The following is a 144,179-nucleotide window of genomic DNA, read 5'->3' on the forward strand; positions in this document are numbered from 1 at the left end:
GTCACAGTACAAAGTCAAATATTCGACCTTTCAAGAAGCCAGTTTTTCCCTGAGAGTGTTGTATTGTCTGACTGCTCCTTGTTAATAAGGATTCTCTCTCTCTCTCTCTCTCTCTCTCTCTCTCTCTCTCTCTCTCTCTCATTTGTAAAGTACTTTTACCTTAACTTGGCCAAGAATTTTGTCCTCATGCAGCTTAATTCACGTAGCTCAGCACCGGCAGAACACAATAATGAAGCTCTACATTCTTTCCACAGCACTTCTCATGACTTGGATCATACTCTAGAGTTCAGAACTTAAAATTCACTGTTGAAGATGTTGCTGTGGCAATGAGGACCAAGTTAAAGCAAAACGGGTATAGTAATTTTCGTTTCATTGCTTTTATATATGAAGTTTCTACTATACAGTTGATATGGTTTATTTCTGTTTTCTTACCCTTTTCTTTTCAGCGGTGTCTTTATTATATTAAATTACTAGCAGGGGTACCCGGCGTTGCCAGGCCAAAAAGATGAATATTAATCCTATTAGTTCTATATCAGTCTTTTTTACTACTCCAGAAGGACCATGTACCTCTTATGCTATTGAAGAGGGATAATAAGAGATCCAGGAACTTTCTACTTCAGCTTTCACAGACTAACGCACAATATTTGTACGCACTTGTTTGCTATTACCGATGACTTATAATAACCTCCGACCGGTGACCTCAAATGACCTCAAAGGTCATCCTCACATAGCTTATGTCCGAACTGGAGGTCATGTGAGTCTCCATGCCAAAAATTGGGCTGCTGGGTCCAGGCGTGCGAGCGTGTATTACCGGTGACCTCAAATGACCTCCCAGGTCAACCTCACATAGCCTATGTCCGAACTGAAGGTCATGTGAGTCTCCATGCCAGAAATTGGGCTGCAGGGCTATCCGGCGTTGCCTAGGCCAAAAAAAAAAGGCGAACACACTACTGGTGACTTAAAATGACCCAGATCTGAATTTTGACCCCCTAAAACCACCCTTGGATCACCCTGATTCAGAATATATATGATCTGGGGGTCTCTGGCCCTTGGTGTGAGCGTGACTGAAGGACAAACATGCAACGCAGCTCTTATATATACGGATAACTGTTAATAAATGACTGTACTCTCTTTACTCTGACTTTGCCTAATTTCCCATCTCTCCATCTTGAATGTTGAGTTGCAGGAGTAGATTGACATTAGATTATGATGCCAGTCACAAGGAGTGCTATGGGAAGTATGTAGTCGGTAGCATTGTCCCTTTCCCCGACAAAGATAAGCGAAATAAGCTGCAAAAGTGCGAAAATTTGGGCCAGGTTAGAGAAGTATAATCCATCTAAGAAAATCATCCTCAGTGAAGGTGTTACTGAGGAGACTGCTTTTTATCCAGTCACTAAGAGAAGCCTTCAGGGAAACTCCATGAAATCATCTCTCTCTCTCTCTCTCTCTCTCTCTCTCTCTCTCTCTCTCTCTCTGTGCTGTATAAACTGAACTAAGAATGGGCTAGCAGTACATAAATTTTATTATAAACGAGTCACGTATTTGAACACAAATGTTTCGGTCAGTTTCTTGACAGGCATACCTCCTGCTGTACTTCTTCAATTGTCAGTTATAAAACGTAGTCGTAAGTTATGAAGGAATTAGTAGTAGTAGTAGTAGTAGTAGTAGTAGTAGTTGGAGCAGTAGTAGTAGGATAGTGGTATTCTTGGTACCTTTGTCTTTCTTGTTTTAAATGCACTGTTGTCATCATTGCTCACTGTTTTTTTAAAGTGCCATGTTATTACCATTTCTGTCCTATTAAATTACGTTGCCACTTTTTTCTTTAACTCCTTGCCCATTTGAAGGCTATTGTTTATTCTTGACACTCTTGACGTTCATTAATAGCTCAGACAAATGGACACCTCTCACAACTTGAATACTACATTGTGGTTGCATAAATTTTTTTTAACTTTAGTTATGAGGTACGAATGAGTCTCCTTGGTTACTAGTCAAATCCACCCTACAGTCTGACAACACTTCGCCATAAACTGAAGTGGAAAGGGTAAAGGATCATTCTCAGGTGAAAATAAATTAGTAATGATAAGTGACAATGGTTCTTTATCTTAACAATGTACAGATATTCATCCTTTTGCATTATTTATCACGTAATTAAGTTGCTGAAAGACATTGCGTCAGTTGCACGTCTTTTCCTTATCACTTTTTTGTGACTAGCATCATATTCTAGAGTTAATCCTTTGTGGCAGCTCAGCATTCAAGGTGGAGAGATGACAATTTTAGGCCAAGTTAGTGCAAAATGAGTGTAATTAAACCCAAGAAACCTCTCGCTGTAGAGGGAATAAAGGAAACCGTTTGAAAGCGACTCACTGAAAGAGCCCTTCAGTTTATATAAATCCTTTTGAAAAAGTCAGAATAAAACTTTAAAAATGTTAATCTAGGAAAATATTAAAAAAACAAAGTGCATTTTTTTTTTTTTTTCATACGGAAGGCTATGATTTTTTTTTTTTTTTATCAGACAACAATATTCACAGAATATGTTTTATATGTAAGCTGTCAATCAGTCCTCTCTCTCTCTCTCTCTCTCTCTCTCTGCGCGCGTGCGTGTGTGTGTGTGTGTGTGTGTGTGTGTGTGTGTGTGTGTGTGTGCATTAGTTATTTCATTTTCACATACACAGAGGAATTTTAGTTTTGTTTTTTAATCAACAGGGTCCGTACAGTACAATGCATGCATGATTTTTTTTTTTTTAATCCAATGTATCTATAAACGGAAAACTTCATTTTTTTTTTTTTTTTAATTTGTGTCTGCATGCATATATTTGTATATTTATGCATACATGAATGTGTGTATGTCTGTGTTTGTATGTATGTATGTACAATATGGGTACGTATAAGTGTGTGTGTGTGTGTGTGTTCCCAGAGTCCATGCAGCGAGTTGTATGTCTGTCTGTCTATCGATTTATTGCTACATGGAGGTTCCAGTGTGTGGTCATGTATGTATCTGACTTTTATTCTTTTTGCAGTCTATACCGTCTGTGTGTGTGTGTGTGTGTGTGTGTGTGTGTGTGTGTGTGTGTGTGTGTGTGTGTGTGTGTGTGTTTTGTTTGGATTCCATATTAGGCTAATGTGATTGCATATGCCTGTGTTTTTAATCTATATTCCTCGCAAAAAAAAAAAAAAAGTGTTTGAGAGCGTGTGAGTGTGTGTGTGTGTGTGTGTGTGTGTGTGTGTGTGTGTGTGTGAAGGTTTTTTTAGTGTCCATACTGCCAGAGTTTTTGTGCATATGATCCCGTTTCAGATTTTCTCTTAACAGAGTGCATAAAACGTTAAAGTGAGAGAGAGAGAGAGAGAGAGAGAGAGAGAGAGAGAGAGAGAGAGAGGATGTGTGTGCATGTGTACAGTCGACAGCAGAAGTTCGTCCCTCTTAGCGTGCGTGATACTAGCCTGTTGATCTGGTAACACTGTATGAGATAGAGTTGACATGTACGCTTTAAATGGCTAATATTAATGAAATGTGTTCGGAGATAAGAACACATTCCCTAATGATAATATTAATTTGTAGGAGGTGGGATAATAAAGTTATTGTGAAATGTTTGACATTGGTGTCTGAAGATTCTTCGTTGCTGACACAGACGCATAGGATTATTTGGACTGGACTGATGTTGCCAGCAAGTATTATATGAAATATTATAGAACGATTGCAGTCCTAAAGGTGAGGTTGCAAGAAAACACTAATTACGACGTCAGCTACACACTAAACAAACACAGAAACTGACAGTTCGTGTTTCGCCAGTATGCGGTTTAGTTTTACAAGTTAAATCACTTCCTTTTCCGACCTCTCTCCCCACCCGTCTCTCCTCTTCCAAGTCATGCTCTGCCATCATCCATGTTTTATCGTTAATGCTGAAAATTGTATGTCTCTAGGTAAACTGTGGGAAATAATATAAAAGTGTCAATGAGCTTCTTTTCCTCCATCGCTTGAAGTGTTATCAATGACTTGAATATAATTGTCAGTAACATGAATAAATCGTCACTGTGGTGGTTAGAAGACATGTCTCGTCATCATTTATGTAACACTTACCTATCTTTCTTACAGTGCTCAAAATACACTCCCTCTCCACCCCCTCGCCGTCTCCTCCCCTCCCCCTTCCACTGTCTCCATCACTTCTCCCCCCTCCCTCCTCCCCCTTGTCCAGTAACCTTTGTTTCTAGCCTGCAACACTCCGAATCCCTCCCCACCGTGTTATTGTATTGACCCTGCCCAACTTCTCTCCCTTGTCAGTTCAAATGTCTTTTTCTCTCCCTTCTTCATTTTTGTCTCGGGAATCGAACAACATAACGATGTTTGGGTCATGTTTTTGTATAGTATTCTTTAATAATGTGTAATATTATAATGACCGTGACAATGGTGGTCAAGAGGCATTAACTGTTCAAAGGACGGCAGTCAGTGCCTCAGTTTAATGATCATTTTATTTCTCCTCCTCTAGCCATTAATATCTTGCTTACACTTATTTTATAAATCCCAACATACATAAAATATGAAGCACAAACGTCCTTCTTTTCACTAAAGACTGTATAAAATGAAAAATAATCATTGCGTATGTTGTATGACTGAGGTGGTTTGGACATGTGGAGAGAAAGGAGAATGAAAGACTGACTAAGAGGGTGTATGTAGGTGAGATGGAGGGAGGGAGAGGGAGAGGTAGACCGAGGATGAGGTGGAGGGATGGAGTTGAGAGGTATATGAGGGAGGGGGGGGTGAGTTGGTGGGAGGGGAGTCAAATGGTGGGTGACAGAGCTACTTGGAGGCGTTTTGTCTGCGATCACCCTTTGCGGGATTAGGGTGTCGGGCTATAGACAGATAGATAGATGTTGTATGATCTACATGCATCCAGAAAATATTTTCTGAAAAGTATTGTCAGTATTCTTGGTGATAATTTGTAGTTCTTCAGTTACGATTAAATATAGCAAAATAGATGATAGTCACAAAAGCTGTATCCTGATACATTTGGCGACCATAATCATCGTAATATACGATGAAGGGGAATTATACCCCTCTAGATGAGTAGGTTAAGCCCTTATCGGAATATGCTTGTCATGAGCCCGGACAGCAGGCAGATGTAAGTGGAAGTATGAGATTGTCGCGGTGTAAGGGTTAATTTTGGTAAAGGTTCGCTTCCTATCCATCCGAGTCCTTGTCACTCCTGTATCGATAATATCGGCAGTTGCAGAACAGATGTTCAGGGCGCTGACGGACAGCCATGCCGTTACCTTTTGTTCTAACCATGCAATGCAGCTGTGGCAATGGAATGATAGGGATAATCTTGCTGACTGCATTCTCTGACCTTGTAAGATCATGCGTTGAGGGAGTTCAGATCAAAGTATGTCGATGGCATATTGTTTTAAATTATATATAAGTAGACGTATCTCATAGGTCTCACTTTAGTGCGGAACACAATGTGTGTGGGGGGGGAGGGGATTATGGAAGCAGGAATACTTTGGGTGAGGGAAGGGATTACATATATTACAAGCTGGGATAAGATAAACATGTTATAACGTGAAGGGAAGACTTAGGGATACAGAAAGCGGGAAGGAGGCGAGGAGGGAAGGAATCCACAAATGGGGGATGGTATTGAACACTGATAGTTACGATGGACATATTGTTATGTAAGTAATTTGGTTACTTGTGTGTAATACAGTTGGCAATATAACGTGCACGAGTATTGTGTTTATAATGTCATTACAATTGAGACTCAAATTCCTGTAAATGGTAATAACTGTATTCAAATTATGAAGAACCGATCTAGTTAGGGAGGTAAACAGAAGCAGAGTCAGTTAAATGAAATCGTTGGGAAGGGTTGGGGGTGTTGAGGGAGAGAAACAAGGGGTACTGGTAGAGGGGGGGAAGGGAGGGGGGAGAAGTGATGGAGACAGTGGAAGGGGGAGAGGAGGAGACGGCGAGGGGGTGGAGAGGGAGTGTATTTGGAGCACTGTATTAACGATGGTTATATAAATGTTATATAAATGGTGACGAGTAAGGTCTCCTAACCACCACAGTGACGATTTATTCATGTTACTAACATTTATATTCAAGTCATGGATAACATTTCAAGCGATGGAGGAGGAAAAGAAGCTCATTTGACACTTTTATATTGATTGTTTCCCACAGTTTATCTACAGACATACGATATTCAGCATTAACGATAAAACGTGCATGATGGGAGAGCATGACTGGGAAGAGAAGAGACGGGTGGGGAGAGAGGTCGGAAAAGGAAGTGATTTAACTTGTAAAACTAAACCGCATACTGGCGAAACACGAACTGTCAGTTTCTGTGTTTGTTTAGTGTGTAACTGACGTCGTAATTAGTGTTTTCTTGCAACCTCACCTTTAGGACTGCAATCGTTCTATAATATTTCATATAATACTTGCTGGCAACATCAGTCCAGTCCAAATAATCCTATGCGTCTGTGTCCGTAACGAAGAATCTTCATACACCAATGTCAAACATTTCACAATAACATTATCCCACCTCCTACAAATTAATATTATCATTAGGGAATGTGTTCTTATCTCCGAACACATTTCATTAATATTAGCCATTTAAAGTGTACCTGTCAACTCTATCTCATACAGTGTTACCAGATCAACAGGCTAGTATCACGCACGCTAAGAGGGACGAACTTCTGCTGTCGACTGTACATGTTCGCACGTGTGTGTTTGTGTGCTTGTGCTTGTACACGCGGATGTATGTGTGCAAGAGCGTGTGTTTGTTTTTGTGTGTTCATGCTTGTGCTGATGTGTGCCTGGGCGTGTATGTGCGCGCGCGTCTCTTTTTGTGTATTTGTCCTTGCGGGAGCTTCCGTGTGTACATGTACAGTACAGTATGTGTGTGTGTATCCATGTAAGCCCGTGTGTACGAGTATTCGTCTGGCCCTCCTTCTGTGTATGCTTTTATTGTTCAGCTTTTTCCCTTTGTTTTTAGTGTCCATAAAGCCCGCGTGTTTTATTTGGTCCCTCTTCCTCACAGGCTCTCATGCAGCCTTGATTCCAGCGCTTTTATATCCACACCACTGTTTCATGAGGCTATGTGTGTGTGTGTGTGTGTGTGTGTGTGTTTTCCGTTTTATGCATTGGTATATATTGATTTTTTTAAATGTTTGTTTCATTTTTACTTATCGTGGGATTACCGTGGGGGATTCATTAGTGTGTGTGTGTGTGTGTGTGTGTGTGTGTGTGTGTGTGTGTGTGCGCGTCTCTGTCTGTTTGTTTTTGCTTTATTGGTTTAACGTTTGTGTGATGCTCTGTTTTGTGGGACTGTATTTTTCTAGAGCTCATGGATTTCATTGTGTGCTTATGGACTGTTCCCACTGTGTTTTCTTCTTTTGTTATTATTATTTTTTTTTAGCATATCTTCTGGGAAGTTGTGCTTCTTTTCTCTATTTTCCAGACGTTTGTGTTTACACGTAATTTTGTGTGTGTGTGTGTGTGTGGAATTATGTCAGTGTCCTTATTTTTGGTGTGTGTGTGTGTGTGTGTGTGTGTGTGTGTGTGTGTTTATTTGCTTATGTAATTTTCTTCTTTGTATGGATTTGTGTATTATGTGTGTTGCATTTACCTATTTTTGTTCTTAGGGCTTTTTTTTTTTCTATGTGTGTAGGCCTATTTGTGTTTTATTTATATAATGTATATTCCTGTGTAGCCATCTGTATGCGTGTGGGTGTCTTGTATTTGCGTTTCATGTACTTTATCTGCTTTTCGGTTATTAGAGAATTAATCGTATGCCTATTTAGAGTATTTAGTATCAGACCATTGTATTCATGTCTACTGTGCTTCGTGATTCACCTGTTTATTATGTCTGTGTGAGATTGTTTATATGTACATGCCTTTTATTCGTTCCTCTTCTGTGTGTGTGATTACCGTTGTTTGCATTGATTCTGTTTGTAGGTATAACAGTATTTGTGAGTTAAGTGAGAGGTAGCAAGGGAAGGAGTCGATTTTTTTGTGTATATGAGTGCGTGATTCTAGTTTTCTTTCTCTTGATTCTGTTTGCAAGTATGTGCTTATAAATTATGCGAGTTAGGCGTGTTTTTAGAAGAGAAGGAGACCGAAATGAGATTTTTATATGGTGAGGCAGGCTGTTAAGCAGGAAGCTCTTGTGTCGTGTTAAGTGGGTCGTTAGGGAGTATGATCAGAAACAGATAAACAACTTTCAATGTGCACAATTCCAGTATAATGTGTGTGTGTGTGTGTGTGTGTGTGTGTGTGTGTGTGTGTGTGTGTGTGTGTGTGTGTGTGTGTGTGTGTTTTAGTGTCGTTTTATATCCTATTTGTTTGAATATTCTTGTGTTTCTCCCTGATGGGTGTTTTAGCTATGTTTATCTTTTTTTTTTTTTTTTTTTTTTTAGATGATACTTTGCAACCAGTGGAATTGTTCGGGGAATGAGAGACATAGTTTAAGATATTAGATTCTGTATTTTCTCTAACATTTCAGGCTACACAGAGCCCATCTTCTGAGACTTCTGTGTAGCCTGTAACATAAGAGAAAATAAAAAATTCAAACCCTGGCCTGTGTCTCACTCCGACCCAACATTTTCCCATTTTCTATTTTTTCTTGCGTGGTTGTGTTACTGCGAGTTTGGAATTCTACCTTGTTTCCAGTATTAGAATTCTACTCATATTTTTGTCATTATTACTTTGATGTGTCATACTCTCAGCAAATAGTTAATCTCATTTCCCTAAAGCCAAGCAGTCTTCATACATATACACCTTCATACATCACCACATTGGAGTTAACAGGCACCACCCATACAGGAATATATGCAGGGCTGTAGCATTCACAACCGCTGTAAAGGTGTCAATGGGAGTGTTTCTAGACATCAAGGGATCATTCAGAACATCAATGAAGTCTGTTTCGGGGAATTTCAACTCATCAAATATTACCTATCCAGTCTGTATTGAATTCGCGTCCTTTCACACAGCAGGTCATTACCATAACTATTTGACCACAACAACATCTCTCACATTCTGTTTTTCTGTTTGTGTCAATTTATATTTAAGTAGGATTCATTAGTCTGTCTGAATCTTTGTGTGCTGTGTCTATTTGTGGAATTCAGAGTTATAGCTTGGTCCCTGTCTCTTTTATTACATCCGTCAACGAAGTTGGTCGGCGGGTATGAATCGCCCGTGTCGACTGTCTGTCTGTCCACATAATATCTCAAAAAGTTACAATCGAATTTGAACGAAGTTTTATGGAGGAGTAGTCCGTTGGCCAAGAAGAATTTAATTAGACTTTCAGGAGGATCCGAATCCAACATTTTGTTGTTGTTGTTGTTGTTGCTGCTGATGCTGTTAATGATTTTTTTTTTTACAGTGTGGTAATAGTTATCATTAGTTAATGATACAGGAAAACCAATACCAGTGTTGCAACGAACAGCATATTTATTATGTCCAGACGTTTCGACATATTTATCTATGTCATCTTCAGTGGATCTAAAAAGATGAAAAAAGACATGTAAGGTATTTAAATCCTAAAAGAACTATATGAGCATGAGCTCATGTACCTACATAACAGAGAAAACCTAGTGTTAAATTATAGGAGGGACTTAACTGCAAAATATATTCAGAGGGACAGCAGACAGACAATTGTTTAGGGCGGGTTTTCGTTTATAAATATGAATGGATTCTAGTATTCTTAGATTCTTACTGGTACATGTGTCTAGTATACAGAAATTCTTGGGATCAACAGAAGTATTACAAACATATGAATGTTCCCTTACCGCTGAGTGAGGAGGGTCGCTCACAGGGAGACCTGACCTGCTCGACTGACCTCTATGCTCGTCAACCCTTAGCTTGAAAGCTCGTATTGTGCTTCCAATATACCCTGTATGGCAACTAGGGCACTTGTATTCAGAAACGACTGACGAGCGGAGGGCAGCCGGTAGTCGGTCTTTGTACTGAAAAAATGATTGAATCTTAAGATCATTCTTATGAACAAATCGGAACTTTATTTGAGGATAAAAAAATAGAAAAGTTATATTTCAGTGCCCTCTCTATCTTTTCTGATACAGTACCAAGAAAAGGTAGAGAAAGATACATTTCCTCCTTACTCACTTTACATACAGGTTGCTTTGGACTGTATATTTTGGCTAATAATTTTCTAACACAGTTATCAAAAAGAGCAGTACTGAAACCATTGTTAGCAAAAAAATTCCTCAAAAATGAAATCTCCTGGTGGAATAGGTTGTAGGTGGAAGTTAGGTTATAAGCTCTATACAAAAGTGTTCTAATTGCATTCAACTTAAAAATAAATGGACAGTAACTAAAAAAGCTAGTACCCAAACCCGAGAAAGTAGGCTTACGATATACAGACATAACTAGAGTGCCATTTAACTTCTGAATAAATAAATCTTGATTTATTTATTCAGTAACTAAAAAAGCTAATACCCAAACCCGAGAAAGTAGGCTTACGATAGACACACATAACTAGAGTGCCATTTAACTTCTGAATAAATAAATCTTGATTTATTTATTCAGTAACTAAAAAAGCTAGCATCCAAACCCGAGAAAGTAGGCTTACGATATACAGACATAACTAGAGTGCCATTTAACTTCTGAATAAATAAATTCTGTTGATCCCAAGAATTTCTGTATAATAGACACATGTACCAGTAAGAATCTAAGAATACTAGAATCCATTCATATTTATAAACGAAAACCCGCCCTAAACAATTGTCTGTCTGCTGTCCCTCTGAATATATTTTGCAGTTAAGTCCCCCCTATAATTTAACACTAGGTTTTCTCTGTTATGTAGGTACATGAGCTCATGCTCATATAGTTCTTTTAGGATTTAAATACCTTACAGGTCTTTTTTCATCTTTTTAGATCCACTGAAGATGACATAGATGAATAATTCGAAACGTCTGGACATAATAAATATGTTGTTCGTTGCAACACTGGTATTGCTTTTCCTGTATAAGTTGCGGTTCCCTCAGAACAAGCCTGTCTCAATTAGTTAATGATGTTTTATCATTTTGGAAATACTTGTTTACGACTGTGGGCCTATACGCAGCTACTCAGCAGATATCTTAGAGTTCACTGGTGTTGGTGGAGGTATGCACTCTCTGAATTCTTTCTACTTGTCCATGTACTGGTTTGCCACAGGAGTTATATCCATTCCATTGTTTGTTGGTTTCTTGTTTCGCGTATATTTGCTTTAGGAATTCTAACTTCTTATTATTTTTTCCTCGGATTTGTCATTGCAGTTGTATCTCTGCCTTTGGGAGTCTTTTCTTTTTTTAATGTATGTTTTTTAGACTAATTTCTACTTGTTTCCTGCGCTGTCCGTGTATTAAATTTTATCAGCAGGGTTATATGTATGTTTATGGAGTTCTGTTTTTGTGTATATCTGCCTGATTCTTCACGGGTTGCTGGGTTTGGAAGTACGTTATACTGGCATTGTGCTAGTTTTGTGCCGTTGTATATCACAATATCCATTGCATTAACTTAAAGAAATAATCTCGTACTGTGCACTTTAAATTTTCTCACCTAGGGTTATGATTGAAGGATTGACAAACAAACATATAACCAGCTTCCTTTCGTAGCTTAGAATTGCATTTGCAGGAACAATAAGGAGTTGGAGCAATAGACTCTGTGAGTCTCTTGTTTTTCTTTCAAATTAAAGCGTAAGGAAGCTACAGGAGGGAGATAATGCTTTGCCTATTCATATACTCGTATCTCAGTCCTACTATTCTCAAAGTTTTTTCTGCACCTCAGCTTTTCTGCTCGAAAACACTGATGGACTGAAGATTCAGGTTTACTTCTGTCCCTTCAGTGACTTTGCTAATAGCTCTACCCTTTTTATTATAACCTGGCCTAAAATTGACATATCTCCATCCTGAATACAGAGCTGCAACGGTAACACAGATATACATTTTTTTTATATATGATTTCTTTATATTATTGGGTGCTGAATTAAAAAAAGATAACCATTATTCTCCATCATTTTTTTTTTTCGCAAAACTCTTTTAGTTTCAAATATTTTCTTATCATTTTGCGCTTTGCAATGATTTGCATATGAATTTTTTATTATAATGATAAAATATTTGACTTCAGAATATCCTATTAGTAACCTATAGTGTGCTAGGCAAAAAAAAAAAAAGATAAATTAATTAAACTGATACCTCTGTACGCCGGCCAATTTTGGATTTTTTATTTCTGGCTAAATGGGGTTAGTACATCAATATGATTCCTGGCACTAATAAAAGTAATCACTAAAGGCAGATAGTTAAATTGAGTCAGGTTGATGTCACTCTGCCTCTGAAATCTTAGAGGTTACTGAGAGAGCAGAACATCTGTGAGCTTGTGAACCGATTTTGGATTATTTTTGTGAATAAATGGGGTTAATACATCAATATAAGATCCCTGACACTAATAAAAGTAATCACCAAAGACAGAAAGTAGATTGAAATCGAGTCATTTTGGTGCCACTCAACCTCTGCAGCCTCCAAAGTTACAGAGCAGAGCGGCTGCGAGCCTGTGAAGACTCACTCGCCTCCCGCGTTCCTAAAATCAGTGTTGGAAGCATAGCCGAGAAATGTCTGTAGTGAGATACATTATTACCTTCCAATTTACTTCAGTTGCTTGCAATGATTTCTTACCGGCGTTTTTGAACGGGAAGTAGATCTACATCGCTAGCATGGTATGGGTTAAAACCCTTGTCTGAAACAACACATTTATCTTATCTGAAAATAAGCCAGAATATAGCTGGAACACAACACAGTGATCAGTCATATCATTACTGGAGTGTGGAAAACATATCTCAATGTGACTCATTTAGTTGACTGGTGTGCTTGTAAATTACTTTCAGTGGTGTTTCTTTTTTTTTTTTTTTTTGCAGTAATATTTATCGAAAATAGTAGTTTATTGCACTAAATCCAGGGTTTATTGCACTGATGTAAGTGGCCTAGTGCAGAAACTCGGCAGAGATTAAGAATGCAGAAGAATGGAGACTATTTTTAGCTTCATCTAAAGGAGCCTGATAGGGATACTTCTTCATAATGGCAATATATTTGCATCAATACCTGTTGCTCATTCTGTGCGAAATTTCTCGAGAAAATCAGCTACAATGAACACCGTTGGTTCATATGTGGGGACCTGAAAGTTCAGTGTATCTTACCGGGTCAGCAGCCAGGGTATACAAAATTCCTGTGTTTTCTCTGTGAGTGGAACAGTAGAGCCAAGGATTTACATTGTGTTCAGACGGAATGGTCAAACAGAAAAATCTACAGCCTGGAGCCAAAAACATCATCAGACCTAGCTTGGTGAATCCAGATAAAGTGCTGCTACCACCACTTCATATTAAACTTGGCTTAATGAAGAAGTTTGTCAAAACCCTATCAAAAGATGGAGCCTGTTTTATGTATTTGTGCCAAAAGTTTCCTGCTTTGTCTGAAGCTAAATTGGAAGAGGGGGTATTTACTGGACCTGATATTAGAAAACTGGTTTCTATTGCAGAATTTGGTGGTGCAATGAACGACCTGGGACGAGAGGCTTGAGTATCATTGAAAGAAGTAGTTTCTAAGTTTTTAGGTAAAAATAAAAATTATGAAGAAATTGTGAGAAATTTGTTCATCAAAATTAAGGGTTTGGGTTGCAACATGATTCTCAAAGTTCACTTTTTGGATTCGCATTTAAAATTTTTCCCCGAAGATCTTTGAGCGGCGAGTGAAGAAAGGGTGTAAGATTGCATCAGGATATCAAGTGTCATAAGAGGACTTTGTAGTTCCTTGTAGTTGAGTTATATATATATTAGACTTGTGGACGAGCGGTTATTATACTGGAGTAGCTTGTAGTAGATAATCTTCTTTTCCATTTGTCATGTAGTGACAGGAGAGGTAAAGAATAGTATGGGACTATTTTTATTTGTCTTGGAAATATTAACAAGTCTCTCACACAGAGCGAAGTATAGAGTCCAGTCCCGCTAGCTATCTCTCTGTCTCGCTCTCTCTGTCTCTCTCTCAAGTTGCCAAGCCCTTCTCCCTGCGACCTGTCTCTTGTATGGCTTGTCTCCTTCTACTCCTGCCTGTTCTGTGGCTAACCTCCCTCTGAGCTCTCTTTCCTAAATTCTGGTGTAGCAGGGGTTGTATCACGTGTGTTCCTTGTGAGTGGAAAGTTCTACTGTAGAAGCCTGTGTGTGAGTATGTGTGTATGTGTGTGTATGGTCACTAGGCGCTGTCGTGTGCCTAATAAGCATTCCTTGAGTTAAGAGTGAGTAAGCATGTTTAGCATTGCTCGATTCTCGCAGACACAATACCTTCTCATCATCTGACTCCCTGCTTCTATCTGTCTCTCTATCTATCTATTTATCTATCTATCTATTATGATTTGTAATTATAATATGGAGTCCTAACACAAGGACACGGAAAGCAGGTACCAAGGATACTGGGATGTTAGTATTATGGAGGGCTACTGCTGAATGATTCATAGAGGTACACCAGAAAAAGTGTACAAATGACTAGTCACCAAACGAAGCTTTGGAGCATAAAACTGACAAATTTCAAAGACTAGATAAGTTTTGTGAGTCATGGGATATATGGTGTTATTTCCTTTATGTATATGTTTAAAAAATTACATTGACAAATATTTTCCTTTTCAGTAAATTAGAAGAATATGGTACAGATCTATTGAAATATATAATTTGCTATATTTTAGTTAAGTTTCATTTTAATTCTGCATTAAAATAAGATGTGATGCAAACATTCTAAATGTATTTTTTATTGTGCTCATAAGTGCAAAAAAGAATACTCAGAAATAAAAAGAATTTAATTACTTTAATCCTGGAGACTTTTATAACTGGTCATTAGAATATGATGCTAGTCACGAGGAGGAGCTATGAATAGTGCTCTACAGCTATAGTATTGTCATAATATTCTGCCACTAAGCTAAGAGAAATAGACTGGAAAAGGACAAAAATGTAGGCCAAGTTAAGGTAAAATTATTATAGTGCTTTCCCATACATTACTCCCACCATTACCTGAATATCCATTAACCCCTTACATGTTTCCCGTTGACCTTGTTTGCCCAAATGTGTAACTGGGGACTTTAATGTAAAATGCTAATAGTGAGCCATACTCTAGTGGAAGATTCAAATTTGCAGTTTATTGTGTAACTTAACGATTCTTGATTAGTATATAGGCATTAATCAAAGTCTTCTTCATCTTATTTTTGCTTCTTCCTCATCTACATCTTCTTCTTCCTCCTCTTTCTCTTCCTTTTCCTCCTCCTCCTCCTTCTTTCTCTTTGTCATCTTCTTCTTCTTCTCCTCCTCCTCCTTCCTCTATATCAAAGATGCATTAAATTAATATTCCTGTTACACATACAGGCAGATGATTTTTCAGGGTATGAGAAACATGCCAACAGAAAAGGAATTAATGGGATCTGTCTCTAATAATTTCACAATCACACCTCTCTAATACGAGAAAAATTGCCTGTATAACACGTGGAATGTTGGGTGGGAGAGAGACACTAGTCAGAGCTTAAATTCTTTATTTTCTCTAACGTTTCAGGCTACACAAATCTCATCTTCAGAGAGTTAGAAATGTAAAGAATTCAGGCTTCAATCTGTCCCTCTCTCCCACCCAACATTCCCACTTGTCACAATGAATCATCCAAATACAGGTAACACAAATAATGCTTTTTGATGAAACTGATCAGCCCTTTCATTGTAATAACATGCTTTTATCTTCAGTTCTTTTTATCTTTTTATCTCTTGTTCTGGCACACATCTCAGTTCATTCACTTTAAGGCCGGTAGTCTAGTCAGTAACTTGTTGAAGCCCCCTAATATCATTTCCTAAGCGATTTATATTGTTTATTACACCATACAGTAGTCTTTTGTGATACATAAATCCTTCCAATATCGCTATGATCCTCATGAATATCGTACAAAAAGCATTAACCATTCATAACCCAAATTAAATCGCTAAGGAAGAGGCATTAGGGAGCTTCCTTAACTAACGAGAATACAGGCCTAAGGAAGTGTCCAAGAAGCAAAGTGAAGTGTGAAAAGTCTTGCTATGTTTGAACTAAACCGCCTGGCATCAAGAATATAGGGAAAAAATTACGTATTCAGGTTGAAGGGGTAACATTCCACCAACAAGACCGATGCATGGAAATGTGTGCTTTTGTGGCATGATATCTCCTTTTATGTATCAGGTATTATTTTCTTCTTTCCTGTTTTACGCACGCTTTATGTCTTATTCCTCTGTCTGTCTGTCTGTCTGTCTGTCTCTCTCTCTCCCTCTTAGTTTGTGTGTGTGTGTGTGTGTGTGTGTGTGTGTGTGTGTATTTTCCCAACTGGTATACCGGGCATCGGATGTATTTCTTTATGACTGGTGCTTTCTGTGCACCGCGTTTTCTGTCCTGTATATTTAAAGGTATATGCGTGTTGTCCAGGTTTTTTAATGTTTTTCTCCTCGTAACACAAGTGTGGCCACGATACCCCAGGAGTTTGCAAATTTTATAACTCGTAATGACTCGGGACGGAGGGACCACGAGTTGGTCCTGGAGGTTGATGGACACGAGTTTTGTACGATGTTAATAAGATAGTGGTACGATATTACTTCGAGTATGTACGATATTTGTACGAGGTTTAAGCATAGTCCTTATGATTGAAGTGCGAGTTAGTACGATAAGTCTACGATATCGTTACAAGGTCTGTACGATAATACACGAGTAGATACGAGAAATCACGAGCGTAATAGGATATCGCTATGACATTCCCACGAGTTATCACAAGTTAGTACGAGTCCAGGTGATTTTCGGTATTTATAGACGGGCACAAACTGGTCAGTCTCACTCATCTCCTGGTTCCAGAAGAGGTCACATCTCCACCATGGTCCTCATAACTCTCAAAAGGCTGCGGCTGCCTCAACATAATTTTAGTACAACTGGAGAGAAAAGTGCTAAAAATGATCTTGCCATCTCCCAGCTGCTACAGAACAGAAGAAAAAGACGTAGAAAGAGATTCTGAATCAGGCTGTGGATCCTGAGAAGACCTAAACATGGACATCATGAGCCTCTCAAGTGAGAGCTGGAAGCTGAAGATGAAGTTTCTCTCAAGAATTTTCTCATAGCAAAACCAGCAATGTTCCAAGAGCTTGTTGCCAGGGTTGGTCCTAGATTAATAAGCAAGACACATGGTACAGAAAGGCACTGGAAGCTGGGCTGAAGCTGGCATAACCATAACCCTCGGGCACCTAAGAACAGGAAAAACCTACAAGAGCTTGATGTATGGCTTCCGAGTACCACACAACACCATCTCCTTGCTGGTCCGTGAAGTCTGTCAAGTCATCGCTGATGAATATATGCAAGTCATCGCCTGTCCCACTACACTTCAAGAGTGACGGCAGATAGCTGAGCAGTTTGAAGCCAGATGAGACTTTCATCACGCTCTTGATGCTCTGGAAGACAAGCACATAGCCATCAAGTGTTCGAAGAATGGCAGATCGCTGTATTTCAACCTCAAGGGGTTCCATTCCATCATCTTGATGACACTGGCGGATGCTGACTACAAGTTCATCAGGGTTGATTGGGCATGGTTCATGAAGCTTTTCTCAAGACATAACCTATCAAATGAGGATCTGATCTTCAACTATAGATTCTCCAGGGCTAGGTGCATAGTAAAGAAAGCATTTGGCATCCTGGCCAACAGATTCTATTGTCTCCTAAGCATCATGCTTCAGGAGTCAAAGACAGTGGAATCCATCTTGCTGATCTGCTGTTGTCTACATAACCTGATGAGGATGAGATTCCCTGCTCTTCAGAATGCTGCCGAAGATGAAGAGGACGAAAACCATCAAGTGATTCCATGGACCACAGGAATGATGGTAACCTGCAAGACATGGACAACATCGTGGGAGGCAACTGTACGACTAGGGCAGCCAAGACTCGGAAACTTTACCTGAAGCTCTACTACGATTCTCCTGCAGGATCAGTTCCATGACAGAATTACATGATCTAGGTGCTTGCATACTGTAGACTGTATTGTGGCTGGATACTGGTTATTGTAGACTACTGGGACTGGATACTGGAATGCAATTAACCTTAAGATTGTATTGTATTTGTATTTATTCTTATATGTAATTGTAGTGTTACAAGGTACCTATGATGGGACAATGATAATTAAAAAAAACAAAACGGATTTTTTGTTCATGGCAGAACATCATGATCCAATTTATTTCATATTGTGTCTAAGTCTATCTAGTTTTTGATCAATGAAAACAAATAAAAAAAAACAAGTACTTGTCCAACATTTTACTGCATGTTTTGGGAATCATTCTAGGGAATTCTACAAAGTCACATGTTCTAAAGCACAAAGCACATCAGCTGGGTATCCTTGGATTCCTACAAAGTCACAATACACATATCAGTCATCATTGTCACATTGGTCCTGAGCTGGGGGAAATGAGTGTGCAATGTAGAAGCCATACTTCATTGCTGGGACAGGTCCTTGCTGTTCCAGGTCTATTGGAATGTTTCTAAAAAAAAGGGCTAAGATGCAGAGATAACCTGGGAGTGGACTGGAGAGTCTGCTGTCCATAGGTTGGCCGAGCTGTGTCTTTACAGATCGTGATGAAACCACTACCACTATGACTGCTCACCTGCTGACTTAGTCTACTATGCTGCTGCTGATGATACTGAAACTGGATGCTGGTGCCAGTCGGTTGAACATGCTGAGTGAAGAAAGGTTGAGGCTGAGGAGTCTGCTGTTGCTGCTGGCGCCGGTGGAGTTATTGTCTCAGAGTAGTACCACATGAGGCTCTGAAAGGACTGGTGAAGGTACTGTTGCCAGAGATCACTGTGCATGTAACGATGCATAGTGCCCATCCAAAGTGAGCCCAAGCTGCTCTGGAATCATCTGCTGACTTCATCAGGTCCTCTATCCTGCTCTGCAGTCTCTTTGTTCCTTACGCCCTTTCATTTAACTCTTTGAAATACCGACGACGCGATTTTGCATCATCATAAATCCAACCGTTGAGATTCTGATGACTCGAATTCGAGTCATACGAAATTATATATATATATATATATATATATATATATATATATATATATATATATATATATATATATATATATATATATATATATATTTCCTTCTCGGCTAAATTCTACTCGTTCTATTGGCCTTTCAGCTATCGTATTTACCTTTTCAAACTATACAACGATAAAGAGCAACTATTAAGGTTTAAAATCATTGTTTTACCATAAAAAGTCAGTGTACAGTGGCTGAATAAGTACAAATATCGCAGCGCGACGGCACTCTCTTTGTGCGCCAGGCTGAATCTGGTACAGACACAATGGCAGAGGGTCGATTATCTCAATGGGTTTACTTCTCCAGAATCTCTGTCTCTGGGGTCTGGCCTCCTGGGGTTGCCTTCTTCTTCTTGGAGGTCTGGATCTTGGAGGTCTGGATGCTGGTGGCTGTTGCTGTGTCTGTGGCTGCAGCTGTGGCTGTGGCAGTGATAGGCTTGCTTTCTCCCTTCTCGTCACTACCGATGGTCTGGGGGATGTCAGGCCTTGGTGCTGCTGCTGCTGCTGCTGCCAGACCAAGCTTCTACCAGAACTGTAGAGAAAATACAGACAAAAGGCAATTCATGCATGCAGATATATGCAAGTGAGCACATAATAATAGCATTTACTCTACTTTGGTCCTTTTATAATTTGGCAACTAATGCTGGCAGCCTGTCTGCTCAGTCCTCAACTTGTGGTTGGCCAGGAAACTGAATGAGTCAAGGATCCATTTTTCCCAATCCGTGAACTCCCTGGCACCATCACCCAAATTGTGCTGGCACAGCATCCCGTAAATGGCCGTCATGCTCTGGTACAACCGCTGCAAGTCTTCCACTGGAAAAAAAAAAAAGAGAGAGAGAGAGAGAGAAACATTGCTCGAAGTATCCTTCTTGTAAGCACATAAGGACGGATTTGACTTCTCAAAATCCATACAAAAGCACTTACCAGGGATATCCAGCTCCTTGGCCTTCTCCTTCTACAGCCTCTACTTCTTCTGAGTATCCTTATATTCTTTGGAGCCCTCGTTGTAGAAGATGGGGTTGGTCTCGAGCCATTCCACGATGCCAGCTTCCTGCTCATCGCTCAGGTTCAGGTGCTGCTTCCTCGTTTTCTTGTCTAGCTTATCCTCACGCTGCTGGGGCTGCTGTTCCTGGCTCCCCTGAGACTCAGGCAGGTCCACTGGGGCATCCCGGCTTTCCTGGTCAGAGTGGTATTCTCCCTCGGGCAGTGTTGCTGGACTTTCATCGAGGGAGGGGGTACAGGCCCTTGCCTTATTGCCAACACCGTTACCCTTCTTCTTTGGAGCAATCTTGATTGAATAAAAACCAAAGAGAAGTATTTACAGCTTGAAATCTTCTTTGCAACTGACGTTAAGCAGCGTCCCGGCTGCTGTTTCGTGATCTCGTACGAAATTCGTACCACCTCGTAGCGACTCGTACCAAACTCGCACAGAACTCGTAATGACTCGTACCACCTCGTATCGATCTCGTAGCGAACTCGTAGTAATATCTGCATAACTTGGAGTAACTGGTACTGTTATCGTCACAACTCTTGGATACTCGTGCTCTATCGAACTGGACTCACAGCTAACTCATATGATTACCGTAAAACACTTGTGCACGCTCGCATTACATCGTAGTATCTCGTATTAAACTTCTGGCTACGAGTCAACACGAGTATCCACGATATACCACGATTATCTGTACGAGTGCCGTACCAGAAGGCCCAAGTGAGTTACGATAGCATTACGAGAACCCTAAACTCGTGGCTGCGCCACGAGAATTTTGAAAAAAACGTGCTCAAAATTCTCGTGGCGCCTCACGAAGTAGGACGAGTTGTTACCATATAATCCAAGAGTTATCAAGAGACACTACGATATCGTCAACTAGTTACCACGAGTTGCAAACCCGTGGACACTCGTACCTCAAACTCTTGACAAGAGTGACAGGGGTAATAGTATGCACTTTCGGTATTGCATTCGACTTTCTCCAATATTGTGTTTGTATTTGATACCTTTGGTTAGTGTTTTTGCTTTTTTCAGCCTCCAAACAACTCTTTCTCACTGAAGGGATCAATGAAGGCTGCGGCTAACCCCTGAATTTTAAAAGTTTCTCCGAAGCTGAGTGAAATCGTTGAAAACTGGAAAAAATAATGGGAACATGGCAACATCAAAGGGAAGCAGTTTAAGTTCTTTGTCTGTTACATTTCATATATAATTTTCATTTTCTTTTCTGTAATATCCAGCATGTCACTTGAGTGTCTGTACTCTTCATGATTTATGCATTTCACTTTGTTGAGTCCTATTAACTCTAACATGAAAAGGGATCAATGCTAGGATGAAAATAAAGGCACTTTGTAGACAGACAGATAAACAAATACATATATTTGCGCGCGCGCGCGCGCGTGTGTGTGTGTGTGTGTGTGTGTGTGTCTGTGTCTGTGTCTGTGTGTCTGTGTGTGTGTGTCTGTGTGTGTGTGTGTGTGTGTGTGCCTGCATTTGTGAATGAATGTTCGATAGTGTAGGTGTGTGCATGTATGTCAGTGTTTGTGTATACAATTATGTTTGCCTGCGTGTATGTTTCTTCGCTCTAGTTGTCATTTATTATCAACGAATATTATTTATGTCTGAAATCGTTTGAATGTGTTTTCTGTATTTTGTTTTTCTGCACTGCATTTGTAGTTTTGATCAGTATATGTCTTTGTCTATTAATTTTTATGCCAGCGTTTTTTTACTTGCCTTTTTGAGTCCCACCTCATATAATCTTTAGCAGGAAAAACAGGGAAGGATAGTGGTGAAAATGATGGCGTTGTGTGTGCCTGCATATGTGTTTGTTCTGGCATTTTTGTAAAGAATGTTGTTTTGTGTATGTCATTTATTTCTGCGTCTACATGCTCGTGTGTGTTTGGCTTTCTCTCTCTCTCTCTCTCTCTCTCTCTCTCTCTCTCGTGTGTGAGTGTGTGTGTGTGTGTGTGTGTTGGTCATACTGGTGTTTTCTTTGAAGCTGCCTAGTTTCTTCTAATATACAGCTGTTACTGCAAGCCTGTGTGTGTGTTTCTTTAATGTTTTACATGTGATTGATTCTGTTCTTTTCGATAAATATGAGAGAGAGAGAGAGAGAGAGAGAGAGAGAGAGAGAGAGAGAGAGAGAGAGAGAGAGAGAGAGAGAGAGAGAGAGTATACATAATTTATGCCTTACACTTTTCTTCTGAACTGTGTGTGTGTGGGGGGGGGTCGATAATCTAATTTATATATGTACAGAGAGAAGAGGTTGTGTTTGAGTTGTGGTGTAGTCACAGGAGCAGAGAGAGAGAGAGAGAGAGAGAGAGAGAGAGAGAAGAGTAAGACTGGGAATTAAAAAACAAGTATAAATAAAAGTATAAGAGATAGACATTCCCGAGAACCACTAATGCATTCTTGTTTAATGGTCTGTGATACTAATAGATGATCTCTCTCTCTCTCTCTCTCTCTCTTAAATTTATCCTTGTATATCGTTTGGTTAGTAGTGTCAATATAAATGGATGGAATATACAAATCCTTCTTCGTTATACATATCTCTTCACATAACATGGAATATGATCGATGCTAAGTGAAATCAGTCCATAAATGTGTGTATCCTTTCTGCATAAAGGTTTTAATTTATCCTGACTTATTCCTTTACCCATATGGATCTATCAGTGTTTATAGTCCAATGTAGTCTAAGGATTTAAGAAACATACCAAGTATCATCAGCCAATACAATTATAATAAAATTAATCCATTTTATTGCAGATAATTAAACCTACATAGCATCAGAATATTAGGAGAATTACCTCTAGTTTTTATTTATATATCTGGTAAGGAGACCGATATATCGTCGTAAATGATATGTCCATTATTTCATTATTTCATCCAGTATTCCAGAAAGTTTTGCGCTAAAATATTGCTTTTTTTTTCTTTGTTTTTTCTTTTGCGGAAGACTTAGCACTACGGTAAACATTCCCTTACTTTTGGAGGGTTCCACAAGGAGGAAGCGATATTTGAATCATTTAAGGCCGCTTTCATAAGACTGATCAGTTTATCAAAAAATCCACATGCCATCTATACAGACACCACACTGATCTTTCAGTATTCACTAAGTACTCAGGCCTAGACAGATATTGTGTGTGTGTGTGTGTGTGTGTTACCAATTCTCAAAAAAAAAAAAAAAGAGAAAAGAAAAGAAAACGAGTGCTCATTTTGAATTGGAATGTTCAATACGGGCTATACAGTATACACTTATTTATATATATATTTCTGAGGAGTAGACTGTAGCACCAGTCGAACAGGGCAGTACTCCCGAGGTTGATGGCAAGCTGGTGACAGGGAGAGCTGAAGCTCCCGTTTCACCAGCCCTCAGGACTTGATCCTGACCATCTCCCTTTTCTGAACATTTTCAGTGCATTCATTTACACAGAGAGTAGGCCAGCATGCTCTCATGATACCTCTACCTTCAACTGTCTACACCACACTACATGCGCATAACATATCACACCTTCTATTCACATCTTTAGTAATGGCCGCTGCAATCTCACAATCAAATGAGGTGGTATCTCGGATTGCCACCACCGGCAGGGTAGGGCTGGAGGCACAGGGTCCTCCCGGTCGCTATCAAGCGACTGTGCCAGCAGCGACTGTTGCTATTTCCGGGAATGCTCATCGGCAAAGAGGTGACGGTGCGACCTTATTCTTTACCAACATCCGCGGCCTTACCACAAATTTAAACTCAGTTCATTTTTTCCTTCAGTCCATATCCCCTTTGGCCCTTTTCCTCACAGAACCACAAATCTCACCCTCTACCGATATATCTCCATTTTGTTTTCCAGGTTACCATCTCCTTACAAACTTTCGAAACAAGGGCGGCACCTGTTGTTATATCAAATCCCAATATGCAGTTGATACTATTTTAAACTTCACTTCATCCAGTTTTGATTACTCATTATATAAATTAAATTGCCAAAACATTACCAAATATATCTGCGTAGTTTATCGTTCCCCCAATGCTTCTTCGGAACCCAGTGTATTTGATTCCATATCCACTCAGTTGAGTAACCTTGACCTTGCCCTTGGCAATGAAATTACCATTTTGGGTGATTTTAACATACACAATGTTGAATGGTTATTGCATTCTGCCCGGACTGACGACGCTGGTCTGGAATGCGAGCTGTTTGCGGAATCGTTTAATCTCACCCAGTTGGTAAAGCAACCAACCAGAATACCTGATAATCCTGACCATAATGCCCATCTCTTGGATTTATTCTTGACAAATAATCCAGATCAATACAGGATAGAGGTACTGTCACCACTTGGATCCTCTGACCACAATCTCATCAAAGCCTCATTAGTTAACCCTCCTACATCTCCCCATTCCGAACCTGTCAGGGTGACCCGATGGCACTTTGACAGGGCAGACTGGGATGGATTTAGAAATTATCTTGCTGATGTTCCATGGCAGTCTTTCTTCTCTAGTGATCCCAATTCTACCCAGTCCCACATTTGTGACTTAATACTAGCTGGTATGGATTTATTCATACCAAGTCAACAATTCACTAAAAGATCAAACTCTCCAAAATGGTTTGATGGCAATTGTGCCAGAGCAACAGCCCAAAAGTCATTAGCATATAACTCTTACTTAAAATCAAAAACACCTGAATCACTCTCCCAATTTAAAATTGCTAGAAATCATGCAAAAGCTGTATTAAATCTATCTAAATCAAACTTTCTTCAAAAGCAAGCATCAAAACTACTTAACAACCCTAATGACAACAGAATATTCTGGTCAACTCTTAATTCTTTCAATAATAACTTTAACAAGTCATCTTCCATTCCCCCACTAAAATCTTCAGATGGCAATATTACAAATGACCCACGTGGGAAAGCAGATATCTTTGCTAGTACCTTTGCAAGAAACTCTACCATAGATGATACCAGCCAGAATGTCTCAGTACTGGAACTTGATTCTCCCGAAATTACCCCACTTAAAATACAGACAAGATTTGTAAAATCCATCCTAGACAATTTACCTACCAACAAAGCTCCAGGTCCAGATGGAATTCCGCCAATTGTTTTGAAAAAGTGTTCCCCTGAACTTGCCTCTGTCCTAGCTAAATTATTCAGACTATGCATACGTACTTCTTTATTCCCAAATTCATGGAAAGAAGCCAATATCCACCCAGTTCCGAAGAAAGGAAGTTCGTCTGACCCCTCCAATTACAGACCAATAGCTATCACATCTTCTCTTGGTAAGGTATTTGAAACTTTAATTAATAAGCATATTGTTAAACATCTTGAATCCAACAACTTAATTAATGATAGACAATACGGTTTTCGCCACGAAAGATCCACCATTGACATACTCAATCTCTTAACTCATACCATCCATCAATCAATTGATCTTTTTGGAGAAACTCATGCAGTAGCTCTTGATATCTCTAAAGCTTTCGACAGAGTATGGCACCGTTCCCTGCTGTCCAAACTCCCTTGCTATGGACTAACGTCTTTTGTTCCTTTGATTTCTTCTTATCTTAGTGACAGGAAAATAAGAGTAAAAGTAGATGATGTATATTCGAATTTCCACTCAATTAACGCCGGCGTGCCACAGGGATCAGTTCTGGCGCCAACCCTATTTCTGGTTCATATTAATGATCTCTTATCTGTCACTCACAATCCCATTCACTCATATGCAGATGACTCAACACTACATAGTTCATTCACACTCAGACATCCATTTACAAAGTCTAATATCTCTACCTCTCAACTCAATACAGCCATCTCCATAAATCACGATCTATCTACAATCAGTGAATGGGGACAAAACAACCTTGTCTCTTTTAATGCTAGTAAAACTAAATATATACAGTTTACTAATAGACAGATATTGCCAGATTCGTACATTACCTTCAGTGCTACTAATATTCCCATCTCCAAAAGTATTGAAATTCTTGGTGTCTCACTTAACAGTGCCCTCAGCTGGACCTCTCATGTCAGATCACTTGCTAAAACCGCCTCAAGGAAACTTGTATTATTGTACAGAGTCCGTAACTTCTTCGCCGATGAGCAGTTAGCTATAATTTATAAGAGTCATGTGCGCTCTCAGCTTGAATATTGCTCACCCTTGTGGAATGGTTGTGGAGAGGTTGCATTAAGACAACTAGACAAAATTCAGAATAAAGCTGTTAGAATCATTAACAACCCTGCCATTACATATAAACTACCTCCCCGGCAAGTAAGAAGGAATGTTGCCTCCCTTGCATTATTTTACAGATATTTTTTTGGCAAATGCTCAGACGAAATTGCGTCCATGGTGCCACCTCTCCATGCCTTCCCTCGTGCTACACGGGCATCTGGTAACGCTCATGACTGGAATGTCACTCAACCACATTGCAGAACTTCTGCCTATCAGAATTCTTTCATTCCCCGAACTGCATCTCTCTGGAACTCGCTTCCCCAGAGTTGTTTTCCTCCAAATTTCAACCTACAACTGTTCAAGTCTAATTCTTACAGATATTTTATGAACAGAGGACACCAGTAATCTGGTGTATGGATTATTTTTTTTTCTCCATTTGTTTTTCCTTCCTCCGTTCTGTTATTTAAAAAAAAAAAAAAAAAAAAAATTTACAAATGTTTACATATAACATTTTATGGATTTTTCATGTTATAAAGAGAGTTAGATGGACAGATGGACAGAGATAGACAGACAGATAGATGGATGGAAAGATGAACGGATGGATGGAGGGAGGAAGGGGGGGAAGATAGATACTTAGATATACAGTACATAAACAAATATAAATATAGAAATGACACAATCATTTTCACCCTCAGTGTGCATTTCTGGCAGTTTGCTCTCTCTCTCTCTCTCGCCCCCAGGTGATGGTAAAAACTGCATTTATTGGAAGGCAAGGAGCACATGTTTTTATTGCCCTCATAGGTCTCTCTGCTGGGGTGGAAGGACTGGGTGAGAGAGAGAGAGAGAGAGAGAGAGAGAGAGAGAGAGAGAGAGAGAGAGAGAGAGAGAGAGAGAGAGAGAGACAGGTGAAGGTGAAGGGAGGAGTGTAGGGATGGGAGGGTGTGTTGGGAAGTAGATGGAGATAGGAAGGGAGGGAGAATGTGGTAAGGGAATGAGGGTGTAGTAGGAAGGGTGGATGCAGGGATGAGGTGGATCAGGAAAGAAAGGGAGGCGGTAACTGGGGGTAGAGGGAAAAGGGATTGGCAAAGGAGAGAGTGGAAATAGGGGACGGGAGGCAGGGCAAGAAGAGGCGAACAAGGAGGGTTTATAGTATATGGGTGTTTGTGTTCAACTGAGTATTTGGGAGTGGGGGAGAGGGTGGAGGTGGAGTGGGTGTGGAGGGGTGGAAAGACTGAAGACAGGGAGGGTAAAAGAAGGAAAAAGAGTGGAAGTGGAATGTGAAAATGAAGGATAGAGAAGTGACGAAGGAACGATGGATGAGATAGTGAGGGGGGCAAGAGGGAGGTGTAGGGAAGGAAAGGAGATGGGAGGAATGTGAAGGTGATGGTAGGTTGGAGGGTGAGGGGGCATAGAGAAAAGATGAAAGGAGACTGGAGAGAAGGAGAAGGATGGAGAGGGGTAGGGTAGAGGATACAATGAGCTAGAGGGAACGAAGTGGGAGAAGAGAGTCAAGGAGAGGAAGCTGGACATTACTGGGATCTGTACTGTTTGAAGTGTTTGCCTCTGGATATAGAGTTTATTGTCAATTCGCTCTGGCGCTGCAGTCCTCCTACGTACCATATACCTTCTTTTCATACTACCACTTCGGCGATGTTGCCCGCCGTTTATAATGAATACAAGATAGTGATTAATACAAGACAGTGCTCTTTCATTCAGGAACTGTGTTGTAGAATTAATGGGACGTTCTTTTCTTTCTTTCTTTCTTGTCATTTCTGATTGTCAATAGGTTATGGTAAATATAAGAAAATGAATCTTCAATTATTAAACTGCTCTTTGTCCCAGTCCTGGCTCGAACTAAAGGCTTTTTGAACAACTGCTTGCCCATCTTTCACTCTCACGAGCACTCCCCTCCCCTAGTTGAATATGACTGGGTTTGAGAGTGGGTGGAGAGAGGTGGTATTAGAAGCGATTAGGTTGCAGGAAGACAATTACAGTAGATTGGCTTGAAGGGGTGAAAAAAGATTAGGGGAGGTTTGGAGGGGAAGAGAGACGTGTGGAAGTTGAGAAGAGCTGAGGAAGGAGAGAGAAGGATGAAAGGGGACGAGAAGAGAAGAAGAGCTGAGGAGGGGAGAGGAGAATGAGATGAGGAGGAGAGGAGCTGAAGACGGGGAGAGAAGGAAGAAAGAGGAGAAGAGAAGAGCTGAAAAATAGGAAAGAAGAGGGGAAAGGGAGAAGAGCTGAAGAAGGAAGAGGAGGAAGAGAAAAGAGGAGGAGGGGAGAAGTGATGAAAAAGGGGAGAGCTGGAAAAGAGAAGAGGAGGACGGGAGATGAGTTGCAGTAGGTGAGAGAAGAAAGAGAGAAGAGGAGGAGGGGAGAAGAACTGAAGGAAGGGAGGGAAGGAAGAGAGAAGAGGAGGAGCGGAGACGAACTGAAGGAAGGGAGGGAAGGAAGAGAGAAGAGGAGGAAAGAACACAGACCCGTGGTTTTGGGGAGGATCAAACGAAATACATTAATGTCGAGAGGAAGATAAAGGGGAAATAGGACAGCCGTAGCACCGAAGTTAAGTTTGTATTATGAACACGTAGCTGGAAGGTGTGGTCAAGCCCTGAATCTATAGCGTTAATTTCTGGAGCATAACCCTTTGTAATGTTAGAAAATGTCAGTCTTTTTCTATCGTTCTTGACTACACTTTGTAATGTGGGATGCAGGTTGGCCTCATCTAGCAACTGCCGGTGCTCTATAAAGTCTGGACAGATATTTGTTGATTGCTTACACCACAATGGACTCGGTCTTCATGATACTTTTATGTCATTAGGGTAAGCAGGTCAAGGGAAGAATATTAGATTGGGTGGTAGAATAAAGGTTAAACACAGCAGAGAAAGAGAGTATAAAGGAAATCAAAGTCAACAGACCTAATATTCCTTTCGAGGCTGTTTGTTAAAAGAAAGACTATGCCTATGATATCTAATTCTATGAGCTGGAGAGGATTTTTTTTTTTACATGTCCGACTCTGGGCAAAGGCTTCAGTGCCTATTCCCAAGTCCCAGTGGTCCTCCTTGGGGCCGCAGTAGTCCTCTTACATCTCCACATATCACCACTTCGGCTTTAACACTCGCCGTCCATATACTGAATACATGCTAGGGCTGTCTCATAAAGTATTGGTGTATTGGTATTAACGGGAGTATTTTTATGACATTTTGGCGGGGCTTCTGGTAGATCAGTGAAGTTTGCTTTATGAAATTCAAATCCTTAAACTGTTCCCTGTCCCAGCAGGGATTCGAACCTGGGTCCATTAGAACTGCAGGGCACCTCTTTATAGATTCAAGCTGGAGAACATAGTCGGGGATGTGAGGAGAGGGTTTGTGAGGGTGAGTGTTTGGGGGTAAGGAGGGGTTGGAGGATGTAGTGGGGTAAGCGGGGAGGGGGGAGGTGAAGGTGAGTGTTTGTGGCATAAGGAGGGGATGGCGGACACTGGTGGGAGGAGGGGGGAGGAGGAGGTTAGTGATAGTGGGTGTTTCGGTGGGTTAGTAAGGGTTGGGGAAACGTAATAGGGAGGGGGTAAGTAAGGTTGGGTGTTTGGAGGCAAAGAGGGAGAAAGGAAAAGTGTGGATGGTTGCGGGGGGATGGGGGAGGAGAGGGCCAGTAAGAGTGGGTGTTTTTATGAGAGTGGGGCCAACCAGCAGCACTCCACAGATTAACTGAGGACTTACACGTTTCTTAACGTCCAAAATATTGCACCATTTCTCAGGTCATGTTGTGTGCGTGTGTGTGTGTGTGTGTGTACGTTTTCATACGTTATCTCTTTTCCACCTTGTCGCCTTCTATCCCACTTTCTTAAAAAAAAAAATAAATAAATAAATAACCAAAAGCTAACGGCATGCAAAACTTGTCCATGGTAGAGAAAACAACAATTATTTAAGAGTCAAATTCATGATCCATTCATTTCGCTGTGCCTGGATTCATTACGTTTTAAAATATTGGGGCAGTGGAAAAGACAGAGGAAGAAAATTGCTAATTATTATATACAGCTTGAAGTGGAGAGGTTAGAAGCTTTTGAAACTGTCACCATAATACTTCACTTATCTTTATTAAAATATACCACTTCTCTTGTGTCTCTCTGTTGCATTCGTTAGATTATTCCATTCAGTACGATTTTTTTTATTTAGCATAACTCTCCCATCATTAAGGAATATTATGCAGTTTCTGATGCACTTATTCCCTTTAGTCCCATTTTCACCTTTTAAAACCTATCCGTGAGAAAGATGATTAAATTTAACTTCGAAAAGAGACGGGGTACTGAGGAGGGTAAAGCATTTTCTCGACTAAACCTTCCACGCCTACCTACTCACTATAATATTACACCACCGCCACTTTTTCTGTGTACTTTTTTCCTTCTCTATCCCCTATTTCCATTCTGCCAATGACAGATATTGTAATTTTGTTTGTAGCGGACGGGGCAGATACTATCTCCAGTCAACTCTTGCATATTCCCAATCTTTCTTCCCCACCAAAAAATACTTCACAACTTTAAAGTAACCTTTTGTTTGTGTTGCTTTATCCATATACATCATCTTCTTCTTCTTCTCCCCCCCCTCTCTCTCTCTCTCTCTCTCTCTCTCTCTCATTTTAAAAATCCTGCTATCGCTAAACCCATTTATCTGGTTCACAAGGAGCTTCTTCAGAGATAGTATACATTGCATTTTGATGGTGAAACATCCAGACAATTACAATCAATCAATCAATCATTTCCTGTGGCACCCTCGGGGATGCATAGGGCCTCGATGAACTCACACCACCACATCCTATCTTGTGCTAACTCCTCAAGATCTCCCCAACACTCATCTCCAGCTTCCCGTCTCATTGTCCTCTCCCACGTCTCTTTTGGCCTTCCTCTACCTCTCCTACCAAGTGCCACCCACCCTGGTGTACCTCGTACTATTCCCTGTCTCCTATACACATGTCCTAGCCACTTCCATCGTGAGAATCTAACATATTCATCGATCGGCTGCACTCCCGTTATTTCTCTAATTCTACTATTTGGTATCCTTTCCCACCACTTAACTCCTAATATTCTTCTAAGTGCTTTATTTTCAAACACCAAGAATTTATTTTCCATAGTCACTGTGCTGTACCAAGACTCGTGTCCATAAATTAAGATACTCCTAACCATTACCTTATAAAGTTTGATTTTTGTATGCACAGAGAAATTGTTATTATTCCAAATATTTTTAAGCATTCCCATTGCCTGATTAGCCTTCTTTAACCTTTCCTCGAATTCAAAGTTCAAAGAACCATCCTTGGCTAAATAAGTACCTAAATATTTAAACCTATCAACTTGCTTTACAACCATACCTCCAATTACACAGTCCTGCGCATTTTCCATATTCATATTGATTATTTCAGTTTTTCCACAATTAATAACCAAACCCACCTTGCGACCTTCACTCACCAAACAGTCCAACACTCTCTGCATCTCTTCTGGCCCATCACAAATCAAAACTATATCATCTGCATAATCTAAATCCAAAAGTTTCCTGTTCTCTCCCCAAAGTATACCTGCACCGGTTTCTGTTCCAACGCGTTTCATAATGTAATCAATGACCAATATAAATAGTAAAGGCGATAGAACACCACCTTGAATTACTCCGGACTTGACTTCAAACGAATCACTCAGACAACCATCAACCATCACTTTACAAAATGTGTCCTCATGCATGTTCATAATGACCCTCACAAACTCCTCTGGTATTCCATAATGTCTCATGATCTTCCCCATAGTCTCTCTCGAAACACTATCAAAAGCCTTTTCAAAATCAACAAAACAAAGACTTAACGGTACTTTCATTTCATTAACTTGCTGCATCAAATGCCTAACTATAAAGATCTGATCATTGCAACCACGTCCCTTTCTAAAACCAGCCTGTTCATCCCTCAGAATACCCTCAACCACTGGCTCCAACCTATTTAACAACACTCTACTGAAAACTTTCAAAGCTATCGGTGACAAAGCGATTCCCCTCCAATTACCACATTCACTCAGGTCTCCCTTCTTCGGAACTTTAACAATTACACCATTCTTCCAAACTGATGGTAGTAACCCCGTCACCCATATCTTATTGAATAGCTTGGTCAAGATCATTATTAATCTATCCCCCTCCACTTTAAACATTTCCGGAAATAAACCATCCTCCCCTGGTGCCTTATTATTCTTTAACTGTTTTACTGCTTTCTCCACGTCTGCAAGCCTCAACTCTCCTGTTTCTATATTTAAATCTTCCTGAGCAGACGGTATATCCTCTTCTGGTGGTATTGGTCTATTAAGAACTGTCTCAAAATGCTCTTTCCATCTATTTTTAATATCTCCATCTTTGGTCAATAAATTTCCTTCCCTGTCTCTAACTGGTATTTCCTTGCGTTTACCTGCATTACCACTCAGTTCTCTAATCGATTCATATGCTTTTCTTTGACTCTGTCCATCATTTTTGTTTATTAAGATTTTAGTCTCTGCAACCTTTTCATCCACACATCTTCTTTTATCTCTCCTAGCTAACCTTCTTACTTCTGAATTCAAACTCCAGTACGCAGCTCTTGCTAATTCAATCTCTCGTTCATCAACGCATTGCATCTCGCTCCTCAATTTAGCCTCACCTCTCTTTTTTATCATATCCCACGTTTCCTCTGATATCCATTTCTTTCTCCTGAAGCTATGTCTCCTTCCAATCGTACATTCAGCAGTCTCATGCAAAACTTTGTTCACATCCTCCCACATCTCATCTACACTTCTCTCCCCCTCTTCCAACGTTTCCAACTCCAAAAACCTATTTCTGCATTCTAATCTGAATTCCTCCTTTTCTTCTCCTTCCCTTCTAAGCTTAACAATATCGTATCTACCAACACCAGATTTTTCCTTCTTCTGATTTTTAAGTTTAAACCTTATTTTTGCAATGCTGAGTTGATGGTCACTACCAATATCCGCTCCCCGTTTAACATGAACATCTAGCAGAGAACTTTTATGCCTCCTACTGATAGCGATGTGATCAATCTGATTTTTATATTTTCCACACGGCGACACCCAAGTTGTCTTGTGTATATTGCAATGCTGAAAGAGTGTGCCCCCGATGACTAAGTCATTTGCTAGACAGAAGCTTCCAAACCTCACTCCGTTTTCACTCATCCTACTACCAACTCCCATCTTACCCATACATGCCTCAAATCCCTCATTTGAACAGCCCATTACTGCATTAAAGTCTCCAACGCAGATCAAAACATCATGTCTAGGTACCCTTCCTACTCCTTCTTGCAACTTTTCATAAAATGTGTCTTTCCTTTCATCGAGTGCATCATTAGTAGGTGCATAACACACAAACAATTACGTTAAAGTTAAAAAAAAGATAGTAGTGAATGGATTATTATTGTTTTAATTAACACCTCTAGTTCCAATAGCCACTGATAACCTGAATGTAATAATAAAATATGAAAAGTTATCGCACACGAGTAAAAAACAGGTCTCCTTTATTCACACCAATTCAATAGCATCCTCCCTATTTAATTATTGTCTCTGAACACCTAAGGTTATGTTTAACGCAGATGTGGTTTTAAAAGATATCTGCAAAGCATCTATGTTAAACCCTCCACGCTTCCCATTCCTCAGGTCGCTTTTTTGTTCTCCTTGGCTTGTAATACACTGTTTAACGTATTACTAAACTTGCAAGATGTAAAATATAATTAAGATAAACAAATTCAAATACACAGTAACAAAAATTATAAAGCCAACTATTTATTCAGTGTGACTATTTTCTTTTTCTGGCTACCGTGATCTCTTCTACACGTGGTTTACTCGTCAGATTATTGTATTATGGAAACCGTAATAATATTCTTCATTGTTTCCACTTTGATCCAACCTATTTTACTTTCTTTTCCTCATGTTGATTACCTTATAATTTTTCCTCTCTTTGGTCTGTTATCTCTTGCTTTCTTTCCTCATATACATATTCTACGCACTTCTTCCCTCACCATTATTGTCATTTTCCCCACCCTCTCTTCTCTGTCCTTTGCTCCTCCTCTTCGTCTTCTGTAAATAGGAATAAAAGTTCCTCTTTGTCTCTCTCTTTCCCTCTTTCACGATTGTTTTTTCAGGCAACAGTGCGACTCTCTCTCTCTTTCTCTCTCTCTGGTTCATTTACACTAGGTAGGAGGTCCACCAGCTATACAGATTAATGAGGAAGTGTGGTACCGATACCTCAATTTAGGAAGTCTCGCAGAAACTAAATCATATAGAAACAGCGATTATAATATGAGAAATTCAGGGTGAATGGGGTCTATCTGGCGTACACACACACACACACACACACACACAAACACACACACACACATATATATATATAGTCATATTTACACGCATGCATACTCACGTACATAAATACACATGTACACAACAGTTAGTGCATTTATAATTACTCATTTCTCCCTGCCATTCATTTTTGATCAACAACTCCCTGTTTTCTCTATGTGCTGGCTCTGCCTGATTAAATATCTGCTTAGAATGGCCTTCTTTCTATCCTGATCGTTGGACACAAACAGGAAATTAACATCAGAATACTAGTCACGACGAAACACTATGGAATGAATGTAAAGCCAAAGTATTATTCTCTCATTGAAGTGTGCCGAGAGTAGAATGTGGTGCCAGTCACAAAAAGTTCCATGTGTAGGATGTAGAGCCGTAGTGTTATCTTTTCCCGCCACTGGGCTACCGGAAAGAACATGTGAAATGGGCAAAAATGTCCGGCAAGTTAAATGGGAGAATCACAGTGTTTGTCCTGATCTTGTGCTTGACATACCTTCCCACTCGTCCAGTGCACTCCTGATCATCATCTCACATTATACCCTCCTCGTTTAACCCTATAGTATGATCATATATATCGTTCTATAACCTTGCCGATTACAGACAATTTTGTTAAGATCAAGAAAGGCATCTGGAACTGGAGGGGTTATCAATAGCCTTCTTTAACCTCTCCAGTACTAGCAAACTTTCGTAAGCTGAATCAAATTGACCAACGGCAGTAAAAATATCATAGACAGCTCTTGTTGAGTAGAACTGAGCAGACTCATCAACCGCAGACAAGAAACCACCCTAACAAGACCGTCCCTAGTAGTGGACCGATGTTCCTTTGTGGCTGACAGCAACTCGCCACGGCAAGGCGCAATGAATAGCGTGGATGTTTGTTTCTCGAAAGGGCGCCAGTTTTGTGTGTCTTCATTCACTTAACTGTGGTGCCATAGTAGGCCTATAGTCCTTCCAAAATATTGACATCGTTTAGGCGTTGTCCCTCACGGGAATTCCCCTACGTGCGACGTTGCCACAGTTTCTACTGGGCCAATTATCGGATTAGAGACAAACGTCAAGGGACAACCCTCACTCCCAGCTCACTACCTCTCTCTCTCTCTCTCTCTCTCTCTGCATATAAAATCAACGTTATATGGAGATTTATTTCTATAAAAAGTCTATACGGTTTTATGAATTATTAGAATTTCAGGAAAAACCTCCAGTCTCTGTCTGTCTGTCTATCTCTCTGCATATAAAATCAACATTTTATGGAGATTTATTTCTGTAAAAAGTCTATACGGTTTTATGAATTATAGGTCCTCTGCTTGCCTTCTCTTCTAAAAAAAATACTTATTTACGCTGTAAATAAGTTCTTTTTCTCGACTGTGGAGCAGACGAGGGCGAGTTGTAGGGGTAAGAGCTTATCTTTGATGGTGGTCAGAAAGGAAGTGACCTGCGGATTGACACCCGACCTACCCTCACTGACTCACCTACAAGCGTGACAGAGTTGGAAAGCAACGGTGCCAAGTGTTGAGGTATTTATAAAAAGTCATTGTTATTATTAAAAACAATAGGCATTTTCTTACACTATACTGTACAGCCTTAATAGAGAATTATATATACATATACTGTAAATAAACTTCATTTAGAAGTAGTAAATAGCTCACATGAGACAGAGGTGTGTTTTGTTACAGATTCGGCAGCGTCGCATGAAGAGGAATTCCCGTGAGGGACAACGCCCAAACGATCTCGATATTTTGGAAGGACTAAAGTCTCTACATCATTCCGTTATTTGGTTACGTGGTTAACATTCCGGGTTATAGGAAACAAATAGATTGTCACTCAGTGTTGAACCACATGATGTGAAAAAGAGGAATAAAAAGGGACTGGAAGGATGTGGGAAATAGGATAGGAAGGCACGTGCGCGCGCACGCACGCACGCACGCACACACACACACACACACACACACACACACACACACACACACACACACACACACACACACACACATGATCAAGGTGAAAGAAGTAGGTAGCACTACATCAAGGAGTCGATGGCCACCCCCATCTACTTACACTGAAGAGAGTAAAAACACCTCCAATACCTGTATTCGTTTGAGATATACCATCACATCCCAGTTAGACTCGGGGTTTTCACAGTAACTGAAGAAAATCGTCTGATAATAGTTAGAATGAAAGGCTTCGGTACAGACGGGACTAACCGGAAAGCACAGAGATAAACAATAACGTATTCAGAATCGTGGGTTTAACTTGAGCAAAAAGATATGGTGGTTGTCGGAATAAAAGAAAATAAAAGAGAAATGGATCTCTATGGGAAGTGGAAATGAAATTCCGTATTCTTGTCGTATGAGGGGGCTCCCTTACCCCTCTTCCTCAGCGATTTGATTTTGGCTTATTAATATCCTTTGCCCATTCTCTATGCAGAGTATGACAATGCTACAAGGATTTGTGTAACACAGAATGGATCAGTAAAATATAATAAGCAAAATAAATTTCTCAGGAAAAGCCACTAGGGTAGGGAGCTTCCTTAACTGACGAGAGTAAGAGCCTAAATCACTAAGATGGAAGTGTTATTGGTCTAAGTTCATACAGCTATAAAATTTCCCATCAGTTTCACTCTCACACTTCTTGAGTTACTTTTGTGCATTCCCCCCCTCCTCTTTGTGTGTGTGTGTGTGTGTGTGTGTGTGTCCCTGCTCTCCTTCTATGAGTATCTTTTCCTTTTTCCCTCCCTCCCTCCCTATCTACCTATCTCCCTCCCTGTATCCCCCTCTCCCTCCCCCATCTCTCTGTCTCTTCCTCTTTTCTTGCTCTCTCCTTCTCTTCTCCCTCCCTACCTTCCTACTGTCACAAGTCGGCTAGTGACATTGGCTTTTGTGGGAAACCACGAACTCAAGTGAAATCCCAGTTTATCGTTCAGTTAACCGCTCATTCGGTCGGGAGTCTTTTCAAATCAATTTTACATTGTCATAAGTGATCGTCTTTGTGTGAGACATTAGCGCTTCCGCTGAGCGATTTGTTTTGGGCGCGGTTCGCTCACTCCAGCCGTTAAAAAAATGTGGCCACAGCGCTTCTTTCTTTCCCACGAGTTAGTCAGTCAAGTGTCTGTCGTGACGGAGTGAGGTTCTGTGCTCCAGCAGTGAGAGAGATGAGAGGTCAGCTAGCACCCAGACTCCACTAGACTACAGTTCTCCAGGCTCCCACCCTTCTTCGGTGATACACCACATTCATTGACCAGTATTTTCTTTTCGTTTTCCTAGACTTAAGAGTTTAGTTAAGGTGCTTTTCCTAGGCGTAAGAACTTAGCTTTTGAGTGAGTGAGTGAGTACGATCTCTTTATTTGAATTCATTTTGAGATGTAACGTTAAATTTATTTTTGTAATCAATAAATTTAACAGTTCTTTTTCTTGAGCTTAATGTAATGTAAACTCGTGTTTCATTTCTCTACAATTAAGCTTATTTCCCTTATAGCTCCTAGCTTGCATAAACGTTTTGCCATTCATAACTGGTACTTAGGCCAGTCTTGTTGTATTAAGCTTAAAATCCGTTGTGCCTCCTAGGAGTTAGGCATCAGCAAGAACCTGATATTATTATTAGTATTAGTTATTTATTGTCAGGGGTGAAGTAACTTTCTCCAGAGGCTAACAGTACTAATAAACAGCAATTGAGTAATTAGTCTCTGCTGTGTACTGTTGAGAAAGTTTATAAATTCTCGTTCTTAGAGAATCGTGCGAAGCAAGCCAGCGTAAAGTAATAATTGCTTGATTTTGCAAGACAATTCTTGTTCCTGCTGTTCACTATTATTGAACACTATCTTTTAATTTTGCATTTATTTAAAAAAACCCGGTGACAATTGGCGACCTCATTCCAGGATATTAATTCCTAGCTCTAAAGCTGTTCACGAGATAATACTCACTCTTTCATATTTAGGTATTTATCATTAAAGTTTATAGGCACAAGTTTACTGGTGGTTACCGTTAATTTAGCAAGTGAATTTTTGCTTTATTAATCCACAGAGTACTTAACTCTATTTAGTTTATTCTTGGTAAAGCCAGACGATTTTATTCGCTCCTGGGAAGTCGCAGTACCCATTGTGTTAATTATTGAGTCTTCCCAGTCATTTACGTTTTTGCTTTATTCTTTTCCAGTTAACTAGATAAGACTGGTCACCACTAGCTTGTGTCTGTATTCTTTACTTGTGTTATTAGCATTCGTTTGCGAAGCAGTCAGTACTCAGTTTCGGTTTGCTAAGTAAATTAGCGCCATGGCAGCCAGTGTCTATGTACAGGAAGCTAAAGAAATGGGCCTCACTGACCCAGAAAAAATACAAACCTACGTCCTCTCACGGTTTAAATATGAGCAGGAACGTGAGAAAGATGCTCGTGACGAGCGTAGAATCCAACGCGAACACAAGCGAGAACAGCGCGAATACGAGCGAGAACAACCCGAATACGAGCATGAACAACGTGAGAGAGAACGAGAACACGAACGTGCCGAGCGAGAAGCACACGAAAAACATGAACTTGAAGTGCTGAAGCTCAAGCGAGATTCCTTGGCTTCAGGCACATCTGGTGCAGTTGGTCCAAGCTCCACAAGCGTTCTCCCTGCACATGTCCTGGCAACCCCACGCATCAAGCTTCCTTCATACAAGAAAGGCGAGCGAATCGAGCCGTACATAGCTCGTTTTGAGGACATGGCAGACATGTATCAACTGGATGAGGCAGCTAAGCGGCTCCAATTTCTTAGTTTATTTGTGGGCCCTGCCCTCGATATTCTCCACAGAATTCGTGGAGACAATCTCACGTACGAGATGATGAAAGCTGCACTTATTAAGGCGTATGGTCTCACAGTAGACGACGCCAAAGTTCAGTTCATGCGAGCTCATCTCCAAGACAAGGAGACAGCTGTTCAGTTCCTCGACCGTCTCACTGCTTACTTAGGTGAGTGGATGGAGAAAGAGGAAACTCTTTCCACTCGTGAGGGGATAATTGACCTTATGCTGCGTACACAGCTAGAGAGGTCGTGGCCTGCTGAGCTCATAGCACAGCTTAAGATCTGCCAGGTGAAAGATGCCAGCCAAATGGAAGAAAAGGCTGATGCGTATTTTACTGCATACGGGTATCAAACTCGTAAGCAAAACACCTGGAACAGCAGAAAAGCTGATAAATCTGGGAAACTGTCTCAGAATGAACCCCACCAACAAGGCCATTCTCAGAGTAATGGCCAAGGTCCAAAACCGCAGTGGAAGGAGCAAGGGCAAAACACTCAGAAACCTGAGTGGAAGAGGTACAACAAGTACTCTAACCAGCAGCAGTATCAGCCACGCAACCGACCATCGGGACCGTCCTTTTCACCACCAGCTCAAGTGAATAGGAGGCAGGAAGCAAATGCAGCCTTCATTCCTCAGCAGCAGCACGGTGGTCACGTCCCTACCAGTACGGGTACTCCCCCACAGTTCACTAGTCCCACAGTGACAGTGAACCCCCCTCCACAGATGGCCAATGTTCCATCTCCACAGGCAGTGAGTACGACCCCTCAAGTATCAAATTCTCAGGGCACCATGTTTGCCACATCAATTATTCAGCAGCCTAATCAGTGGCTAGCTGCTTCCTCCACAGGCCCTCCCACAGGTGACAGTACCTTCCTTGTTCAGCCAGGGTATGTGGGAGGCATTCCTGTGAAAGTCCTGAGAGATAATGGATCCTCAGGTTGCTCTGTCAAGCAAAGTTGAGTTCAGCCTGAGCAGTACACAGGTCGACAGATCCATGCAAACCTTATTGATGGATCAGCGAGATTGTTCCCTGAGGCATGTATCCAGGTGGCATCTCCATTTTATACTGGTACGACACTCGCAGTTGTCATGCCAGAACCCTTATTTGACCTAATAATAGGCAATATTCCTGGTGTCAAGGATATTTGCACCGAAGATGACGCTACTCAGACTTCGGCTACAGTAACACGAGCCATGACTAAGGCTCCAGATTGTGTCACCCCAGTGACCATTGAATCGCCGCAAGATCTGATGTGCAGCCAACTTGTTGTTCAAGAACAACATTCTGACCCAACGCTTGCTGTCATGCGAAAGAAACAAAAGGGTCGAGTGATTAAGTATTCATGGGGAGGTCGAGCCAAGTTCCTTTGTAAACAAGGACGGCTCTACCATGAGTCACGAACACCCGAGGGCGTGGTTCGACTGCAGTTTGTCGTTCCCGCCAAGTACCGCCAAGCAGTGTTAGAATGGGGTCATTGTTCAGCCTAAGGAGGTCACCTGGGCAAAAGGAAGACCCAGGGCCATATCCGAGCTGACTTTTTCTGGCCAGGGATGGGACGAGACATAGATAGTTTTGTGCGTTCCTGCAGTGTGTGTCAAAGTAACACCACTAATCAGGGACATGTCCTTCCTGTGCCGTTAGTAACCACACCCGTAATCTCTGGGTCAGTTGAGAGACAGGGTAGTAGTAATGTGGGTGTAGACCTGATGTCTCACCTACTAACTGCTTACTAACTAGCAACTGTTGTATGCTGGGTTCTGTAAGATAGGCGGCCTCAGATATTTGAGTGATCCAAGGACCAGCCTGGTTCCCAGTTAAAAGTGTAGACCTGACATCTCACTCGTTGGCCCCACAGGACACAGTATATCCAGGGCCTGTACATAGATGTATACCATAAGTTAAGGGGGAAGTTTGAGAACCCTGCAGAGACAGTCCGAGGCTGTGTATGAATTACCTTGTGGAACGTCTCGAGCTGTGGGCCTCTCTGAGGATTCCCGGAGAAAATACATTACCCACATGAGTGTTCACACCCACGGTGGGTGTTAAAACGTGACCTGCCCAAGATTGCGTAGCGATTCTCAGCTTCCTGTATTAGTCGTAAGTGTAGAGTTAGGTTAACCAGTAAACTGCCCGTTCTAAGCAATTTGTGAATTCAAGAACTGGCACGTTTCCTGGTTAATAATGTTAAGTTAACTAGTAAACTGCCCGTTCTAAGAGATTTGAGTAATTCAAGAACTGGCACATTTCCTAGTTAATAAGCGTTAACCAGTAAGCTATAAGGGTTCTAAGCAATTTGTGAATTCAGGAGAATTACATTTCCTGGTTAATAATGACATAAGTACTGATTGCTAGGCAGAGAGAGAGGGAGAGAAATAACAGTTTTGATGCTCCACCTTAATTCCTTTCGCAGGTGTACCTGACGGGTGCATCATTGCCATGCAGATCAGCTGGCCATTCCTGTCGCATGCTCCCACCCCTTCTCTTCTGCCTCGTCGTCATTATTTACTCTAAATTTGTATTATGTGATTTTACACGTAGGTACAGTTACACCACAACTGTCACCCCTACACCATGTGTTACATACATTATGCTACATAACAATTAGTTGTTAATGTAAATTTAGAGAACTTTTGCTCAGTTTGACCTGAGTACAGGATTTTCACCATCGTCACGGAGTTTTTTCCCTCAAGCTTGCCTCTATTTACATAAATACAAGGTTTTTACGCTCATTGGCGATAGTGATTTTCTCCTGTAGCAGGATAGCACACACACCACAGTGTGAATCTTGTGTGACTGAGTTAGGATTTATATGTATGTATATTGAAATCTTTTTTCTGAAGAAAGAAAGATTTGATTTTCATGGGGCGTAATGTCACGAGTCGGCTAGTGACATTGGCTTTTGTGGGAAACCACGAACTCAAGTGGAATCCCAGTTTATCGTTCAGTTAACCGCTCATTCGGTCGGGAGTCTTTTCAAATCAATTTTTCATTGTCATAAGTGATTGTCTTTGTGTGAGACATTAGCGCTTCCGCTGAGCAATTTGTTTTGGGCGCGTTTCGCTCACTCTAGCCGTTAAAAAAATGCGGCCACAGCGCTTCTTTCTTTCCCATGAGTTAGTCAGTCAAGTGTCTGTCGTGACGGAGTGAGGTTCTGTGCTCCAGCAGTGAGAGAGATGAGAGGTCAGCTAGCACCCAGACTCCACTAGACTACAGTTCTCCAGGCTCCCACCCTTCTTCGGTGATACACCACATTCATTGACCAGTATTTTCTTTTCGTTTTCCTAGACTTAAGAGTTTAGTTAAGGTGCTTTTCCTAGGCGTAAGAACTTAGCTTTTGAGTGAGTGAGTGAGTACGATCTCTTTATTTGAATTCATTTTGAGATGTAACGTTAAATTTATTTTTGTAATCAATAAATTTAACAGTTCTTTTTCTTGAGCTTAATGTAATGTAAACTCGTGTTTCATTTCTCTACAATTAAGCTTATTTCCCTTATAGCTCCTAGCTTGCATAAACGTTTTGCCATTCATAACTGGTACTTAGGCCAGTCTTGTTGTATTAAGCTTAAAATCCGTTGTGCCTCCTAGGAGTTACGCATCAGCAAGAACCTGATATTATTATTAGTATTAGTTATTTATTGTCAGGGGTGAAGTAACTTTCTCCAGAGACTAACAGTACTAATAAACAGCAATTGAGTAATTAGTCTCTGCTGTGTACTGTTGAGAAAGTTTATAAATTCTCGTTCTTAGAGAATCGTGCGAAGCAAGCCAGCGTAAAGTAATAATTGCTTGATTTTGCAAGACAATTCTTGTTCCTGCTGTTCACTATTACTGAACACTATCTTTTAATTTTGCATTTATTTTAAAAAACCCCGTGACACCTACCTATCTCCCTCCCTGCCTTACTGCTTCCATCTCTCCCTGCATATCTCCCTCCCTCTCTCTCATGCCTTCCCCTAATCAGAATTTCTCCCTTCCTCTGTCTTCCCATTCCCTCTCTCCCTCCTTTCCTCCCTAAATGTCTCCCTACCTCCCTCCTTCCCTCATTCACTGTCATTCTCCCTTTCTAGGTCTCTCCTTGCGACCCTCATTCACTCTCTCTCTCTCTCTCTCTCTCTCTCTCTCTCTTCCTGCCTCCAAGTCAAAATCGTTTTCACGCACTTCTTCACTCTTTCTTACTCAGTTTCTCATGTCTGCTAATTTTCCTAGTTTTTTTCCTTTCTCACTATCCTCCCTCTCTTTCTTCCACGCTGTTATTGTCTCTGCCTCTCTTACTGTTTCTCCCTGCCACACTCATTCTCTCCTAACTACTCCCTTTATACCTCCCTATTACTCTCTCTCTCTCTCTCTACTTCTATGCCTTTTTCTCCTACTCTCTCATTCTGGCGACTTCTACCTCTCTCCCTCTTCCTTCCACTCTGTTCCTCTCTTTTTCCCTCACTGTCTCTTTTTCTCCTTTTAGCTTGCCTTTAGCTCATAGGATAGTTTTCTTAAATATAAGATATGGGTGACGGGGTTACTACCATCAGTTTGGAGGAATGGTGTAATTGTTAAAGTTCCGAAGAAGGGAGACCTGAGTGAATGTGGTAATTGGAGCGGAATCTCTTTGTCACTGATAGCTTTGAAAGTTTTCAGTAGAGTGTTGTTAAATAGGTTGGAGCCAGTGGTTGAGGGTATTCTGAGGGATGAACAGGCTGGTTTTAGAAAGGGACGTGGTTGCAATGATCAGATCTTTATAGTTAGGCATTTGATGCAGCAAGTTAATGAAATGAGAGTACCGTTAAGTCTTTGTTTTGTTGATTTTGAAAAGGCTTTTGATAGTGTTTCGAGAGAGACTATGGGGAAGATCATGAGACATTATGGAATACCAGAGGAGTTTGTGAGGGTCATTATGAACATGCATGAGGACACATTTTGTAAAGTGATGGTTGATGGTTGTCTGAGTGATTCGTTTGAAGTCAAGTCCGGAGTAATTCAAGGTGGTGTTCTATCGCCTTTACTATTTATATTGGTCATTGATTACATTATGAAACGCGTTGGAACAGAAACCGGTGCAGGTATACTTTGGGGAGAGAACAGGAAACTTTTGGATTTAGATTATGCAGATGATATAGTTTTGATTTGTGATGGGCCAGAAGAGATGCAGAGAGTGTTGGACTGTTTGGTGAGTGAAGGTCGCAAGGTGGGTTTGGTTATTAATTGTGGAAAAACTGAAATAATCAATATGAATATGGAAAATGCGCAGGACTGTGTAATTGGAGGTATGGTTGTAAAGCAAGTTGATAGGTTTAAATATTTAGGTACTTATTTAACCAAGGATGGTTCTTTGAACTTTGAATTCGAGGAAAGGTTAAAGAAGGCTAATCAGGCAATGGGAATGCTTAAAAATATTTGGAATAATAACAATTTCTCTGTGCATACAAAAATCAAACTTTATAAGGAAATGGTTAGGAGTATCTTAATTTATGGACACGAGTCTTGGTACAGCACAGTGACTATGGAAAATAAATTCTTGGTGTTTGAAAATAAAGCACTTAGAAGAATATTAGGAGTTAAGTGGTGGGAAAGGATACCAAACAGTAGAATTAGAGAAATAACGGGAGTGCAGCCGATCGATGAATATGTTAGATTCTCACGATGGAAGTGGCTAGGACATGTGTATAGGAGACAGGGAATAGTACGAGGTACACCAGGGTGGGTGGCACTTGGTAGGAGAGGTAGAGGAAGGCCAAAAGAGACGTGGGTGAGGACAATAAGACGGGAAGCTAGAGATGAGTGTTGGGGAGATCTTGAGGAGTCAGCACAAGATATGATGTGGTGGTGTGAGTTCATCGATGCCCTGTGCATCCCCGAGGGTGCCACAGGAAATGATTGATTGATTGATTGATAACAAACAGACTGAAGAGAACTAACGGGTGTGTTGCTGTTAAATTTGTAATCCTTTGTACTCAACCATCTTTCCTCCTTTGTACTCCACTCTCTACCGCCACACGGCTCTCCTCGCCCTCCTGCCCCCCCCCTCTCTCTCCCTCACCTCACTTTTTCCCTTAAGCTCCCCTCCCCCTCTCCATCTATAATCACCTTCCCTCCCTCTTCTCGTTTCTCTCACACTCCTTCTACCTCCCTCCCACTGACACCCACCTTTTCCCTCCATCTCCCTCACTCCCACCCACTTTTTCTTCCAACCTCTCTCGTTCTCTCCATCCCTCCGATCTCCTTCCCTCCCTCTCCTCGTCGCTCTCCGTCTGTCGCCTCCTATGACTTCATCCATTTTTACATCCTTCCCATACTAAATCGCTCAGTCATTTTCCCACGCTCCCTCACTCTCAATCGCTTCATTCACCTTCCTTCGCTCTCACTTTTTTATTCTCTCTCTCTCTCTCTCTCTCTCTCTCTCTCTCCTCCCTTCCTACTCATTCCCCCCTTCATCCTTTTCCTTCTCTCGCCACCAATCACTTAATATATTTTTATTTCCTCCCCTTCCTGAAGCACTCAGTCATTTCCCAACTCTTCCTCACTCACCTTTTTAATCTTTTCACTCACTTTCCTCCTCTTCCATTTCTTTCCCTTTCTCTGTCCTCCCTCCTTTCTCTCTCTCCTCTCTCTGGCTTCTCTCCATTTCTCAACAATCTCCCATTTTCATTCTTCTCATTTTTCAGTTTCTCTCTCTCTCTCTCTCTCTCTCTCCTTCTACCAGTAGCTATATACATTTTTACAACCTTCCCTCATAAATTATTAAATCATTCGGTCATTCTCGGACACTCCCTCACTCTTGCTTCCCGTCGCTTCACCCAATTTCCTCTCCTCTTGCTTCCCCCCCCCCCTCTCTCTCTTTCTTCACCACCTACTGACTCACTCCTTCCTCTCAGTCATTTTCGATCTAAACCACTGCGTTCAGTTCTCTTCACTTTCATTTCTCTCTCTCTCTCTCTCTCTCTCTCTCTCTCTCTCAGTCATTTTCACTCAATTCCTAATTCCTTGCAAGTCTCGCTCCAAATCACTTCATTCACTTGCCTCCTCTTTTAATTTTCCTGTCGACTTCTTTCATTTCTCTCCCTTTTGCCCACTCCCTTGCTTCCTGTCTCCTTCACTCCCCTCCCCCCCCTCTCTCTCTCTCTCTCTCTCTCTCTCTATCCCACACGTTATCTCCCTCTCTCTTTCCCTCCCTCTCTAACTTTCTCGCCCACTCGCTTTCCTTCTCTCACTCTCTCGTCCACTCTTTTTCCTTCAATCTCGCTCTCGCCCACTCTTTTTCCTTCATTCTCTCTCTCGTCCACTCTCTCACTCGCTCCCTCACTCTGGTCTTACCTAACTTGTTTCCACTCACACACTCTCTCACGCTCCTATTCTTTTTCTCCTTTAACTCTCTCGCCCACTCTCCCTCTCAGTCTCACTTTCTCGTCCACTCTTCTTTCCCTCTCTCCCATTCACTCCCACTCTCTTTCCCCCTCTCACTCTCTGTCTCACTTTCTTTCCTTCTCTCACTCTCGCTCACTCTCCTTTCCTCTCTCACTCTCTGTCTCACTTTCTTCCCTTCTCTCACTCTCGCTCACTCAGCTTTTTCTCTTCCACACTCTTGTCCAATCTCTTTCCCCCCTTCACACTCGTCCACTCTCTCTCCCTTTCTCACTCTCTTGCCCACTTTCTTTCCCAGTCACTGCCCACTCTCTTTCCTTTTCTCCCTCTCTCTCCCACTCTCCCTCTCTCAGTCTCTCTCCTATTCTCTTTCACTCACTGTTTCACCTACAGTCTTTCTCTCACACTGTCACTCTTTCCCTGTCTCACTCTCTCGCCTTCTCTCAGTCTTTCTCCCACTCTCTTTCATTCACTCTTTCGCCCACTCTATTTCACTCTCTCACTCCCTGGTCCACTCTTCTTCCCTCTCTCACTATCTTGTCAACTCTCGTTCCCTCTCACTCTCTCGCTCACTCTGTTTTCTTCTCTCACTCTCACCCATTCTCAGTCTCTCTCTCTCTCACGCTTTTTCCCTCCGTGACTCTCGCCCACTCTCTCTTCCTCTCACTCTCCTCCACTCACTTTCCCTCTCCCACGTTACTCTCCTCCTCTTTCTCACTCTCTGTCTCTTCTCCTCTCTCACTTTCTCGTCCACTCTTTCCCTCTCTCAATGTCACACCTACTCTCTGTTCTTCTCTCACTCTCCCCTACTCACTTTCTCAGCCTAGTCTCCTTCCCTCTCTCATTTTCTCTCCCACTGTCTCACGCTCTCTTTCCCTCTCTCACTCTCTTTTTCACTCTTTCTCACTCTCTCTCTCTCTCTCTCTCTCTCTCTCTCTCTCTCTCTCTCTCTCTCTCTCTCTCACACTAGCCCACACTCTGCTTCCCTCTCTCTCTCCTAGCCCCATCAGGTCTTTTATCACCGTCGGAGAAGGTCCACCACTTGCCAAAATGGGCTTCTAATGTTCTGCTAATGTTCCCGAAGCGAGGAGTGGAGGAGAGAGGGGAAAAGAGGGAGAGAAAAGGGGAGAGAGTGGAAGGAGAGAGGGGAGAGAGACCCTGAGAAGATGGAGAGAAAGAGGGGAGAAAGGCAGGGGAGGAAATGAAAAAGGGAAGGGAAGGAGATGAGGAAAAGAAGTACAAGATTAGAGTACATATGAGCAGGGTACGCAGGCAATGCAAACACTAGATAGCCTATTGGCCTTAATGAAACCCTATGCTGAAGTAGGCTATGATTCCTCCACCTTAACTTGGCAAATAGCCTATTTTCATCCGCTGGCAGCAAATTTTCCAGAGTTCAAAGGCAGAACAGGAGAATACTACGGCTCTATTATTTCCACAACAGCTCTTCGTGATTAGCACCATATATTATAGCTGATCGCTCGTTACAAAACATTCGAGAGGAAGGGAGGGAAGCTTTTAACCAAGTGAGAAAAATACAGTAGACTACAAATGTGAGAAAAGGCTTGAAGAGAGAAACGATCTTCTCTGAATAATACCTGACAATTAAAGCATATGACAGGGTGGATAGACAAGGACTGTGGAAAGTGTTAAGAATATATGGAGTAGATGGAAAGTTGTTGAATGCTGTGAAGAGTATGTATGATGGTGCGAAGGCTGCAGTGCGTGTGGATGGTGAACTAAGTGAATTTTTCTCTTTGAAGGTTGGGTTGAAACAGGGATGTGTCATGTCTCCATGGTTGTTCAATCTGCACATGGATGGGGTAATAAAAGAGGTACAAGGTAGGGTAGTGGATGTTGGAGTGGCCATGGTGAGAGAGGATAGTGTTTGGAAACTCCCTGTACTGTTGTTTGCAGATGATACCGTGTTGTTGAGTGAAGACGAAGGGGAACTGCAAGGCTTGGTGGATGAGTTTGAGAGAGTGTGTAAGAAACGGAATCTAAAGGTGAATGTAGGGAAGAGTAAAGTGATGGTCTTTGAGAGAGGTGAAGTCAGTGAATGTACAGCGAGGTTGGATGGTGAGGAATTGGAAAATGTGAGTACGTTTAAGTACTTGGGTAGTGTGATGAGTAAGGATGGAGGTTTGGAGGGTGAAGTGCTTGAAAGGGTACAGCAGGGAAGAAAGGTTGCTGGTTCCTGGAAAGCAGTGATAAGAAACAGGGAAGTAAGCATGGAAGTGAAAAAGTTACTACATGGCAGTATTGTGATACCAACTCTAACGTACGGAAGTGAAGCTTGGACGTTGTTGGAAGGACACAAGTCAAGAGTGAGAGCAGTGGAAATGAGTTATTTAAGAGGAGCCTGTGGAGTCACATGGAGAGACAGGCTGACGAATGAGGATATAAAGGAGCGTTGTGGTGTTGAGGTGGATGTGATAGGAAGCGTTATGAGGAACACACTGAGGTGGTTTGGCCATGTGGAGAGGATGGAGGGTCAAAGACTGACGAAGAGAGTGTATGTGAGTGAGGTGGAGGGGGAAAGAGGGAGGGGGAGGCCGAGGATGAGATGGAGGGATGGGGTGGAGAGGTATATGAGAGAGGGGGGTGTGAGCTGGGAGCAGGGGAGTGAAATGGCGGGGGACAGGGCGACTTGGAGGCGATTTGTTTGTGGCCACCCCAAACGGGATTGAGGCGTCTGGCAATAGATAGATAGATATAGATAAACAAATGAAAAACACATTGGATAAAGCAAACTTGTACTACTCGATAGCCAGAAGTGGAAATGCCTTGGTCTCTTCCGTCTCTAGCATATATTTCCCTCTGCCATGGAGAGTGTGTATACAACCATATTTGTTTGTTGGTTAGTAGGATTACTCAAAAACTGAAAGGGAGATTTGGAACAAATTTCGTGGGTAGATAGCCCACGTCCCAGGGAACAATGCTTTAGCTTTTGGGACCGATCCGAATCGCATTACAGATTCTGGATCCGGAAAACTTTATTTGTAAAACCCAAGTTCTCTCAGATGAAAATGAAATGACTACAGTTTGTTGTCGCCTCTACAGATAAAGTTTTGTCCGTATGTGACTAACAGCATAGTTCATGTGACTGTATAAATGTACACGTGTTTCAAGTGTTAGTGAATCCCTCTGAAAGAATGGCGCTTTGGAGAAACACATGACTACAATGTTCTTCTAGTTAATTATGATGATGATGATGATCACGATGATGATGATGATGATGATTATCAATTTGCTCTTCGTATATACTTTACTGAGTGTTCCATATAATACTGAATCATATCTCCATCATCATCTTCAGCCTTTAATTACATCAATATTATATCAAATATTTTGTACTCATAGTATATCTCTTTACTGCTTGATGTTTTAAACCAGCTTAGGATAACTTTTTCGAACTGGGGTGAGATATAATTTTTACTAATGCCTTCATTTGTAAGCGTCTTTCCTCAGTTGAAGAAAACAGTCTAGTAAGGCAAAATTAAAACAGAAAGGACATCCTAGAGCTGAAGAAATCAACAATCTCAGGCTCCTATTACTCGTCTGAAAAAAATCGTCTGGGTTAGCTGGAATACAATACTAGAACTGTTCTGATCATTAAGGGGGTTTATAGTGACTGCATAAAACCTGAAAAATCCTATTGCTTTCTCTCAGTGAATAAAATCGTCCGTTACGTTAAGTACTCTGGTATACATCGACTATGGCCGTATTCTCGTCGGGTAAGGTGCTCTGACACCTTTTCCCTACCGATTTATTTTACAAACTACTTATAAGTGTCCCCTGGTTTGTTTGTTATCTTTTTTCAGTATGGACACAGACTGCATGAATAACAGATTATAGTAACGGAGCAGAATCAGAGATAAATCGGTAAGGAAGAGATGTTATAGTCTATTTGGTCTACCTGTGCGCCTGAGATGTATGAGGCAAGTAGGGTGTGTTTGATTCGCTGCTGCTGATTGGCCACCGATGATGTCACTGAAGTAAATGCAGGCATGTATTGCAGTGCAACATGCGGACGTGGGTGTACACCGTAGGTGAATATTACAGTGCAACATGCGGACGTGGGTGTACACCGTAGGTGAATATTACAGTGCAACATGCGGACGTGGGTGTACACCATGAGTGGATAATTTACTTCAAACGTCACTCATCGTTTTACAAAACTTTATAACCAACTTTAATTTTCTTTGATAACAGTAAGCTTTTAAAGCTAATTATGACCTCTTTAGCTTAAGAAATTATTCCATATTTAATATGGCTGCTTATACTGCAGGCAATATATATATATATATATATATATATATATATATATATATATATATATATATATATATATATATATATATATATATATATATATTAAAGAAAAGAAGAGCTGTAGATTTTCATAATCGGCGGCCAATCAGCAGCTGTGAAACAAACACACCCTACCCGTCCCATACATCTCAGCTGCACAGGTCAATTAAATAGGATATTGTAACCTTCCTAACCGTACCAGAATACCGCCTTATGAGATGGTTATGATTAATTCAGTGCTTAAAGAAATCGTCTGTCGTTAGAAGGAGCAGAATACTAAAGTTCTTTCAGCTTATCTTGGTCCAGATTTTCGTCCTCTTGTCTACCATTTCACGTAACACAGCGGCAGAAAAGAGTAGTGCTACGGCTCTACATCCTCTCCTAGCACCTGTTCGTGATTAGCACCATATTCTAGTGCTAATCTATTGTCACAGCACAGCATTCAAGATGGGGAGATGGCACATTTAGGCCAAGTTGGAGTGAAAGGAGTATAGAGCTATTTCACCCATGAGAGAGTTAAAAGATTAGGAAACGAGTAAGGTAAAGGGGAATAATGGAAGGGGGGAGAGAAGAAAATCCAATTTTCGACAGGCAGAAGAGAAGGGGAAGGATGTGAGAGAGAGAGAGAGAGAGAGAGAGAGAGAGAGAGAGAGGGAGGGAGGGAGAATTAAACATATTTACAGATAGACAGGAAGACAGACAAAAAGACAGAGAGAGAGAGAGAGAGAGAGAGAGAGAGAGAAATAAGCTGAAGCAAGAACAATACAATGACCCCGTTTTCCTTTGTATTTCCTTTTACCAGGCATTTTCACTTTCTGGAAGAGTTCGCTGGTGGTAAAAATTCTAAAACCGTGCTTATTAATGATTTCACATTCTTTTCTATTCTCCTAGATGCGATATTTTATTCATCTTAAGAGAGAGAACGTTTGGGAAGGGTTTAGAGTCAATCTCCATTATGTCTTATCAACCAAGGACATAGTTTATATCTTCATTCTAATCGGTACTGGACTAGTTTCACCCTAGGTTCTGAGATAGTAGTGAAGGGGTTAGTGAAGGCTTGATGCAATCCTTCGTCAAAAAAAATCTCTCATATGCCAAATAAAATCACATCACAAATGCAGGAACAGAGTAATAGAAAGCTCATCTAAGCGAACATACTATCATCTTGTATAAACTTACCTTTTATTAGTTTACGTTTACTATGGAGAGACATTATTTGTCAGTTTAGAAAAGACTCCTATTAATGGAGGAATTGGAAACCAGAGCACTTCCAGGCACCCAGCCTGTGGAAAGACATATTCGCATTTTCTCACCTCCATATGACTAATTTGCTTAAGAGATACCTTTCATATAGTAAGGGGCTTAGGAATTATCTTCATTTATTTTAAAGAAGTAAATAGAGATTCACTCCCACCCTTTATTAAAAGAAAAAAGGAATGGAAAGAAAATATCTGGCTGGAAAAGAAAAAAAGAATGCTGCAGGGCTAAGCATGAGATCGTGGGAAGTGGGAAAAGCATATTACCGCCAGATTACTGTACTGTCAGCACGGGCAGTCAAACACTAGCGGTAATTGCGCTTGACCTCTCTAAAAGCAGCCAAGCAAAAGTGCAAAATGAACACACAGAAATACACCTGAAAATGGACCGCCTGTGTTCACAAAATGGGGGACATGACACAAGAGACACCGATGCAGTATTTTTGGTCCATCAGCAGAATTGGAGGTCGGGGAATATACATATACAGGCACTCAAACGCCCCTTCATGCTGTTATAAATGGTGGGCTGCGTGTGTTGTGGAGCTGCTGGCTGGTGGTGGGATAGGGTGAGTGTGGTGGTGGTGGTGGTGGAGATGAATAAAGTGCTTGTGCTGTGGTGCTAGCAGTGGGATAGGGTGAGTTTGCTGGTGGTGGCGGATGTTGTGTGTGTGGTGGTGAGGGGTGTTGAGTGTGGTGTTAGTGGCTGAGTGTGGTAGAGATGAAATGGGATGTGATGTTGGTGGTGGTGAAAAATGTGAGAATGGTGGTGATGGAGATGAATATTTGAGGTGTTTGTGCTGTTATTCTGGTGGTGGGCTAGGGTAAGTGTGGTGGTGATGAAGATGGTTTGTGGTGTGGTGCTGGAAATGAAGGCTTGAGGTTTTTGTTCTGTGGTGCTGGCGGTTGGACAGCGTGAATGTGGTGGTGGAGATAGTTTGAAGTGTTGATGTTGGAGATGGTTTGAAGTGTTGATGAGTGAGATGGTTCGAAATGTTGATGATGGAGATGGTTTGAAGTGTTGATGGTGGAGATAGTTTGAAGTGTTGATGATGGAGATAAATAAGGTGTTTGTGATGTGGTGCTGGTGGTGAGATAGTGTGGAGGTGGTGATGGTGGTGGCGGAGATGGTTTGAAGTGTTGGTGATGGAGATGATTGCTTGAGGTGTCTGTACTATGATGCTGGTGATGGACTAGAGTGAGAGTCTTGGTGGTGGCAGTGGAGAAGTCTATTATTTATTTTTTTTTCTGGTGGATATAAATGGCTGGGGAGTTTGTGTGCTGATGTTTGTGTGCAGCTGTGATAGTGTGGGAGACTGATGAGTGACATGGTGCTAAACTGGCTGTGTATGAGGATGGTGATGATAATAGCTGTGTGTGATGATGGTGAGGAGTGTTGAGTGTGGTGAAAGTGGGTTGTGGTGGTGGCTCTGTGTGGTGAAGGTGGCTACGTGTGGTAGTGGTAAGAGAGGTCGTTGTGCTTGGTTCTGGTAGTGGAGATTGGATTCTGCTGATGATAGTGGTGGTGATTAAGTGTGGTGATTGTGGTTGAGATTGTGCGTGATGGTGAAGGTTTAGATAGTCGTGTGTGATAATGGCAGTGGTTGGTTGTGGTGAGGATTATTGTGGTGATCGAATGTTGGGTTCTGTTGGTGAGGGAGGGGGTTTTATACGTTGATGGTGACGTGACTGAGTGTGCTGGTAGTGCGGATGATGTGTGTGTGTGTGTGTGTGTGTGTGTGTGTGTGTGTGTGTGTGTGTGTGTGTGTGTGTGTGATGACGGTGGTGAGAGCTGTGGTGGTGAGTTGCACTTGATGTTAGTGAGTTTTTTTTTTTTTTTTATGTGACCGACTCTGGGCATAGGCTTCACTGCCTGCTGTCAAGGCCCAGTAGTCCTCCTACGTACCGCACACCTCTACATGTCACCACTTCGGCGCTAACACCCACCGTCCATATTGAATACATGCTAGGGCTGTCTCATACAGGACTGGTTTGAGGTATATATGGTAAAGTAGTAAGTAGCGTATGGTGTTGGTGGTGTTGATGGGGATAGAAGGTGGAGTTGTGTTGGACTGTGAAATTATATATATTGTGACAGTGAAAAATAATGATATTGGAGAGTGTTGTGCGGTGATGGTGATGGTTGTGTGGTGTTAGTTGTAAAAGTAGTAATGATGAACTGCGTGTAGCTGTGGTGGCGGTGGTTGAGTGTGGGTGTGGTGGTGTGGATGGTATGTCGGTTGAGTGTGGATGTCGTTATGTGGATGGTTGAGTGTGGATGTGGTGATGTAGATGGTTGGATTTGGTGCTGGTAAAGGTGGTTGAGTGCGGTGATGAGAAGGTTGTGATGGAGAGAGATGTATGGTGGTGATGGTAGTGGCGATGGTAGCGGTCGTGTGGTGATGGTGGTCGTGATTGTGCCTAGTGATAATTTTGGTGATGGTTGTGTGAGCTGAAGGTCAAAGTGATGGTTGTGTGTGGTGACGGAGGTGGCTGTGTGTGATGATGGTGGTGGCTGTGCGTGGTGATGGCCGTGGTTGTGTGTGGTGATGGTGGTGGTTGTGCGTAGTGATGGCTGTGTGGTCATGGTAGTAGTTATGGTTGTGTGATCATGGTGGTGGTGGCGATGGTTGTCGGCTGGATGTTGTCATGGTACTGGTGATGGTTTTTGAGTGGCAGTGGTGGTAGTGGTGTTGGTGGTGGTATGTGATGTTGGTGGAAATGGTTGTATTTGTAATTTGTTGATGGTGGTTATTGCGTGTGATGATGATGGTGCGGATCCTTGTGTAGAGTTGTGATGGTGAAGGTTGTGGTGTTGGTTGAATATGATGCTGGTGAAGGATGGAAGTGTGGTGATGCAAATGAGTGTGTGATGATCATGACTGCATGAGACAGCGTGGTGAGGGCTGTGTGTGATGTAGGCAAAGACAGGGTAATGTGAATATGGAGGTGGTGATGGTGATGGTGGTGGTGGTAGTGATGGGAATGGTTGGATATTATGAGAATGAAAATCAGTATGTGTGGTGGTAGTGATAATATGTCCTGGAGATATGGCAAGGACTGCGCTTTGCAATACGGGATTTTGGCTGATCATATAATAACCATAGACATACAGTAAATGACAGTCTGGTATCAGTGGCTAGATTTCCCTCATTAAAGTTTCTCTCTCTCTCTCTCTCTCTCTCTCTCTCTCTCTCTCCTTAGTCCATAAGTGTTATATAAAACTGGGACAATCGTTGTTTCTCCTACTGAAAACTCAAATTTCACAGAACTTTTGTGTAAATGAATGACCTGACACGAATGACAGAAGACGGAGACTGGGGTAAAGGTGGGAGTGTTTAAGGTAAGTGGCCTGTCGTGGGAAGGGGTTTGTCACTGAAAAGGGACGGAAATCCCTAGAGATCCACCAGTCAAGGCCACCCTTCACGGGAAGGCACAGCAAGGGCGGTCGTTTGCCTGCGGTTCATGGATCTGCTTGGTCAGACATGCCAGGAATATTCAACATCAACACCCCTTCACAGGAAATGGCGTCAAGAAGTGCATCTGTAAATGGATAAGTACGACAAGATAGATCGATCAATATTTAAAGCGATAGACAGATGGATGAGCAGATAGACAGACTGGCACACAGACTGATAGATAGATAGTAGATAGACAAATACTGCATAGGATATAGACCAGGCAGATGCCACTTGGAATCGCTGCTTGCAATTAGAGAAATGAAAATTAACACACACATCTTCTATCTTTGTTTGATTGGAGCTGGTTCAAAAACTGCCATGCTCATATCACGCCCCTCCAGATGTCTTAAATATACAGACAAAAATTATTGTCCTTGAACCAGCAGTTTCCGAGAGGATTATTCATTCAAACGACATTTATTCATACAAACTGTATACTGATATATATTGTACCTTCAGACCAGGTAAATGCTTACATAAGCAACAAAAATTAACGACTCAAAATCCAATTCTTTGAGGTCTTCCTCAGTTGAGGAGTTGAACTTTATCTCGAGAAAATTCTCTTGTACTTCATCCGAAACATCAGCTACTTCACACTGAAATGAGTTCCTGATGAATTTCCAGGCTTCGCGCTTCTTATCTATATCTGGGAAGTATCTGATGAATTCTGGTTTCAAGTCAGTCAGATGAGTGATAATTTGTTTTTCTCAGAATCAGCGTAACTGTGAATGAGAGCAGAATCCAAGTTACTAAAACTGTCTGTATTTCCAACCTGAATTCGACATTTCCAGAGGTCAGTTTGGTCATGAAGGCTCGAATGGTGTCGTGGTGCATGATGATGATGTTTTTCCCTTATAGTTAAAGGCTGATTGCATTCAACGCTTCGAAGATGTCCACCAGGTATGCTAGAGATAGCAGAAAGCCTTCAGATTGGATCTTGTCATGGAGATCTGCCTTCTGCTGTGAATCTAGAAAAATTGCTACTGCTACTCGTAGTTCAATTAAGCCGTCCAAACATGTTTTGTATATCCTTCATAATCATCTCGATATTAACCAAGCTTATGTTAAGAGAATTGCAAATATAATTAGAGAAATTCCCACTTTTTCCCCCTGGCTCGCGTCCCACCCCTGAAATTACCCCCAGGTTAAGAATCTCTACTCTATCCCAAGGCTCTGTAGGGTATTGTGAGAACACAGACTGACCTAAGTAGTCCTGTGTGCATCTTGATCGGCAAGTACAGTATGTTGCCTTTCTGTTCCTTGCTATTGTAATATGAAGAATTATAAATAACAAATAAAAGATATAATCTCATAAAATACTTATATTGGTTTTGTTATATTATGCATGTATGAATGCTTGTATAATAATGGATCTGCTTGACTATCCAGTTGTCATATCATAACCTGTATTTGTCGACCCTTAGGAATATTAGTCCTGTACAGCCAAAGGCAAAAGTCGAATCTTTCAGTTTAGTGAAAACTTCTCGTGACAGGCTCAAGCTTTGGTGCATTCTTCTGTGCGTCATACGATAGGTTGGTAACGCTGATATGAGTTGCCCTTTGCTGCAGGTGACAGGCCTGTGGATGCGAGCATCTTTTAGTCAACTGGAACATTATATATATATATATATATATATATATATATATATATATATATATATATATATATATATATATATATATATATATATATATAATGTTTTTCAGACTGCTAATTTTACTTTATATATACTGTATACTGCATAATTATATGTATGAATGGTTCCTCACCTGTTCTCTTTTTTAATACCATGTTAGCAACACTGCATTTCAATTAGCTGAAGACAAGTCCGGATTTTGGTTCTACTTCTTTATTAACTTCTGCTTAGCTTAAGTTGGTAATTATAAGCTGTGATTGTCATTATCTGCCATCATACAACCCTGTTATATATGGGCATAGAGTTACTCTATAATGATAATCGAATGTTTTGTTATGAATGACGAAATGTTACATTCTGGGTTCAGTTCATCTCATACGGAATAAGCACTGCTTACTGGTGCTGCCTTCCATCGTTGTGATTATTTCCTGGCCCTGTACTGTTTGTGACACGAGGGTGACCTGAACGATGACTGCTCTCCGTTGTGCCTTCCAAACAAGAACTCCTAATCCACCTGTCCATGGTTCTGCTTATACAGAATGTTTGCACTGTCTACAGTATTCCAGATTCTTTTCTCATAAATAAATGTATATCATGTTTTCTCTCATCTTCCTAGCAGTTGGACGCATACTGTTTGCCCTTTCCATACTGAGGTTTTTACTATGCCTGACGTTTTGTGGTAAGATGTGAGATGCAACTGACTGGCAGTCATCGCCTGATCGAAGATGGTTCACATTTCGTCTCTCGGACGCAGCAGTTCTCGCAAATGGACGTTAAGGCTTCGGAATTTCCTGGGTTCATTTGTACCGTCATCTCATGAGCAGATATGAAGCTTGAGGATAGTCAGGCCGGCCAACCAAGAATATGTAGCTGTGGTAGAGATTTCATAATGTTTCACATGTTACACTTAATCTTCTTACTAAACCTTTACACGACAGTCTCTGATAGTACAGTTACCTTCACTTCTAACGAGTACAGAGGGGGGAGAGGGTGTTGGGTGAAGTGTGGCACCACTGTGTTTGTTTACATCGTAGTAATAGTTATTGAATGGGCAGACCCGGCAGAGCTTCCCCTCCGCTATACTGTAGTATCTAGTACCCACAGAAACAATGTTCTATGAAGTCATACTCTGTCAACAAATACAAGTGTTTGCCACGTATATATAGTAGTAGAAGAAAAACAAATAGTAATGCCATTGGCTCCCATTGTTTCTCTGACAGGAGACGACTGAGTCGAGGGGGAACGGAGAGGAGGTGGGATAGGTGGTGCGGGCGCGTGTATCGAAGCTTTGTCGTATTTCGTTTAGAAAGATGAAGGGTGTGATTATACAGATGTTCTGAGGTGATCTATAACTCCATATGCAATAACCTGTATTTGATGAATGTTGGAGTCTTAATGTTCGTCATACATTGTGGTGAAAAACTGTAGTTGAGCATAAATGATAGAAGGTGTGATGTCTGGTGTCTCGAAACGTGGTTCACCTGAGTCTAGTGAGTGTGCAGCTCAACTGCCGTAATATTTTTGTGGCTGAACCAGGGAGGCCACAAATGATTCATAATAATGCATGTGACACAATGGTCATGCCATGTTGTACATCGTCCAGTCTGTTTTATTGTGAGGAAAGACAATCATTATATTTGCAAACCATGGTATAAATAGATGTCCTTGTTGCACAGGATTATAGCTACTTTGAGTGTTGGCTTGATGTGCGAAAACGTTGTGCAGTCATCATACTGATGGATCACGCAGAAGTAATGAGATACTCTATTTGCATAATGAATGCATATCTTGTATTGTAATAAATGAAATAACGGTGTTACGTGTATCCAGTCCAAAATTGATGTCACTTTCTTTCAGATGCTATTTCGTTAGACTAGATGGGTGTGACACAACACCACAAACATTGACAATCGTATACCATACTCTCTCTTTAAAACATTCATACATTAGTTTTCATACAAGTATTACACATTCAGGCCCGCCTTGACGTAGCTCCAGACGCATTATATTATTTAACTGTGAGTCTAGATTCACACACTCTTCATCCAGAGGGAGCAATATTTCCATTACCATGCATGTCTGTCCATTGTCTGCCATTATAACACAAGGTTTTAGTATGTGGCCACGGTTACACAAAATATATCGGTGGCGTGGTGTTTCTGAGAGCGTGTAAATTGCATATGGTCTACGTGTGATTCTGCAGGGTGTCTGATAATACACTTCACCGACGTATTCACACTCCTCCAAGCTAGCAGCCAAAGCCGCGGTTTTTGTGATTATACCTACTGACCTTTGAACACTCTTTCACCTCCCAGCAGTCTGAATGAGGTCCTGTTTTCAGTCAATAGAAACATTAAGTACTAAAGTGAACAATGCAGTTTTCAATGTAAAGTAAGGATGTTTTAGGCACTGTGTCATCATACAGGATTATACAGTTTAAACACAGCCAAAGATAAACTGGAGCTGCGGTAGGATACAGGTTGAGTGTTGCTGGAGGGTCCAAGTAAACGTAAGCAACATTGGTGCACCAGCACCTGGATGGTAAAACCCAACCACCGCGCTTTAGGAAAAATACCTCCGGGTTCTGAAGCTACCCCACGTCATCCAGTAGATTTACACAAGGTCATTGAAAAGGCTGCAATCTCGTCGTAGTGATGCGATATGATATGAAAGTCAGTATCTGGTCTCGTTACCCAATGAACGAGAAAGGGCAGGAATTTGTGAAAGAGAGAGAGAGAGAGAGAGAGAGAGAGAGAGAGAGAGAGAGAGACTGATTTGATTTGATTAATTTATTATGCCCGAAGGCGACAAACATAGTACAGTGCCATGCGGCCATATGTGAAGTAAGTACAGGGGAACTCGTGCCACGCAGGACACGCTGTCTAGCTATAACAAATTAACACCCTCCAAAGTGTGGATGACGCATGAGAATAACATCTAGGTTATCATCTTCCAACAAATGTTTACAAGTGTCCACTACTGTGAGTCCGTGTGGTATTAAATCAGAGACAAGTCGACATTGCAGGCAATAATGGTCAAGGGTGTTGGCATTGGGTGCGTCACACAGCTTACAGGAGGAGAAATGAGGTATGTTGCCCGCCCCGGCCACTGCCACACAGGTCGGTAGCCCAGTCTGAGGCGGGCACACACCATGTTATGTCAACGAACCATAAGACCACTGTGATGATATCATGGGGACGACAGAGAATGTGGTCATAATGTTGGATGGATGCACTGTGAGCCCTCTCAGCACTTCCATGGTGGAGAATAGGGGAGCGGGCTGCTTTGCGTATTATCTGCTTGTAGCAAATGGGGGAGGCATTAGTAGCATCTAAAGCGGGTGGATTCAGTCCACAGGCAGTCCTTGCAAGGAGGTCAGCGATGTTGTTGGCTGTGAGACCAGTATAAGAGGGAATCCACAGAAAGTGCACCACCAGCGAACGATCACAGGCAGTGGTGAATTGATGGAGTATCTGTGTAATGAGGTGTTGATATGCAGGCCTGGGAGAGGAGAGGGTATGAAGGGCCAGCTGTGAGTCACAGATGATCAAGCCACTGTTGGTCGTCCGTATTAATAAAGTAACTGCATCCAGGAGTCCATGTACTGGTAGTTCACAATACATAGAGCTCGACGAGGTTAGCAGTTGACGGCCGAACCAGCCCCCTTAAGGTGAGTCCAGACTTGGGGAAAATACAGCACAGACAGCACTGCCAGCCTCCTGCAGGGAGCCATCAATGTTGATATGGTGGGCCGAAGGGAGGGAAGATGACAGCCTGGCCATGGTCTCCAAAGCTATCCGTTTCTGAAGCTGAGGCAGGTCAGTCTTGGGAGGCCGGAGTGTATGAGATAGCAGGCACAGGGGTCTGCCAAGGTGGAACGCCATAGTCCACCTCCTCTGCAACCACCGGTACGTTGATGTTTAGCCGTAGGACGTTTGAACAAACAGTATTAACTAGTGTGCGGCCACCACTGCAAAGCAGAGGCCTTGGTGCAGTGGGATCAAGGGAAGTCCGAATGATGTGAGAGTAGTGGGAAGAAGGGTGAGGGTAATGCTGGCACTTAACGCTGAAGTATGTAACCACGGAGTATATTCTCTCAACAAGTGGTGGAAGGCTGAGTTGAAGTTGCATGTTGACAATTTTGGTTGAGCCAGGGCAGCCCAGGATGAGTCTCATTACTGCTTTTTGGAACTTCTCAAGAGGTTGTAAGACTGTTCTGGAAAGTTGACAAAGAGCAGGGGAGAGATAATCAACAACTGATTGAATGAATGTTATGTATATAGTTCGTGCTACAGGAATAGACACCCCGGCAGCATAGTTAGTGAGCCACTTGAGAGGTTTTAGGTGCCGCTGTAGCCGGGTCAGCAGATCCTGAATAATCAGATGCACACATTGTCTTGCTGGAATGGAGGGATAAATCCGTACAGGTACCCCCAGATAAAGGTACTGTGTGCACAGAGGGATAACACAATCCCCGACTGAGAATACAGGCAGTGTTCTTGCTGGACGGGAAGTGAAGATTCTACTCTATTCTGGAGAGATATTGAGTCCGCATTTGGAAGCCGACTCGTGAAACAAGAAGGAAACGTTGCAGATCTGCAGAGGAATTTGAATGAATGCAGATGTCATCAGCATAGCAAGTAATCATGTTTCCAGGGATGCCAGGAAGGAGGGTGAGTAGGCGATGTATGAGGATATTAAACAAAAAAGGACTGACAGGCCCTTGTGGAGTACCAAGCTAGAAATTCTTAGCAGTGCTGTATGTGCCCTTTAAAAGAACATGAGAGGACCTATTAGACAGGTAAAACGTATCCATTGCAACAGGTTTCCCTTAACTCCAAAATCCACTAGCTGGTCGAGGATGATGTCTCTGTTAGTGACATCAAATGCACTCTTTAAATCAATGAAGGCCACTACACTGGTGGGGGATAGGAGGGTGTATAGCTCCATGAGGCAGTGATGTATCCCTCGGTGTGGTAAAAAGCCGTACAGTCTGGGCGAGAGCTTGTCCTGCAGCCTAAACACGAGTCTTGTAAGGAGGATGCGTTCCAGTACTTTACTGATGCAGGAGGTGAGGGAAACAGGTCGGAGTTTATCAGTGCCAGGTGTAGGAATAGGCACGATTGTACTGCGGGTCCAGGCTTGTGGCACGTATCTCGGATGGATACAAAGGTTGAACAGCTGGAGATGGGGATTACCAGGAACTTTCAAGAGGACACAGAGGACAGAAAAAATGATGCCATCGTCACCTGGAGCCATTACCCTATCCCTGGCAAGGGTCCTTCGCAATTCATCATCAGTTATAGCCACACCATCCTCATTGTCTGTCCTCAGTAAAGCGGCTGTGAGACGGAGTGCATGAAAGGTTTTCTGGGTGGAGAGCATGTCCTGTATGTGTGCGGGAAGGGCACAAGCCCGTAACTGTGCAGACCAGTCATCTACAAGATCCCGTGCGTAATGTGCAGGACTGTGGTGGAGGACACTAGGAGGCTTCTTCTTGACAACCTTGTTGATAAGGCGCCACATGGAACCAACAGTCGTTTGATGGTTGATGCTATCGGTAAGTTTATGCCACGAATCCGTATAAACGCATTGCTGGAGAGCAACTAGATCATCCCTCAACAATCTATACCGATGGAGACTCTCAGGGGAAGGTCGTCTTTGAAAGGCAAAACCATCTTTTACTGCCTTCCTCTCTGCCTGAGCGATGCGATTATCCAGTGTCCAGGTGTGGGCATAATGATGGCACGTAATGTGTGGCCTGCTGACATAATGGGTGTAGAATTCATGCGTGGAGCTGACAAGTGATGAATGCAACTTTTCAGGACAATGAAGGTCGAACTTGGGAAGAAGGTTGGTCATACAGGAGATGCATGTAGGACAGTACTTGGGTGGGATTGCAATGCGAGTGCATCTGTGCACAAGAGAAGGTGTAGCAGAGAGGGAATAATGAAGGCTGAGAGCAATGTGATCAGAGAAGAGCACAGGGATAGATGAGCACCTGACCCGGGACACCACGAGGACAGAGGTAAGGACGTGATCTAGTATGCCTCCTTGAGAGTGTGTGGCCCCACCGGTGTCCCAATGGGTGAGCTGATTATGACGAATATACTCAAGGAGTTTAGTCCCGTTATGGTTAATGGTGGCAGAAAGGTCCCCCAAAACAGGGTGTTGGACATTATAATCCCCAATGTTTATCATGTCATGGATGGTGGGAGCTGGGAGAGCAGCTGTATTCAACCTGCCTGGCGCAGAGTACATGTTGCACAACCGAATTGTGCCGCTTCCAATGGCGACCTCAAAAAGCTGGAAGGTTTCGTAATCTATAGAGGTTTGAAGGAAACGGTGCTGGATGGAGGAGTGGATATACGTGACAAGTCCATTCCTAACTCGATGGACGTAAGAAACATAACCACTGAGAGTGGGTGCCTCTACCCCGAGTAGCGCACGACAAACAAAGGATTCCTGAATGAAAATGATATCCAGGTGGCTACTGTGTACATATCCTTTGAGTGCAATAAGTTTAGACCGGTTAGTAACACCACAGGCATTCCAAGAGATGACATGCAGTTGTGCTATGTTACCGAACTTTGCCATGACGTTTGCGAGGGCCAGATGAGGAAGTGGTGGTGGCATGAGAAGTGCTATGCAGCTTGCCACAAGAGGAAGACTCCCTGGGGGGAGCATTCAGTAGTCCAATGGGAGTGACAATGGAGTCCAGCTTCTCCGTAAGGGTGGTGACAGTCGTAATGATGACTTGTTGTGATTCAGCCAGTAAATTTAATGTTGTCTCAAGTGTGGCTTGCTTGCTAACCATGCCATCAATGCGGGCTTCTATTGCATTGAAATGTGCCATAAGTGAGCTAATCCGAGTCCTGAGAGTGGCAACAGCATTGTGAAGTTCAGTGATTGCAGTGGAGTCCAAACCAACAGTGGAGGCAGGAGGAGCGGCAGTGTGGAGTGGTGGTGGTGGTGTTGCTAGTGGAACCCCACCCTTAGCAATGGGGGCAGGGTTAGCCCGCCGTCTAGTGCAGCCATGCCAAACGTTAACCCCTTCTTGATGACACTGGGGACATTTTCAGTGCAAGGTATCTGGAGCTGGTGGGTTGGGTTGCATCGAGGCTGTATCAGAAGTAGGTGGAGGGGGTCGGTGAGGACACGTCTGAGAGTCGTGTTGGCCAGAGCATCACGCACACCGTTCTGGCGCAGAGCAATACCGGGAGATGTGACCAATGCCTCAGCATCGAAAGCACCATGGTTGCTCATCCTTCATCTTGCGAAACTCACAAGATGGGAGGCAGGGAAGGAAGCTGAAGGTGGCAATTGGTGGTGGCGGGTGAGGAAGGCACCAGGTGACTACCAGCTAGTTGATAGGAGTGCCATTGTGGTGAAAATGTCGGGTTGATTAGATACCTGGCAGCTCCTTGGCCAAGTAGGGATCAATGCAGACAGGATAACGGGCAAGGAGGTAAGTAGGAAACTTGCAGGGCCTCTCAGGTGAGTCCTGAATTTCCAAGGAAAGGGATATGAACTCTTCTTAAGTTACGCTATCTACAATGTCCATGCGACGTCTGGAGATGTAGACAAACGGGAAGTGATTGCAGACATCTTGAGCTCCTTTTGGGTGCAGTCAAGGTGAAAAGCACAGGTGACCTCAAACAGCCATCGAAGTTTGATGTCCACAGTTGGGTTGTCTTTGAATAAAACCTTGATGTAGTTAGCCCTGGGCGTGAACGCCTTAGGTATAGAGGCAGGAAGCAACAGCGATACTTGGGGGGATTGAACAAGCTGTGGGAGGCGAGGAGTGTTGGATCTAAGGGCGGTTGCCCTCTGCAGAGGATCAGAAGTCTCCTGCCGCTTGGAGGATTTGGTAGCAGGGGATAAAAGCTCACTCTTGCTGTCCGAGGTGTTATGCACGGGGCGCTTGGCAGAGGAATATGCCTGGCTGATGAGGTGAGGTGCGGCAGGTACACATAGTGCTGGTTCCATAGCTACTTCCACAGCTAGCGAGACATTGTTACTACTTGGTGGCAGCTGTGGCCAGTCACTCTGAGTCATTTCATCCTCGTCACTCAACGCCAGGTCAGCTTAAAGGTCCTCGAGGGTGGTAGGGCCAGATTACTCCATGCTGCACACCTAGGCAGGTAGCAGGGTAAGCGGGACTTCAGCTTCACCAGCACGACAGAACAGACCAATGGTAGGAGGGGAAATGGAGTGACTCGTCCATGACGTCGAACAGGTCGTACTGGCATGCGCAGAAACAAGAAAACCCGACCAGGGAGGCTCCGTCTGCCGTACTGAATTTTCCCCACAAACTACAGGCAAAGTCCAAACACCAGAAAAACACAACCAACTGTGAAGTAAGCATTAGACCTTTATGTTGTTCCCTACAACTAGAGAAGGGTGTTGGATGGCAAGGACTAGCGGAAAAACAAGGAGTATGAGCCGCACACAGCAATGATTTGTTTATATCCAGCCCTCTGGTGGCGAAATCCAGAGAGAGAGAGGCCTCTCTCTCTCTCTCTCTCTCTCTCTCTCTCAAATAGCATGTAAACAAGGAGTTTTGTTATGCTCACAATATTACATGTGGGTGGTATGAGGCTACCGTCACTGTAGAAGGACGCCCAGGGAGACAAGGACCATCCTATCCTTCCCTGGGTCTATTATGTCGTAGTGTAACAACTAGACACCATGAATGCACCGGTCTATATGTGTGTGTGTGTGTGTGTGTGTGTCTCTCTCTCTCTCTCTCTCTCTCTCTCACACATACACACACACACACAAATTGCTGCCCTTTCTCGTATAATGGGTAACGAGACCTGATACTGACTTTCTTATCATATCGCATCACAACGACGAGATTGCAGCCTTATCAATGACCTTGTTTAAATCTACTGGATGACGTGGGATAGCTTCAGAACCCGGGGGTATTTTTCCTAAAGCGCTGTGGTTGAGTTATTCCATCCAAGTGATGGTGCACCAGTGTTGCTTACGTTTACTTGCACGCTCCAGCAGCACTCAACCTTTTTCCTACCGCGGCTCCAGGGTATCTTTGGCTGTGTTATACTGTATATGCCTGTATGAGGACACAATTCTTAAAACACTCCTAAATTTATATATAAAACTGCATTGTTCACTTTATTACTTAACGTTTCTGTTGGCTGAAAACAGGACCTCATTCAGACTGCTGGGAGGTGAAAGAAAGTTCAATGGTCAGTAGGTATAGTTACAAAAACCGCGACCTTAGCCGCTAACTTGGTAGGAATGTGAATTTGGGTGCTAGCTTGGCAAGGGTGTGAATAAGTCGGTGAAGTGTATTATCAGACACCCTGCAGAATCACACGTAAGACTATGCGCAATTTACAGTCTCCCGGAAGCACCACGCCACCGATGTATTTTGTGCAGCCGTGACCACATACTAAAACCTTGTGTTATAATGGCAGACAATGGACAGACATGCATGTTAATGGAAATATTGCTCCCTCTTGATGAAGAGTGTGTGAGACTAGACTCACGATTAAATACTATAATGCGTCTGGAGCTACGTCAAGGCGGGCCTGAATGTGTAATACTTGTATGAAAACTAATGTATGAATGTTTTAAAGGGAGAGTATGGTATACGATTGTCAATGTTTGTGGTGTTGTGTCACACCCATCTAGTCTAACGAAATAGCATCTGAAAGAAAGTGACATCAATTTTGGACTGGATACACGTAACACCGTTATTTCATTTATTACAATACAAGATATGCATTCATTATGCAAATAGAGTATCTCATTACTTCTGCGTGATCCATCAGTATGATGACTGCACAACGTTTTCGCACATCAAGCCAACACTCAAAGTAGCTATAATCCTGTGCAACAAGGACATCTATTTATACCATGGTTTGCAAATATAATGATTGTCTTTCCTCACAATAAAACAGACTGGACGATGTACAACATGGCATGACCATTGTGTCACATGCATTATTATGAATCATTTGTGGCCTCCCTGGTTCAGCCACAAAAATATTACGGCAGTTGAGCTGCACACTCACTAGACTCAGGTGAACCACGTTTCGAGACACCAGACATCACAACTTCTATCATTTATGCTCAACTACAGTTTTTCACCACAATGTATGACGAACATTAAGACTCCAAGATTCATCCAATACAGGTTATAGCATACGGAGTTATAGATCACCTCAGAACATCTGTATAATCACACCCTTCATCTTTCTAAACAAAACACGACAAAGCTTCGATACATGCGCCCCTACCATCTATCCCCCCTCCCCTCCGTTCCACCTCGCCTCACAGTCATCTTCTGTCAGAGAAACAATGGGAGCCAATGGCATTACTATTTTATATTCTTCTACTATACATATGTGGCTAACACATGTATTTGTAGACAGAGTATGACTTGACAGACCACTGTTTCTGTGGGTACCAGATCCTATAGCGGAGGGGAAGCTCTGCCGGGTCTGTCAATTCGCTTGTTATTACTACGATGTAAAGAAAGGCGCCACATTTCATCAAACATACCACCCGCTGTACTCGTTAGAGGTGGAGGTAACTGTACGTGCCATGGAATTCCTACAGTATATAGGAACTTATAACCCACGCACCTTCCATCTATATTGAAAACATTCCAGAGAAATTTATGTGATATCAATGGGGATGTTTTTATGGCGAGTCCTTTGATTTTTTTTTTTTAAGCCAAAATTCTGACATCAAATTGAACCCTGCTTCAAAGTGGGATCGAAGTCTCCCTTTTTCGAACGGCGGCCAATTTCTTCAACCACCTGACCAGCACCACATTACAAGATATTCTCCGACGCTTCTCATTGCAGTGCAGTACAGTCTGAATGCCTGCAGTACATTCCCTGATATTTTTGTCTATAACATATATAAGTTAAGGGTGTTCCATATTTTCACCTCACGTGGCAACTCAGCTTGGAACTTCAAATGTATTGCGGGTATAGGTCGGTCAGCGTTACTAGTGTCTACCCTGCATCATTCGCCGATTCCCACGGCGTATGTTAAGGCCCTCTCCCACTTCGGCGAAAGTGGGGAAGATAAAGTCACGATGTGTCAAAAATCCCTAATCGTGGGTATTCGTGATCAAAATCTTGTCCATTCGTGGCATGTCGCCGATACATCGCACGAGGTGGAAATTTGTCGTGGGGGGCCACGACGTTTTCATGCTGCATGAAAACGTCGTGGCCCTCCACGATTTTGTAAAATTTCTCAGATTAGTCATTGACAACAAGGCGACGCCTCGGCGACGTCGGCGATTACCCGGTGTATAAACCGCGTATGATCGCCGACATCGGCGAGGCGTCGGCAGTGAAAAAAACCGTTGAGATGTCATACGGTCATACAGCGAAGCGTCGGCAATGTATCGGCGATGCATCGGTGAAGTTAATATGACATAGCCTACGTAAACCGTACGATATGTACCGGGTTGTGCGACAGAAATATTTCATCTTATGAATGTCGGTGATATATCGCCGACATTTCGCGGATGAACCGTCGATTAATCGCCTTATATATGCCGATGACAGAGAGGCACCTGCTATGGCCTCGGCGTTTTGTCTGCGAGGTGCAAGCGATGCATTCGCCGACACATTGACGATACATCGTTGACAGCACGCCGCCGTTGTACCTTTATCGCCGTTGAATCGCCGTAAAAAAAAACGTTAAAATTTGAATTTAGAATAATGCTTGTGCATTACGCCGACATATCGGCGATATGTCGGCTACTAGTCGCCGGTTATATCGTATACTCCGCCGAGGTGTCGGGGTTTTGTCGTACTGGTGTCGCCGGTATTACGCCGACACCACGATTCTTGGTCAGAGTCGTCGACACATCACCGACTTCGGCCACGATTTTCATCGTGGCTTCATCGTGCCTATTTACGCCGAAGTGGGAGAGGGCCTTTATGCTTTATGGGGTTTGGTTTATTACGATCAGTTGCAGCGTCATCCCTACAAGGAAATAAAATCTCCTACTCTCACACCAGCAGATTGAGACGTCACCGCAACACACAAGATATCCGTATTTTTCAAGCTTCTCCACTTGAAAATTCAATGTCCTGTTATAATGTTATGTGACCTTGCTGGTAGTTTAGTGGGTATTTGGTTTATATACTTATCGAACCTCATCAAACATATCACGCTTGGGATAACACTTTAATTTTATTGCAGACGATTGTATTCAGCTGAGAGTAAGTATACAAGCCGGAGAGTTTCATTACTTCTACCATTATCGCTATACAGTTTGGACCTACACTTTACCCTTTTCATTCTAACTTGGCCTAATTTTGCATATCTCCATCTTGGATACTGACTTGGAACAATAGATAAAGGCTGGAATATGAAGGTAGTAAAGAAAAGGTGCTACAGAGAGGCTGTTGAACCACAGAATTGCCCTGTTACGGTACTGAGTTGCGTGAAATAACCTGCAAAAGGACGACAATCTGGACCAAGTTAGAGTGAAAGGACTACAGTGTTCTAGTTCAGCAGCCAGACGATTTAACTCAGGTGAAAGTAGTGACTCACTTATAACTGAGTGGCCACCTGTGTTGTTAGAGAATGCATAGAAATGGCAGTGTAGACGTGATAAACTGAAGCACCGTCCCCGTTTCTGTTTCACTGTTTATACATTGTTTCATTATCATGTTTTGAAACTGATGAGTAGCGTAGTTGGGAAAAAAAACTAGTGCACATTGATCACGTAAACTAGCCTAAAGTAATAGAATCCTGAGCGTGTTGTTAATAGTTTGCTAAATAATACCTTCATTTCATACACTGTTTGAAAATGTAAGGAGGGAAAGAAGTAAGGACATTTTTTGCAGTCACTACACTATACATTCTCCACTTTCATTTCTTGTCCCTCTCCTGTTCACATCTCATTACCTGCGGCTTACTTCCCTCTTCTTTTTTATCATTTCCCCTCTCGCCTTCCCTACTCTCCCCTCTTCATCAATGTTAGTGACCAGGAGGAGGAAGTGTGTGTGTGTGTGTGTGTGTGTGTGTGTGTGTGTGTGTGTGTGTGTGTGTGTGTGTGTGTGTGTGTGTGTCCTATCATTAAACCCCTCTAATTCTTCACAATCTGTAATTAGAGACTAGCAGAAATACCATTAAAGCTGAGATTGCTAACAGAAGGTAATTTCCTTATCCACATCACTATCAAAACAAGAGGGAAAAATAAAGGAAGTTTGACCCCTGTTCTTCGTTGCCAATCCTATTATACAGATGGAGTGCAGTCTAATTATTGTCTATCCTTACGTGTATTTTAGAACTGATTACAAACTACAGGGTTGTCTACATGTACTACTGATCAGCTTTATTAATTATGCTTATATACTGTACTGTATATCTTTCTATTGAGGCTGAATCATTTGAGGATAGTAAGGTGTGTGTGATCTGTAGCTCCCGGTAACCTCTAACCTCTCTCTCTCTCTCTCTCTCTCTCTCAATCAACAGCCATCCTCATTCTTTTTACCTACCACATATGTTCCAATCAGTGTAAAATTTATATCATCGCTACTTGTACTTTTCATCTCAGTCCTCTAATGGTCAGGGCAACTCTAGTGTTTTATACCAGTTAACGATAGGGGATTTTTTTCATCCAAGTACGGATTAAGCGTTTGAATTCTACTTTTCTCTCACCATTAACCCTTTCATATATGAGGTAATTAGAGTGTTCTGTTTCTGTTAATGACATACTATTTTATTCAGCTCATAGAAGGAACAAATATATAATATATTCTCTTATCCCTAACATGTCACTAAAATTAACATCTCTCCATCTTCATTCCTGAGTTGCAACAATAGATTATCATTAGAATGGTGCTTGTCGAGAAGTGCTATGGAAAGGATATACAGCCGTAGTGTTGTGTTATTCTGCCACTGAGTTAGGGGGTATAAGTTGCAAAGGGACGAAAAATTGGGCAAGGTTAAAGTAAAAATGGTGTGTTATTCGATTCCACCCAATGTCATACGACATATCTGATCTAGGTGTGAGTTATAGGACCCTGAATGGTAATACTGCCTTCATTACATCTCCCATAGACAAGGAAGTTCTAGAGTTTGTTCAGTTTAATGGCAGACGGTTTCATTCAGCTGAGAGTCAGTTATAGGATCCTGTGTGTAAACCACCTTAGCCAAAGGACGTGTTTTCTTTGTAATCTTGCTATCCCCAGATGATTATATAGGGGTTGGGATATACTTTCGAGATGGAGAGGTTACCGACAGACTTCATTAACAGTTTGACCTCCAGTTTGCTGAAAGAAAAAAAAATCTTCCGGCAATAACACGATTAAAGTACAAAACTAGGTGATCACATTGAAGAGAATTACCCTGGCATATCCATCAATTCTTCTTCTTGTCATCACCATCCTCATCATCTTGTTCTTCTGATTCTTCCCTTTCCCCTTCCCCCCTCCTGTTTTCCTCCCCCTCCTCCTCCTCCTCCTTCTTCTTCTTCTTCTTCTCCTCCTCCTCCTCCTCCTCTTTCTCACCATCATCATCATCATCATCATCATTGTACTTCCTCTTCTCCTCCTCATCCTTCTTCCTCCTCATCATCTTCTTCACTTTAAATTGTTTTTTTTCACAACCTTCTCTACTCGCTCAGTGTACGTTAATCAGTTTCATTCCTGATCCATCCCCACCTTTCCATACCACCACCAGACCCAACACCCACTTCAGTCGTTTCAGTAACTAGTTTCTGAACTCAAATCCACCCTGCCTCACCCTCACAATCCTTCACTCCTCCCTACCACCCTCCCATTTCATCTTGTCTCATTTCACCCTGACTTCTTTCCACCTTCCTTCATCCCTACCCTCCCTAACTCCCACTCAATCTCACCTCCACCCTACCTCAACCCCAACCTGCCTCACCCCCGTCTTGTCTCATCCCCACCCGGTCTCATCCCCACCCTGATTAACCCACATTCTCCTAATTTTCACCCTTTCTCACCCACAGCTTATTTCACCTCCCCCTGCCTTATCCCCACCCTACCTCAACCACCTTTCCTCACACCAACCTTGCCTTACCTTCACCCTGCCGCATCTCCACCTGCTTCACCCCAACCTACTTCAACCATATCCTGTCTTATCCCCACGTTATCTCATCCCCAGTCCTTCACCCCCTCTGCCTACCCTCACCCTGACTCACTCCCACCTTGCCAACCTTCACTCTACTCCCCCTCCCCACCCTACCTCACCTCTAACCAACCTCACCCCTCACTCTTACCCCCACCTTGGCTCACCCCCACCCAGTTTTATCCAACCCTGACTCACCCCACCATGTCTCACCCCTTTTGCCTCCTTCCCCCACCTTGTCTCCCCCCCACCCTGCCTCACCTCCTCCTAGCACCAGCATTAATCACCGTCCTGGTTACCGCTCTGCTTATCGCTCCCTCAACAAGTTTTTACTTCCTCTTTTTTATGCATTTTAATTTGCCCATTATTAATATGCCTTTTCTCGTGTTAGCGGTGTTTGTATACAATTACGCCCGCATACACGCTAGTGCTCGATAGTGTTTGAACCCCCTCACACACACACACACACACACACACACACACACACACACACACACACACACACACACACACACACACACACACACACACACACACACACACACACACACACACACACACACACACACACACACACACACACACACACACACACGCATACAAACTGAAGCACCATTGGAAAATGGGCGGTATCCCCAAGGTGGATGGCAAGCTGATGTTAGGAAGAGCTGTAGTCCTAGAGACTCCTTCATGACTCTCTTTGCTGAATTTTCCAGTGCTTTAGTAAAACAGAATATGCCTGCAGATTCGTAAAATTTGCTTTTAACTGTGAGCACCAAACTACATGCACGTCACACATCACACTTCGTCTTTCAGAATTATGAAAGTGGTGTATTATCACCCTGTGTCGAAATCTGTGGGGAGAGGGGCAAGACCACAAATGTAATGCCCTCACCATCTACCTCTGTCCCGGTGACGACCAAGAGAGAGGTGCTGAACCAGTGTATGACACTATTTCTATAAATTTCTGCAACATTCACTACGTTTCTTCTAATTTTTTCCCTGTTGAAAACCACTTCTCTTTTACTAAGCTTCCCCTTCCTTATTCCACACTAAGACTCAGTTGTCTGAGGAGACAGATAGTAAATACTCGTCATTCTCGTACTTTCTTCACACTTATTTCAAAGCCAAGTGTGGCTATTGTGTATATGTGCACAACAATATATCTTGGTCTCCTGTTCCTGAGCTTGATATCTCAGAATTCTCTGTAATCTGGCTTCTGCTATTCTGTCATTCCCTGACTAAATATAACTATATTACTTACATCTCTCTTAATACTACCAACTATGCAGAATTCTTTGACTATCTTACTTGTATGATAGAACACATTCTTTCCTTTCCTCTGAAATCTCCATACTGAGTGATATCAATGTTCATCACCATGTTCGACTATTCTCCATTCACTGATCCAGCTGGTGAACAAGCCCACATCTGTTCTATCCGTAATGACCTAGAGCTGATCATACAGCACCCTACCCATTTCCCTGACTGCCTTGGAGAGAGCGACAACATAGCTGACCTCTTTCTTATAACTAATGCTTCTGCTTACTCTGCCAGTTTCTCTCTGTTGGTTTCCTTAGCTCATAGTCTCATTACCTTAATTTGTCCTTTCACTCCCAGTCTACCCGTGACGGTCCCTGTGCTAACTTGCTTGTGTGTGCAACCAGATGTGCACAGATCTTGGAAAACATAACGATACAGGACGCGACTGCTGTTTCATTCGCAGCTACTTCCCACAAAAAGACGAGCCAACCCATCATCCTCTGATGTCCTTTATTTCAAACCCTATCATCAGCCTGTCATAATAATCACCTTTGTTTTTCTTAACTGGTAAAAAAGGGGTTTTCGGCCAGCAAGGAGTGGCCAGAGGATGTGAAAGTTTTGTATTATAATGGGTTAACCGACTCCAGCTAAGCCCTGAATCAAAACAACCGCTTTAATCAGGTGGCGCACTTTTATTTCACTAACAAAAAATGTATATTTACCTTAGGAGACACTTTTCTAAATAACGAAGTCAAATACTGCATTAATTAACCCCGTCCATACAAGTGATCTTTCTTTAGTTGAGTATCAACTACTGTGCGAAACAAAAAAGAAGCTAATACAAGACTACCAACATTTCTAAGGGAATACAAGATGGTCTCCACACAGCTACAAGACACTAACATTATTCTGTCAAATTGCCGTACTGATTGACGAACATATAAAAACACTATCTATCTATCTATTGCCAGACGCCTCAATCCCGTTTGGGGTGGCCACAAACAAATCGCCTCCAAGTCGCCCTGTCCCCCGCCATTTCACTCCCCTGCTCCCAACTCACACCCCCCTCTCTCATATACCTCTCCACCCCATCTCTCCATCTCATCCTTGGCCTCCCCCTCCCTCTTTCCCCCTCCACCTCACTCACATACACTCTCTTCGTCAGTCTTTGACCCTCCATCCTCTCCACATGGCCAAACCACCTCAGTGTGTTCCTCATAACGCTTCCTATCACATCCACCTCAACACCACAACGCTCCTTTATATCCTCATTCGTCAGCCTGTCTCTCCATGTGACTCCACAGGCTCCTCTTAAATAACTCATTTCCACTGCTCTCACTCTTGACTTGTGTCCTTCCAACAACGTCCAAGCTTCACTTCCGTACGTCAGAGTTGGTATCACAATACTGTCATGTAGTAACTTTTTCACTTCCATGCTCACTTCCCTGTTTCTTATCACTGCTTTCAAAGAACCAGCAACCTTTCTTCCCTGCTGTACCCTTTCAAGCACTTCACCCTCCAAACCTCCATCCTTACTCATCACACTACCCAAGTACTTAAACGTACTCACATTTTCCAATTCCTCACCATCCAACCTCGCTGTACATTCACTGACTTAACCTCTCTCAAAGACCATCACTTTACTCTTCCCTACATTCACCTTTAGATTCCGTTTCTTACACACTCTCTCAAACTCATCCACCAAGCCTTGCAGCTCCCCTTCGTCTTCACTCAACAACACGGTATCATCTGCAAACAACAGTACAGGGAGTTTCCAAACACTATCCTCTCTCACCATGGCCACTCCAACATCCACTACCCTACCTTGTACCTCTTTTATTACCCCATCCATGTACAGATTGAACAACCATGGAGACATGACACATCCCTGTTTCAACCCAACTTTCAAAGAGAAAAATTCACTTAGTTCACCATCCACACGCACTGCAGCCTTCGCACCATCGTACATACTCTTCACAGCATTCAACAACTTCCCATCTATTCCATATATTCTTAACACTTTCCATAATCCTAGTCTATCCACCCTGTCATATGCTTTCTCCAAATCCATGAAAGCCGCATACAACTTCTTTCCCTTCTCTAGAAACTTTTCCACTAAAGATCTGAGAATGAATATCTGATCTATACAACCTCTTCCCTTCCTAAAGCCTCCCTGTTCTTCTCCAACTAATTTCTCCGTTCTTTCTCTAACTCTGTCAATAAGTATCCTACGATACACTTTTCCTATTATACTAAGAAGACAAATGCCCCTATGATTACCACACACTTCTTTTTCCCCTTTTCCTTTGTACAAGGGAATAATTATACCTGACTTCCAATCCTCCGGGACTCTACCTTCCTCCCAGGCCAATCTGCACATCTTCCACATCCACATCCATTCTACTACTACCATTTCTCAAAATTTGTATATTCATGTGGTTTGGCGTTTCATCCTATTAATTCCTTTGAAAAAAACTAAATTAATAATCAATTTTAAAAAAGTCTGTTGTTAATGGTTCAAGGAAATATTATGCCAAGTTTGAAGTGAACTGGCGAAGAGATAGAGGAATAACCTGAAAGTTGTTGTTGTTAAGGAACCTCGGTCTGTCTGGTAGAACAGACCCATCAGCCACAAGCAAGCAATGGCCCTGCAGGGCCATCCCGTGCAGTAAACCGACCATCCCTTATGGCAGAGAAAGCCTTGCTACAGCAAGGTGTGGATAATTGTGGAGGATTGGGTAGCAGATGGACACCGCATATGCGACTCTCCACCCATCTAACAGAGGCATCATAGCAGGTTCCACATCACCCTGTTACTTGGTAATGTGGTTACCATCCAATGTTATACACAGTTTCTTGGGTTGCAGGAAACCATTAGGCATGCCACTCTAGAGTCACCTGAAGGGGAAGGTCAAATAAAATGAAACAATAAGAATGGGAGAAATATGAAGAGAGGAGGGCAGTCACACAAAAAGAATGATTAAGGTGGAGGAATATACGGTAGGCAGCAGTACATCTCGTGAGTTCATGAGAGGGGCACCCACCTACTGAAAAAGCATAATGAAGAAAGAAGAAAAAAACGAAGGAAATACAGTCGCTCTCCACATGTAGGTGTGGAGACCTTAATATGAAATCAGATGAACGATGGTAACCCTTTCCCGTCAGATTATGCTTGTTTCCTTCCAATTTAAATCTCTGGCTCTGAGGGCATTGTTATTTATCTACTTTTCTACCCCGATACAGCAGATTTTTGTAAGCTTCACGAAATTGTAGTGATGGGGTTAAAAAGAATCTATCTGTAATCACCCCTTTACAACTTAATACCTCTCCCTAGACTGCATAAAATCGTCTGAAAGTAGCAAGAACAAAACACAGAATGCGTCATGGGCCTGAAGGAACTAAAACAACCATGCGTTTCAAATCGGTCTCGAGGAGACAATGCAAACTGAAGAGATTAAATATTGCCTTCAATAACCCTTCTACCACCAGATATCTTTTCGTAGCCAAAGGAAAAATTATTGTGTTGGTTGGATAATTAGACTACATTGTGCTAAAGACTTAACAGGAGAAAACTATGACAATGCAATGCAAAACAAATGCGTTATATAATCAGCTTTATTTTCAATCGATGTGAGTTAGCTAACAATTTTTTTGCTGAATAAAATCGTCTGGTTTCAGGCTTAGCAATGTAAATAAATGCAAACAATTCTGTGAGTAAATGAGAGATGTTGCAGTATCACCTGAGGCCATCTCTAGCCGTGACGCAATAGTTGACTTATCCACGTCTCAGTTAACTGCCCCACAGAGTCTGGATGATATCTTGCAACACGTGGAGGTGAAGAGACTGGTTACGGAAATGGTATTATTATTATTATTATTATTTAGGTCTTCAACTCATATTTTCCAATGAGTGTGATTTAAGTTTCATAATTTGTCAAAGGTGACCACACATGGTCTAATTTTAACCTTAAAAATATAATCAAGATTAAATAGATATTATATTCGTCCATCACACATTCCATTTTGCTGCACCACTTCTCATGTCTTTCTTTCTCTCCATTTTCTGCTCTCGGCTCACCTCTTACCTCCGTTATTACTTCCTGATTAAACAGCACCTCTCTTGCCAAAGAATTAAGAGCGATACCTTAACTTTTTAAAATCTTTTCTCTGTAGACGGCGGGAGCTCCTTACCTGCAGCAATGAGGAGAAGTTAAGTAATGTCCTTCGTCAGCATTGTGTGTTGTCTTCCATATTTCTCATTCCTCCTCAATCGATGGAGAATATCCTTCCCTCTCATGCTTTCTCGTTGCGTGCTTCATATTGCTCACACAAAAAAAGTCCACGCAGCATTTTCCATTGCAAGAGCCAGGAGAGAGAGAGAGAGAGAGAGAGAGAGAGAGAGAGAGAGAGAGAGAGAGAGTTTTCAGTCGAGAGGAACCAGTGTCCATTAATATGTTAGTGCACATTCTGATTTACCCCCAGGACAAAGCTTCATTCTTTGTTGTTATGGAGCCACCTTTTATGGGGTCTAGAGGAAAGTATTGCTTTAGTTTAGGCCAACGGATGGCTTTGTGTGTGGCTTAGCAAGTACGTGTGTTGTCATCAGTCAGTAAGTGTTTGTGTTGGAGGGGGGGGTGGAGTGTGTGTGTGTGTGTGTGTGTGTGTGTGTGTGTGTGTGTGTCTATGTGTGTGTGTGTGTCTATGTGTGTGTGTGTGTCTATGTGTGTGTGTGTGTGTGTGTGTGTGTGTGTGTGTGTGTGTGTGTGTGAGAGAGAGAGAGAGAGAGAGAGAGAGAGAGAGAGAGAGAGAGAGAATGCTTTAGTTGTTCTGACCATTATAAATAAATCTTCCAATAATACACAGGAATTGAACAAGATACAATGATCATCCCAAATATTTAACCACTTTGTCACATCCCCCTTTAGTTGTCGTGTCCTGAGTTAATCCTTTCTTCGTTAGTACAACTCTAGTATTATATTCCAGCTGAGAGTGTGTGACAGGAGCATGAATGGTAATATTTCCATCACTGACACCCCCTCAGGACAGCTTTGGTATCCAGTTTCAGCTAACGCCATGACGATTTTATTCGCCTGAGAGTGAATTACAGGAGCCCAAATGGGACAGATGTCAATTATATCTCGTGTTGATGTACTATTAAGGCCAGGAGTTGTTAGCCACCCTCGTCCAGCCAACCCGTGTATGTGGCAGCGTAGCATTCACGAGCACATAAATTGCCTTCGATGCATTTCTGTCGAAAAATATCCCTTCAGCTTTGGGCTTGTACTAATGGATAAAGCAATAGTAATATTTACTTTGAAGGTTTGACTCTGATAACACGAATATATCATACTGATTATTTAATAACTAATTTCTCATATAGAGCCAAGCAAGTGACAAATATGTATATTTGGTTCCATTCTACGACCTCCTGTAAGTTTGAACCAGCGAACGCACAGTGAACAAGTTCGAAGCATTCCTTTGTTACCAGGAGAGAGAGAGAGAGAGAGAGAGAGAGAGAGAGAGAGAGAGAGAGAGAGAGAGAGAGAGAGAGAGAGAGAGAGAGAGAGAGAGAGAGAGAGAGAGAGAGAGAGAGGTGAGGTGCTCAGCACAGTTACACAGGGATTTTTCCTTTCGTTTCGGTTGGCTTTCTATGCCTAAATGACTAAATGAAGGCAAATTATGAAATATAATGACTGGATGACGAAGTGGTAATAGGGTCTGGCTAATGGTTGTTTGGTCCAAGGTGTGCAGTGGTAAGCCTAATTCCAGGCAACGGTCGCTGTTAAAAGTTGGATATTTTCAGTCCCACTCATTTAAAATATCTCCATGTATGTTTACAGTACGTGTATGCCCCTATGGATCTATTTTCACCCCATGAATACTTCTATCAATGGACATTTTCACCATTCGGAACAAAATCCCTCATGGACCTATTTTCCTTAATGACTTTTTTTTTTTTTTTTTTTCAAAGACGCCTACTTTCTAAGTAAACCTATTTTCCCATGCACTAATTTTCCCCATTGATGTATTTTCTCACCCCACTTAACCAGCCCAACAACCCTTTCCCTCTCTCTCGCCCACCCACTCCACCTAATCCGCCTGTGAAACTACTAGCCTACACTAACCAATGCACCCACCCAGTCACCAACCTACCAACCTGCATACCATGCTCCAAAAGTCGGATGACTCGCAGTTCTACACACACACACACACACACACACACACACACACACACACACACACACAGAGGCGGGGTGGATTTCCTTACACGAATGATGAGTCTCACCGCTTAACTCAGTCTGTCGGCAGAAAATAGTACACTTTACAGGGAGGTTGCCAGGCCGTAGATAATGGGCTTCATTCCGGCTACATTTTTTTTTTTTTTTAATGCGAGGAAGAAGGAACCAAAGGCCATGAGCCTGCAGTAACAGTTCCCTCCAAGAGAGAAACAAAATACAATAGAGAGCCAAATTCAAGATCCGATCATTATGAGATGCCTGGACACACTGCGTTTGAAAGACTGGAGATCATAGGCAGCAGGAAATACAGACAGAGGGAAACAGTTCCAGAGTTGACCTGTTGCATAAATGAAAGACTGGGAGTAACGGTTAACTCTTGCATTAGAGAGTTGGACAGAAAAGGGATGAGAGTTTGCTGCCAGACGGGTGCTACGCGCCCGTCGTAGAGGTGGAGGAATGCAAGCAGACAGTTCAGAGGAGCAGTGACCATTAAAGTAGCGATAGAAAAGAGATAAAGATGCAACAGTGCAGCGAAGAGATAGAGGTTGAAGGGAGTCAGTAAGAGGAGGAGAGTTAATGAGACGAAAAGCCTTTGACTCCACACTATTGAGAAGAGCTGTATGTGGGGAGCCTCCCCACACATGAGAGTTGTACTCCACATAGGGGCGGATAAAACCCCTGTATAGAGTCAACAATTGTGCAGGGGTAAAGAAAGAGCGGAGTCGGCTTAGCACACCCAATCTCTTGGAAGCAGATTTTACAAGAGATGTAATATGATCTTTCCAAGATAAGTCCCGAGTAAATGAAACCCCAAGCATGTTCAAGGATGATGCAGGATTAAGCTGAATATTATTAAACATTAGTGGGTATACCTGTGGAAGATTTTGTCGGGTTGATAGGTGTAAGAACTGAGTCTTAGATGCATTAAAAACAACCATATTATTTTTACCCCAGTCAGAGATACGAGCCAAGTCAGACATAATGTGTGCCACAGCCTCATCCCTTGTTTGTTGAAGTAACTGTTGAGATGGGCGTTGTGGGAACCGAATGGAAAGGTGAAGGGTGGAGTCATCAGCGTATGAGTGGATAGGGTTAGATGTACAGCTTAGATCATTGATGAATAAAAGGAAGAGAGTTGGTGATAGGACAGAGCCCTGAGGAACACCATTGTTGATAGATCTAGGAGAAGAACGATGGCCGTCTACAACACCGGCTATAGAACGACCAGAAAGGAAGCTAGCGATGAAGGCACAGATAGAAGAATAGAAACCGTAGGAGGGCAGTTTGGAAATTAAAGATTTATGCCAGACTCGATCGAAAGCCTTTGAGATGTCAAGTGCAATGGTAAAGCTTTCGCCAAAGTCCCGAAAGGAGGATGACCAGGAGTCTGAAAGGTAGGTGAGAAGATCGCCAGTGGAGCGTCCCTGACGGAACCTGTACTGACGATCGGAAAGAAGGTTGTGATAGGAAAGATGCCTTAAAATTTTCTATTGAGAATTGACTCGAAAACTTTTGAAATACAGGACGTTAAAGCAATTGGACGATAGTTGGAGGGTTGGGAGTGGTCACCCTTCTTTGGGACTGGCTGAATGAGAGCAAACTTCCAGCAAGAAGGAAAGGTACAAGTTGACAGACAAAGGCGAAAGAGTTTGCCTAGGCAGGGTGTAAGCACAGAAGCACAGTTCTTGAGAACAACAGGAGGGACCCCATCAGGCGCATATGCCTTGTTAGTACTGAGGCCAGTGATGGCAGAAAATACATCAGCTGAAGAAATTTTAATGTCAGCCATGAGGAAGTCAGAGGGGGGAAGTGATGGAGGAACAGCACCGCAATCATCTAAGGTGGAATTGGAGGAGAAAGTCTGTGCGAAGAGATCTGCTTTATCAGTAGAAGAAATAGCTACAGAACCATCAGAGTAGAAAAGAGGAGGGAAGGATGATGAGGTAAAGTTGTTAGAAAGATTTTTGGCAAGGTGCCAGAAGGAGCGGGAAGAATTCGAGTTGAAGAGTTGAGAGCATTTAGTATGGATGAAATTATTTTTAGTAGAGCAAAGAACAGACTTAGCACGATTCCGGGGAGAAACGTAAAGATGATGTGATTCAGGGGTGGGTTGGCTCCGGTACCTTTTGTAGGCCCTCTCCTTTTTGCGGACAGCATTAGAACAAGCGTGATTAAACCAAGGCTTTCTTGCATTAGTCAAAGGATATGAGAAAGGAATGTATGCTTCCATGCCCGAGAGAATAACCTCCGTAATGCGCAAGGCACACTCAGATGGCTCACGGCCATGGAAGCAATAATCATTCCAGGGAAAATCAAAGAAGTACTGCCTGAGGGCCTCCCAGTCCGCGGCTCCAAAATGCCACAGACGACGTTTCCCTGGAGGGTCCACAGGCCGTACCGGAGTGATAGGACACGTTAAGGTAATAAGGTTGTGATCGGAGGAGCCCAACGGAGAGAAAAGATTAACAGAGTAAGCAGAAGGATTAGTTGTGAGGAAGAGGTCAAGTATGTTGGAGCTCTCTCCAAGGCGGTCAGGGATACGGGTAGGGTGTTGTACAAGTTGCTCTAGGTCATTAAGGATAGAAAAGATGTAGGCTTGTTCACCAGGTGGATCAGTGAAAGGAGAGGAGAGCCAAAGGTGGTGGCGAATATTGAAATCTCCTAGAATGGAGCTTTCAGAGAAAGGAGAAATGGATTTTATGCGATACGAGTAAATAACGTGCTCAAGCAAAACGGATTTTTTCCTTTTGCTGATGACGAAGGAGTTTATTTATCCCAGGATAACGTCTCGTCGGGCAAAATGAAAGATGGGTTTTCTTCTGGGTAACGCCAGTTGGCTTTGTCAAATTATTAGGCAGGCCGTGTAACTTCTGTTAAATGTCTTATGTTCGCATTTGTTTTCTCTCTAGTGGTTGGCACCTGGAAATTTATGGAAAACTCATGAGTATTTTTCTCATTAGCTGGATATCCCTCTCTGGACAGAGAGGCAAATTAAGCACAGTTTTTTGTTAAATCAACAGCATTTATCTCCTAATTCATTATTCCTCCGATAGCAACCCTTAAAAAATAAAAAATAAAAAAAAGACCATCATAAAGCAAGGCAAGTTCTTGTGACTGATGGAAGAAATATTCACACTGTGGCCTGTTTTCAATGGAGCACAGGAATCCAGGGTTTCTCATCCCTTGCATTTCCCTGCGCCAGTCTGCCCTCACCTCATTTCTCCAAAATTCACAGGCGCCCACCATACACGCTCTCTGTGTGTGTGTGTGTGTGTGTGTGTGTGTGTGTGTGTGTGTGTGTGTGTGTGTGTGTGTGTGTAACAAATGAATGCTTCGAACTTGTTCACTCTTTGTGTTCGCTGATTCAAATCTACAGTACAGGAAGTCGTGGAGTGAAATCAAAGAAACATATTTACAGTAAGTCACTTGGTTTGTATTGTATGGGAAAAAAGAGTTACTAAATAGTAAATATGATATATTCGTGTTATCAGAGTCAAAACTTCAGAGTAAATATTACTAATACTTTATCCATTAGTACAAGCCCAAAGGTAGAGATATTTTTCGACAGAAATTCATCAAAAGCAACTTCTGTGCTCGTGAATGCGACGCTGCCACATACACGGGTTGGCTGGACGAGGGTGGCTAACAACTTCTGGCCGCAATAGTACATAAATATTAGCTAAGATATTAATTCGACGATGACAGTATGATCATCACACTACTTAATTGTTCATATCTTTTTTATCCATAGATCTTTTCTTAATCTTATCTTCAGACGGTATCATTAAACTGTGTTGAGATTTTTTTTTTCCCGAATTGGATGGGTAGTTTGGCCATGTGGAGAGAATGGATGGTGAGAGACTGTCGAGGAGAGTGTATGTGGGTGAGGTAGAGGGAGGGGAGAGGGAGGGGGAGGCCGAGGATGAGATGGAGGGATGGAATGGAGAGGTATATGAGAAAGGGGGGTGAGACTTGGAAGCAGGGCAGTAAAATGGCGGGGGACTGGGCGACGTGGAGGCGATTTGTTTGTGGCCACCCTGTACGGGATTAAGGCGTCTGGCAATAGAATGATAGATATAGGTTAGATATAACCATCATTAATCCCCCACCTCACCTGAAGAATCTCTCCTACCTTAACTGAAATTGCCTATTTGGTTGCCAGAAATAAATCATTATTATCGTGTCATCTGAACGAATACGTTAGTCCCGTAGGAATGATGCATTTATTATTACTTTCTAGCTAATAGAAAAGAGACATTCGCTTTCAAGACACCTCGTGATATATAGACACAAATGAAAACTCTCTGATTTCTCTAGTCCGGGGTATCTCTTCTAGCCGAGTAGAATGGTCTGTGGTAGCAGGAATAAAACAGACGATATGTATGCTTAATGAAAGGGTTACAATCTTGTGCAGTGTAATTTCATTTCTATTTCCTTGCTTTGAACAAATATTCATGTAATTTCTTGACAAGTTCTTCTCCTGCTGACTACTACTCAAATTATGTTTTCTGTGTTTTCCATTGCCCCCATGTTACAGGGGATTTACATACTTCCTTTATAATCATCCATTTTCCTTGTCTCTTGCAGGTTTCTTTCCGTTCGCACATGATACCCTTCACTCATCATTTATGTGTGTGTGTATATATATATATATTTATATATAGATAGATAGATATAGATATAGATAGATATATATATATATATATATATATATATATATATAAAATGTGTGTGTGTGTGTGTGTGTGTGTGTGTGTAAGAAAGAAGGAACCAAAGGGCAGAAGCCCGGAAACCGTTCCTTCCAAGAAAAAAACAAAAACAATACAAAAGAGCCAAATTCAAGATCCGTTCCCTTCGAGATGCCTGGACTCACTGCGTTTGAAAGACTGGAGATCATAGGAAGTAGGAAATACAGACAGAGGGAGATAGTTGCATAAATGAAGGACTGGAAGTAACGGTTAACTCTTGCATGAGAGAGTTGGACAGAAAAGGGATGAGAGTTTGTTACTAGAAGCACCCGTCGTAGAGGTGGAGGGATGCAAGCACACAGGTTAGAGGAGCAGTGACCATCGAAGTAACGACATAAAAGAGATAAAGAGGCAACAGTGCGGCGAAGAGACAGAGGTTGAAGGGATTCAGTAAGAGAAGAGTTAATGAGACGAAAAGCCTTAGACTCCACCCTATTGAGAAGAGCTGTATGTGGGTTGCCTCCCCACACATGAGAGTTGTACTCTACACAGGGGCGAATAAAACCCGTGTATAAAGTCAACAACTGGGCAGGGGTAAAGAAGGTACGGAGTCGGCTTAGCACACCTAATCTCTTGGAAACAGATTTTACAAGAGATGCAATATGTTCTTTCCAAGATAAGTACCGAGTGAATGAAACCCAAAGCATGTTCAAGGATGATGCAGGATTGAGGTGGATATTATTTAACATTAGTGGGTACTCCTGTAGAAGATTGTGTCTGGTTGATAGGTGTAAACACTGAGTTTTTGATGCATTAAAACCAACAAGATTATTTTTACCCCACTCAGAGATACGAGCCAAGTCAGTCACTAGCTGTGCCAGAGCACTGTATTGATATGAAGGTGATGGATCTTATAACAGAAGTTATGGAAAGAATATTGAGCAGGTAAATAACCTGGACGATGCAGTTCCATTTCAATCCAGGGCAAGGGACCATAGGTACAATATTTTTTGTTAAGCAACTGCAGAAGTAATGGGAGAAAAATAAGAAATTTAACTGTTTTTGTGGATCATCCGACCAGTGGATTCTCGTCTCTCCCACTGTCATAAAGACTTTGTAGTTACTTGTAGAGAAGTATATTTTAGACTTGTGGTCGAGCGGCTTTTATATCTTGTAGTAGTTTCCCCACCAGATGTCATGTAGTGACGGGAGAGGTAAAGAATAGTATGGGACTATTTTTATTTGTCTTGGAAGTATAAGTCCTGGGTAGCTACCTCCCTGTCTCGCTATCTCTCTCTCTCTTCCTGTTCTAAAGCTAATCTCCGTCTCGACCTCTCTCTAGGGTCGCTTGTCTCCTTCTAAACTCTCTTTCCTAAAATCTGGTGTAGTAAGGATGTGTCACGTATGTTCCTCATGGCAACCAGACCTTTCTCACGAGAGGACTGCTGACAGCTAACTGCATCATCTCCTTACTGGCCGCTGTCGTCAGCTTTCCTCCGTGTAAGCATGTTTAGCGCTGCTCGCTTCTCGTGGACACAACACCTTCTCATCATTTGACTTCCTGCTTCTATCTGTCTCTCTATCTATCTATTTATCTATCTATCTATTATGTAGTCCTATATTTGCTCGGCCGCGCGAAAATGGCGTACCATCGACATTTAATAGTTATAATATATTAATACATACTACATACACATTATAATGAACTTATAAGCTAATTAAGTGAAATACATAATATTGTAAAGTAACATAATTGTATGAATATTGTATACATATATTATTCATAGTAAATAGTGATTATTCAGTAATATTACATTTTAAATAAGTTGAATACATATTGGAATAAATGCATTAAAGTAAATTATTTAACTGTAATACAGTATGTACTTGGGTTATTATAGTGAAATGCATACATGCAAGAATAAAAATAGTTTAAAATTAAGATTATTGTAAGAGTTATTAATATTTCATTCAAAGATAATGGTACTGGTTTGTCATATATGGGTCATTCTTCTTTGTGTTATTATTATTATTATTATTATTATTTCTTTTTTTTTTATATATAATTAATACTATATACAAAATATATACACTTCATTCAGGGTGGTTAACTGTGATGTTAACTCTCCCCCCACTAAACAATGACTCCAAATTAGCAATTCTTGCATGCATTCTGTGCATGGCCAACAGCAATACTGCAACTACAATGCAGATAATTATAAAGACAGAAGGTGCTTGGCTATACACTACATGACATCTGGTGGGGAAACTACTACAAGATATAAAAGCCGCTCGACCACAAGTCTAAAATATACTTCTCTACAAGTAACTACAAAGTCTTTATGACATTTGGTAGCAGCGAACGTATACGAACCTCGTCTACGAATCAACATTAAATTCTTACAAAATATCAAGATTGAAAAGAACCAACAATATCTGCTCTTGACAGTATTCTCTCCATCATGCCCCCTCCGTCTCCCAGATCATTACGCTGATGCAGAGGTCAAGAGATCACTCGACGCCTTGCAAGTAGCTTAACGACAAACCAGCAAATCTGCGGACATCATTTCATTCATTCACTGCCAGACGCCATGTATCCCAAACGGGGTGGCCAAGGGCTTAGAGTTAATTGTTTTACAGGGAGGGGCACTAATCCTCCACCAACCCCACTTGACACGTAGGGATGCCAACAGCATCTGGTGTTCCCAGGCGGTCACCCATCCATCTACTAACCAGACCCAATGTTGCTTAACTTCGCTGATCATTTATCTTATTTAGCATCTATTCATAATATTTTTTGCATTTTTTTTTCCGGCAAAATATTTTCAGAGAATGGCAGTCTCATTTTGTAGTTAAAAAAGAAGCACAATAAACTCTAACATATACCATGAAATTCACATTCTTCACTGAAAATGCACACACACACATGCGCAGCCGTGACGCACACACACACACACACACACACACACACACACACACACACACACACACAGCAAAAATGTTTAAAACTGATGAAAATTTCAAACTTCCAGAATCGAATACCAGTTTAATCAAACTTTTTCACCATATCATTTTAATCGTTTTCCAATCAATCAAACTTTCTGAAAACCATTTTAAACGTTTAAATGTTTAAACGATAGCACATTCCTGAAGCCTATGAACGCCAGAATCAAAGAGAGTGTACTGAGATGGTGTGGTCATATGGAAAGAATGGATAAAGAGTGGTGAAAAAGGTACATCTAAGTGAATCTGAAGGAGGGAGGAGGTGAGGTACGCCAAGGAGAAGGTGGAGGGATATGATGGATAAATGTGTGAGGAAGAGAGGTATTGAAGTCGGTATGGACAGGGGGCTGACAAGAGATCGAGCTGGCTGGATGAATGTTGTGAGAAGTATTTCATGATCAGGGATTTGTCACCCTTTTTTAACATGACAGCATCCAGACTGACCCTATCGGATATGTTTATGTGAAGCTACAGAATGTGGTGAATGTTTTGTGTTATCTGATACAGCCAGGATTCCACAGGCTTGAAGGATGAGTGAATGGAAGCATCGCCCATTGAACTGGGCAAACTTGGACTGTCAGGACACTGCTTCGCCTCATCCTGCCCTCTTTTTTTCATACTTGGTGATCATAAATTCTCTGATCTTGTTTTCATCTTTGGTATCAGGGAAAGGGCTCAGCTTTGCATCATACAGCCCTAGCCACACTGCACTGCAGTACTGATTGCCCTTTGATTTAATTTGATCTATCTCCTCCTGGGTGAAGGTTGCCATGGAGATTGACTTAACACGGTGGGGTGGGTTGAGGCCTCGGCCCTGCAAAATTGTTGACTCTATACAGGGGTTTTATCCACCCCTGTGTGGAGTACAACTCTCATGTGTGGGGAGGCTCCCCACATACAGCTCTTCTCAATAGGGTGGAGTCAAAGGCTTTTCGCCTCATTAACTCTCCTCCTCTTACTGACTCCCTTCAACCTTTGTCTCTTCGCCGCACTGTTGCATCTTTATCTCTTTTCTATCACTACTTCAATGGTCACTGCTCCTCTGAACTGTCTGCATGCATTCCTCCACCCCTACAACGGGCGCGTAGCACCCGTCTAGCAGCAAACTCTTATCCCTTTTCTATCCAATACTTGGCTGCCATGCGTACAGCTACAAGAGAGGTATACAGGACGAAGTCTGAGTCACAGAGACTTTTACTTGATAACCTATATCTTCTAACGATGACGAAAGCCCATCGTCTCCGAATTAAAAGCAAATTTCTACAAAAGCAACCGAGACTACAAGATTAGCTTCAGTTCTACAAAGTCTACAGCCATCTACAATCAACTACAGCCATCTACAATCAACTACAATTAACAACTCTACGTCGTCTGTATAATCTTCTACACGCACCTACAAGTAGCGGCAGTCTTCATCCCACAACGAGTAAATCACTAGAGAAAGGACCGAGAAAACTTCCACATAAAATAAAGGGAACAAACAAACGAAGAGTGAGACACGACTCACAACTCATCTTCACTCAAGTTACTCATCGCTACTCATTCACTCACCACAGCTACCAGTGTGGGAAGCCGACGTCACCATGTGCTGAGATGACATCACAACGCGAGTCTGCCATGCCAAGCAACGTGTGACTGACACCAGGCACTTCTCACCCACTACTCATTACTCATTATTCACATAGCTCCTACTCATATTCACTTATTTTCACAGTTAAGTTGGAAATTCGACGTTCTATGTTGAGGTTTGCCTGGGACAGCCGTTAACCACTACAAATACCAGGCCATGGAGTTTCCTGAGTAATATCGTCCATCAACACACCACTAGAATTATCAAGAGATCTTCAATCAAACCTGTATTTTCTTCCGAGATCGACTTTTGTATCGATACACCTCTACGATCTGTATCAAGTGGGTAAAATTATACTTGCTCATTTCTTCTCAGTGCTAAAATTAGCTATATTCAACTTATTTAATCATCTAGTTTGCTAGGACATAAATAAACAAGAGGCGTATTTCATAACATCATATCTTAATGACAGGAATATTTTCGCCACCACCCACGTTAATACCAGATGACACACAAATTGCCACAACATCAGACTCACAATTAAGAGACAGCCCACCCATTGTACAACCCACACCACACGTTATAGATAAGGAAACAAATACGGGAGTTTCGGATGATGAGTGGGAAACCCCTTCAGACGTTGAGAGTATCGACTTTGCGGCTGCCTTGAATACGTATGCCAATATACTTAACAGGGTTCACCGGTCCGGTCATACATATTCTACCATTCCCTCACATAACGATAAACTCGAACAAGTTGAATTAACAGGGCAATCATTAAATATGAATCAAGAACCAAGACTGCCCCAAAATTCTCTGGCACAGACAAGGATCGCATTGATGTCATTTCATTAATCAGTCAGTGCGAACAAATGTTCATCAAGCGCCACATACTAGATGAACAAGAGAAAATTGCTATTTTTTCATCTTGCATAAGCCAGGAAAGATGTCCAGCAAGCAATTTATTGCGCTCCGATAAGCTACATCGTGCTAGGACATATGATGAATTTAAAACTGAATTTCTGAAGAAATTTTCTGGAGGTAGGAACTTCTTGCCAGGTATAATTCCAGAATTACATAAAATTGTAGATCTTGTAAGGGAGCACACTACAAACCATGTGCTCAGTGAAATAACTGCTGATGTCTCCACAATCAAGAGAACCCTATTAGCTACTCTGGAGAATTCTAAGTGGATAACAGATGATGGAAAGATGTCCCCAGACCTCGTCGTGGACATCATTGGTTATGTAGCTGCCTTGTGTAAATTACCTGATAGAACCCTTAAGATCGCCAAAACAATCGCGTACATCCCTGGAATGTGCTTACTAGACTTAATGAACGAGGTAGAGATGCAGTGCAGTAAAGCAGGTGTGGTCGACACACATGCACATTCTGGTAGAATCAGGGTACCTGAGACAGTATCAGCTGTGAAAACATCAACACCGACCCCAAACAGAGAACAAAATCGATCGCGACCTGAAATGAGGCAGCCCAAACAAACAAAGACGCCTAGACCTCGTTCCCACACGCCTTCCTACAGGCAGTTTCATAAGTTTTCGCGCAGCCCGAGCAGGTCTCGCGCCATAAACAACACTTTTTATGGGAAATCACCTCGTAGGTCACAGTCAAGGGATAGGTCCATTCTGTGTCATTACTGTGCAAAACCAGGACACACAAGGTATGAATGCTTTATCAAGGCAAAGAGGATAATCAAAAGACACAAGGATTTGGTCCTTACTGTAGGCATCATAGATACCAAGGGCACTGGACTAGTGATTGCAAAACAGTAGAAAAAATTGTGTCTATGTTCAAATCGGGGGAAGACCAAGTCATGACAAAAAACGAACAAACGTAAAGAAGAACAAGGTTAAACTTCACATAGGAGGCATGTTGGGAAATGAGTGTATCTTGATACCAGCTGTATGTGAGGATCAAAACGTTTCCTTATTTTTAGATACAGGCTCTCCAGTGAACTTAATAACACATGAAGAACTAAATAGAATTCTTAAAAATAAAAAGAAAGTAACTTTTCTGGATGAAGCTGATTTAGAATTAAACACAGTAGATGGTCAAGAGATTACAGTAAAAGATATGATAAGATTAAATCTCAGTTTCACAGAAACTACAAGACCATTCTCTGCATTGTTCTATATCGTTGAAAACTTAGCAATTAAAGCTCATATGTTACTGGGCTTAAGATCCATGAGAACTGAGAACATAACTATACTCCCACAAATGAATGGAATAGACTTTGATAATGAATTTATAGAGGAAATACTTTCAGAGCCCTCACCGATTGGTAGAAGAGAGCCAAAAAGAATTGGTAATATTAAAGGCTTTAACAAACATACACAAACAGATGAGTGTATAGATCCACTTACACCAGCAACCCCATCCTCCAGAATTAGTGACCCAGCTAACAGTACTGATTTATCAATTTTTCCAGCCCATCTCACTAATGATTTGGTTATACCACCTAATTCATACATGAAGGTTACCATAAAGAGCAAATTACGGAATAGTACTGTTCTTGTCTTAGAAGAATTATGTAAAGTAAAAGGATTGTCAGTAGAAAACGCATTATGTCATACGAACGACGAAGGGCTAACTCAGATATTCATTATTAATCACATGAATGGGGAAGTTCAGTTGAAGAAGGGAACTTGCATAGTTAATACTGAAAAATGTTTCGCCCCTGTGAAGGAAATAAATATTGGTGGAGTAACAAGTGAGATCAAATCTACGGATAGAGAAAGAATAAAAGAGAATTTAATTCACTCAGGTGAATTTGACGAAGAAAATGATTTGTTAACCCTGCTGGAAACACACAGGGACACCGTAGCATTGCCCGGAGAACAATTAGGGTGTACTAACTTGATTAATCACATGATTAATGTGCACCCAGAAACACCACCAATTTTCGTACCAGCTTATCGCATACCACACTCCCAACGTACACTTGCAAATCAGTATGTCGATGAAATGTTAAAGCTTGGAATTATTGAGCCTTCAGTTTCTCCGTGGAACGCTCCCCTTTTCTTTGTGCCCAAGAGAAATGGAGAAATGCGTGCGGTAGTAGATTACCGTAAACTAAATAATCACACAATCCCTGACAGATTTCCCATGCCATTGCTAAGTGATGTTCTACAGAATATTGGTCCTGAGAATAATATATTCTCGACCATCGATCTCCTAAACGGATACTATCAGATTCCGGTATCTCAGGAGTCACGTAAATACACTGCCTTTTCAACAAACAGAGGCCATTATCAATATACAAGAATGCCAATGGGACTGAGGACAGCCCCCGGTACGTTCCAGCGTCTTATGAATTACGTATTGTCCGGAATTTTAGGACAAAGAATATTTGTTTATCTTGACGATATTATTATCGCAACGAAGAATATTAAGGATCATCTCAGGAAATTAGACTTACTCTTACAAAAGCTTAGTGATGCTGGATTAAAAATTAAACTTTCTAAATGCAAATTTTGCTTTAAGGAAATAAATTTCTTAGGCCACAAATTAAGTTCTGATGGTATTCACACCACTGATGACAAAATACAGGCAGTGAGAGATTTTCCTGAACCCACTACGACTGACGAAGTTAGACAATTTTTAGGTCTGGCTGGGTACTATAGGTCCTTCGTACCACAGTTCTCTCATATAGCCTTCCCTCTATTCCAACTACTCAAAAAAGATGCTGTATTCCAATGGCAAGAAGAACAAAAAAGGGCATTTAACAATCTAAAAATTAAACTAACAAATGCACCTTGTTTAGCATATCCGAATTACACGAAATCATTTCTTATTTGTACAGACGCATCAGTTAAAGGATTAGGGGCTGTACTGATGCAGGAAGATAAAAGAGGAAAGAATCAACCAATTGCATTTGCCAGCAGACAGACAAGAGGTGCAGAGAAAAATTATAGCACTACAGACTTAGAGGCACTTGCAGTGATTTTTGCATTACAAAAGTTTCGAGATTTGGTATATGGTTACGAAATCCACTTATTCACCGACCATAAACCACTGGTGGGTATGTTTAAAGAAAAACTCCTTTCTGGGAGGAGAGCAAGATGGAAATGTACAGTTGAAAACTACAGTGTACAAATACATTATATACAAGGTAAAATGAATATAGTAGCTGACGCATTATCTAGGAACCCGAACACAATTCAGGTCGCGGCGTTAGATCTCAAAGGAAATATCCCAAACCACGAGGATATCGCAAAGGCACAAAGACTTAACCCAGTATGGTCAAAAGTAATATACAAGTTAGAAAGTGGAGATGACATACAATTACCCAAACTGCATGTCCCACTTGAACAATTCACAATGGTCAATAATACATTATACAAAATTAACTCTAAACAACCAAAACGCCAAAGAAATACTAACCAGTTGGTAGTACCTAATGACATGATACCCCAAGTATTACGAATGATACACGACAGCCCACATGCAGGACACCCTGGAAAGGATAAGACATTCAACCAAGCCCAGCTATTATATTACTGGCCTTCATTACGAAGAGATATACACAATCATATAGACAGATGCGAATCATGTGCGAAACACAAAGGATACCCAATCACACCTGCACCGATGGGTAATTACCCAGTACCACATCAACCATGAGACGTTGTCGCTGTTGATTTACTCAAGATGCCATTATCATACAATAATAACCTATACTTATTCGTAGCAACGGATCATTTTTCCCGTTATGTCATTTTAGCTCCAATTAAAGATAAGACAGCAGAGACAGTAGCAAAGGCAATAACAGATAATGTAATATGTCGCTTTACTACCCCAAAGGTATTAATAAGTGATAATGGAGGAGAAATTTAATTCTGAGATCTTACAAGAAATATGTAAACAATACAACATTAAAAAGGTTAACGTTTTGGCCTATCACCCAGCATCGAATGGGTTGGTAGAGAGACAAAATAAAAAGGTATTAGATGTGCTACGACACATTCTCAGTGAAAATTATGCAAGCTGGGATGATTGGATTCCCAGAGTAGAGGCCTCCATTAATGGGTCTATAAATAAATCCATTGGTGACACACCACATTTCATTATATATGGCACAGATAAAAAATTACCATATGAGCTCCTAGAAGGTGACAGCATGCCTATATACAATTACGATGATTACTCTAAACTCCGTTTACGTGAATTCCAGGACATTCACAAAAGAGTGCAAAAACAATTAACGATGTCCAAGGAAGAAATGACGGAGGCATTTAACAGGAAGGCAAAAGATTCACCTATCAGCTTAGGAGACATTGTTTACGGAGTCATTCATACGAGAGACAATAAATTATCCCCTAAATTTGAGGGCCCATACAGAGTAATTAACATAAAGGCAAACAAAGTTTTAATTAAGTCACTTTCAAGTGGCGAGGAAAAACAAGTTCATATTGACCATTTAAAACGAGTTTCAAGGGAATTATCACATAATTATTCAGCCTCGGATACAACCGAACAGGTGAACGTACCTCAAGAAACCAAGCAAGAACACAACAATGATTACAAAAAAAGAAATTAAGGTCATATACCAAACAATCGAACATAGGTGCAACTATTCCAATGAAATCTACAGTACATCATTTACGAGAATTAAATATCGATTTAAACTCCTTCTATAAATGAAATAACAGCCAACCGTAACGCACATCATCACTATCATCAACCACAGCTTTATAGGAAATTAATAGATTTTTTTTTTTTTCGGTAGGTTACGATGAAGGGACTTATGCTATGGATTCTCCTATACATAGTAAGAGTATATGCGCACCTAGACCCCAAGCATATAGTACGACAAGGATGCCTCATAGCTCCAACGGCCACGACTACAATCGTCAAGGACGTCATGAGTACTGAAATAAGTCTAGATTACTTGTATGACTTACCTACTTATATAGAAAGACTTGCGACGCCGATGCGAACTCTGGACTTCAAGATAGGGAATTATGTTTCACAATCACATATCACCAAGGAAGTGGATGAAATGGTGAAGTTAGCGAAATGGAAACTAGAACAGGCGAAGTCAACTATGCTCGTCATGATCCAAGATCTCCCATCTTATGGAACAGAGGTGCTGAGCGACAGGAACAACATCACACGTACTCGCCAAAAGCGCGGTTTGTTCGATCTGGGCGGCGCAATTCTTGGGAACATCTTTGGATTGGCTACAGAGGATTTTACCCATATTATGTGTATAGCCATATTATGTGTATAGCTTCTCGCGGACACAACACCTTCTCATCATTTGACTTCCTGCTTCTATCTGTCTCTCTATCTATCTATTTATCTATCTATCTATTATGTAGTCCTATACCACCCCATCCTTCCCCATACGTCTGACTATTTGTTCATGGTCAGACACACTAGAATTTTCATCAGATATGGTATAATATATTGTCAAACCATGATCTTTTTCAGTAAGAGAGGGTGGTGCAATGTTACAAATTAATGAACATGAGGCTGGACATAAAATAAAGGCATGCAGTGAGGTGAAAGGTTTCGCAATTTTACAGAATATGAGGAAGCACTAGTTATTTAACGACACAAGGAGAACAGCATTATTATTACACACACACACACACGCACACACACACACACACACACACACACACACACACACACAAATTAACTCTTCACAACAATTACTGCCCGAGAAGGCAGGGATGGAATAATTTCGAGATGATGTAAAAACCATGATAATGAAGAGTTCCCCGTATATATAATCATAGTCATGTAGAGTACATTATGTTATGCATTAAAAATAAATTGGAAAGTGATCCTGTAGTCTATCACTAGTGGTGTCTAACGTATCAGAGCTGTCATATTGCCTGTTGCTCTTAAATCAATATTTTCTTGGCTCGCGACGACATGCCGTGTTTTAGAATCTGCTTTAACGTGTACCACCGGCATGCTATGCACTCCTAATATTAAAAGTACGTGGTCTAAGCATTTCCATATCATTTCCTGTGTAAATTATTTTTTGAAAAAGCAGTCAAGACAGACACATACAATCGGTCAGGTATATGGGAAAAAAGTAGGACGTGGAGGGGTAGAACTTGAATGTGGACAGCTGGTCATACATCGGATTTCTCTCCTAATTCTATGAGGCTTTTGCTCAGCTTTACCAGTTCTGAAGAAAGAATGTTGACAGACTGTTTAGAAAACTGCTAAGATGTCGGTAAGCACAAGATCTACTTAACGTATCTGTTTAAGCATTTAGGATTTCAAGACTATGTGCGCAGAATGATGTTTCATTTCTAGGTATTTATGACAGGTTATTATTTAAGGATATACTTGTATTTGTAACACCTCACAGATTAATGCATAGTTTTTTGTTTATCGTTAAACAACAAAATAGTGGAATATTTGTAACTCTGCCGGTGCTGCATCAATTACAAGGCCCGTATCACACTAACACAACATTTTGGAGAATATTGCATATAATATAACGTGCTTTTATCTGCATATCCAGTTGATCCTAAAGGCCCGTCTGTGGAGGTCAGTTACAGTTTGTCAATGAATAAATTGTGTTTGTGTTTTTCCTCTGTTTCTCCTACGTTGGTTCTTCCTTCCCACGTTTTTCTGTTGTTCATCGCTCCTCAAGTCTCTCTTTCTCTTTCTCCTTCTCCTTCTCGTTGTCCTCCTCTTTTTTTTTTTTTTCCTCCCTTCCCCTCTTCATCACACACTCTGGCGTTTGTCCCGAAACAATCAGAAGAAAGAACATCCAATATCTTCGAGGGAAAAACGATGAGAGTGACAATAGATGTAGGACGGGTGTGAGAGATAGGTGTGGAGGTGTGAGGGATGGGATGGGATGAGATAGGATGGGATAAACCGGTGAAGTGTGGGTAAGGGATGGGGTGATGTGAGTGGGACAGTGGAGTGCAGTGAAAAGGGATAGAAGAATTAGGTAAGGAAAAGGGTGTGGAAGTGTTTGGAATATGTGTGGGGGATATGCGTGAGGGATAGGTGAGATGTGAGAAATGAGGTGGAATAGGTGAATAGGGTGAGAGTTGGGGATGAAGTAACGTGAGGGTGAAGGATAAGGCGTTAGTATGAGATGTAGGATAGGGTGATGGCATGTATGGTGGAATCGAGAAGAAGTGTGAGGTAAAGGATAGGTTATCGAGGTGTTAGGGGAGGTATGGGATGGAACAATGGGAGGAGGGAAGTGTGGTGATGTAAGGAGAAAGAATGGGGCATTGAAGTGACGGGACAATGGGTGAGGTAAGGTTTAAGAGATGGGATGAGGTGGTGTGTGGAAGTGAATGGAATAGAGGGATGAGGTGAGAAAGGAATGGGGGAAAAATGGGCTGTGAGTGTAATGGGATAGAGGGATAAGGTGACGTGTATATGTCGGGGCAGGGTGGGCAGGTGTGAAGTGTAGGGAGAAGATACATGGGATGAGAGAGAAAGGAGTAAAGTGAGGAGGGTGTGATGAATGGGATGACGGGGTAAGGGAGTTAAATTAGAGTGTTAGGGATAGCATTAATGAGGTTTAAGGTGAAGGGATGGGTATGATGGATGGAATGAAAATGTGAGGGAAAGTGAAGATGTGAGAGAAGGGTGAACTGGGCTGCAAAAGTGTGGCATTAGGTGCGAGGGAGAGGAATAGAGGGATGAAGTGGGTGTAGATATGATGTACGTGATATGAATATAAGGGGCAGGATGTTGAATGATGTGTTGGATGGGAGAATAATATACATGAGTGATATACAGATGTAAGGAATTCTTTTTGTTGTTAAGGGAAGTGTGGGATAAAGAGTACAACGTTAGGGATAGGTATGTGGAATATGGTGCCAGTAAATTAAAAGAAGCGAGCAGTTGGAGTAAGGGATGATGTGAGAGAATGAGGGATATGATGTGGATAAAAGAGATGAGTGGTGTGGAGGAGATGAGCTTCAGGGTGAGAGAGGATGTTAAGGACAGGAACGTGGAGTGGAGTGTGAGAAAAAGTGAGACAAAGCATACTGTGTGAAAATAAAGGATAGCATGTAGAAGTGAGAGATAAGTAATGCGGATGAGTGTTGTGCAGTGTTAAAGGCAGGATGTTTGGGGATAGGAGCGTGGAGAGAAGTGTGAGGGTAGCTGTGAAAGGAGATATGGGATGAGCATGGTGTGTGAGAATGAAGGATAAGATGTGGAAATGCGAGATGAATGGTGTGGGTGAGGAGAGAAGTGTGTGTGTAAGAGTGTTAGAAAGAAATGTAGAGTGGAGAGTCAGGATGAGGGTGTGACGTGGAATGTGGGCGCAAGGGAAATAGGTAAGGTGTGAGGCAGTGTGAAGATGACAGGGGTGGGAGTGTGAAATGTAGTGTGACGATAAGGATGAGAGGTGAAGTGAGGGAGGAAAGAATGGTTGTAATTATAGGAGAGTGTTGAAGTGCGAGATGAAAGGTATGGATAAATGAAGTGTGAATAGTTGAGACAGGAAGCTAGGGATTGGTGTGTAGTGTGAGAAGAAAGATGAAACGGAGTGTGGAAGCAATGTATGAGTATGAGAGTGAGTAAAGAGTGAGGATGAAATTATGTTAGAGATGGGAATGTTGACTGAAGTGTGAGGATAAGGTTGAGAGGTGAAGTCTAGAGGCAAGGAAAGAAAGTGAGAGGAGGAACAGGGTGGGGTCTGGAGGCAAGGAAGGAAGGTTAGAGGAGGGACAGGATGAGGCATTAGGATAAGAGATAGCATATTAGGGGTAGCATTGACATGTGAAAATTTGCAACACTCTTGGACGACTGATGGGCCTTAAGGAACGGAATGACACTATCCTCCGTCACACACACAAGAAAAACGAGTGCAGAGAGTAACGTCAACGAAATAATAAAATGAAAAAAAAATGAAGAGTAGTTGATGAATGGACTGGAGTTGAAAAGAAAAGATTTACCCTTCTTGATGCTGCCTGCAAGGTTAGGTGAAGGCTGAGATGACACTGACGAAGCGGAAGTAAGAATGAAGACGGAACTGGAAATTTAGGTGGCCACATTTCGTCGGGAGAAGAGGGGTCGTTACGGACAAGGTCGAAAAATGTCTGGAGGTGTTTTCGTCGAGACCAAACCTCACAAAATGCGCCTTAGTGCCATATAAGAAGACACACGATAACAAGAGATTTCCAAGATATGGGAACTCTTCCAGACTTATAAACTGGATGTCTGGAGAAGTAAAATTATGGGTTAAAAATGTCTGATTGTTTGCTCTTTTTGTCGAGATCGGCCCTTACAGTATGTGACTTAGAAACAGTATAAAAACAAAGAAGAGATTTCCTCTATACAGACGCTCTTCCAAGACTTATAAATTGGATGTCTGAAGAAGTACTGCTATATTTTAAAGACTGTTTAATGTTTGAAAGTCTATTTATTCCGGCTTACGACAGGCGATTGTATTTTGTAGACATAATTCATCACAATCAGAGAATTAATTCCTGATGACCAACTTACGCTCCTGCTAAAATAACATGATCGAAACCTCCAGCCACTTCTTGTAGGCTTGAACCTATGAGTGCAAGACACGTGGCGGATAAGGAAGAATTATACTCATCATCATCATAATCATCATCATACCGGCCTCATTTTCTCACTTACGAATGGGGTGCTGTTGGCTGCAGAACGCAAGGAGAAAGAGAGAGAGAGAGAGAGAGAGAGAGAGAGAGAGAGAGAGAGAGAATCAATATCATGTCTGGCTAAATGACACACACACACACACACACACACACAATTCACTCATAACTGAAGACCCTAGAAACCTGACAACACCAAACAGACACAAAGTCAAAACAATCATATCCACATGTTGAATTAGTATTCACTGTATATATAAAACAGTTAGGGCCATACGTTTACCCTCTCAAGGTACTGTATTATTCATCCAAGAGAACAATATACAGCATTAAGATCAAGGCACAATATCTATGATCTGTATCTGCATTGTCATAGTTGCAAAGGTAACCAATATGATGCTAGTTAAGATTAGGAAGGGGTATATGTACTGCAGTGAGAGCAATGAATGTGAAAGTCGAAGTGTAGTACTGCCCGAGAGAGAGAGAGAGAGAGAGAGAGAGAGAGAGAGAGAGAGAGAGTCGGTAAGGTGGAAAGTGGGCGAGAGGGACAATGTATGTAAGAGACGAGTGCTTATATGGTTAAAACAGCTAACAGGAGTAAGAAATGTGAGTGAGGGAGGGAATGTATGTAAAGTGTGAGGGGGTGAGAAAAGGGTGAGAAATGAAATGTGTGTGTGTGTGTGTGTGTGTGTGTGTGTGTGAGAGAGAGAGAGAGAGAGAGAGAGAGAGAGAGAGAGAGAGAGAGAGAGATGAGTAAGGAAAGAAGAGAGGAAAAAGGAAAGTTTGCCAGCATGATATCTCGCTTTACGATTCCAGTTTCTCATATTTTTCCGAGTTGTCCGAATTATTGAAGCGGCCCCCCTCGAAATACACCACATCACCGAAAATCCGGGGCTGGAGACGGAAAAGATTCTGTTTCCTTTTCCAGCAATTTTCTGTCATACTTTCCTCCATGATGTCAACTACTAATATTTTCGAGGCACAAGTATGTATGAAAATCGTCCATAATCCCTCTTGCCTAAAAGGTGTATTTCTTTTTTTATAGTTCTTGCTAACAAACGTTTTTATTCCACCATGACAAACGTTTTTATTCGCATTAATACAGTTCTCTCAGTGAAGGGGTTCGATATAACCTTCTTTATTTTGTAGTTTTATTTTTTATTTCTTTTATTTTTCTGCTCGGGGTTTTTGCTGAACTGAATGATTTTTTCTGGATACAAGGGAGCAAAAACAAGATACAAACTACATCATGGAAATGAAGTGGTTAACCTATTCACCCTGATGATGAATTTATCATTGTGTTTTTGTTACTACCAAGCGATTATACCCAAGTTAGGATCGAGGCCTTGTAGTGAGTAGATTAGTCAGCGATAGGCTAAATCTTACTTCTCAAATCCAAAAACTGTCAATGAGGCTGAATTAAATCGTCTGGAAAAAGGCTGAAATTAAAAGAAATATCGTTTGTTTAATGGTGGGAGCAACCCATGTATTGTATTCCAGGTAACGCCAACTGATATAAGAGTGAGTCTTTGGTGCCTGAGTTTTCTTAAATTTCATACATATTTTCATACCAGTGCGAAGGGAGTTTTCCAGCATAACGAGTGAGCGAGAGCACTTTTTTATTATAGAGCGAGAACACTTTTTATTATGGAGCGAGAACATTTTTTATTGTAGAGCGAGAACATTTTTTATTATAGAGCAAGAACACTTTTTGTATTATAGAGCGAGAACACTTTTTTATGGAGCGAGAGCACTTTTTATTATAGAGCGAGAACGCTTTTTATTATAGAGGGAGAACACTTATTATAGAGCGAGAACACCTTTTTAATACTCAGTGTTAGGGAGCGAGAACACCTTTTTAATATTCAGTGTTAGGGTGCGGTAAAGGTTTTGCGAATCATGAGAGGGAAAAACAAGACTGACCTAGCATCAAGAGATAAAACAATCACTCCTGTAGCCGTATTAATTAAAAAGTTATTAGCCTCTGAAAATCATGACAGTCAGGTAGGGCCGGGCCACTTTTTGTAATTTTTCACTCATGGACCGACATTAAACTTCGCTCACTCGCTCATAATAGTACCCGTTCTTATCTTTTTAGGTGTTTTATCATGTTTTATGCTTCAACTATATTCTAAGTATTTCATAAAGATTTTCAAATATTTTTCCGGCATGATGTCTATAATACCGAGCATCTGCTCATTTTTTTTTTTTCTCATATTGAATTTCATACAACACTACCTGGTTTTAATATTTTTCCTGACATAATGGCACTTTATAGTAGCCGTGTAAAAATTTCCAAGGATAATCGTACATGTCAGTCTCCCGTTCTCTCCCTTTTATTTTGCCTTTTTTAGTACAGTATAATTTCGTATACTCTCCATTTTTGGTAATGAAAAAACAAATATTTAATATCTTTTCTACATCTCAGTTTTAATCAACATTTATGTCTATCTGTCTACCGATCTGTCTATCTGTCTCTCTATCCATCAAACTCTCTATTATTGCCTCACTGAAAGCGCAGATGCCCGTGGCGTGACTTATCACTCACGACATATACATTCACATGAATAATGTCTCGCTTCTGAGTGGCACTATTGTGAGTAGTATGCCTCAATCACCTCCTGTATAAAAGTTCTTATGGGCTACATCCAGCTGACGCGCCTTAACCCACTAGACCACCAGACATTCATTGGTTATATGGTTACCACCCAACGTAGATTAAATATTTCTTAGCTCTTACTTGGAAGTAACCTGAAAGTAACTCTAAATCAAGTGAGTGAATGGTGGGTTCCCCCTGCAACAACTTCTTAACCTAATTGTTTTCTATAACTTTCAGAATGGATACTTTATTACCCCCCTTGGGGTTGTTTTTTTTTCAAGAATACTCCCCCAGTATTCCTGCTTGTCGTACAAGGCGACTAAAAGGGTTGACGGAGGGTTAGTGCCCCTCCACGGAAAACAACTTACTAAAAAGACGAACAAGAAGCCATGGACAAGGACTGACCAAAAGATGACGACCAAGGACTGGACAAAGGACATGGTAATCGCAACATGGAATGTAAGAGGTGCGAATGATGAGTTGAAAGAGAGAGAGATTGTCCAGGTGCTTGAGGGTGCGAAAGTTGATGTATGTGGAGTAACTGAAACTAAATGGAGAGGAGAAAGTGTGAGAGAATGGGAGTATGGATGGGGTATATGTGCAGGAGTAGGTGAGAATGAGAGGGCAAAAGAAGCAGTGTGTATAGTTGTGAGTAAAAGATGGAAGGAGAACATAAGAGAGTATGGATCAGTTGGGTCAATGATTGTGTGGGTAAGATTGAAAGTTGAAATACTAATGTGGGCGATTGCGTGCGTGTATGCGCAATCGCAAGATCGTGCAAGCAGAGTGAGAAGAGAGTTCTGGACGAATGTGGAAGTGTGCATGGAAATGTTTGGAAGGAATGAGAGAGTGTTTTTGATCGGTGATATGAATGGTAAAGTAGGGAATGGGAAGGTGGATGGAATAGTTGGTGAATGGGGTGTGTCTGCTGAGATAGATGAGAATGGCAGTGTGTTAGTGGACATTTGTGCTGGGAGGGGGTTGATGATAGCCAATACCCTCTTCAGGCACAAAATGATCCACATGTATACATGGCGAGTGATGAGTAGGGTGGGTGGTGAACTGTATGAAAGGAAGGCAATGATTGATTATGTGTGTGGATGAAAGGATGCGAAGATATGTAATGGATGCAAGAACTTATAGAGGTTGGGGGAGTGGACTTTCTGACCACTACTTGGTGGTGGCCAGAATCAAGATCCAAACAAGATGGAGAAATAGAAGAAGGGAAGGATGGGAAGAAGGAGTATTTGCAAGGAGCATGGAAAGGTTACAAGAGGATGAGAAAAAGGCAGAATATAAGAGAGAAGTGGAGGAACGATTGCGCAAATATGAATTGGAGCAGATGGGGTACGTGGAAGGCGTGTGCAGGATATTCACAGAAGAAATATGTGTAACATGTGATGTGGTGTGTGGGATGAATAGAAGACGGAGGGAGGTGCAAGGAATAGGGTGGTGGAATGAAGAGGTGAGACAGGCTGTGGCACAAAAGTAGAAAGCATACAATGAATGGATGAGAAAAAGGGGCGTGGAAGAAGTTGAGAGGCGGAAGAGAGAGTTATATGTAGAAAGAAAGAAAGAGGTGAAAAGATTAGTAAGAGAAAGAAGAGAGTGCATGAGGAATTTGGAAGAAATTTGAGTGTAAAGTGGAGGGACTGTAAGAAAATGTTCTGGAAAGAGATGAAAAGAGTAAGACAGGGTGGAAGTGAAGTTACCAGGGGAGTGAAAGATAAAAATGGTAGATTACTAGTGGAGAAGGGAGAAAAAGTGAGCAGATGGAGAGAACACTTTAAGGATTTGTTGAACATAGAGGATGGAAGTAATGCGAGTGTAAGTGGCTGGGGAACAGCTGGGAGAAGGAGGGAGGTGAAAAGACAGGAAGAAATCAGTAGGATAGAAGTTGTGGAAGCAATTAAGAAAGTTAAATTGGGGAAAGCCCCAGGAATTGATGAAGTCTGTGGTGAAATGCTGAAGCATGGGGGAGAGATAATAGTAAAATGGCTGTGGAAGATGTGCAGATTGGTCTGGGAGGAAGGTAGAGTCCCGGAGGATTGGAAGTCAGGTATAATTATTCCCTTGTACAAAGGAAAAGGGGAAAAAGAAGTGTGTGGTAATCATAGGGGCATTTGTCTTCTTAGTATAATAGGAAAAGTGTATGGTAGGATACTTATTGACAGAGTTAGAGAAAGAACAGAGGAATTAGTTGGAGAAGAACAGGGAGGCTTTAGGAAGGAAAGACGTTGTGTAGATCAGATATTCATTCTTAGATCTTTAGTGGAAAAGTTTCTAGAGAAGGGCAAGAAATTGTATGCGGCTTTCATGGATTTGGAGAAAGCATATGACAGGTTGGAAAGTATTAAGAATATATAGAGTAGATGTGAAGTTGTTGAATGCTGTGAAGAGTATGTATGATGGTGCTAAGGCTGCAGTGCTTGTGGATGGTGAACTGAGTGAATTTTTCTCTTTGAAGGTTGGGTTGAAACAGGGATGTGTCATGTCTCCATGGTTGTTCAGTCTGTACATGGATGGGGTAATAAAAGAGGTGCACCCTATAAAAAAAGAATCGGGATCCTTACTGCACGATACAATATGCCACACCGAACGAAGGAATTTGAAGCCCCAACTGAGTTCTGGTGCGTGGTTGGTATCCCTGGTCTACTGAGTTGCCAGTTATCTGCGGTAACAACCTTGTGCGATTTAAACTGTTTTATAATGTCTCAGTATGGAGACTGTGCGTCATGAAATAAGTTATGCTTCACGATACACAGCAAGAATTATAGCAGAGTTGCGAGTAACAGCACATTAGTAACTTATCTTTGTCTCCTGGGGTAGATCTAAGGTGTAGACGATGATAAAATATTTTGTTATAAAAGCCTGACCGATCATATGCTAAAGTCCTAGGTATCATATGGGAAAGCCAAAGACAAGAGAATGGTTTATTGGTTGATATTAAAAGAAAACACGTCCGTGTAATGCGACGATAGCGCACGTGTCTTCTCTGAAGTTTTCATCACAGCTCTCATATCTGATGGGATTTAAAAGCACCAATACTCCTCCTACTGCTTCATTGCATGCTTTGCTCATTGCAGTTGAACCACTCCCGATACCAGCATTTTCGATACATTCTCTGCAATTCTTGCACGTCTTTTTTTTAATTGTTTATATCTCACATGAATGGCCCCGTACCCTTCACCCTCCCTCCACGATGAACCAATCTTATCGTGTTTATCATACTACTGATATGTAAATAATTCTCCATTTCATGATTCATTCCCTACGTCATACCGATCACAGCACTGAACTAAATACTACTACTACTGTAATCACATACAATCTGCGATTATATGTGGCCTTATACTTTTTTACTTAACGTTAACTTATTCATCCAACCGTTGTAATGGTGTATAATACAGTAGTGAGTTTATTTCCTACCACTGTAAAATTTTATCATGTCCAGAGTGGTAACCCAGATTCGTTGGTTGCGAAGCACATATTGACTGCAAGTTATATTATTATTTAACCTGTTGGTAATGTTATACTGTTTAGAGGTTTAAAGCAAGTTACATATTCCTAGTTATCATTACTTCAAGACGACACGGAGCTAGGAGAACATCATCCTTTAAAACGCAGACACCTGCAAAGGGAGGGAGGAGGGGGAAGGCTTCAGGGGTACCAACCCCTCCACGTCTTCACGGCTTTCGTATCAGTGGTCATTGCGAGACGCATCAGCTCGTGGGGTCCCGATTCTTTTTTTATAGGGTGTACAAGGCAGGGTAGTGGATGTTGGAGTGGCCCTGGTGAGAGAGGATAGTGTTTGGAAACTTCCTATACTGTTGTTTGCAGATGATACTGTGTTGTTGAGTGAAGACGAAGGGGAGCTGCAAGGCTTGGTGGATGAGTTTGGAAGTGTGTGCAAGAAACGGAATCTAAAGGTGAATGTAGGGAAGTGTAAAGTGATAGTCCTTGAAAGAGGTGGAGTCAGTGAATGTACAGCAAGGTTGGATGGTGAGGAATTGGAAAATGTGAGTATGTTTAAGTACTTGGGTAGTGTGATGAGTAAGGATGGAAGTTTGGACGGTGAAGTGCTTGAAAGGGTACAGCAGGGAAGAAAGGTTGCTGGTTCCTGGAAAGCAGTGATAAGAAGCATGGAAGTGAGCATGGAAGTGAAAAAGTTACTACATGACAGTATTGTGATACCAACTCTAACATATGGAAGTGAAGCTTGGACGTTGTTGAAAGGACACAAGTCAAGAGTGAGAGCAGTGGAAATGAGTTATTTAAGAGGAGCCTGTGGAGTCACATGGAGAGACAGGCTGACAAATGAGGATATAAAGGAGCATTGTGGTGTGGATGTGGATGTGATAGGAAGCGTTAGGAGGAATACCCTGCGGTGGTTTGGCCATGTGGAGAGGATAGAGGGTGAAAGACTGACGAAGAGAGTGTATGTGAGTGAGGTGGAGGGGGGAAGAGGGAGGGGGAGGCCGAGGATGAGATGGAGGGATGGGGTGGAGAGGTATATGAGAGAGGAGTGTGTAAGTTGGGAGCAGGGCAGTGAAATGGCGGGGGACAGGGCGACGTGGAGGCGATTTGTTTGTGGCCACCCCGAACGGGATTGAGGCGTCTGGCGATAGATAGATAGATTATTGTTATTATTATTATTATTATTATTATTATTATTATTATTAATATTATTATTATTATTACCATCATCATCATTATTATATCGCCACCACCACCTTGATGTTTTATCTCTTCTCCCTTTTGGGCAAGATATGAGTAAACGTGTGTGTGTGAATGAGTAAAGTGGAAGTGTGTCGTTGTGTCTCGGCTACTCTGCTTTTGGGGGAAGCAGCCTAGGTATACTCGTACAGATATTAGAAATGACATCCAGTAACCCTTGTTGTATGATGACGTCTTAATTCATTCACTTTGCAATTATACGATTTTATTCAACTTGGAGGCAATTTATTTTTCTAACAGGGGGAGTCAGATACAGCCCTAATTACCCCCTTTGCAATTAGATGTCTGTCCTAGGGTGAATATAATCGTCTGAGGAAGCAAAAGTACGATTAAAATTAATATATACCACCGGTCTGAAAAGCTAAGACAGATCCTAAGTAACGAAAGGATAAAACTTTGTTCATTTATCCCTTGTACCGCAAAACGTTCTTTTTCTGCACATTTTTCTATGACCGAACAATTTTCTTAAACCTCCTTTTCCTGTGAATTGTTTTTTCATCTTATTCTTGCGACCACCAGATGAATTTGACCATCTAAGATTCGAGTTTTCGTACTGCAAGGGTTAGATGCAGTAATGATAAACCTCTTCAATAAGAGTTGCCCTTCTTAAAAAATACTTCATGATGCAGCAAGAATAAATTTTTAATGTCACTCTGATAAAAGAAGTTAAAGCTGGGAGAGATATCTGGCCGTGAAAAGAAGGTCTACATATACCATCATCAGTGCAATAATGAATAAATAGATTAATAAATAAATAAACCGCACATAAACAATCAATAATCAGCAAGAGTCAAGAATAATAGGCAAGTGATGTTCTCGTGTTGTGCTCAACTCCTCGATTGTCAACACCAGATGATTTTTTTCCTTCCAAGGAACACCTTCCCAGATTGATAAGTTGATAAGGTTAATTCTTTTAACCTGTAAACGCTATTTTGCTGTTCTCTTACCCGACAGATCTGATTCAAGTCAAGATAGCGCACCATAGTTGGATGGATCTTACCTTTCCTGTTCTTGAAGTATCTCTTAAGCATAATAAAATCTTGTGGTAACAATGATAAATTAATGAATAATAATATATGTCTTTTACAAGTTTAATACACCTGTCTAATGGAAGTAAGGAATTTAAACTAAGAAGTGTTTATGGTGAAGGGATGAAGAGGTGATTGCCTTCATTACTTAAGGGATCAAGCCAAGAGGACAGACTGAAAGGCATTAGTTCACTACCTTCAGTCGACTACCTTCAGACAATTTTTATTTTCTTGTCCACTACATTCAGACCAACTTAAGGTCTATTGTATTGTCCATTAACTTCAGACGATCTTAAGGACTCGTCCACTACATCAAGGCGATTTTAAAGTCTTTTGTCCACTACCTTCGGAGGATTTTAAGGTCTTGTCCACTAATTTCAGACGAATTTAAGGTCTTGTCCACTAACATCACACGAATTGAAGGTCCACTAACTTCAGATGATTTCAAGCTCTTCTGTCCACTAACTTCAGACGATTTTAAGGTCTTTTGACACTAACTTCAGATTACTTTAATGTCTTGTTTCTACTGACGTCAAACCATTTTAAGGTCCTTTGACACTAACTATAGATGATTTTAAGGTCTTTTGTCCAAGTCAGACGATTTTAAGGTTTATGCCTACTAACTTCAGACGATTTCATGGCCTTTTTCCACTAACCTCAGATGATTTTAAAGTCTTTTGCAAACTTATTTTAGACGATTATTAGGTCTTATGTCCACAACTTCAGATGATTTAATTCAGTCCAAGTTAACCCACTTCATTAAAAGGTTACATTAAGTATCCATTAACCCTGTCAAAAGCACAGAACATAAATTTTATTCTTCCAAAAGAAAGACTGGTATTTTCAGCGCAGGAAATAAACCTCGCATCAAAACGGTGAAGGCTAACAGATAAGCTAAGGTTACACTATTAATCTCACTCACATTCTCCAACCCTCACATTACACATATTTTCAAACATTCATCCAATTCATACATTTATAAACGCTCACTTGGCACACATTCCCAGACAAACGCTCACTTAACACACATTCTCAGACAAATGTTCACTTATCACTCCTATTCTCAAATGACATAACACCAACATTCTCAAGCACCCCAACACTCACATTCTCAAGCGATAACATATCACTCATTCTCAAATATTTGCTTAGCATTGTTCGCTAACACTCTCAAGCACACAATTACCAACGCCCTTAAACACTTTCTTCTTCTCACCTACACTTTGTCACATTTATATTCCGAAGTTCTCTCACATACTCTCGTTCGCACTCTCACTCACTCTCACTCGCTCTTACTCACACTCTCACTTTATCAAACACACACACACACACACACACACACACACACACACACACACACACACACACACACACAATTGCACTCAAGGTCTCAGTCACACGCACACTCTCAAACTCAAACCTCACACGCACACTCAGACTCCTATGCAGTCACTCACAATCACATTCTAAAACACTCACTCACACACCTACATTTGCACTTAGTCTCAGATGTACACTCATTTCTACATATTTTCCATTCACACTCACGCTAACACTATCGGACGCACACTTCACTCGCACTCACTCTTCAGACTCAGTCGCGCAAACTCACACTCACTCATATTCACGTTCAGTCACCTCATTAACACTAACATTCATACCTACACACACACACACACACACACACACACACACACACACACACGCACACACACACACAACAAACACACACACACACACACACACAGGAACGATTGTATAAATTAACAAGAGTCCAGAATAATCTTACTCAAATAAATCACAGCAAAGTTACATCTCTCTCTCTCTCTCTCTCTCTCTCTCTCTCCCGTCCACACGAGCGGGCAGTGCCCGACGGGCAAACATTGTTACCAAATCACGCTCCACAAAACGCGTACTGTACTTGTAGCTTTAAGTGTCCTGCGACGGTTCTTACTATAACCCATGTTGTACTGCTGTTCAGCCATGCACCTACTCTGGCCGCTGCCTGACGTCGACTGCCCAACCACTGCCTGGTCTGCCGTGTGTACAACAAAGCAGGCGTGCCCGGTATGGCCACAGATCCCTGGGAACTGCTTGATCTGTTATCACTGCTAAAGATGCGAGGGATATGCGCACGGCGGGCAGTGCCCGGCAGGGCACTGCCACTCGTGTGGAGGGGGCATTATTACACATAACAAGTTTCTTCTCATTCTGACTTCTTAGTATCTTGGCTGATTTTAAGATTGTATGGGGTTCTTCTTTTTTCGCATTTGTACTGATTTTTTGGTTTTTCGGCCTTCAGTTTATTGACATTTCTGTAATTTCTGGTGGTGACTTCTTCACAATATCCTTGGCTTTCATATCTTCATATTTTATCATATCTGTCATGATTTAAAGAATTTGTATTTATCGTTTGGCGGCGAAATATTCTGTATTATTATTTCAACATTGTTCACATTTTATTATTGGCACATTATATATTTTTTAAACATTTAAAATCTCTTACCAGCATTTTCATGCGTCGATTTCTATTTAAAGAACATATCTTGATTTCAGCACATTTGTTACATTCCTTCTGATTTAAAGAAAAATCTTTTTATTTCAGCAGTTTATGACAGGAAAGCTTATTTTATCAAAAATTTTCCCATTTCATTTACCATCTTTTCATAAAATTATTCATCTACCATAAACGCTCATATATCTTTTCAAATGCAGACTTCTCATTATGCACAATTTCAACATTTGTCTTAAAAGTTTATAAAAGTTACCTTGTTTTCAGTATTTTGAACATCTCTGTTGAATTCATTTTCATAATTCTCTTGGTTTAAAAATTTTTTAACTTCTATGAATATGAAAAATTTTCACATTATTCTTTGGCTTCAGAATGTTTGTACCATTAGAGTGCAGTAATTTGATATAAAATTAAACGTGTAATAGCTCCACTGCTTCCTTCTACCATGATTTCACCATCCTTCGTGTACTAATTTGACATCTGTATAAAAGAACCTTGTTGTTTGCTCGTTTGTTTGTCCTTCAGTCACGCCCAAACCAATGGCCAGAGGCCTCCAGACAAATATGTATTCTGAATCAGGGTGACACTAGGATGGATTTAGGGGGGGTCAAAATTCAGATCCGGGTACCCCTGCAGCCCAGCTTTTGGCATGGGGGCTCACATGACCTCCAGTTTGGACATACAGTAGGCTATGTGAGGTTGATCTCCGAGGTCACTTGAGGTTACTGGTCGGAGGTCATTTGAGGTCATCGGTAATAGTAAACAATGCACACAAATACTGTGCGTTAGTCTGCGAAAGCTGAAATAGAAAGTTCCTGGACCTCATACAATCCCAGTTCAAAAGCGTAAGAGGTACACACACACAAAAATTATTCGGCACCTTTGGGTATGATGGTTGTGAAAATGTGCAGCTTCCGCAGACACACATGAGTCAATAAATGTGGTGCCTCAAAACATATACCACCCAGTAAGTGATTTTTTTTTTGCAATTTTGAGTTCTATTAATAACTCTACTTATACTTACACGATGCCCCATATATCACAATGCTTCACCCATGTTTCAGAATGATATATGCTGTAAGAGTGCCAAATACTTTTGTGTGGTTATACATGGTCTTTCTGGAGGAGAAAGAAAGATTGAACTGCAACAAATAGGATTACAGTGTTCGCCTGTTTGGCCCGGGAAACCCTGGGTACCCCTGCTAATTTTATATATGTAGAATTTAAATATCAAAAGTCTTCGATTTCAACGTTTTTCATACGACGTTATATTAACAAATATTAGTTTTGGGGGGTAGGGGGCTGATTTTCTTTTTTCGGGATTACTTTTTCCATGTCAGCTTAACTGGTGGGAGATTATTAACCCTAACATTACGAGGAATCTCTCATAAGCTAAATATAACCCAGTGGCAGTAAGGACAATGAAACAGCAATAAATAATCGTAATGGAAGGTCATAGACATTGGTTCGAACACCTTCACTGGGACTGGTCTTTCCTCTTGATTTTGGTGACGTAATTCACACTTTGTTCCTTTTACATTCAGACAATTATTATAAGGCTTTGGAGGGAATTTTCGAACTGGAGGGATTAGCTATAGCATTGATTAACCTTTGAGAGAGAGAGAGAGAGAGAGAGAGAGAGAGAGAGAGAGAGAGATTGTTACAGTACTGTACTGAACTGTACTGTACTGTACTGAACATCATTCCGTGGAATGATTATTGCTTCCATGGCCGTGAGCCATCTGAGTGTGCCTTGCGCATTACGGAGGTTATTCTCTCGGGCATGGAAGCATACATTCCTTTCTCATATCCTTTGACTAACGCAAGAAAGCCTTGGTTTAATCACGCTTGTTCTAATGCTCTCCGCAACAAGGAGAAGGCATACAAAAGGTACCGGAGCCATCCCACCCCTGAATCACATCATCTTTACGTTTCTGCCCGGAATCGTGCTAAGTCTGTTCTTCGCTCTACTAAAAATAATTTCATCCATACTAAATGCTCTCAACTCTCCAACTCGAATTCTTCCAGCTCCTTCTGGCACCTTGCCAAAAATCTTTCTAACAACTTTACCTCATCATCCTTCCCTCCTCTTTTCTACTCTGATGGTTCTGTAGCTATTTCTTCTACTGATAAAGCAGATCTCTTCGCACAGACTTTCTCCTCCAATTCCACATTAGACGATTCCGGTGCTGTTCCTCCATCACTTCTCCCCTCTGACTTCCTCATGGCTGACATTAAAATTTCTTCAGTTGATGTATTTTCAGCCATCACTGGCCTCAGTACTAACAAGGCATATGGGCCTGATGGGGTCCCTCCTGTTGTTCTGAAGAACTGTGCTTCTGTGCTTACACCCTGCCTAGGCAAACGCTTTCGCCTTTGTCTGTCAACTTGTACCTTTCCTTCTTGCTGGAAGTTTGCTCTCATTCAGCCAGTCCCAAAGAAGGGTGACCACTCCCAACCCTCCAACTATCGTCCAATTGCTTTAACGTCCTGTATTTCAAAAGTTATCGAGTCAATTCCTAATAGAAAAATTTTAAGGCATCTTTCCTATCACAACCTTCTTTCCGATCGTCAGTATGGGTTCCGTCAGGGACGCTCCACTGGCGATCTTCTCACCTACCTTTCAGACTCCTCGTCATCCTCCTTTCGGGACTTTGGCGAGAGCTTTGCCATTGCACTTGACATCTCAAAGGCTTTCGATCGAGTCTGGCATAAATCTTTAATTTCCAAACTGCCCTCCTACGGTTTCTATCCTTCTATCTGTGCCTTCATCGCTAGCTTCCTTTCTGGTCGTTCTATAGCCGCTGTTGTAGACGACCATCGTTCTTCTCCTAGATCTATCGACAGTGGTGTTCCTCAGGGCTCTGTCCTATCACCAACTCTCTTCCTTTTATTCATCAATGATCTTCTAAGCTGTACATCTAACCCTATCCACTCATACGCTGATGACTCCACCCTTCACCTTTCCATTCGGTTCCCGCAACGCCCATCTCAACAGTTACTTCAAGAAACAAGGAATGAGGCTATGGCACACCTAATGTCTGACTTGGCTCGTATCTCTGACTGGGGTAAAAATAATATGGTTGTCTTTAATGCATCTAAGACTCAGTTCTTACACCTATTAACCCGACAAAATCTTCCACAGGTATACCCATTATTGTTTAATAATATTCAGCTTAATCCTGCATCATCCTTGAACATGCTTGGGGTTTCATTTACTCGGGACTTATCTTGGAAAGATCATATTACATCTCTTGTAAAATCTGCTTCCAAGAGATTGGGTGTGCTAAGCCGACTCCGCTCTTTCTTTACCCCTGCACAATTGTTGACTCTATACAGAGGTTTTATCCGCCCCTGTGTGGAGTACAACTCTCATGTGTGGGGAGGCTCCCCCACATACAGCTCTTCTCAATAGGGTGGAGTCAAAGGCTTTTCGTCTCATTAACTCTCCTCCTCTTACTAACTCCCTTCATCCTCTGTCTCTTCGCCGCACTGTTGCATCTTTATCTCTTTTCTATCGCTACTTTAATGGTCACTGCTCCTCTGAACTGTCTGCTTGCATTCCTCCACCTCTACGACGGGCGCGTAGCACCCGTCTGGCAGCAAACTCTCATCCCTTTTCTGTCCAACTCTCTAATGCAAGAGTTAACCGTTACTCCCAGTCTTTCATATATGCAACAGGTCAGCTCTGGAACTGTCTCCCTCTATCTGTATTTCCTGCTGCCTATGATCTCCAGTCTTTCAAACGCAGTGTGTCCAGGCATCTCAAAATGATCGGATCTTGAATTTGGCTCTCTATTGTATTTTGTTTTTCTCTTGGAGGGAACTGTTACTGCGGGCTCATGGCCTTTGGTTCCTTCTTCTTCGCATAAAAAAAAAAAAAAAAATTAAAGGGGTCTGTTTCTCATCTCATCACCTCGATTAGCTTTCTTAAAATGAATCAGTCTGTCTAACGGTAGGAAGAGTGAAACTGAAAAAGCAGCAGGCGACAAAAAAGACTAACAGAAATTTTGTTTTACCTGCTGACATGAACGATCCCCCTAACCTACAAAAAATCGCCAGTCAAACAAGACAAAATTTTGCTTGATGTTGATAAGGAATTAAATACTCCTTGGCAAAGGTTCAAAATGGCTGCTTAAAAAAAGTCGTTGATGAAAAAATAAAATAAAGATCAGTCATTAAAAAAAGCGTTGACACTGAGCATACAAATTCCAGCTTGCGAACTTGGTTATTTAGAGAATCATTAGACTCCTTCACGAGAATGACATCTGCTGCATTCTTTTCTTTGCCACCTTCAGACGATATTGTGCTATAAATATATATGCCCCACTATAAAAGTATATGCCTTTCCGATACTTAAAACTATGTGGAGATAACGAGAATGATAGATAACGATAATTTAATGTGAAGTGAACTATTTAATCCCTCTGGTACGAACTGACTACTCTATAGTACTTAAGATCGTCTGGAAGGGGCAAGAATAAAAGTTATAAAGCAAGAAGGAAAGAATAGTTGCGATACGACTCCGAACTGAGAGGTATTAAAACCATAAAGTGAAGAACGGCCTGGAAATGGGAAGTCTTTTTCGGAGTCAGGGCCAAGTCGTAAAATATAAGTTTACTAATTTTGCTCAATAAGAGACGGCTTGCACGATTCAGCAGTCCTGGCCCTCCCTGCACTGTTTGACTTCGCTCCCTTCCCTCTATTTTTGTCGATTTGATGTTTGAGAACGAATTTCTTTTGCATAGAAGAAGAGGCCCAATAATTTGTTTGGTTGTGTGATGGCCATGTTCCCGACTCTCTATTTATCCGTCTGTTCAGAAGCTTTAGATCCATTCTGTTGATCATACCTAAGTCAGGTTTGAGTATGAAGGCTATGCTTTAAAGGCCAAGGTCAGTGGAGTGAATAGAAACCTTCCTCAAGCGAACGATTTTCTCACCTTTCAGAGGCTTTCTGGTTTTAAAGCTGCTATTTTCATTTTTCCCCTGGACAGTTATAATAATAGTAACATGTTACCGCCGGAATGATTATATCTAAATGATGTCTGTGAAGCTCATCAATAAGGAATAATAATAATAAAATCTATGTAGATGGTTATACTGTTGAGGTGGAGCCAGGATTCCCGCGGCTTGAATTATAATGTGTGAATGACTGTTTGATCCTTTTCAAAGGGCTTGCTGTTGACAGTTTTCCCTCCATGGTTTCGCTTTCCTTGTTTTCAGGAACTTACTTCGCTGTATCCTTAGGTGGGGACCAGATGATGATAATGATGATGGTGGTAATGATGATGATGATGATGACTGAGTGAAAAGATTTTAGTGCTACCGCTTAAGTCGAATTTTACCCTTTTCATGCTCATGTTTTAATTGTTACAAATTACTGTTTCCGGATCTTGAGCCATGTATAAGTATTTCCTTCTTTACACATACACATATTTCCCCCTTCACACACTCGTATTTTCCCCTTTCTATCTTGCCTTCCCTCTTGCCTGTCTTCCCTCCTCTCTCCCCGCGCCCTTTGTCAGTGTTCCTATAGCCCTTTATAGGGTAGTATTTTTCCCCTCTTCCTACATATATCTTGAAGCTTGGCCAGCCCCATCCGTTTCCCTTGCTTCCACTTTCCGTCCACCATTAATATCACCTTCCCCTCACTTCCCCTCTCGGCTATGACTTTCTCCTGCCCCCTTCCGTCTGTGTCTTTACTCTCCACATATTTTCGTCCCCTTACTTTTCCTTCATATATTTTTTCTTCCTCCTTTATTCCTACATATTTTGTAATACTTCAGGTAATTTTCATCACACTGCCGCTTTTTGATATTCCTCTCTCTCGTCTCTGTGTAACCTATACTGTTGTCTGTCAATATATATATTTTTTTTACCTGTCGCTCACTTTCCCTCACTTCATTTTTTTTATTCCATTCTCTTCTCCCATTTCTGCCTTTACTGTTTCCTCTCGATTTTTTTTTACACATCTGCCTGACCTCTGTTCCAACATTCACTTATTCTTTCTCAGGAATTCTTATTTGTTTTATAGACTCTGAACGTAATATATAAATATTTTTTTACTTCCTTTTTTTTTTTTTTAGTCATCTCACTTCCAAAACTAATATTCTGTCTCTTTATAGCCAGACGCCTTAATCTCAGAAGGGGTGGTCACACGCGAACTACCTTCTCGTCATTCTGTCCTCCGCACTCATGCTGCCTTATTTCTAACTCTCACACTCTTTAATCACCACATCCCTCCATATCATCTTTGGTCTCATCCTTTCGTGTCCTCCCCTCAATGGCGATTTTTTTTTTTTTTTTTTTTGGTCATGCGACGATTTCTTGCTGCTCAGAAAAGTCATGTCATAACAAAGGAAATAATGTTTTTTCCCCTTTCTTCTCCCTATTATCAGTTCACGCACCTTCGCTTTCCTGTATTTTACTCCATTCAGTATTTTCACGTCAACTTTTTTGTCGTGAATGCACCAGATATACAAGAAAAGCGAGTCCTCCACTCCCTCCCCCTCCCCCTCCTAATCCTCGTCTTCTTCCTCCTCCTTCTTCTCCTGGCAAAAAGCTTTCAAATAACCCACCGCCATGCCCACTGTAGCCAACTCACTACTCCTATTTTCACGGACTGTCTTATGCCCATCCTGCTCGACCATCATCCCCTCCCATCGCTGTCCTCCCAGTCCAGACATTTTTTAGACTAGAGCTTTGAAGTTTTGAGAGAAATCTGTTCCCCCCTCCATACTGCGTCCCATACAATACCCATCTTTATTGGTTGTGGTCTTCCTCCTTTACCCCACCAAACACTAGCATTTTTGTCCATCCCAGCCACCTCTTCCAATCTTTAGTGCTCACTCCATCCACTCATCCTTAGCCCCTCCATTGATTTGCACATTATGAAATCGCCTTCAACATTTATCATTATACGAGTAGAATAGAGGTCTGTGGCTACCCTGGCATACCCCACTACCCACCACCATTCCAGCCAATCCTACCCAATCATACCCTCCCATGCAGCTTTCCCCCCTCCCCCCCATTTGATGAACTTCATAAGCCACGGTGCCTCAAGTACTAGTCGACCCATAACGCTTATATTCTTGCAGTGAAACTCCCCATCATGCACTACCACCCATCATCATCCCAGATTTTATCTTTCAGTGCTTTAATGTTTACATTTCGAATCAGACGACACTTTTTTTTACCTCTTCAATCTGAATGGGATAGGTAGGGCTCCAATGACTCATTTAATGCTGGAGACCCTTCTAAAACTGAATTTACTTAACTTGTACCAAGAATACAAACCGAAAAAGTGCTCAGAAAGTACAACATTGGACTCTACATATGGTGAAAGCACATGTCCTGTGACCTTAACCTTTTGGTCTTTTGTTCTCAAAAAAAAAAAAAAAAAAAAAAAAAAAAAAAAAATCATTCCTTAGCCCTCAACCCTTTCTTTAGTTTGTCCAAACCAGAAGGGGACTGTTTGAGTTGACCTTGCCCTGTGACTTTGTCATATTGTTCTTAAAATCGGATTCTTTCATCTTTGGTTTACTATCAGTACCGCTACATGAAGTTGGTCAAGTTCAAATCACACCTCTTTGAGCAATGTGGTCGAACATTTTTGTTTTCCCAATGGCCCTTACCTTTAACTCTTTCACAAAGTTTGTCTCAGTCTGATCAAAACCATGTAATATAACCCTGCCATATGGTCTTGACCTTTGACATCATCTCAAAAACAAGAAATGAACTCCATGCCTAACTCTCAACCCTTCCATCAAGATTGGTTTGAATCAAATGAAAATGTTTCGTTATTTTTAAAGAAGTAGACTCAAATGGGTACAATTGTGACCTTACCTTATTATCTTGACCTTTGAGAGAGTGTTCTTATGATAGAATCCTTTCGTCTTTGCCTTACCCTTACTCCTTCCTCTACGTTTAATCTAGCTATGATCAAAACTATTCAAGTTATTCATGTACCAATAATGTTTGCTCTTTCCCTGTGACATTGGCCTTGCCACAAAGATTTCTATAAGAAAAAAAAATTTGTGTAGATTTTCCATTGTGGCCTACTGTTTAAAAAATATTTGTTCAGTCTCTAGTTTAGCTTCAATTATCCCACAAAATTTGGTCCATATCAAAAAAGTTTTAGTTATATTGGTCACACGTAGAAGCACTCTCTCTTTTGTATTGTTTTTGTTTTTTTCTTGGAAGGACCGGTTTGCGGGCTCCGGCCTTTGGTTCCTTCTTTCTTGCATTAAAAAAAAAAAAATGGGACAAACTTTGACTTTACCCTGTGTCTTTGACTTTCATCTGATTGATTTTAAAACAGAATTCATGTGCTCATAACCTGCCTTCAACCATGCCACCAAATTTGTCAAAGTAGAATAAGAGCTGTTTAAACTGATATTGCCATGCGACCTTTAACGTTGATCTTTTTTCACCAAATGCAATAGACAACCTCTTCTACAAAATTTGGTGAAGAATAGTATCATCAATATTATAATTATTTTGTTCACAACAGGCATACATAAACATACTGGCAGGTGCTCACGTTCACAGCAAAAGATTACACCCTTTGGGCTATTGCCAGTGTGGGTGTAACAGTAACCAAAAGAGCTTCATCGTTCTGAAGAGATTAATGCGAAATTAATAATCATATACACCAGGCTGATACTAACGTCGCATATTACTCTGATGGATGAGACTGCAGAGTAAAATCGACAGCATAAACTGAACATGGGCAATGCAACGCTGTTGCAACTCTCCATCTGACCAAGCACATACCCCCACCTCCCTACACACCTAACCAAGTGCATAATGTCCCTCAGCCCCTCCACCCTCCTCTGTAAAACACAGAGACATTAAAACTTAAAAATTTCAGTAGTTTATCCATGGTGATAATGAAGTCATGAGCAGATATGATGAAAATATGACGCATGCTTTCTTCATTTAGGCAGTCATTTTTTTATGATTACATAATAGGTACAGTCAAGAAACTTCGTACATAATTAGATATTCATATAATCATTTATCTTGTGCAATTTCTGACTTTTAGGTTTAATAGTTGCAAAGTTTTAATAGAAAAATTTATTGGGCCCTTGAGATTCCTTGTGCAGGTCACATTGAAATCTGCATTTTTTTTTCAATATATATATATATATATATATATATATATATATATATATATATATATATATATATATACATACATATATATATATATATATATATATATATATATATACATACATATATATATATATATATATATATATATATATATATATATATATATATATATATAAACTATTTAAGACAAAGCATTCTACCAATCAAAAGGCACCAATTCACTAAATGACATAACAAAGTGAAATTTCATGACTCTATTGTGAATATTTTCTGAGTTCCGTACTTATAAAAGACTAAGACTGCGTCATATGGCAAAAGTCTGTCCTAAATTCACAGGAGCGAGCCATAACTCCTTGTGTTCGACCTAACATGTGTCATAGCTAAAGACAACTCCCTAGTTGGTATAGCGCTTAGGATGGGGCTTATGACTCAATCATAATGGTAAACATGGCTGCCACACAACAATAATAAATTCGCCACTGTCAAACAAGACGTTCTCGTGACAGGAAAGATGTGCTTAATGAGTTAAGTATGCAGAACTGGTAAAGAGATATAGCTTGGACAGTGTAGGTATAATTTTTGTGACAGATTTGGCTCTCGCGCCAGAAATAAGTTATTTTAATGTTGCGTTACCTTGTTACTGGCAAAATGCAACTACGTAGTAGTGACGACCACTTGTGCGTTTCTCTAACATACTGCTGGAGTTTTCCATGCTGCTGGTGGCTGTGATGGTGTTTGTTTACAGGATGGTGTGGTAGGGCAACATGTCCTCGTCCACAGTAAAACGAAGTAGTGAATAAATAATTCCTAAAACCTGACATTAATCAGTTGACTTTTCGCTGAAAACATTTAAGAAAAATATCGCAGTAATTTTAGATTTTTTGTTACGTCCTTTCTCTGTTTTTTTTTTTTTTTTTTAATTCTTCAATTTTCAAAACTCACAAGTACTATATATGGCAAACCGCTGTCTCAGCAGCTTATGATTTCGACCTAACAAAGTCTCGACTTTGTTATGATGAACTGCTCCTTAAGTCTCACATTTCTGACTTTCACCTAACTATGATGTAGGTTTTATAAGTACGGACTCTGACCCGGAAACGAAATCTCTACACCACCTATTGTTGTCGATCCCAGTGTTAACAATACCCTCCTCTGACTTCGTCAGGTGGAGGGTAAAAGCAGTAACAAGAAAGAGCATTCAAAGTGTGGAACAACTGCGCCCTAACAATGGCCAAAGAACCTAGTGTTTTACTTAATCTGGTGGCTTTGACTTTTGGCCATCTGGTTTCGGTATGCATATTCAGTCTTGCTTGACTTTTAACCCATTCATCAAGTTTAATTCCAATTGGACCAATATTGCTTATGTTATGAGTTCATATTATAATTACAAATCATAATAGATAGATAGATAAATAGATAGATAGACAGTTCTATGTGAGCCTGGGAATGGGAAATGATCTTGCAAGTTACTCTGAGGAAAAGCTGACGACAGATTACGAAGTAGCCAGTAAGGAGATGATGCAGTTAGTTGTCAGCAATTCACCAGGTGAACAAAGCCTTGTTGACCATACACACACATACACACATACTCACACACAGGCTTCTAGAACTTTCCAACCACAGGGAACACACGTGATACGACTCCTGTTTCACCAGAATTTAGGAAAGAGAGCTCAGAAGGAAGCTAGCCATAAAACAGGCAGGTCGTAGGAAGAAGGGCTTAGCAACTTGAGAGAGAGACAGAGAGAGCGAGACAGGGAGATAGCTCCCGGGACTCTACTTTATACTTCGCTCTGTGTGAGAGACTTGTTAATATTTCCAAGACAAATAAAAATAGTTCCATACTATTCTTTACCTCTCCTTGTCATTGAATGACAAATGAGAAAGAAGATTATCTACTTACAAAGCTACTCAAATATAACAACCGCTCGTCCACAAGTCTAATATATATATATATATATATATATATATATATATATATATATATATATATATATATATAACTTCTCTACAAGTAACTACAAAGTCCTTTATGACATTTGGTGGCAGCGGTTCTATGCTGAGGTTTGCCTGGGACAGCTGTTAACCACCACAAGCACCAGGCCATGGAATTTCCTGAGTAATATCGTCCATCAACACAGCACTAGAATTATCAAGAGATCTTCAATCAAACCTGTATTTTTCTTCTGAGATCGACTTTTGTATCGACACACCTCTACGATCTGTATCAAGTGGGTAAAATTATACTTACTCATTTCTTCTCAGTGCTAAAATTAGCTATATTCAACTTTTTTTTTTTTACTTATTTCCATATATACACTTATACACTCACTATCTATCATTTATTTCAACTTATTTACTCATCTATTTTGTTAGGACATAAATAAACAAGAGGCGTATTTCATAACATTATATCTTAATGACAGGAATACTTTCACCACCACCCACGTTAATACCAGATGACACACAATTTGCCACAACAACAGACTCAATTAAGAGAGCACCAAGGCAACACACCAGATGACACACAATTTGCCACAACAACAGACTTACAATTAAGAGAGCCCCAAGGCAACCCACCCCTTGTACAAACCTCACCACACACTAAATATCAAGGAACAAATACGGCAGTTTCAGATGATGAGTGGGAAACCCCCTCTGACGTAGCAAGTGCGGACTTTGTCGCTGACTTGCACACGTATGCCAATATACTTAACAGAGTTCACCGGTCCGGTCGTACATATTCCACCATTCCCTCACACAACGGTAAACACGTCCAAGTTGAATTAACAGAGCAAACAGTGAAAATGAATCAAGAAACAAATACCACTGATCTAACAACCACACCTCAAGTGTTTGTGTATCACGAGGGTAAAACTGCCCCAAAATTCTCTGGCACAGACAAAGATCGCATTGATATCATTTCATTAGTCAGTCAGTGCGAACAAATGTTCATCAAGCGCCACATACTAGATGAACAAGAGAAAATTACTATTTTTTCATCTTGCATAAGCCAGGAAAGATGTCCAGCGATCAATTTGCTTCGCTCCGACAAGCTCCATAGGGCTAGGACATATGATGAAGTTAAAACTGAATTTTTGAAGAAATTTTCTGGAGGTATGAACTTCTTGCCAGGTATAATTCCAGAATTACATAAAATTGTAGATCTTGTAAGGGAGCACACTTCAAACCATGTGCTCAGTGAAATAACTGCTGATGTCTCCACAATCAAAAGAACATTGTTAGTTACTTTGGAAAATTCTAATTGGATAACAGATGATGGAAAGATGTCCCCAGACCTCGTCATGGACATCATTGGTTATGTAGCTGCCTTGTGTAAATTACCTGATAGGACCCTTAAGATCGCCAAGACGATCGCGTACACCCCAGGAATGTGCTTGCTAGACTTAATGAACGAGGTGAGATGCAGTGCAGTAAAGCAGGTATGGTCGACACACATGCACATTCTGGTAGAATGAGGGTACCTGAGACAGTATCAGCTGTGAAAACATCTACACCGACCCCAAACAGAGAACAAAATCGATCGCGACCCGAAAGCAGGCAAACCAAACAACCAAACATGACAAGGCCTCGATCACTGACGCCAGGCTACAGGCAGTTTCATAAGTTTTCGCGCAGCCCGAGCAGGTCTCGCGCCATAAACAACACTTTTTATGGGAAATCACATCGTAGGTCACAGTCGAGGGATAGGTCCATTCTATGTCATTATTGTGCAAAACCAGGACACACAAGGTATGAATGCTTTATCAAGGCAAAAGAGGACAAGCAAAAGACACAAGGATTTGGTCCTTACTGTAGGCATCATAGATACCAAGGGCACTGGACCAGTGATTGCAAAACAGTAGAAAAAATTGTGTCTTTGTTCAAATCGGGGGAAGACCAAGTCATGACAAAAAACGAACAAACGTAAAGGAAAACAAGTCTAAACTTCACATAGGAGGCATGTTGGGAAATGAGTGTATCTTGATACCAGCTGTATGTGAGGATCAAAACGTTTCCTTATTTTTAGATACAGGCTCTCCAGTGAACTTAATAACACATGAAGAACTAAATAGAATTCTTAAAAATAAAAAGAAAGTAACTTTTCTGGATGAAGCTGATTTAGATTTATACACAGTAGATGGACAAGAGATTACAGTGAAAGGTATGATAAGATTAAATATCAGTTTCACAGAAACTACAAGACCATTCTCTGCATTTTTCTATATAGTTGAAATCTTAGCAATTAAAGCTCATATGTTACTGGGCTTAAGATCCATGAGAGCTGAGAACATAACCATACTCCCACAAATGAATGGAATAGACTTTGACAATGAATTCAGAGCCCTCACCGATTGGTAGAAGAGAGCCAAAAAGAATTGGTAATATTAAAGGCTTAAACAAACATACACAAACAGATGAGTGTATAGATCCACTCCCACCACCAACCCCATCCTCCAGCATTAGTGACCCAGATAACAGTACCGATTTATCAATTTTTCCAGCCCATCTCACTAATGATTTAGTTATATCACCTAATTCATACCTGAAGGTTACCATAAAGAGCAAATTACGGAATAGTACTGTTCTTGTCTTAGAAGAATTATGTAAAGTAAAGGGATTGTCAGTAGAAAACGCATTATGTCATACGAACGACGAAGGGCAAACTCAGATATTCATAATTAATCACATGAATGGGGAAGTTCAGTTGAAAAAGGGAACTTGCATAGTTAATATTGAAAAATGTCCCGCCCCTGTGAAGGAAATAGTTATAGCTGGAGTGACAAGTGAGATAAAATCTACGGATAGAGAAAGAATAAAAGAGAATTTAATTCACTCAGGTGAATTTGATGAAGAAAATGATTTGTTAACCCTGCTGGAAACACACAGGGACACCGTAGCATTGCCCGGAGAACAATTAGGGTGTACTAACTTGATTAATCACATGATTAATGTGCACCCAGAAACACCACCAATTTTCGTACCAGCTTACCGCATACCACACTTCCAACGTACACTTGCAAATCAGTATGTCGATGAAATGTTAAAACTTGGAATTATTGAGCCTTCAGTCTCCCCGTGGAATGCCCCCTTATTCTTCGTGCCCAAACGAAATGGAGAAATGCGTGCGGTAGTAGATTACCGTAAACTAAATAATCACACAATCCCAGACAGATTTCCCATGCCATTGCTAAGCGATGTTCTACAGAATATTGGTCCTGAGAATAATATATTCTCGACCATCGATCTCCTAAACGGCTATTATCAGATTCCGGTATCGAAGGAGTCACGTAAATACACTGCCTTTCCAACAAACAGAGGCCATTATCAATATACAAGAATGCCAATGGGACTGAGGACAGCCCCAGGCACATTCCAGGGTCTTATGAATTACGTATTGTCCGGAATTTTAGGACAAGGAATATTTGTTTATCTTGACGATATTATAATCGCAACGAAGAATATTAAGGATCATCTCAGGAAATTAGACTTACTCTTACAAAAGCTTAGTGATGCTGGTTTAAAAAATAAACTTTCTAAATGCAAATTTTGCTTTAAGGAAATAAATTTCTTAGGCCACAAATTAAGTTCTGATGGTATTCACACCATTGATGACAAAATACAGGCAGTGAGAGATTTTCCTGAACCCACTACGACTGACGAAGTTAGACAATTTTTAGGTCTGGCTGGGTACTATAGGTCATTCGTACCACAGTTCTCTCATATAGCCTTTCCTCTATTCCAACTACTCAAAAAAGATGCCCTATTCCAATGGGAAGAAGAACAAAAAAGGGCATTTAACAATCTACAAATTAAACTAACAAATGCACCTTGTTTAGCATATCCAGATTACACAAAATCATTTCTTATTTGTACAGACGCATCAGTTAAAGGATTAGGGGCTGTACTGATGCAGGAAGATAAAAGAGGAAAGAATCAACCAATTGCATTTGCCAGCAGACAAACAAGAGGTGCAGAGAAAAATTATTGCACTAAAGACTTAGAGGCACTTGCAGTGGTTTTTGCATTACAAAAGTTTCGAGATTTGGTATATGGTTACGAAATCCACTTATTCACCGACCATAAACCACTGGTGGGTATGTTTAAAGAAAAACTCCTTTCTGGGAGGAGAGCAAGATGGAAATGTACAGTTAAAAACTACAATGTACAAATTCATTATATACAAGGTAAAATGAACATAGTAGCTGACGCATTATCTAGGAACCCGAACACAATTCAGGTCGCTGCGTTAGATCTCAAAGGAAATATCCCAAACCACAAGGATATCGCAAAGGCACAAAGACTTGACCCAATATGGTCTAAAGTTATATACAAGTTAGAAAGTGGAGATGACATGCAATTACCCAAACTGCATGTCCCACTCAAACAATTCACAATGGTCAATAATACATTATACAAAATTAACTCTAAACAACCAAAACGCCAAAGAAATACTAACCAGTTGGTAGTACCTAATGACATGATACCCCAAGTATTACGATTGATACACGACAGCCCACATGCAGGACATCCTGGAAAGGATAAGACATTCAACCAAGCCCAGCTGTTATATTACTGGCCTTCATTACGAAAAGATATAAACAATCATATAGACAAATGCGAATCATGTGCGAAACACAAAGGATACCCAATCACACCTGCACCGATGGGTAATTACCCTGTACCACATCAACCATGGGACGATGTCGCTGTTGATTTACTCAAGATGCCATTATCATACAATAATAACCTATACTTATTCGTAGCAACGGATCATTTTTCCCGTTATGTCATTTTAGCTCCACTTAAAGATAAGACAGCAGAGACAGTAGCAAAGGCAATAACAGATAATGTAATATGTCGCTTTACTACCCCAAAGGTACTAATAAGTGATAATGGAGGAGAATTTAATTCTGAGATCTTACAAGAAATGTGTAAACAATACAACATCAAAAAGGTTAACGTTTTAGCCTATCAACCAGCATCGAATGGGTTGGTAGAGAGACAAAATAAAAAAGTATTAGATGTGCTACGACACATTCTCAATGAAAATTATGCAAGCTGGGATGATTGGATTCCCAGAGTAGAAGCCTCAATTAATGGATCTATAAATAAATCCATAGGTGACACACCACATTTCATTATATATGGCACAGATAAAAAATTACCATATGAGCTCCTAGAAGGTGACAGCGTGCCTATATACAATTACGATGATCACTCTAAACTCCGTTTACGTGAATTCCAGGACATTCACAAAAGAGTCAAAAAACAATTAACGATGTCCAAGGAAGAAATGACGGAAGCATTTAACAAGAAGGCAAGAGATTCACCTATCAGCTTAGGAGACATTGTTTACGGTGTCATTCATACGAGACAATAAATTATCCCCAAAATTTGAGGGCCCATACAGAGTAATTAACATAAAAGCAAACAAAGTTTTAATTAAGTCACTTTCAAGTGGCGAGGAGAAACAAGTTCATATTGACCATTTAAAACGAGTTTCAAGGGAATTATCCCATAATTATTCAGCCTCGGATACAACCGAACAGGCGAACGTACCTCAAGAAACCAAGCAAGAACACAACAATGATTACAAAAAGAAATTATGATCATATACCAAACAATCGAACATAGGTGCAACTGTTCCAATAAAATCTACAGTACATCATTTACGAGAATTAAATATCGATTTAAACTCCTTCTATAAATGAAATAACAATCAACCGTAACGCACATCATCATTATCATCGACCACAGCATGACCATATTAGGAAATTTATAGTTTTTTTTTTTTTTTCTGTAGGTTACGATGAAGGGACTTATGCTATGGATTCTCCTCTACATAGCAAGAGGATATGCGCACTTAGACCCCCAACACATAGTACGACAGGGATGCCTCATAGCTCCAACGGCCACGACTACAATCGTTAAGGACGTCATGAGTACTCAGATAAGTCTAGATTACTTGTATGAATTACCTACTTATCTAGACAGACTTGCGACGCCGATCCGAACTCTTGACTTCATGATAGGAAATTATGTTTCACAAGCACATAACACCAAGGAAGTGAATGAAATGGTAAAGTTAGCGAAATGGAAACTAGAACAGGCAAAGTCAACTATGCTCATCATGATCCAAGATCTCCCATCTTATGGAACGGAGGTACTGAGCGACAGGAACAACATCACACGTACTCGCCAAAAGCGCGGTTTGTTCGACCTGGGTGGCGCAGTTCTTGGAAACATCTTTGGATTGGCTACAGAGGATGACCTTAAAGAAATAAACAACAAATTTAATAAGATAGCTCAGGTACTAACATACCAAGATAAATTCATCACAGGACAGAACTCAGCAATGAAGACAATTGTGAAAAATCTGAAAAAAGCAGAAAACATAGCTCTCGAGAGTGTAGATAAAATAAATGAAATGGAGGGAAATGTTACACTTTTCCAACACTTCTCCATCATCACAGAACATACTGACACGATTCTACTACAATTAGAGAACACTAGAGATCGTTTCAGGGAGCTTATGCAAGGAATTTCGAATGCTGGTGATGGCAAGATCACAATTGACTTACTCCCAGTTCATGAGCTACGTCAGATAGTTAGTCAAGGCATACATAAACATAAATTGAAGCCGTTGTTCCGCAGTAGAGAATTCATGCAATATTACCCATATTTAGAAGCAACACTAACACCAACATCAGTAGTAGTTCATGTACCATTCATAACTGAAGACCTGTTCACAGTATACCAAATACACCCCTTCCCCTATAAAAATAACAACACTTTGGTCATCATCAACATCAACACAGACACCGAACTCATCATGGTCTCCAAGAGATGGGACACTGTCACTTTCGCAAGTGAATCAACAATTGAACAAAAGTGCCGCACATCCTTACATGCTGTTCATCTTTGTCCTGCGTACATTTTCACGTTTCAGCCTACTGATACAGTCCCTTGTGAAATGGCTATCATCAGAAATGACAATATTCATCATCATTGCAACTTCACTTTTGCTCCAGATAAACTTGTACACCATCAACGCATTGGACACTCACAGTTCTTTTATTTCCCTCATAACACATCAGTTTACATAGTCTGTCCAGATATACCACCATCTCATACATCAGCATCAGGATTATACATAGCACCAGACTACTGTGCGGTATTTACACCAGCCATGTCTACTTTATCCACCATCAATCACTGCACCATTCTCAATCATACACACAAACATTTCCACCCACTGCCTGATATGGACTTAAACATGAGCACAAGTATTAAGTTGACTTCACCTAAGTTTGAAACTATGCAGCTGAACAATGAAACAATGAAGCCCTGGGAAGATTTGAGTTTGAGTATGTTCAACCCATATTATGTGTATGGTCCAGCACCTACTGTCTTTATAATCTTCTGCATTGTAGTTGCAGTACTGCTGTTCGCAATGCACAGAATGCATGCAAGAATTGCTAATTTGGAGTCATTATTTAGTGGGGGGAGAGTTAGCATCCAAGTTAACCCCCCTGAATGAAGTGTACATATTTTGTATATAGTATTAATTATATATATATAAAAAGAAAAAAAATACAAAGAAGAATGACCCATGTATGGCATACCAGTACCATTATCTTTAAATGAAATATTAATAACTCTTACCATAAAATTTTAAACTATTTTTTTTTTTCTTGCATGTATGCATTTCACTACAATAACCCAAGTACATACTGTATTACAGTTAAATAATTTACTTTTAATGCATTTATTCAAATATGTATACAACTTGTTTAAAATGTAATATTACTGAATAATCACTATTTACTATAAATATTATATGTATACAATATTATAATCAATATTATGTACTAATAGATTAACATGTGTCAATGATAATTGCTGTCGGAGGACCTTCAGCTGCGTGGACCGAGCATATGAGTCCATATTATAATTACAAATCATAATAGATAGATAGATAAACAGATAGATAGACAGCTCTATGCGAGCCTGGGAATGGGAAATGATCTTGCAAGTTACACTGAGGAAAAGCTGACGACAGATTACGAAGTAGCCAGTAAGGAGATGATGCAATTAGTTGTCAGCAATTCACCAGGTGAACAAAGCCTTGTTGACCATACACACACATACACACATACTCACACACAGGCTTCTAGAACTTTCCAACCACAGGGAACACACGTGATACGACTCCTGTTTCACCAGAATTTAGGAAAGAGAGCTCAGAAGGAAGCTAGCCATAGAACAGGCAGGTCGTAGGGAGAAGGGCTTAGCAACTTGAGAGAGAGACAGAGAGAGCGAGACAGGGAAATAGCTCCCGGGACTCTACTTTATACTTCGCTCTGTGTGAGAGACTTGTTAATATTTCCAAGACAAATAAAAATAGTTTCATACTATTCTTTACCTCTCCTTGTCATTGAATGACAAATGGGAAAGAAGATTATCTACTTACAAAGCTACTCAAGTATAACAACCGCTCGTCCACAGGTCTAATATATATATATATATATATATATATATATATATATATATATATATATATATATATATATATATATATATATATATAAAACTTCTCTACAAGTAACTACAAAGTCTTTTATGACACTTAAACTGATCTTGCCCTTTGACCTTGACCTTTGACCTATTGTACTCAAAATCAAATATTTTCATTTTTGGCTAATCCCAGTTCATCCTCTCAGTCTGGCCCAAGTAAAAGAAAAAAAAAACTTTTCAAGTTATAGGGTCGAACATTTGACCATGACTTGGGACTTTGATCTTTGCCAGGTTGTTTTAAGATTTGAATTCCTTCATCCTTGATTTTCCCTCAACCCACCAGCAACTACTGTAAGCTCACTTGGGGCAAACACCACGGGACACACAGACTTACTCACCCCCGACTGCACACATGAAAGGGTCCCCCAGTGCAGGCCACCATGCAGCGGCTCTTTCCCCTTAAGTATCTCACGGGATGGAAGATCTGCCTACTTCAATCGTAAGTTTTGTGGTCTTACCCTTGCTGTCCACCACACTGGGTTGACGTTTCCAGATACCACCTTGTGAGCAGGATCAGCCACAGATAACCTAGCCAAGATTTCATTGGGGTCGGCCTTCAGGCATAATACAGGTAATTGGCCGAGTCAGTCTCGAGGAATAATTGCTCATATTACGTACCCAGTCGTACCAGGTGCCCCGTGATTATTGAAACCAATTAGTAATAAAGAGTGAGTCATTTCAAAATACTCTTTAGTGTCCACTCCCTATTCTTATTGGTTAAGGGAGCTCCCTAACACCTTCTGCTAAGCAGTTTATTTTGTTTATTGCACCTTACTATCCTCCTGTGTGTCATATAAATCCTTCTAATATCGCAATACTCTGCATCAATAACTTACAAAACGATGCTAACCTGTCATATCCAAAAATAAATCGCTAAGGAAGAGGTGCTAGGGAGCTTCCTTACCAGACGAAAATACGAGCCCATGTCTCACAGCCATAAACAAAGACACGCAGCACCAGTGCCTTGAAGATGCAGCTTTATTTCACTAATGTCTTGCCCAATATGCATGAAACTTGCTATTTTGAAGTATGTGTAGGAATGGCGAGAGAGAGAGAGAGAGAGAGAGAGAGAGAGAGAGAGAGAGAGAGAGAGAGAGAGAGAGAGAGAGAGAGTCAATTTTGGTGCAAATCAATTAAAGGTCACAGGTCAACGTCAAGTTTTTGGAGTTACGTCACTGTACTCTGTAAGCATATTCTTTAGTTTTCTTTTCGTCTGTTTCCCCTTCACTTTCTCTATTTTTTCCCCCTCCTGCCTCTTTCCTCACTATTTCTTCCTCTTTTTCTCTCTTTTTATGACTTCCCGTCTCCCTGTTATTGCTCCATCTATCTCTAAATTCGTCAAATATTATTCTATTTTTTCCTTTAGATAAATAGCTTAACACTAATGCTCCCGATGGTCACTCTTAACCACATAAAACCCCCCTTTCATGCTGATGTTTAAAAGGTAAAAACAACATACAAGATACCACTAAGGTGAAGTATGGAAAGCAAATCGCTAAGGAAAAGGTATTAGGGAGCTTCCTTGAACTGACGTGAATATGGATCTTCGGCCATTTTAACTCACTCCCAGCTGAATAAAATCGTTTAGTGTTACCTGGAATTGAAAGCCAGTTGTCAAGACCATTGGAATTGATTGTACAGATATTATGCTATTTAATGCTACTTTTACATTTAGCTGGCCTAAAATTTTCATCTCTCCGTCCTGAATGCAGAGCTGTAACAATAGATTAACACTAGATTTTGATGCTAGTCACGAAGAGGTGCAGTGGCAAGGAGGTAGGTCCGTAGCACTGTCACTTGTCTGTCATTGGGCTGCGTGAAATAAGCTTTAAAAGGACGAAAATCTTAGCTAGTTAGTGCAGAAAGAGACTCCTATGACTCACTTTCGGCCACTGTGAGAAATTATGGTCCGTATTCTCGTCGGTTAAGAAAGCTCCCTAACACCTTTTCCTAAGCGATTTATTACATCTTACTGTTCTCGCTTACGTCATAGAAAACCTTCCAATAACGCCTTACTCTGCACAGACAACTTACAAAAGTATATTAACTACCCATATCCAAAAATAAGTCAGTGAGGAAAACGTGTTAGGGAGCTTCCTTACGAGACAACATTGCCAGTCTAGGAGCCACAGGTAAGAAAGCTCCCTAACACCTCTTCCTTTGTGATTTAGGATATGTCTGTTTAATATCATTTTGTATTTTATTTATGCTGAGTATGGGTTTATGACAAGGATTTATAAAAGCCATAAGAGGACAGTAAGGTGTAATAAACTAAATAAATTGCTTAGGAAAAGGTATTGGGGAGGTTCAACCGTCGGAAAAACGGGCTCAGGGGCGTATTGTTCACAGACAGCTGCATAAAATTGTTTGAGCACTGGAAGAAAATAACAGAGTTTCTTAGACCATGAAAGTGTTAATTCTTTTATCTTGCCAGCATGGAATTAAAAAAAAAAAAAAATCTATCTTCTCGTATATATACATATTTTTTGTACTTATTTTTCCAACTTTCTTCATTTAAGTTTCTTACCCTTTTTGCTTTCTATTAGTTTTCCTTCTTTTTCTAAATTTCTTATTCTTGATCTACGTAATTTCTGCTTTGCTTCGTTAATACTTTCATCTGGCCAGCCTGGATAAAGAAATCCATCGACTGTTTTCTCGTACATATTTTTCTTTCACGTCTCCAACTTTCTCCATTTACTGTCTCTTGCCTCTTCGTTTCCTACCACTTTTCCTTTCTCTTCTAAATTTCCTTTTCCTAACTTGTTTCTGCTTTACTTCCTTCTTTCCTCTCTACTCCAACCTTGTTTACTTTCCTTCATTATTCCATCCTATTCTTCCATAAAGTTTCTAAGTTTCTCTTTTTTGCCAGTTTCTGTTTCGCTTTCTCTTCTTCTCCTCCAGCCCTCTTTACTTTCATTCATTTTTCCTTCCTATCCTCCCTTTCTCACTTATTTCTTCTTACTGCCTCATTTATCTCAAAGTTTGTCGCTTGCCTCATAGTTTTCTCGTGTTCTATTACATAACTTTTTTTTTTCTCATTCTTACTCTTCCATCTCTTCGAAGTTACCCTCGTCTTTGAGTTTTTTCTCCTTTTCTCCCGGTCGTCTACTACTTTATCCTTCTTTATTCTCTTCTTCTTGTCCCCTTCCTTAACCCTCTCTCGCCCTTTCATCTTATCAATTTCTGGCTTTCACTGACTTTTCTTTTCCTTGTGTGTTTCTTCTCTTTTCTTCCTCTTCCTTTTCCCTTTTTTCTCTCCTCTTTGTTCCTTTTTCTCCCTTTTCTCTGTCTTCGTCGCCTACCCTTCGAGACTGTCTGTCTACGTAATCTCCCTTCTTGATTGATGTCGTTGTCTCTCTTCATTTTCTTTTTCTGTCTCCTGTCTTTTCCCCTTTCTCTGGTTTTCTGCTTTTGTCATCTTCTTTCTCTTCTCCTCGTTCTTTTCTTCCCTTCCTTCTCTTAACCTCTTTATCCCTCTCCCCTCCTTACGGTTTATCTTTCCGTTCATAATCGATTTCTATCCTCCTTCCGCCTCCTCTACTACTCCTTTCGTTTTTTTTTTTTTTTTCCACCTTTCACACTCCTGGTCTTTCTTTTTTCTTTTCTCTCTTCGTTTTTTTTTCTGTCCTTCCATTTTTCTTCCCTTTCTTTCCACCCGCTCATAATTTCTATCCATTTCTCGCCGTTTTCAGTGTCTCTTTCCTTCCATATCGTTTTTACCTCCTTTCTCTTTTCTAGCTTTAATTTGATCTTACAATTTTCTTCTTTTTCTTCCCATCTACTCTTTCCTCACATTTCTCTTCCTAGTCTTTCATTTTGACTTTTTGCATCACTTAACGCATCTTTCCTTTTTCCTGATATTTTACTCTTTTTTCTTATGTTCCTCATTTTTTTCTATTGCTTCTCTATCTTTCCCTTCGTCGACTTTCCCACTTTCTTTTATCACCCCCAATCTATTTTTCCTCTCTGTCTGTCTGTCTGTCTGTCTCTTATATTCCCTCCTGTTTCATACAACTTCCCTTCATCATCGTTATCTTTCTCTCCTTCTTCTCCTGATCCCATTGTTATTCTTTTTTTTATTTTTCCATCTTTCCATGCCTGTTTTTTCCCTTTGCTCTTTCCTTTCTCATTATTCCTTCTTCTTAATGTATTTTCCCTTCAACATCTACTTTCTCATATTTTCTTACTCCTTATCCTTATCCTCTTCACTTTCCTCTCCTCCTCCTTTTACTTTCCCATCTCTCTCTCTCTTCATTTCTCATCATCCTCTTCTCTTCCTCTCATCTTCTTTTATCCTCTACATCGTTTTTCTCTCCTCTTTCTTCTCTCATCGCCCATCCTATTATCTGCTCTCCTCTTTCTTTACTCTTTTCTCAATATCTACTTTCCTTCGCCTTTTTTTAAGTTTCCTGTTTTTTTTTTTTCCTTTTCTTTCTTCCTCTCCTCTCTGTCCCCGTCTCTTCAGTTGATTTTCCTATTTCTCTTTCTTTCCTTTTCTTCCTCCTCTCGTCATCTCCTTTTTCTCCCTCATATATCGCTTCCTCTCCTCCTCATTTACTCTTCCACCTCACTCCATCCTAAACTCACTATCTATCTCTCACGTACTCAGTTCCTCCTCTTTTCCTTCTTTTCTCCTCATCTTCATTTTTTCCTTTCCTCTGCTATTCTCTTTATCATCTCCCCTATTTTTCTTCCTCCTCCCTCCATTCCCGTCACTTAGTTCTTTCATCTCTTTCCTTCCTCCCTAGATTTTGTTTCTTTCAGCGACCCCTCCTTTCATCCGGCATATCTCACTCTCCCTTGTCCTCTTCATATTTTTTCTGCCTCCTCTTCTTTTTCTCCTCTCTTCTCTTGCTTTTATGTCTCCATGTCCCCTCTGAATTTATCTTTCCTAGCTACTCTTTTACCTTTTTCTGTCTCTCCTTTCCCTCTCCCTGTCTGTCTGTCTGTCTGTCTGTTTCTCTGTCTCTGTGTCTGTCTGTCTGTATGTCTGTCTGTCTCTGTCTCTGTCTCTCTCTCTCTCTCTCTCTCTTCCCGAGGTCTAATCTGCCCACCTATGCTGCCCGACTCAACGGATATCCACTATTGAAAGGGAAGTCCATAATATTTTTTCTTAAATATCTTCTTTAACTCTAACCCCAATTCTCCTAATTATTTATTTGCTAAATTGTGTCCCCTCCCCTGACGTAGTAAATAACATCAACATGCCCCCAGTACGAGTTCCTTGTCCCTCATGTGGAAACAAATTCTTCAATGATTGGTTTCCGAAATTCGGAAGGCCCGATGCAAAATGTTTTATGTGCTTGACCAATGAAAATATTCAGTATCTAAAAAGTACAATCAAAAGTCATCAGTATGCAATTGAGGATCTGAAACAGGAAAATGCAGACCTCAAGACAGAACTTAAAAAAGCGAAGGAAAACCCCCTGAATACGACACAGTATCTAGAAAGCACCATTAAAAGTCATCAGTATGCACTTGAGGATCTGAAACAGCAAAATGCAAACCTCAAGGCAGAGCTAAAAAAAAGTGCAGGAAAGCCCCCTGAATATGACTCCTGCCGACCAGGCATTTCAAGTATTATGTAATACACGAAAATGTAAAGAAACGCCTAAGAAAACACCCGGAATTCCTACACCCAACAGGTTTTCCGTTCTTTGTGATGAAGGGGAAAATAGCAGAGTAAAACAAGTCGTCCATAAGAATGTTAAACATAGAAGCCAGGATATAAACAAAGCAAGTGGACGTTCCCTGGGCACCAAATTCAGCACTAGGGAGAGCACCACACTGGTGGTTGGTGACTCCATATTAAGAGGTCAGGGCGCTGCCTTTGCATCAAATAATAAAGGCAAGAAAAGATCAGTGAAGGTTGTACCTGGCAGCAAGATTGACATGATCACCAAAGACATTGCAAGCACTCCAGCCAGTCGAGATGCATGTCTTGTAGTAAACGTAGGAACAAATGATGCACACGACGGAGGTAGAGTTTCCACCAAAAATATCTTGCAGAAATATGAAGCCCTTCTAAAAGTAATGAAAAATAAGTCAGATAAGTGCGTGGTGAATGGTATATTGCCAAGGCTAGGTTCCAATTCTTACTGCAGGAACAGAGTGGTAGAAATTAATGGAGTCATTAAGGAAATGTGTACCAGAGAAAACATATATTTCAATGATGTCTGGAACAGATTTGTTGAAAAGCCAAGCCTCTTTAGACAAGATGGTGTACACTTAAATGCGAAAGGAATTGCAGAGATGGGCAAATTGATAAATATGGCCGTTTTTAAAATCCACGAGAATGCAAGTGTGGCGGAAACACCTGCGCCCCCTGGGGACCTCACGGACGCTCCCACCTCACCCACCTCGCCCATCACCCTAGCCCCGCCCCTCACCTACACCTCACCCCCCCTAATCTCACAGTCGCGCAGTCACCCTCCCCCTCCTCTCCCTCCCAATCCACGCCTCCACTGACCCAGGGAAACTAAATCATAATTCCCGGGGAGATGGTGTATCCGGATTAGCCCTACAGTCAAAGCCAACCGCAGAGCAAATTAAAGTATTATCATTCAATGCTCGCAGTCTTAGAAACAAGTTTAACGAACTCAAAATCCTTCTAAGTGTCGAAGATTTTCATATAATTGCCGTAACAGAAACACATCTTGATATAGGTAATAGAGATTTATTATCTGAATACCAGTTAGACTCGTATAAATTTCACTATAAATGCAGAGAAAATGGACGCCTAGGAGGTGGTGTTGGGATATATGTAAAAAATCACTTAAACCCAACAGAGGTAACCTTAAGTGGACAGAACACCGAACTGGTTTGTGTCAAATTACGTTTAAAATATATGAATATAAATTTTGTTACAGTTTACCATCTCCCTACTCATACTCCAGAGGAAGACACAGAACTATATAGTACCTTGCAGGAAGTTCTCGATGGGAACGAAACGTTGATTACCGGCTATTTCAACCTGCCGTCAGTAAATTGGAATACAGTTACTGGAAGCAGTAATAATGACAAAAGGATGACGGATTTCATTAAGAACAACTTTTTATTTCAGTGTGTCACGGAACCGACAAGACAGGGCAATATCTTAGATCTTGTTATCACTACAAATGAAGATATGGTCTCAAGCCTCACTGTGGGTGAACATCTAGCATCTAGCGATCATAATCTCATAAGATTTTCCATGAATCTCTCACATAATGAGTGCACAAGTAAAACTAAGATGCCGGACTATAAAAACGCAGCTTTTAACGGCCTAAAAGACGCCCTGAGCACACTAGCTGAACACATAGAAAGAATTAATGATGTAAACGAAATGTGGGCTGAATTTAAGCACATATTCATGACCGCTCAAAACAAGCACGTGCCAATGAAATCTAGACAAAACAAGGGTAGAAACAAACCAGCTTGGTTTAATGCCGATATTAGCAGAGCAGTTAAAGAAAGAAACCGTCTCCACACCTTGCTTAAAAGTCACACCAGTGAATTACCCACAGGGCAATATACCAGTAGTAGAAGAAAAGTTAAAAAACTCATTAGAACAGCTAAACGACAATTTGAAATTGATATAGCAAAAACAAGTTCTACGGATCCTAAGCTTTTTTATGGATACATTAACGGCAATAAGAGACTCAAGGCGGGCGTTGGTCCACTTATCAGCGACGAGGGTGCTCTTATCACGGACGATCAGGAAATTGCCTCTACTTTAAATAAGTTTTTCAGTTCAGTTTTCACAGTAGACGCCAATGACACCATCGAAGAGCATCAAATGTCAATCCAAAACGCACTAAGTGATATGCATATTAGCAGTAATGAAGTGAGAGATAAACTTAATAAAATGAACAGTAATAAGACTCCCGGCCCAGACAATTTCTACCTTAAAATACTGAAAAATGTGGTGGACGTAATATGCAGTCCTCTAACATCTATCTTTAATAAGTCCCTACAACAAGGAAAGGTTCCAGCAGACTGGAGACTGGCTAACGTGACCCCTATATATAAAAAGGGCAGTAGAGATCAACCAGGTAATTATAGACCAATTAGCCTAACCTCTGTCTTGGGAAAGATCCTCGAATCATTAATTAGAGATAGGGTAGTTGAGTTCCTAGAAACTAATAACGTAATTAGGAACAGCCAGCATGGCTTTAGAACGCGGAGATCATGCGTGACAAATTTAATTGAATTTTACGATACACTTATTAAAATGAATGATTGTACCAGGTCACTTGATATAATCTACTTAGACTTCCAGAAAGCCTTTGACAAAGTGCCGGATGATAAACTAATGACAAAAGTAAGATCACTTGGAATTGACGGAAATATTCATAGGTGGATACGTTGCTGGTTAAGTGAGAGAAAGCAACGAGTCGTTATAAATGGAGTAGAGTCAGACTGGGCTCCAGTGACCAGTGGTGTTCCTCAGGGATCAGTGTTGGGACCAGTCCTATTTATTATGTATATTAACGATATCGATGTTGGCCTAAACAACTTCATTTCTAAATTTGCGGATGACACAAAAATCGGCAACACTATATTAACTGAAGAAGACAAAATTAGCCTTCAAAATGACCTTAATAAAATTATCAGCTGGTCAGAAAAATGGCAAATGCCCTCAATGTAAGCAAATGTCAGGTACTGCAATGTGGGAAGAAAAACAAAAGGTATGATTACGAAATGAATGGCCAAATCATCAGCAAGTCCTCACTAGTTAAGGATCTAGGCGTACTAATTTCAGACGATCTGAAATGTTCAAATCAATGTATCTCTGCCGCCAATAAAGCCAACAGGGTCCTAGGCTTCATCAAAAGACATTTTACATATAAAAGCAAAAATATTGTAATCCCCCTATACAAAACCATAGTCAGGCCACACTTAGAGTTTGCAGTGCAATTTTGGGTGCCTCACCTAATTAAAGATATAAAATACTCGAAGCGGTCAAGCGTAGGGCTACCAAGTTAATCCCGTCCCTGAGGAATAAACAATACCTCGAGAGACTCACGGAATTAAACCTATTCTCTCTTAGAAAACGGAGACTCAGGGGACAACTGATTGAATGTTTTAAGATTCTAAAAGGCTTTAGTAATACTGATTCAAGCAAGCTATTCACAGTAATTGCCGAGACTGTAACTCGAGGAAATGGTATGAAGTTGCAAGCAAGGAGGGCTAATCTTGATACAACCAAAAACTTCTTCATTTACTCTGTTGTAAGCGAATGGAATAAACTCCCTGGGAATGTGATTGAGAGTGGTACCATAAATACATTTAATAAGAGACTGGACATGTATCTCTACGTAATTGGTGTCGTTTAGTTAGGATGGAGCAATTATTGCATATTCGCGTCTGCATTCATGTGTCTATTAGACACAGACAATATTTTAGGATATATATAATAGATTCATCTTTTGATTTAAAAAAAAAAAATTGCATGCATAGAGTAAGTATGTGGCTGTATGCCCAAATTTTCCTTTTCCATATTATTCTACTTTCTGCCGATCCTATAAAATTCCTTCAGGTTTTTCATTCCTGCAAGGTATTACTTCATCTCTTGTTTCCTGTACGGCATGTGCCGGAGGGTCTGGAGGGTGGGGGAGAGAGCCTTCTGCTGTGCTATCCTTTTCTGCTGCTCCCATAGAGGTAGGATTAGGGTAGAGTCGGCGTGAGAAGGCTCCGGTGAAGCCAGAGAACTGTCAAACGGCCATATTGGTCAAGTCAAGAGGTCACGGCAACACCTACTTGACGAAGAAGATTCCTGTGCACTCCTACCTCTATGGCTTTGCCCATAGAGGTAACAGTCCTAATCCTACCTCCGTGGGTGTGGCCATGGGATTATTAAGCCTTTAATACCTCCAGCTGTGTGTCCACCTGGTATTCTTCAGGGAGAATGCCAGAAACAAAGCAGACTTCATTCTACCTCTGGTTTTAATTGTAGTTCAGCTGTGGGTGTGAGACGTTCTGTCCTAAGTTGTAACTCACCATCAAATAACCTAAGACTCCAAAAATGCCCACCACCTGTGCCGCATTTGGGTGTAATGAAAGAGGAGATAAGAAATCTGACCCATCCATTACATTTCACCGGTGAGTATCTTTAGAGTGAATTATAATTTGTAAGTGTACATTATGTATATGACTGGAGTTACAGTCGTTCTATTTTATCAAGGCAGTTTGGGTCGGGCCCTCTGGGACCTCACTCTGTTAGCTCTGTTGCCACATCGTCGCTACACACGTGCGCTCTCTCTCTCTCTCTCTCTCTCATATTATATATTAACTACTACTAATTGTATTTTCTTAATTTTTTCTCTTGTTTTCGACTTTTTTTCCACACCACCCTTGAGGTAAAAGTCTATAGGTGCGTTTTTTTTTTTTTTTTTTAAATAGCTTCCATGGCGGAAGACTGACCGAGTATGACCCACTCACGCAGGGCTGTCCCTCGTGTCACCACCAGACAACGTCTCAAAGGCAACGCTGACAAGTCTTATGAGATTTATACTATACTACAGCTTTTTTATTGAATTACATCTATACAGAGTGTTTAAAATTCATTTATAAGTAGTTACTAGCTTAAAATAGGAGAGTGAGAGAGAGAGAGAGAGGTGAACACAAATAATTACACGTGTGTCGGCGGCGATGTGACAACAGAGCTAACAGTGTGAGGTCCCAGAGCATCCCACCCAAACTGCCTTCATAAAATAGAACGACTATAGTAAAGTCAAGCTGAATATTATATAGAATAATAGATATAAACTTTTTTCATAATGTGCTAATGTATATTATTTTAAATCATCTATCTGTCTTCCATCCTTCATTTTACCATATGTTCTTAAATGCTTCCTTTTTTTCATTCATTAACTACTTTCTTTTCTCCTTCCATTCATAACCTACTTTCTTCCTCATTTTTTCTGTTTGCAACTAAGAAAACACTCGCGCCTGGTCAGCGGAACCGAGTCAGATAGCTGTCAAAGGGGTCACCGCCATGTTGGTCGAGTCAGGTCTGTCGGCCTCACTCTGACCTACCCGTGGTTAATCCCTTATGCCGCCTCTACCTACTCCTACCTCTATGGCTGCTCCTATGCACTATATTAGGATTAAGCCCGGACCACCTCGTAGGGACCGTAAGGTCTGTGTGGTCTGTGTATCTATGTAACTCTCTCTCTCTCTCTCTCTCTCTCTCTCTCTGCACTAATGCCCACCCTTTATTTTTTTCCTTTTTCCTCTCCACCTCCCTACCTCTCGTCCCTTCTTCCTTCTTTACATACTATCCTCCCTCCCATCCTATATTTTTATTTTTATTCTTTCCTTCATTCCTCCCTTCTGCCTGCTTTCCTTCCTGCCTGCCACCCCTCCTGCCTGCTCTTCTGCCTGTTTGCTTGTCCTCACTTTTTTCTTGCCTCCTTCCTTCCTGACTCTCTTCCTCCTGTTTGCCTGTCTGTCTTTTCGTTTGTCTGTATGCCTTGTTTTCCCTTCTTCCTTTCACCCCTTCTATCCTTCATGTCTGAATTGTCTGTCTTCTCTTCTGCCTACTTCCCTTCTTTTCCTATCTCCACTTCTTCCTGCTTACCTCCCCTCCTTCCTGACTACCTCCACTTCTTCCTGCCTACCTCTCCTCTTTCCAGAGTACCTCGCCTCCTTGCTGTCCACCTCCTCTCCTTCCTGCTCACCTCCCCTCCTTCCTGCCTACATCCCTCCCTTCCTGCCCATCTTCCCTCCTTCCATTCAAACCTTCTTCCTCCACCTCTTTCTTCCCCACCTCACCTACTTCCTCCTTTCCTTCCCTCTTGTCTTCCTACCTTCCTTCCTTCCTACTTCCCCTGGTTGCCTACCCTCCATCCTTCCTGTCTGCTGTCTTTCCTCCTTTTCTCTCTTTTCCCCCGTTCCTCTCTTCCTTTCTTCTTGCAAAGTTATTTCCCCTCCCAATCACATACCTCCTTCCCTTCCTTCTGTCTTCCTTCCACTCCTGCCTTCCTTCTTTCCTGCCTGCCTCCTTTCATGTCTGCATGTTTCATTTTCTCCATCCTTTATTTCTTCCCTGTCTTCCTACTCTCCTTTCTCACATGTTTTCGTTTTTCTCCCTCCCTTTCTCCTTCATTTCAATTTTCTTTACTTCCTTCTTTCTCCTTCCTTCCTTCATTCTTCCTTGTCCTCTTCCTTTCCACCGCCATTCCTTCCCATCAACCTTTCCGCTTTTTACACGCTGAAAAGGCATTGTTTTTCTCCCTGCTTCTTTTCCCATCTTTTTCCATCCTTTCATGCTCCCTCTCCCCGTCTCTCCTTTGTTCTTTTTCTCCCTACCACCCTTCCTGCCCACCTGCCTGCCTGCCTCATTCAGTCACTGCCAATTCTAATTCTCACCTTATTCCAATCCAGTTCTATTCTCTTTCATCCCTCTTTCTCTCTCTCATTTCTTCTGGTCTAGGTCCCACTCTCCCTCTCTTGCTCTCATGTGTTCCTGTCTGCTCCTGATGTCTCTCTGTTTTATTTATTTTGATCCTCTTTCCTCTCGTTTTCTTCTTTTCTTAGTTTTTCCTGTCATCCCCAATTATATTCTTTTTCTCTCCTCTAATTGCCTGTCGTCTCCCTGTCATCCTCTTCTCCTCTCTCGTCCCTTTTTCTTTCTTTCTCTTCCCGTTTTCTCTCTCTTTCTCCTCCCTTCCTTACCTCCCTCCTCCTCTTCTTAACATTTATCTCTCTCTTTTCCTCTCGACTTCCTGTTTTTCTCTCTCTCTCTTCCCTGCCCCTCCCTCCTCTTAATCCTCCTACCTACTCATTCTCTCTCTCTCTCTCTCTCTCTCTCTCTCTCCATCCCTTGTTAAATTCTCTCTCACAACTCTTTCCCTCAAGCTTCCATCACCTCTCTTTCTACTACCTACCTACCTGTCTTCACACAATGAGAAACTCGTCTTCATTCTTCGTCATCCTACCTACTCATTCTCTCTCTCTCTCTCTCTCTCCATCCCTTGTTAAATTCTCTCTCACAACTCTTTCCCTCAAGCTTCCATCACCTCTCTTTCTACTACCTACCTACCTGTCTTCACACAATGAGAAGCTCGTCTTCATTCTTCGTCGTTCTCGTGAGGTCAGTCAGGTCAGACGTGCCACAGACCTGTGGTAGTGTTGTGCTAGTGTGCTTTAGTGATCTGTGATAGTGGTTGTGTTAGTGTGTTCTAGTGATCAGCGATATTGCTGTGCTAGTGATCCGTGAGTGTGTGTTGTGGTGACCCGTAGTGACCCGTGATAGTGCTGTGCTACCTTGTGTGAACTAGTGCGTAATGGCTTCCTCGGCAGAGAGCTGTGTCCCCACTGCAGGTATTGAAATGGACTACCTTGAATTGAAGGAGCAACTTCTCGAACTGAAGCGGGAGGTACAAATTCTCAGGCAGGAGAAGGCACAAATGAGGGAAATGTTGGAGGAGATGTTGGAGGAGAAAGAGAAAAAGGCTGAAGGTTGGACACTAGTTAACAAGGGTGCAACGAAGTTCACTCTTAAGAAGCAAACGGAAGTTAAGACCACTAATGCCTTCGACGCACTACGGGACGAATGTGAAGGGAAGGCAGAGAGGGAAGTAGAGGAGAAGGACGGTGAGAGAACTTCCAGTACAGGTAAGTATAAACAGAACAAGAAAGGTAAGAAAAATGTTGCTGTTGTTGGAGACTCCCAGGTGAGATATCTGAACAGGGCCATGTATACTCCACTCGCTAAACATGTGTGTCTTCCAGGGGCCAGGGTGGCTAATGTGGTAGAAAAAATTTCAAATATCGTAAAGGAAAGTGGTGACAAACCCACTGTGTGCCTCAGTGTAGGAGG

Source organism: Coenobita brevimanus, chromosome 2, assembly GCF_032717465.1.
Source record: "Coenobita brevimanus isolate Jiangsu-jjx chromosome 2, ASM3271746v2, whole genome shotgun sequence".
NCBI classification, from domain to species: Eukaryota; Metazoa; Arthropoda; class Malacostraca; order Decapoda; family Coenobitidae; genus Coenobita; species Coenobita brevimanus.